General features: G+C 41.8%; 10 protein-coding genes across 17 annotated transcripts; 2 read left to right on the top strand and 8 right to left on the bottom strand.

Annotated features, from left to right (window-relative positions):
* Positions 1–25,509: 25,509 nt before the first annotated feature.
* On the bottom strand, positions 25,510–40,293 carry relb (v-rel avian reticuloendotheliosis viral oncogene homolog B). 3 transcript variants are annotated; one of them, XM_030744771.1, is made up of 11 exons: positions 39,922–40,293; positions 39,748–39,801; positions 38,713–38,885; positions 35,248–35,553; positions 34,243–34,409; positions 34,062–34,153; positions 33,823–33,954; positions 33,586–33,690; positions 31,677–31,892; positions 30,344–30,415; positions 25,510–27,805 (listed from the first exon to the last, which is right to left on the bottom strand). In XM_030744771.1, the coding sequence occupies exons 1-11, from the start codon at positions 39,959–39,961 to the stop codon at positions 27,369–27,371; spliced, it is 1,794 nt and encodes a 597-aa protein (XP_030600631.1). In that variant the 5' UTR covers positions 39,962–40,293; the 3' UTR covers positions 25,510–27,368. The 3 variants fall into 3 exon arrangements, with proteins under 3 accessions (XP_030600631.1, XP_030600632.1, XP_030600633.1); XM_030744772.1 differs by having other exon boundaries at positions 39,748–39,798; XM_030744773.1 differs by lacking the exon at positions 39,748–39,801.
* A 3,557-nt stretch (positions 40,294–43,850) lies between these two features.
* clptm1 (CLPTM1 regulator of GABA type A receptor forward trafficking) lies at positions 43,851–58,599 on the bottom strand. Its single transcript, XM_030745105.1, has 14 exons — positions 58,549–58,599; positions 54,283–54,416; positions 51,011–51,134; positions 50,644–50,802; positions 50,355–50,472; positions 50,161–50,246; positions 49,222–49,342; positions 48,877–49,121; positions 48,245–48,338; positions 47,943–48,133; positions 47,663–47,758; positions 47,296–47,431; positions 46,422–46,589; positions 43,851–45,100 (listed from the first exon to the last, which is right to left on the bottom strand). Exons 1-14 carry the CDS (start codon positions 58,597–58,599, stop codon positions 44,922–44,924), a joined length of 1,902 nt encoding a protein of 633 aa, XP_030600965.1. The 3' UTR covers positions 43,851–44,921.
* Positions 58,600–64,549: 5,950 nt separating this feature from the next.
* Positions 64,550–72,845, bottom strand: tbcb (tubulin folding cofactor B). Of its 2 annotated transcripts, XR_004020840.1 has the most exons (8): positions 72,670–72,845; positions 72,160–72,315; positions 71,876–72,019; positions 69,263–69,359; positions 67,266–67,457; positions 66,726–66,798; positions 66,421–66,596; positions 64,550–66,331 (listed from the first exon to the last, which is right to left on the bottom strand). XR_004020840.1 is itself a non-coding variant. In XM_030745160.1 (7 exons), exons 1-7 carry the CDS (start codon positions 72,772–72,774, stop codon positions 66,482–66,484), a joined length of 882 nt encoding a protein of 293 aa, XP_030601020.1. In that variant the 5' UTR covers positions 72,775–72,845; the 3' UTR covers positions 64,550–66,481. The 2 variants fall into 2 exon arrangements, 1 of the variants encoding a protein (XP_030601020.1); XM_030745160.1 differs by having other exon boundaries at positions 64,550–66,596.
* Positions 72,846–74,666: 1,821 nt separating this feature from the next.
* Positions 74,667–83,108, top strand: six5 (SIX homeobox 5). 2 transcript variants are annotated; one of them, XM_030745259.1, is made up of 4 exons: positions 74,681–75,379; positions 77,462–78,003; positions 78,109–78,951; positions 79,889–83,108. In XM_030745259.1, exons 1-4 carry the CDS (start codon positions 74,694–74,696, stop codon positions 80,566–80,568), a joined length of 2,751 nt encoding a protein of 916 aa, XP_030601119.1. In that variant the 5' UTR covers positions 74,681–74,693; the 3' UTR covers positions 80,569–83,108. The 2 variants fall into 2 exon arrangements, with proteins under 2 accessions (XP_030601120.1, XP_030601119.1); XM_030745260.1 differs by having other exon boundaries at positions 74,667–75,379; positions 77,462–78,951.
* Positions 83,109–83,462: 354 nt separating this feature from the next.
* On the top strand, positions 83,463–93,472 carry six9 (SIX homeobox 9). 2 transcript variants are annotated; one of them, XM_030744819.1, is made up of 3 exons: positions 83,463–83,926; positions 91,759–91,943; positions 92,912–93,472. In XM_030744819.1, the coding sequence occupies exons 1-3, from the start codon at positions 83,543–83,545 to the stop codon at positions 93,072–93,074; spliced, it is 732 nt and encodes a 243-aa protein (XP_030600679.1). In that variant the 5' UTR covers positions 83,463–83,542; the 3' UTR covers positions 93,075–93,472. The 2 variants fall into 2 exon arrangements, with proteins under 2 accessions (XP_030600679.1, XP_030600680.1); XM_030744820.1 differs by having other exon boundaries at positions 91,759–91,919; positions 92,912–93,449.
* qpctla (glutaminyl-peptide cyclotransferase-like a) lies at positions 93,458–101,510 on the bottom strand. The gene is made up of 7 exons (XM_030744818.1): positions 100,826–101,510; positions 98,056–98,202; positions 97,688–97,981; positions 97,169–97,330; positions 96,581–96,680; positions 96,384–96,500; positions 93,458–94,412 (listed from the first exon to the last, which is right to left on the bottom strand). Exons 1-7 carry the CDS (start codon positions 101,039–101,041, stop codon positions 94,267–94,269), a joined length of 1,182 nt encoding a protein of 393 aa, XP_030600678.1. The 5' UTR covers positions 101,042–101,510; the 3' UTR covers positions 93,458–94,266.
* Positions 101,511–106,720: 5,210 nt separating this feature from the next.
* On the bottom strand, positions 106,721–123,739 carry LOC115790478 (homeodomain-interacting protein kinase 2-like). Its single transcript, XM_030744284.1, has 16 exons — positions 123,324–123,739; positions 122,999–123,190; positions 122,723–122,904; positions 122,441–122,564; positions 122,216–122,335; positions 122,017–122,103; positions 121,718–121,905; positions 120,901–121,311; positions 109,440–109,617; positions 109,115–109,306; positions 108,839–109,020; positions 108,557–108,680; positions 108,332–108,451; positions 108,133–108,219; positions 107,834–108,021; positions 106,721–107,426 (listed from the first exon to the last, which is right to left on the bottom strand). The coding sequence occupies exons 1-16, from the start codon at positions 123,534–123,536 to the stop codon at positions 106,721–106,723; spliced, it is 3,294 nt and encodes a 1,097-aa protein (XP_030600144.1). The 5' UTR covers positions 123,537–123,739.
* Positions 123,740–129,181: 5,442 nt separating this feature from the next.
* On the bottom strand, positions 129,182–130,721 carry LOC115791217 (uncharacterized). Of its 2 annotated transcripts, XM_030745371.1 has the most exons (3): positions 130,577–130,721; positions 129,422–130,168; positions 129,208–129,231 (listed from the first exon to the last, which is right to left on the bottom strand). In XM_030745371.1, the coding sequence occupies exons 1-2, from the start codon at positions 130,717–130,719 to the stop codon at positions 129,463–129,465; spliced, it is 849 nt and encodes a 282-aa protein (XP_030601231.1). In that variant the 5' UTR covers positions 130,720–130,721; the 3' UTR covers positions 129,208–129,231; positions 129,422–129,462. The 2 variants fall into 2 exon arrangements, with proteins under 2 accessions (XP_030601230.1, XP_030601231.1); XM_030745370.1 differs by having other exon boundaries at positions 129,182–130,168.
* Positions 130,722–130,729: 8 nt separating this feature from the next.
* LOC115790477 (homeodomain-interacting protein kinase 3-like) lies at positions 130,730–131,907 on the bottom strand. The gene is made up of 6 exons (XM_030744283.1): positions 131,858–131,907; positions 131,582–131,763; positions 131,300–131,423; positions 131,075–131,194; positions 130,872–130,962; positions 130,730–130,764 (listed from the first exon to the last, which is right to left on the bottom strand). The coding sequence occupies exons 1-6, from the start codon at positions 131,882–131,884 to the stop codon at positions 130,730–130,732; spliced, it is 579 nt and encodes a 192-aa protein (XP_030600143.1). The 5' UTR covers positions 131,885–131,907.
* A 6,142-nt stretch (positions 131,908–138,049) lies between these two features.
* Positions 138,050–140,772, bottom strand: LOC115791155 (homeodomain-interacting protein kinase 3-like). 2 transcript variants are annotated; one of them, XM_030745281.1, is made up of 8 exons: positions 140,723–140,772; positions 140,447–140,628; positions 140,165–140,288; positions 139,940–140,059; positions 139,741–139,827; positions 139,443–139,630; positions 138,290–139,036; positions 138,076–138,099 (listed from the first exon to the last, which is right to left on the bottom strand). In XM_030745281.1, exons 1-7 carry the CDS (start codon positions 140,747–140,749, stop codon positions 138,331–138,333), a joined length of 1,434 nt encoding a protein of 477 aa, XP_030601141.1. In that variant the 5' UTR covers positions 140,750–140,772; the 3' UTR covers positions 138,076–138,099; positions 138,290–138,330. The 2 variants fall into 2 exon arrangements, with proteins under 2 accessions (XP_030601140.1, XP_030601141.1); XM_030745280.1 differs by having other exon boundaries at positions 138,050–139,036.
* Between the last annotated feature and the right edge of the window lie 309 nt (positions 140,773–141,081).

The raw sequence follows: 141,081 nt of genomic DNA, 5'->3' as shown, positions 1-141,081 counted from the left end.
AAAGTAACAGTTGGGTCCCTAATTCAAACAAGCCATCGTCCATTCACTCAAATTACTGTACTTCCCGGTCATATATATCCTGACCCTTCCCCTCCTCCTACTCAATCAAACAATACAACACACACGTAGGGCCTTGGGGGGCAGGTGTGTCACACAGTGGTTAGTGGGTTGAGCTGCCGAGGTGGCTCCACTTATTTGTTCACTGCTGCCTGCTCCTCAATTTTATTTACATCTTAGACATTGAGGGCCTTGGGGGTGGGGGGGGGGGGGGGGGGGGGGGGTGGATGGGCGCTGTTGTTCAGTGCGCATGTTACATCTGTCCCCCCCAATTTTAATAGCACTGTAGCTTTCACACAGTCATACACATTCCTCCCAGTACATACACCCACATACACCTAACACATCACCCCAATGATTTTGAGTGGGAGGAGGGGTTGGGCGGGTCTTCCCACACCCGGGTTTCGTGCACCCTGCCGGGGGTAGGGACTGGCTAGTAGTTCGGGGCTGGGGTGGCTGCTTCTCTGGGGCGCCTTCTGTGCTGGTGCCCGCTTGCCCACACTGTCCATGTATGGTCCTTGTGTATGAGCATGGCTGTGTGACCGGCATGTATGTGTGTGTATGAATATATGACGTGTGGTTTGGTCTGCCATATCATGGCAGACCCTTGGCCCAATACTTGTGCTAGATGGGCGCGTCACTGCCAAGGACTACCGAACCATTCTGGAGGACCATGTGCTTCCAGTGGTTCAAACATTGTATCCTGAAGGCGGTGCCGTGTATCAGGATGACAATGCACCAATACACACAGCAAGACTGGTGAAAGATTGGTTTGATGAACATGAAAGTGAAGTTGAACATCTCCCATGGCCTGCACAGTCACCAGATCTAAATATTATTGAGCCACTTTGGGGTGTTTTGGAGGAGCGAGTCAGGAAACATTTTCCTCCACCAGCATCACGTCATGACCTGGCCACTATCCTGCAAGAAGAATGGCTTAAAATCCCTCTGACCACTGTGCAGGACTTGTATATGTCATTCCCAAGCTGAATTGACGCTGTACTGGCCGCAAAAGGAGGCCCTACACCATACTAATAAATTATTGTGGTCTAAAACCAGCTGTTTCAGTTTCATTGTCCAACCCCTGTATATGTGAATGTGTATGTCCATCCATCCATTCGCTTCTGCTTATCCTGTCCAGGGTCGCGGGGGGGCTGGAGCCTATCCCAGCTGTCATAGGGCAAGAGGCAGGGTACACCCTGAACAGGTCGCCAGCCTGTCACAGGGCCAACACAGAGAGACGAACAACCTTTCACACTCACATTCACACTCTCGGGCAATTTAGAATAGCCAATTAACCTAACCCCAGTAAGTGCATGTCTTTGGAATGTGGGAGGAAACCGGAGTATCCGGAGGAAACCCACACAAGCAGGGGGAGAACATGCAAACTCCACACAGAGAGAGGGAGAGGCCTGGGCCAAGGTGGAATCGAAACCAGGCCTTCCAGATGGTATTTTAACTGTGAGGCAGCAGTGCTAACCACTGCGCCACCGTGCTGCCAAATGTGTATGTATGTGTAGCTTTTATCTTCTATTTTTTTTTCCTGCCCCCCCCCCCCTTTTTTTCCTCTTTCTCTTTTTTCTTTCTGCTCTCCATCTCTCTTCTTCTTTCCCTGCCTGTCAGATCTGGCAAGAATAAATAAAATAAAAATACAATTAACAAGAATAGCCTATAGAAAATTTATAAAGCACTTCTTGTAAAAGCAAATATGTTTGGTACAATAATTATCATTCCGATTGCAAAAACTGCCAAATATGACAGGTCCAAAAAAAAAAAATTATTGTACAGATTGAAGCGGTTTGGCTCCATCTCCTGGACAAACAAAATCAAAGCTTCCTTATAACCTTAAATATTACATTTTAAGAGGAATGGTTGTTCACTTTTCCCCACATAGTTAGGTAAACTGCCTTGAGGCAAAGTGCACTTTGACAAATTCATAAACATTTGAGTGAAGGGATGGAACTATCAGTTTTATGTTATAGCTCACCTTTTGTTTGGTGCTTTTTGTTACTTTTTAAAAACATGACATGCATGACAATAAATGTAAAATAAATAAATCTAAAATAAATAAATATGGCCAAATAAATATAAAATGAACAGTTTCCTCTGAAATGACAATAATGGCGAAGTATACAAATACTATAAGATGAAACAAGAAGCTGTAACACAGCTGCAGTGACCAGATCCTTCTGTACCACATATTAAGGCTATCTCAAACATCTCACAAGATATGTGTGCCTCAAAAAATATGTGTTTAAGTATACAAAGACAGTTGCATAAGACCATAAAAAAACAACTGTAGTTTCCATTTATGCTTATAAGAATTTTTCAAATACTATCTGCTTTTCACATGATCAGTACCAGACCTTTATCATGTTTAGTTTGTCTTATATGTGTAGTATGACAGCCCTCTGCCTTGCCCAGGGCCTGCTGTTGCTTGTTTGTCTGTGTCTTGCAGGATCCTGGTGGGCAGAGTTAATCAGTGCAACTGGGAGCACCTGGCCAGTCTCCCTGGAGCATTTAAGAGCTGGCTGTCTCAGCTCTAGGGAAGGGTTTTTGCCTCCATTCATCCAGAGCCATGTTTTTCTCTTTGTTTGAGTTTATACTGAGTTAACTTATTGTTTGTGATCAAATAAACAGATGACATTGAGTTTAACTGGTGCCTCTCCCATCATTTGTCATGGCCCTTGAGCCGGACTATGACAGTAGATATCAAAATATCGGGATTATTAACATGTCCCACATTGTCCGACAAAAACAAACTCTTTGCCCCACATTTAGTTTTTTGGGATCTGCTCCAGCAATACACAATTATTTTGTGACTTGTAGCTGACATGTATAATGCATTTCTGTTTTGTTGTGTGTTGAAGGGCTTTGTAGTGCTTGGATATGAGCATATTTTCTAATAAGAATCTAGCAATAACCTCAAGTTAGCAAAGCTGTGTAAAATAGCTCAGCTATAAATGCCTGTGTTCGTCATATCACAATGTTACATAATGCCAAATATCTCTAGTAATACAACAGTCCATCCAACATGTACTTATATTGAGATAGAAGAGTAACACCTGTTGGTTATGGCGCAATGCTTTTTAAAATAAACAATCAAACTTCACTGAATCCAAACCAGCAGTCCATGTGAGCATCAGTCAGTTTTGTGTTAAAAGGACCAAAGATCACTCACAAAGTTTTAATTTTTATATTCCAACTGCACACATAAAAAGATGCATGGAAAACAAAATGAATGTCTATTAACATCATAACCACTGAAATGGGACGAAACATGATTTTCACAGCACAGTGTGAAGAATAAAGGCCACTTCTTAGTGGCCAATTAGAATTCAGATATCTTCATCCAAATTAATCTAACATCAAAGCCCGGATGAATGCTTGTTCACTTTTTCCCTCAGAGTAAGATTAAAAAAAAAAAAAGTGCCTGGTACCAGGACCTAATGGATAAACCTATGAACCTTTCCAAGTCAAGTCGTCACACTGAGTAGGTACTAGTGGAAACGTAGCAAAATGGCTGGAAAAGAAAAGAAAGTGTTGCAGTGGTCTAAGTCCAGACTTCCACTGAACTGCAATGTGATGGCAGGACCTCAAAAGAGCAGGGCATAAATGAATGCCTGCAAACCTCAATGAATTCAGCAAAGTAATTCAGCAAAGAGGAGTGGGACAACATTACTCTACAATGATTTGAGAAACTGTTTAAGTCATACAGAAAACAGTTACTTCAACTTATTTCTACTAACAGAGGATCTCTGAACTATTGAATCATGGGATGTGTCATGGTCCTGGGCCTCATGCCCAGCTTTTTGTGTTATGCTTCTTTAGGTTCTGTTTTCATTTGAGATTCCTGCGTTTTAGTGTTCATATGGTTTTGGTTCTTAGTTTATCTTAGGTTATAGGTCTTATCAGTTTGTGGTATTTAAACTGAATTCCTGCTCCCTGTGTTGTCCTTCTCGTGTCTCAGTGTTCAGGTGTGTGCTTGTCTTTGTCCCTTGTCTCGTGTGTATTCTGTTCCTCTTGTTCTGTTAAGTCTGCGTGTGCCTCACGGCTGGTCACTTGTCACCTGTTTTACTTTGACAATCCTGTGTTTGATTTTGCTTCCTTTGTGTTATTAGTTTCATTTGGTTCACCTTCCCTGCTGTCTCCACTGTCCCGCTTACCTTGTGTGTATTTAAGCCCTCAGTTTTCTTCTGTTCATTGTTGCATCCTTGTCTGTGATCCCTGCCTACTGTGTGTGTACGCCTTCCCTTTAGTTTCCAAATGTGTCACATTTTGGATTTATGTATGGCCTTGGATTTTGGGATTTTTGTATCTTTTGACAGTGAAAGAAGTTTCAGCATTAAAGCATCTTAAACATGACCTGCCTGATCTGATGGTCAATATGTCATTTATGTTGCAGCAGAACTCATTCTCAGTGTTGTACGTGCGATCTCCACAGCACTGGTGTTGTTTGGATGGCCTAGGGATGATTTGGTTGCGATAACAACACAACTGCTCATCCTCACTGATGGCCTCTGTGGGAGGAGTCATAGGGACACCATCAATCTTAGCTTAAAGCCCTAAAGTTCAACGTTCTCCATGTGCTCTTAATGTGGAGATCTGGGAGATTTGAACTCTTAATGAATACTCATAAATGATTCTGATTAATGTATAAGAATGTGATTTACTAAGCCTGATCAGTTTCAAGATAGACTATATTTGTGACTGTTTATTAGATTCAGGCACCTTATGTGTTTCAAAGATAATATGAATGCAGCAGTTGTTACTGATAGAAGGGGGAACTGTGAAATTACATTTGGCAGCAGCTCTTGTAAAATGATTAAAGCTGCTTGTTCACACTTCAGGCAGTTTTCCTGAGCAGTGCAGAGTCAACACTGAATGTTAATTATTCTGGCAGTGACTGTATGACCTATTACATGACTAAACCAAATCTGAATAGGAAAAAAAAAAAAAAAAATCAGGTCAAAATCAGATGAAAAGTGAATAACAATAAATTAGTAAAATACCACAAAATGATTTTGATGATTGGCTTCTCTCTTTTTTTTTTTCCATCTTAGTGATATTTTTTTTTTTTTAATATGTCCAGCTCACCCACCTTTACCACAACACTTGCTCTTGACAGCAGGTTTAACTCTGATGGCTGAATCACAGCATATTTCATTGACGGGATTGTAGGCCTTCTTTCCACAGCAAGCCAGCACATTTTGGCATTCAACCATCAAAACTGTAAAAATAAATCAAACATCCAAACACATTTAATTACACTTTCTGCCTAAGTGATTCATGTGATATGTGTAGGTTAATGTGCATGGGATTTTCAGTGAGTGCATATTATAGTTATGTCAAAAACAAAAGGCTGACAATGAGAAAAGTAAGCATTTATTGTATTTTATTGACAATACATTTACACTCACTCATCACTTTTTTTTTTTTTTGGTACACCTGTTCAAATTCTTTGTAATCAAATATCTAATCAGCCACTCGCATGGCAGCAGCTCATTGTCCTTACGTATGTAGACATGGTCAAAACAACCTGTTGAAGTTCAAACTGAGCAGCAGAATGAGGAAGAGAGGTGACTTTGAACGTAGCATGGTTATTAGTCTGAGTATTTCCAAAACTGATCTACTGGGATTTTCCCACACAACCATCTAGAGTTTACAGGGAATGGTCCAGTGGTTAGCTGGCCAGAAAACCATAAGTCAGAAATCATATTTAAAAAATTAAGCCAGAAGAAAACAAGGCTCTCTCTTTTTAAGCATGGTTTGTTTTGCTAGTTAATAACATAATCGTGTAAAATGTATTTTTTATTTTGTGTTATTTACCAAATTGTAAAGCAAATTTGTGATATGTTAGTACTGCTGTGAAAGCTTTCCATTTGATGTACTTTTTGCTGATGACTTTCAGTTGCTAAATTTATACATTTAATACAAAGTCACTAATGGTTCCGATCAAATATGGGGTTGTTACCAGTTTCACTGGAGTCATCATATTTTTCACAACAGCTGTCCATTTCATGCTTCAGATCCTGCTCTCCATAATATGAAAGTGACACATCAAGTCGTTTCTGACAGATGTTTCTTTTTCTGAAACAGAATGTAGAAAAAACATATTTTAAAAAAAAACATATTTAAAAAAAAATACCTGCATGTTTTGTAATGCTCCTAAAGTATAAGTGACAGCTGCAAGACTAACATATATTATTATCTGGCTCCTTTTGATGAAATCTACATTATTAAGGCAATTAAATAAATGAAATAAATATGACAAATATTGTGTCTATGAAGCAAGTCAGCCCACTGACTTCTCTCTCAATCTTACACACACAGACACACACACACCCTGAACACACACACACTTAAAGACCTTCTGTGATGGAGATCTCAATCACGGAAGGAAGGAAGGAAGGAAGGAAGGAAGGAAGGAAGGAAGGAAGGGAGGGATACTGTTGGCAAAAGAGCAGTTAAGTTTAAAAAAAAACTGAAAGGTCTAAGAAACTGTGGGATAACGATAAGACTGAGAGGGACAGGTATCCCAGAGACCCAACAGTATTCCAAACTGCTTAGGAGTGCTACACCTAAGGACACACACACACACACGCACACACGCACACACACACACGGGCCCACACAGCAAAAGTGATGAGGAAAAACAGGAGGATGACTCACCCTGCTGCATCAGCACTCAAAGCAGAGACTATGAACAAAAATGAATTTTATAATTAAGGAGCTTTGAAAATCTCAGCTGCAGCATGTGATGGTTTAAATTTCAGAGCAGTATTGGAGATAAACTCCCTGCAAACTAACAGTGAGCAGTTCAGTTTGGGGTTGCAGAGAAACAGAAAGTCTACAAAAAGACACAGATTAACTTTTTAAGTTAATTCTGTTATTATGCTGATATTTCCTGATATTGGCCAACTAACTGCATCCTTCAAACCAGGGGATTCTTGCTAAATATAGTCCAGAGTTAAAGGTTTGTTAATGAAATATGAATCAAAATTAAAATCACTTAATTTTTTTAAATCCCATTTTAAAATTGATGATTTTTTTTTATATATTGAGCTGAATTTGTTTTCCAGTCAAAATCAGCAACAACAGCAGATTTTATCCTCCATTTGATAATTTAATAAAAGAGTAATGCCACAGCACTGGATCAAAGTATATTGTGAGTATGGTGTTTAAGCAGAAAGTGTAAACTAGCCTAATGTGGCCTTGAACTTACCATAAACAGAGGAAACTGCGCAAATCAGCCAAGCTGAAAGAATAACAATAAGAAAAACTGTTTGTTTTTTATTAGTAGTATATTATACAGTATATTATATTTGATAGCGAGTTATTAGAATTTATTCAAATTAACCACACATAATTTGGTAGATGTTTGCATTTACCTACCTAACCCGAGAGCCCAACGCAGAGACATCATTTGGAAGCCTTTTAGGAAAATCTGACAGCGTGATGCACAAGAAGGTGAGAAGTGAAGAGGTCCACGGAAGAGAGGGAGGATAAATAGTAGGCTACCACTTAGCCCCTCCTACCCCATGACTGTCAAACTCCGGCCCCTTACTTCCAGTCAGCCAATTGATGTCAAAAATAACATACAATGTGTCCCTTTAAGTTACTTTTTTGACATTTCGCTTGACCCTCTTAATTGGATGGGAAGGCGAAATGTCAAAAACAAAAAAAACAAAAAAAGTAACTTTAAGGGCCAAATTGCATGTTATTTTTTACATCAATTCGCGCACCGGAAGTAGGGGGCGTGGCCGGATACGGCCAGCGGGCTGGGAGTTGACAATAATCTGGAGTTAATTCTAACATCACAGAGTGGACACACAGTAACTAACTGGGGGAATTTATCAGTGATGCATCACTTTGGGAGTACTACGTCATTGCCGGTGGTTTTGAGAAGGCGTGAACAGTTATCTTAGTCTGCAATAAAAGAAAAAAGCAAGAATAAGTTTAAGGGCTTCTCAGAACCCACGAAACAAGCGCTGCTCTCTTGCGCCCTCCCATGGCACACTCTTGCACAGTTATGCAATGCACATGCTTCTCAAAGGGTAATATTCAGGTGGTCTGACGAATGACCAAAATAAATGACAGATCGACTAGAGACAAAAAAAGATAAGTGGCATTAAGAGAGAAGGCCAGTTAAAAACTGTTTTTGTAATCGGAATCTTTTCCTCTCCAAGGAAAATACAGCGGACGAACAAGAGATGTTGCTGATAAACAATTACAAAAAATAGAGACATTTTTTCAAATCAGTGTTGGAGTGGGGGCGCGTCTGGAGCCTGCGGGGTACTGGGACGCGGGGCCTGGATTTAAGAGCCACTGCCTCAGCCCAACCGGTCACAGCAGATGACTGCCCCTCCCTGGTTATGCCAGAGGTTTCTTCCTGTTAAAAGGGAGTTTTTCCTTCCCACTGTCGCCAAGTGCTTGCTCAAAGAGGGTCGTTTTGACTGTTGGGTTTTCTCTGTATTATTGTAGGGTTTTTACCCACAATACAAAGCGCCTTGAAGCGACTGTTTGTTGTGATTTATAAATAAAACTGAATTGAATTGAATTATTAATGCTAGGTTAATAACATCAATAATGTAATAAATAACTGTGTACATTAATTGTCGTGTTTGCACGCTTGAATAGTTGTGATTGCAGACTCTGTCACCGCCACCCACATTTCAAATTTCCTCTCAACCATGTGACAAAACAAAGTGACAAAAAAAAAACAGATTAAGAATCAGTTTCTGTTCCCGGGTGTGGTAAGACTATCTGTCTCTTCTTTCTTTCCACTGTTGAAATAGTTTTAGCAGGTAACTGACGATTATGACCCCTTATTCGGACCTGGGATGTTCCAGTTTACCTTTCACATATATATACTGTACAGAGACAGTTTGTGGTCACTGCCCCAAACACTTTCAATGGGCTCACTATCCTTAGAGGGCTACCTCTACATTTGCTTTAGCTATGGTCTCAGCCAAGAGGCATTGGAAAAGCAGTACCAAAAACACTACCAGCCTCAGACCTCTGCGTCTCTGCAGGCGGAGGTCAACTACAGTTCAGTATAAACCTCAAACTTCAGCAACAAAAACATCAACGAGAGGGCTCTGCTGCTTGTAAAAATTACTCTCAGGCAAATAACCTCTGATTTATGTGAGTCAATATGCTGGATAGGTGTAATGTTATGTGTTTAAGTGCCCGTGTCCTGTTGAAAAGTGATCATCATCCAAAAAGTGAGTAAATATGTAAGAGCTATTTATTATCTTTTATTTTGATTTACATTATTTGATTGTAGTTTGAGTGTCTGCATGCTAAGGGGCAGTAAGAGGTGACAGGTTAAATATTAAATAGGTGAGGGGCAAATGACAGTCATGTGTGCTACTAGCACACAGTTTTTTGACCATCACCGTAGTTTTAGGTCACGGGTGTTGTTGTGCCAAAAAGTGATCGTCTGCCAAAAAGTGATTGCCAGAAAATGATTGCCCATATTTAAACTGTTGTAAATGACTTGCTGACCTATAATCTGAGAAAAATATGTCAAACATATCTCTCGTGAATGATATCAAGTCATTTTGAGTAAGAAACAACATTTCTGTCACAAGGTAGAAGCTGCAATCAGTTTTTGGCAGCGACTTTTATATATTCTTTATTTATCAGGGTAAAAACTGCGATTGGCCAGATTTTTAAAGAGATATGTGGCCAAGAGGGCAGCAGAAATCAGAACAAATATGACATTACACTCTATAAAGTTATTTTAAGTGACCAAAGAGGACTGGATTTATTATAATGTACGTGCAATAATGCAGAGTCATAAACATACTTGAATAACAGGTCATTTCTTCATTTTATATCTAAGCCCTTCATAAATGACTACACTCTATTCACCATTCATTTTATATCTAAGCCCTTCATAAATGACTACACTCTATTCACCAATATGAGCAAATACATTACACATAAAAGCACATAGAAACATCAAAAATCACTTTCTGGCAGCACAACACCCCGGCATAGTAGCCCCTCGGTAGTGGCCTGTAATGTGGTGGGTCAAATCACTACACGATGTTTCTCTGTGTTTTTATGTAGAATATATTTGCTTGTATTGGGAAATATAGGCTGTAGTCAGGAAGGCGTTATTTTTGAAAAAAATGCAAATATCATTATGACTACATTATAATTAATCCAGTCCTTTCTAGTCACTTAAAATAGAGTTGTTGTGACCTTTTGGCCAGATCTTTTCAATGTGAATGAGAATTTTTCCTGGATTAAAAAAGAAAGTTTCCCGAAAACCAATTGTAGCAGGAATGTTCTTTCTGGCTCAAAATGAGTTGATACACTTTATTATATAGTTTATGTTTGACAGTCATTTTCAGCAATTTAAATGCGTGCATTTGTTTCAGACGATCACTTTTTAGCACCACGTCTGCACCGTTGAGTTGTTGCATATTTCTCATGGCATATATCCACGAAGCAAGTTTACATTCATTCAGTTCAGTTCAAAGGTTCCTCACTGGCATGACGGCTTCTAAACCAATACTGCCAAAGCAGCAAAATGCAATTTATAATAAAATATAAAACCAATAAAAATATTAATAGAAAAAAGAACAATAAGATTAAATACAATTTCAACATAGTATTTAAAAAGCGGCGTTGTTCTGAGACTGAACGGGGTCTCAGTTACGTACTTGCTATATTGTAGAATAACTTGTGAAGCATGCAAACCACTGTAAAAAGTCATTTGGCTGCCTATATGGCGACATGTATCCTCGTGTGCTGGGATTCTTACACGCCCTGATGCTCCAGCTCAGCTTCATGTCTGTTCTGTTCAATCAAAAATACCAGTATTACTGGGGACGAGAATTACATGGGGCTCGGATCTAAGCATGCGGGGTGAGGGCTGAGAGGCACCGCGCTCACAGCTTTGGGGGCGTCCAATTACAACCCGGTCTCACGGCAGTTCTTGCAATAGTCACGAATGCTAATCTATTCGTTCAATAACATCTCCGTCTGTCATTCTAAATTATAACGACCACAACCAGTCAAAATAAGACACGCTTATTCTGGAGCGCATTTTGCAGGAAACAATTCACAGCAAACGTTGGTAGATCACATTTCCTTTAATTTTTAAAGAGTTCTCCGAAATGTTTGCGCTGTGAAAGAGAAACTTCTACAAGTAACCGAAATATGGAAAGAGTCTCGCCGCAAAAAAAAAAAAAAAAAAAGACTGTCCACAACTTTTAGTCACAAAATTGACATTCTAATTCCGAAAGTAGCTTTTAAACACCTTTTAACGTATCAGTTAAAGTTTTTGTTCTTTTCTTTTCTGTGACACAGTCAGTCTGACCTGTTACAGTAATCCACCAGTCTTTCATCAGAACCTTTTATTCTCTCCTCTCTGTGTTCCTGTGTTTGTCTTGTCCCCCATGTTTTGGCCCTTCGTCTCCTGTTTTGTGTTTAGTTTCACTTCCCGTTGTTTCCCTGTGTGTCATGTTTAGGTTTCTGTTTAATCACTGATCCTCAAGTTCCCAATAGCTTTAGAGTTTAGTTCCCTTAGTGTTCCTTCCGATTGTCTAGAGTCTCTTGTGTCCGTTTTCCTCGGTGTGTCTGCGAGTCTCGTGTAATGTCGAGTTTGCATTTGTTTCCCTGTCTTCTCTCTTCCTGTCTTATTTTGCCAGTCTTGTGTTTTGTAAGCCTTGTGTCCTGCTTTGCTTCCCCTTTTTCCCATTTGTTTAATTCTGTTCACCTGTGCCTCATCCTCTCCAGCTGTGTGTCTCTCTCTCCCTGATTACCTGGTGTGTGTGTGTGTGTGTGTGTGTGTGTGTGTGTGTGTGTGTGTGTGTGTGTGTGTGTGTGTGTGTGTGTGTGTGTATTTAAGGTCTCAGTGTGTGTTCTTTTGTTTGTAGTCCTACCCTGCCTGCCACACAGTGACACATAACAAACCAAGTCTGTGATTAACCCCTTAACTGGCAAGGGCCCGGTGACGGGCCGTTTGTAGTCCCTTTTATATGGCAGGCTAGACCCTCCCATTTTTATTGACACGTCATTCGGCCAATCATGTAACTGGCTGCACCAAATCACCTGACAAAGCTACGTGACGCCCTCTGAGTATTATTGGCTCTGGGAAACCCATTTCTTAACATGATTGGCCGAATGAGGTGTCAGTCAAAATGGGCGGGTCTAGCCTGCCATATAAATGCACTTCATTCGGCCGGCGGACCAGACGCAGCCAGTTAATAGGCTATGAAATGGGTTGTTCAGAGCCAATAATAACCAGAGGGTGTTATGTAGTTTTTGTCAGGTGATTTTTTGCTGCCAGTTAAGGGGTTAAGGGTCTTTCCTAATTTATTTCCATTTTTCGCATCCCCACGGTTGCTTTAATAGTTCTAAACTTTGCTCCCACATGGTAACATACGGTGCAGTGAAAAAGTACTTTCCCCCCTTCCTGATTTTTTTTTTTCATATTTGTCACACATGATTCATATCATCAAACAAATTTTAATATTTAACAAAGATAACCAGAGTAAATATAAAATGCATAAAAAAAATAATAATGACTTAATTTATTAAGGGGAAAAAAGCTATCCAACCCTACCTGGTTTCATGTGAAAAAGTGTTGAGTTGTAGACAAGCTGTGAAGGTGTGCTCTCAGATGCTTAACTAGACTGATCACTCTGAAATTTTCTGCAGGCTCTTTGAAACTGTAGGTATTTATTAAAGTCAATATTACACATTGTAACATTCAGATATTAATCTAGTACACTAATACAGTCCCATTCATAGCTGTATTTTGACAGATAGTATATTAATATACTATCTAATAGCACCTATCAAGGGAAGTGAAAGAAACATGAAAGTCACCGTGTGTGCGCACACTAAGAAAAAGACATTCAGAGATTAAATTAATCTCTGTGTTGGAACACAAAATTGGTTCCACGATGTGTGTGGGCTACAGTGTGTGAGCTGCAGAATGAGGCCAAATTCTGGCCACACACTGAACAGTCAGAGTGTTTCTCATGACAAGCCACATTTACCCATTCATACATACTCATACAAGCATTTCATTCTATGCCTTTTAAGTTTTTTTCCCCATGAAGACACACTCCAGATGCACTGGACCGATTTAAGCTTAAGTGGCCCGGGACACTTCAGCATGTGAACAGAAGGAACCAGTTTGAACCACCTCTCCATTAGTGCACAAGCTGCTTGTTGTGAAAAAATAAATTGACCATTAAAGCTGAACTGATTTTCTGAGTCATATGCATTTTTAGTGAGACGTCTTTCATGTAATCAGGTGTGTGTGTGTGTTGTTGTGCTTCGCCAGTTCATCCCAAACAGCAAAAATAGTAGCGTGTTGGAATTTCCACTCATATGCATAAAGCAGTGAATCTGACTTGTATTTAACCATCTCCAACATTCTTCAACATTCAACTGGTTCACATGTCAAATCTCAGCCCATCAAGCTGACGTGACAGCATGGCAACAGAAATGCAGGTTAAAGTCCACTTTCAATCAGGCCAAAAGCAGAAAAGAAATGACTCAAGAAATGCCATCCTGTGTCATCAAGATTGTTGTGGAAAAATAAGTTAAACATCAAAACTGAACAGGGCAGCGTGGTGGTGCAGTGGTTAGCACTGCTGCCTCACAGTTAGAATATCATTTGGAAGGTCTGGGTTTGATTCCACATTGGCCCAGGCCTCTCCCTCTCTCTGTGTAGAGTTGGCATGTTCTCCCCGTGCTTGCGTAGGTTTCCTCCTACATTTCAAAGACATGCACTTACTGGGGTTAGGTTAATTGGAAACTCTAAATTGCCCATAGGTGTAAATGAGAATGTGAAAGGTTGTTTGCCTCTCTGTGTTGGCCCTGCGACAGGCTGGCGACCTGTTGATGAGCGGAAGCGAATGGATGGATGGATCCATCCATTCAGTTTATTGAAGATTTTTATTAAGATTTATTGAAAGAAAATTTGGCAAAAGCATTAATACAGGAGGAACAGGTTTTGCACCAGGCATTGCCAAAGAAACAAAATGATAACGGCTCCTTTATACACACTGTGTGGGTACAATCATTGTCTGTTCAACTGTTGGGAGTTTCATTCTCACATTCATATAGGCACCAGCCTGATAATTCTAACAGTCATAATTGTGTGGTGTCTTTTTACAACAGTCTAAGCTGTTGTTATCTTTATATATCACATTATGTAACCTAGCGTTACATAATGAAGATATATAAAGAGCAATATGACCTTGACCACAGCTCCAATCTCATTGTACATCCTGAATAATGACAATAAAGGTATTCTGTTCTATTCTATTCTATTCTTAGTTATTTGTTTTCCCATCTTCACACACTTTGTATAAGAAAGTTACAGTTACATACTAATACTACACAGAGGTTAAATGAGTTGAAACACAAATTTTCAATTACACTCCTCTATCAGCCATTGCAAGAGAATTTGGCCAAAAAAAATCTGGTTACAGCACAAGAGAAAAATTAGACATTTTTATGATAGTGGAGTGAGCAGTGCCAATTTAGTCCTGGTGATCAAGTGCTCAAACTCTTGTCAATTTTTGGGTCACCCTTACTGGCCAGGTTCACCAGTCTGAAGTCAAGTAGATCTCACAGGAGAATTATTTAATTTCTATACCCTTCAGTCTGTCTTCATGGCCAGCTGTGTTTCCCGCACAAGGTTCTGTCCTGTGGGACAGAACCTTGTGCGGGAAACTATCCCAGCCAGTGTCTGTGTAGGTTCTCAGTCATCTAGGTCATAGCAGTCCCTGGAGCTTGAAAAAAGTTCTTCAGTTCAGTTCAGTTCAGTTCAAGAACTGGAGAAGCCTTTCAGATTAGAGGTGAAACATCTTCAAGAAACAAAAAAGGAGTCCAGTCACTCTTTTTTGTGAGTTTGTATTTATTTACATCTGGTCGTAGGAATCACAGGGCTGTAGTCACGGGTTTTGTCATGATCCCAGCATTTTCTGTTTGTGGCTTTGATTTTCTGTTTATTTTTGTTTTGCCATTGTGAGTTCAGAGATTTCCTGAATGGTTTCCTTATAGTTACGTTCTCAGATTTTGTTTAGTTTTCTGAGTCATGTTCTTGGTTATGGTTTAATTGTATCCTCAGGCCTTCTTAGTTTAGTTTTCTGAGTTTTGCTCTTTTTTATTTAATTATTCCATGGTTTACCTGGTTTCATTTGTGTGTCTGTGGAGTTTAGTTTCCCTCTGTGTGCCTGCCTGCCTTCCTGTGTTCTGCATTTCTGTAGTGTTTACTTACTTCCTGTTTTATTTTGCCAGTCCTTTGTTCCATGTGCACTGTATTCAGTTTTTCTTCCACTTTGTCTCATTAGTGTGATTCAGTCCACCTGTTCTCTCCGACTGTCTCCACTCTCCCCTCATTACCTCTTGTATATATATTGTTTGTGTCCTCCTCAGTTCTTTGTTGTGTCCTTGTCTCCTCCACTCTGTGTTTTCATCCTAGTTACCTTAGTTGTTGTATTTCTGGCTCCAATCCAGCTTTATAAATTCCTTGTTTATTTTTTTCCTGGAATAAATGTGAGTACAAGCTTATTCCTCATGTTCCTCACTGAGTCCCACATTACTCTGCCTGCCACACAGCAGTCCATGACAGGTTGACCCACTGGGACATGAGCCACTTGCAGGAACAGCATAAACACTGGCTTACTAAACTTTAAATCATAAACTGTGCATCATAAACACTTCAGTTCAATGTCAACCTGAAAGTACTGCTTGTTACAAATATAAACTAGGAAATTCCTTTGAGGTTTGATATGAAAATATTAGCTTTGGACAGTCTTTTTTTTTTTTTTTTTTTGCTTCAATGCCTTCTTGCTCTTTGCTAAAGGCTGGGCTTCAGTTTCAATGTTGAAACACGCTGCACTTTTCAAACTCTTGGTATTTAAGCAGACAATAACTTGTTCTATCAGCTTAATGCTCTTTGTGTCTGTATATAATCAGGACAATTCCAGACTTGAAACTGGATATACACCACTCAAAGAAGTTAAATGAACACTTTGAAAATATATCAGATCTCAACGGGAGGGGAAAAAATGCATGGTCGCTACCATGACAGCAAATAAGGCTGCACTCAGTGCAGTGACCAGCTGCTAACCAGCAGAGAGGAAAGCTGGACATACGCAGCTGTTTTTCAAAACAAAGTGAAAGTCATTTGGACTTGGTCACACATCTTGTCCAACAGTTTCCTCCAGTGTTCATATGTCACATCAGTTACAGATGACAGAAGCAATGCTGTTAGACAGCGGTGGAGTAGCAGGGATAGGGTTCCAGCATAAGGTGAAATTGAAGGATAATTTTTAGTTGTAATAGCCCAGAGGTTCTCAAAGTTTTCAGGCCAAGTACCACCTCAGAAAATATGTCTGAGAGTTTAAAAGCCTAAAATATACAGAAATGAGGATTATTTCAGGCCTAAACCAAGAGAAGATTAACCCAGGAATAAGCATTACTAAAGGACAAAACATGGACTAAATCCAGGAGTAAAGAGAACTAAACCAAGACTAAAGTGTCTAAACTGAGACGTGTGTGCGCGTGTGCATGGATATTGTGAATGTTGCAGTAGTTTAGATATAGGCTTAAATTAATCCTATAAAAGTATAGGTATAATGGAAACGAACATATAAGGCAGTATAATTAAGTTCATATATCTTTATTTCCTTATCTGTGATTTATTTCATTTAACATTAAAGAAATCAATAAGCATGTTCCAAATGGTCTACCTCCTCACCTTCCACTCTGGGTTCAAGAGGACAACAAAAGGGCAATAATATAACAGCAACCAATCAGAATTCAAAGTTCTAGAGGCCTCATACATAAATTTAATTGACTAGATGTTATACTCTGATTAAAAAGTTGTTCAGAGACTGCTTTTCCACTTTGCCTAAGTCCATTTTTGTGTGTGTGGGCTATGAAGAAGAAGAAATCGGGTCTTAATACCCCTCACCTGCGTTCAATTAGGACCTCTCCTTCATTTGTATGCATTGCGTCTCCAACTTCTGCTTATTAGACTTTCTGGGTAGGTTTGCCTGCCGGGATTTATTTCTATTTAATGTATTAGTTTGAAGGATTCTTATTTTCACCATTTGCCTTTAAGGAGACACACGGTTCCAGTAGCTGACATCGGTTCACTTTAAATAGCGCCTTGGGTAGTGGAACAAGGTGCGTTCACTTTATGACGAAGTGGGGTTTTTGTTTAGGCTTCTGGGTTCAATGTTGTTGATTATGTTGTGTGTTTGTAAATGTTTGTTTTTTGCTTTGTTGGAACTGTTAAGAGTTTTGTTTGTTTGTTTGTTGCATGTATTTTGAGTTTAATTCTTTGTAATTTATTGAGTTTGCAATTTAATCCCCCCCCCCCCCCTTTTTTTTCTAAAGTTTTCTCAGTGCACAACAAAGTTGTTGGAGTAGAAATAAAGCATTAAGCACCCATCCAGACTCTCCATTCACTGATCCCAAGGGCAGCTACACTTTGAGCTTTAACCTGCTTTGGTGGATGCCACAGTGAACTGTGTTCACAGACAGTCATTTCTGGAAGTGTTGCTGAGCCTATGCAGTGATTTCCTTCACAGGATTGTGCCTGTTTTTAATGAAGAGCCACCTCAGGAATCAAAGATCATGGGGATCCAATGTGATTTATCTGAACTTTTGTTACCTTTGCACTCCGTCCTGTGTCGAGTCCCTTGCTCTCTTTCCCTGTTTAGTTGCTTCGTGTTTTATTTTGATAGTCAGCTGTCCATTGTGCTTTGTCTTTTTTTTTTTTTTTTTTTTTTTTTTTGTATTGGTCTTAAGTAATAATCTAATTTTCTGAGATACTAAATTTGGGTTTTCATTAGTTGTCAGTTATAATCATCAAAATTAAAAGAAACATTTGAAATATATCACTCTGTGTGTAATGAAAGAATGAGTTTCATTTTTTTGAATGGAATTACTTAAATAAATCAACTTTTTCATAATATTCTACTTTAATGACCAGCACCTGTATAAGGACCGGTCTGTTTGCCGTTTACCAACCCTCTGTCCTCCATAATAGAGAGACTGGGAATCCTCATGTTGTCCATATTTCCATTTGTGTGGATTCACTTTTTACAAGTTCTTTTCACTTTATCTCACAAGGCAAGCACACAGCTGTGGATGTGTGTACACTATCAATCATCTCACCCACAAAATCATACTTGCAGATCACGGTCAGGATGCAGATGAAACTGAGGAAGACTGCGATACAAGCTGTACCACATTTGCGTCACAGAGGTAACCACCGTCTTCTCGGAAAGATGATAGAACACTGTTACTAAAATGTATTTTATCTGGATGAAGGCAGGTTTAAAAAAGAAGCCTTTAAAATGATTTCATGCAAAGAAAGAAATAAACTTATTAAAATGGGCTGCCTATTCTATTAATCTAACTACTTTTCTTACTGATGTACATTACAAACTTCTATGCCAGCCACTGCATTTAGATGTCGAGTTTTACTTTAATGAAAGCACTTTATTCATGGTCAGGAAAAGACTGTTTTTGGTAGACTATAAAAACAAATACTTTGTGTGTTATATAGTTAAAGGTAAATGTACTGTGTTGTGATAGACAACCTCAAGAGAGGGGATAAACTGGCTGTGTTAGGAGTAGCCAATGAAAATTTGAACTAGGTTCTCTGATGATGTTGATGTCTCCTTGAGCCTGACTGTAGTACTTGTGTTCTGAAGAGTGAGCTGTGCTGGATTCTGGATTTTTTTCATTAAAGAGTGCATGCACGCAAAGAACCAGATATAAACCAGCCTGAGGACAACCAAATGAGTGTCCTTCCCGCCAAAAAGGCAAATACTTTTTCATTAACGGAACCAAAAAGTACTCCAGAAAAACATGGCTCAGGCGCTCTGCAGCTCATTTTAAAGGCTTTCACTGCACGCCTGTGGTCAGTTCTGTAAACAGAGCGGTTAGAACAAGAACTCGGTGTCTACCGTTTAGGTCTCTATGAACACAAAGTGTCAGTCACACTCAAATAGATCTTTTCTAACCTGTGTTAGGTTAATTAATGAATTAACCATTAATTAATGCTTCAATCTTAAATAGGATCCATCTATCTTTATTAGCTGGCTATGTACCACAGGCTTTTAAGGTGGCAGTAATTAAAACATTACTTAAAAAGTCATCACCTGATCCAGCTGTCTTAGCTCATTATATTCTTTAAAGAGTAGTTGTAAAGAGTTAACTGATCATCTGCAGAGGAACAGTTTATTTGAAGAGTTTCAGTCAGGTTTCAGAATTCATCACAGTAGAGAAACAGCATTAGTGAAGGTTATAAATGATCTTCTTACAGCCTCTGACAGTGGACTCATATTTGTGTTTGTCCTATTAGACCTCAGTGCAGCTTTTGATGTTGATAATATTTTATTACAGAGAATAAAGCATGCCATATGTATTAAAGGTACTGTGCAGTCTAGCAGATAAATCATGTTTGTCTAAACTGCAATTTTGTTGTGGGGGTGGAGCTGGACTTGCTGATGGCAGTGTCGGAGAGGAGGATGCTGTCTAAGCTGCAGGCCATTGTGGACAATGGTTCTCACCCTCACTACGACACAGTGATGAGACATAGGAGCACATTCAGTGCAAGTCTCATTCCACCAAAATGCACCACAGAGAGCCACAGGAGGTCACTCCTACCTGTGGCCACCAAACTCTGTAACTCCTCCCTCGATAGGTGACACTATGGTTCACCAGTGTAATTTCTTACGTGTACATTTATACAGTATGGATACCACAGATTTATCTTTTTGTTTTTTATATTACTAGTGTTTTTGATTTTAAATTATTAGTGTTTATACTTTCTGTATGATAAACAGTTGCAGCTATAAGAACTGAAATTTCCCTCAATCAGTGAAGTATTTCTTATTTTGATTCGGATTCTGATCCTGTAGCTGTAAAACGACCCCAAAGCCTCATCCTTCCAAACAAGCCATACTTGTTCTATTTTTTTCTTTTGTTTCATCAACTTTAAAATTTAATGTGCTAACTGAGGCCTGTGGAGTCTGAAATGTAGCTCTTGAGTTTTTTTGCAGTTACTCTGAATATAGCACAGTTTGACCTTGGGCTGAATTTGCTGGCATATCGACTCCTGGGAAGATTGTGGCTCTTTGACACACTTGAATGCTCTAGACTAGCAAATGTCTGCTTTTATAGAGCAGAGCTTGCGGATGATCAGTCAAGTGAACCTGAATATCAGCACCTGAGTGCAACCAGTCTCTGGATTCATACAGAAGCAGTAAGGGAGTACTTATTTTTCATAGGACTGCATGGAGTCTTATTAAAACTTTCTTTCACATGACTGTATTTAATTCACAGTGCTTTGTTTGAAGCAGCTATATCAATAATATATTTGATGTTCATTAAATAAAAGAATACTTTTTACTATCTACTATCTAAAATCGTGTTTGCTTTTCAAAATGTAGAATTAAGGCAATTTTGATGTTTTTAATTGGTTTGTCCACTAGATGGAGCCAAAGTGGTTCAAATCATTGATGTCACCGTTTGTTTGTTTGATTCATGGAGCCAATAGTTTCTTTGTGAAAATCAGCTTACTGTTAAATTAATGATCTGTCCATTAAACAAAAATAACACCACTCCTGCCTCCAAAAAAGTTATTAAATGTGTCAAAACTTGACAGTCTGTGAAATGACTGTAAGTTTCTCGGAGTCTCGTGAGTAGTACTACTATCACAGCAAGTGTTGCAATAAACATCACTCCATCGATGCGTCAGGTGAAGGGGAAGCGCTGCGGTTCTTATATGTGTGGTGCTCGACTTGACCAATGGAAAAAAAGATGTCAGAGTAATGAAAACATGAGCCGTTTCTCGCCTGGTTTCGCTTTCAGTAGTCTGTTGGTGTCGTGTGGCTTTGTGGTTAGTTTGCTGTTGTGGGAAAGGTGGCGAGTCCCTACTCGTGTGGGGACTCCCGTGGGTGTTGTAACCAGGCAACAGAGAAGATGCCTGTCACCTGTAAACAGAAAGGTTTGGCCCTTATATAGATAGATACAGCATCTGCCTGGAATTACCCTCTGGGGTATACACAGGAGGGGTAAAATAACAAAACGTAGTCTGAAAGTGATCCACAAAGTCACAAATTCGGTGTTTTTTCCTTTTTTGGCAGACTGCTCACACAGAAGCCACTGATGTTTGACCTGTTTTTTTTTTTTGTTTTTCACTTTATGAGCCTGTAATTCTGTAAGGTGTGGAACGAGCTCACGGCCTGTTTCTTGATATAACTGCTGTGACCAGCCTTTCCTCCGCATACATGTGTATAAGACCAAACAGAAGCTTATTGGTGGGGAAAGCTCTTCCACATCACAGCAACATGTCTGATTAAGCCTTAGGTACTGACCCTAATGGTAACTCTCTGCTATATTAATGTTTAATGTTCATTTTTTTAAATTGACAGGGGTTTGGAGAACAATCATGGGACAAAACAAACTGAGAAGCATCAAAACTGTCTTTATTTTACAAAAAAAAAAAAAAAAAAAATGATGATTCACTGGCTGCTGTGCAAAGAGATAAATATTGGGAAACTGTAGTTGTATTTTATTTCAAATGCTTTATGTAAAAGGGAAAATCAACAGTTGTATTTAAGGAAGTGGTTTGATTATATTTGTTGAGTCGATGCTTTCATTTCCTGTGATTTCCTTCGGGATCAATAAAGTATCTATTTGGTGGTTTGGTCATCTTAAAAATAGAAGTAACCTGGATGTAAAAAATAATCCAGGTGTGCTGTAAGATTACTGGTCCCACCCAGCCACGCCCTAAATCACAGCGATGGAAGCTGACTGGCATGTGACAAGGTGGTAAATACATTAGAGCAGGGGTGGGCAATTCCAGGCCTCGAGGGCCGGTGTCCTGCATGTTTTAGATGTGTCCCTGATCCAACACACCTGAATCAAATGGCTGAATTACCACCTCAGTGTGCAGTCAGGTTCTCCAGAGTCCTGCTAATGACTTCTATATGTGATTCAGGTGTGTTGGCTCAGGAACACATCTAAAACATGCAGGACACCGGCCCTCGAGGCCTGGAGTTGCCCACCCCTGCATTAGAGGGTTACCTCTAGAGCGTGGCGATGTGTGACTTGCACATCGCATCCTGTGTGACCGCTCCTTTGGTGACCTTCAACATCTGTAGGAAATGAGGGTCCTCTCAAGGCCACAGTGCATCATTTTGGACCTTCAGCGTCTGAAACACCAAATTTTCTAGATGCTTCCATGAGGGGGAAGGTTTGGTTTTCCCAAAGTTAGCACTTATAGTTCCCTCTGCTGTTGGATTAAAGACTCATTTTTAACCCTTTCTCTCACAGTGACAGGTTTGAGTGCTGTCGGCACAGCAAATACCCCAAATGGGACATTAAATTTTTACTCCACTCGGCTCTTCAGGCTTGCCCATCTGGCAGTATGAAATGTCATCAAACCTGGTGCAGAGGTGAAACGTGGGCAAAGCATGAACCCAGTTAACTTTGATGCCAATCTGGATCCCTTTGTTTAAAACTGCAAAACTAAATAGGACCCTGGCTTTGTCAGTGTTCCAAGGCTAAAATCAGACAGGTGCAGTGAACTGTATGTGAGCAGTTGTGCAGAGATATGGCAAAGTCATCAACCCAGGGATCTTTCACTTGTTAGGTAAATGTGTAAACTCCTACACTATGGAGCCAATACAACTGTATAAATGTGTTAAATATCAGGGAATGTGCCATACCATTTAAGTTGCAGTATAGCTGTGTCCATTTAATGGGAATTTTTACTTGATTAGTGCGCAAAGGTGATGAAGTAACTTAATTTGGCAGGTTCTAAAATTCCATAATTGGCCTATAGGCTATATATTTAAAATTGCTGTCTCAATACATAAATTAGGCAACATGTAAAATTTCAAAATTATTTATTTTTCATTTACAAGAATGCGTTGCATCAATTTATCATTTACCAATATCTGCACTTTATGAGTAAGTGTCTGGTAATCACTTGTGTTCATCTAAATTTGGGGTTGTACCTACAGAAAATGATGATTTAATGGAAATTTGGTACAACTTCATGTATAAGATACCACCGAAAGTTTAAACTAAAAGTTGAGGTTAAAGCTCTTCCGTCTCTTCCTCTTTTCTTCTCTCCACTATACATGACTCATTTTCTAAATTCAGTACCGACCGACCTTCACCGATACTTCACAGACCACCTTTACACAATGAAAGGTAAATTTCTGTTTGAACCGAGAGATTATACAACTGAAAGTGGTGCTTCAGGTTAGTTAAAGCAGGATTGTCTGAGAAAACTGAGAAAACTTTGATGAAAATCAGCAGATAATTATTTTTTCCCCTCGTGAGTCACTGGTGGGTTAAAAGGGTGCCATTTATTAGAAGATGTGGTTGTTTCTTTTTAGTGAAGAGAGACCAAATATCAACCAAAAACACATTACATAAACCTGGTGACCAATTACATGAAACATCTTACCAATGTGCTTGCCAACAAGGGTTTCTCCACCAAGTACTAAGTCATTAAGTCAGTTAAGCAAAAAGCTTTCTTTCATACAAGATGAAAATCCAGGGATACGCCTTCATGTATCTGTCACGGTCTTTAGCAAAGAGGATAGCCATGTGTTAAACCTGATTCAGCAGACATGTCTATACAAGTCTTAGCAGCTGGGCACGCGGCACCCTTTCACAGGAAATCGAGTGTATCTCTCTGTTTACACAGGATCAAAGGTCACGGATATGAGCTCAGTGTGGAGTTTCCCAGAGGCTGTAACCCAAGTGCGTTCAGTGGTGATGGATGGACCCGGCAGACAATCCTGCTTTAACTAACCTGAAGCGAATGGATGCACGCAATTATATGGGAACTTGTAGCATTGCTGTTACAGCAACGCTACAACTTGTCCACTTGTTGCTATATTTGGTTTCCTCAACTCTTCTTTAGTATTAAATTCCGCTCAAAATGATATTATTGCTTTTACATTTTTAATTGCTAGACATTCTTTATTGTTACACTGGAAGTCTGATAAATGTCCCTTCATGTCTTTAACCCGCTGAGATATTATGTTGTTTTTTAAAGCTCGAGAAAATTAAACACACTTTACGAGGTTGTAAACAAAGGTTTTACAAAAAATGACAATGTTTTCTTTCCTATTTTTCAAACTTGGAGGTTCTGCCCAGCTGAATTTGCCTGTCACTCTAATCTTTTGCTTTGGTTTCAAATATGGATGTATATACCTGATGAGGTTGTTTTTTTGTGTTGACCTTAGTGAGCTGAGATGAGATATAGGGGGCTGGTTTTGTTTTATGTTTTTTAGTTTTATTTATTTTATTTTTTACTTTCTGATTATATTTGTTTTCTTTTGTTAAAAAAAAACAACTGAAACTAGTGCACGGTATTGTAATTTTTGATGCACTGTTTTGTCAGTATTATATTAAGTGTGGCTATATATATGTGTGGTTCAATAAGAATTATACATTTATTGTAATTTCATTGATTCACTCTAATAAAAATATTTTGGAGAAAAATAAAAGATACTGTGTAATATGCCATCTGATGTTGTTCGTTTCAGGTTATATTTGACCTAATTTTACAACCTGCTAAAGACCAGATTATTTTTATGTCCTGATATGTTAAACTCTGGAGTTCAGAGAGGGTGCTCTCTTTTTTTACCACGACTGTAGCTCCACATTTTTATTCTTGGACTCTACTGGAGTTTATTTGCATAATTCACAGTTCACAATAATTCCTTATTTGTCGTATACTGGGCCTTTGTGGAGCCCCTCAGTTTACCCTCTCTCTCTGACCATATTAAGGATAATTCCTCCAGCTGCCATCACACAGAGCCACTAGTTAAAAAAAAAAAAAAAAAAAAAAAAAAAAAATAGTATTAGTGTGGACATCCCACTATGTCTCAATCTCTAAGTTTCCCTCAAAAATAATAGAGTTACAAAAGAATGGGTAATTCACCAGAGACCACAAAAACTGAAGAGGTAAGCAGAAATACTGCATTGGCCCAGGCCGAATTACTTGAGAGCTGACAGCCATGTTTTAGGGAATAAAGTTATTGTTGCTTGTGGCAGGTCGAGACTGTGACTAAAGAAACCTCAAGGTGTCTCACAGCCATAAACAAAAGGGAGTTTTTCACTCGAGGGTTTCTGTCTAATTTGTTGGGCAAACAAGTACTTCAAGATTCTATTGTGACACGATGATATTTAAATCTGAAAAGTGAAAAGCAGAAAAGGATCTTCTAGATGTGATTAGCTGCCAAGTTTCATTGTTTTTATGAGTGAGAGAGCAGTCTAGGAATGTGTGTGGGCAGCAGCCGGAGCCCAATCACATTCAAATGCGCCCTACATCCCCTTTATCACACTCATTCTCTTTCTGCCCCTCTCTTTCACAGTTCAACAGGAAGTAATGACACAACAAAATTTGCACACACACACATAAGAGACATTTTATTTTTTGTTGACTCTCTTATACTACACTGAGTGGGCAGAGCTGAACATGTGATAAGGTGCGATTGGAAATTTGAATGCTTAGCACGAGAGTGAAACTGCCAAACAAAAGGAACTGACACACAGGAACAGGAAAAGGGGTCTGGTTTCTATTATGTTGATTAAATATTAAACAAGACAGCTGCTGTGATGGCCAACAGAGTGCAATACTAGATGGGGACAAAGAAGAAGGGCTCTGAAACTACTGTACTGAAGACTTTTCAGTGATTAAAAAATATTTTTAAGCCACCAGCAGCTTCTAATAAGCAAACAGGTCTTACACAAACATTTCACACATGGAATTTCAGTTTCATCTCACAAAATAAAACAGATGGCAATTATGGAAGTTTACAGCTTATACAGAGAAGTCTGCGTTCTCCTTCAAAACTCTGTAAGCTTTAAATTAATGCTTGCAGCATTTATGGACAATGAGGAATGTTAACTTGCTCCTAAAGCCTTGGCCAGCAAGACCTGTGAGCAAAGGCATGAAGGTACAAGGTTAAATAAAGGGCAGCAGAGCAGAGGCGTGAAACCAAAAAGTCTACAAGCACAAAGTGCAAAGCTGCTGCAGCAAAGAAGGCACTCTGCTCCATCTCAGTTTCATATGGTGCAGCAGATAACAGTACAGGAAAATTGTTCACAAGTGGATACGAGCACCAAAATTGGCACACAAATTCTTCTGATTACTTCTTTTTGATAAAAACCTGTGAGCCTACTTAAAAATCCACAATGACTGGAAGAAGGGGAAACCTAGATTTGTCCTTTTAGAAGGTACTAAGAAGTAATTTGGTATAATAATTTGCAGGGGTGTGGAGTGTGGTAGTACAGAGTACTTAGTTTTATCCACATGTCCTGGAAGGACCCCTTACATTCCAATGATTACCCAGTTCCTCATCTACATTCCCAAAAATCTTGTTGGTTATGGTGGCACAGGATTTAGAGCAGCTTGCCTGCTACTCAGAAGGTTGATGCTTTGATCCTCAGCTCCTGTACTCTGTATGTTACAGTCTCCTTGGGCAAATGCTGAACCCCAAATACCCCCAGTGCCTCCATCTGGGTTTGAATGCGAGCATTGAAAATTGTGTGTGTGTGGGTGCAGTTTGCAGTGTGAAAACTGACTTGAGTACCAGCTCAGATGGAAAAACTAAGTTCTCACATAAGATCAGACACTGGTTTCACTGCTGTGAAACTCAGCATAGGTTTCAGTGTTGATTAATTGATGTTTAATTTTGATAAAGGAGGCAGATAAAGGAGCTTTGAACTAGCGCCATCATAAGGCTAACCCCTCAATCTGCAGAGCTCCATGGAGCTGCGATTGTCATCGGACGACTGGTGCAACATGTAACGTATGTGTAAATGCATTTTCTTTTACTTGAAACCAAAAGAAGCCCTGAAGATGCTTTTAACATATAAATTTGACAAAAGCATTATAAATCAAGAGTAAAGTCTCTGAAATCTGTTTGCTGGTTGAAATGGGATTGGAAAAGGGACTGGCTAATGGGATCTGTCAAGTTAATGACACCAGAGGGACAAACATACACATTTTGCTGCTTGTATCCACTTTTGAAAGATGGTTTCAGTTACCTGCTGCACCTATAAGTACCAATCTCATGCTAAATACAAAGTTGAAGAGAGACTGTTAGCATAGCACAAACTCTAGAAACAGGGGGAAGCAGGGAAGCTAAGTCTACTGAACACACACAACAATGATTAGAACTGATAGCATGGAAGAGACATCTCCCAAAAAGTCACAAGAAGATAGAAACTGCTGTAAACTGTGCTACATGATTCTTATGTTTCTATCCTCATAGTTCCTCTTCAGTTTTCACCTGAACCATATCGTCCTGCGACTCTGACTGCAGGTTCTGGTTCTCCTTGACGAGCTTGCTGAATTGCACGTCACTGTAATGCGAAAAGTCCTGCACGTAGCCAGAGCTGGAGCTTTGGTTGAAGTTCATATCCATGTTTGCAAAGGTGTTGTTGGAGGTGTCCATGGGGCAGGGCATGACTGAGGGAAAGTTTGGGTTATTCAGCACATCCCAAAGTAAAGGCATTTCTAGCAGCTGCTTAAAAAGTTCTGCCTCCTCATTGTTTACATCCAGCGAATCGCAGTAATGCTGTTCCCCCAGAGTAGGTATGCCGGACTGGGCAGTGTGTGGCACCTCTTGTGGAGAGATCATGTTTTGAGGCTCTGAGAAGAAGTGGTTGGCCTGCTCTGGTGCAGGTGCGCTCTCAGCTGAAACTGATTATATTACAGAGAAAACAAAGCTGTTAGAAACATGATGAATGGTCAGTTATTAGGTGGTAGACTTTGTACTTAGACATGTGACACAGTGCGCGAGCACACACACACACACACACACACACACACACACACACACAGCTGCCAGTCTGTTAGACACCTCAACTTAAAAAACAAAAAAAATAAATTCAGGTTTTTTAAAATTGTTCTAAAGCAGTGTTGACTCAGCTGAATGACACTGTTAATCTGTAGTGCTTTATACTACAGGGACTGTTGTGCCTCATTTATATCAGTCAGAGCAGGCTAAGAAATGGGAATAATTGCATGGAAAAGCAGCACAAACTGCAGCCTCCATTTAACACACACACACACACACACACACACACACACACACACACACACACACACACAGCTGAGTCAACATCAACAAAAACTAACTTTCATGAAGGCAAGCTCTGCTGCTCTTTAGACTGTTTTAACCTTTTGTACAGTTTCATTTGTTGCTTGTAACCTGTTTGTGGTTTCAGTACACACCATTTTATCTTGTTTAGTGTGTCTATATGTATGACACAAAGTTATAGTTTATTTTCTTGTAATAAACCAGTCATAAATAACCTCACACTAAACATATTTGCAGGAGTTTCTGACTTCTTCTTTTTCATTTCTGTATATTCCAGCGGTCCATTTTGGCATTTTTGGCAAATGTCATGCTAGCATGTGATCTACTCTTCATACAGTGATGAGCAGGCAGAAATTTATAACTGTCAGTTTGATTTGTTTCAGGGTATTGTGACTCATTCTTGCTGTAATCAGGGAGTGTTGAAAAGCAATCTATTCTTTGTAATGTACCCCACTCATTCTCCACACCTAAATTATTTATGCTAGTGTATTTCCACAGCAGACATGTTGACTTTTAACAGGAAAAGCACTGGTGTAGTTAATGGCACAAACACTCACTTTGTTCCGCTAAAGTTCACAAGTAATTTGCCCGAGTGAGCATGACTATCAGGCCATTTTCACAGGAAAGAGTATCTCTTTTCCATCAATGCAGTGCTGGTGTGGAGCCAGTTCTGCCTTGGGGTCTTCTGAGGAAAAAGCCCACGCTCAAACAGGTTTAAAATCCAAATGTTACTAGCAAGAATCTGTGTAATTTCCATGCCAGGAAAAAAAAAAAAAAAAAAAAAAAAAAATCATGTTTGGCAGAATCTGTGAGATGCATCTGCCATTCATGGGTAAACTTTCTGCAAACTTCAGTTGTTTTGGATTTGGCGCCATGCTGGGGCCACAACACCACCCACCTTTTTCTTTTTTTTCTTTTTAGTGGAAATGTGTTCAGGTTCTAGATTATGGACTGGTAGGTACTGTATGAGTGGAAAAGGGGTTTGCGAAGCTTGAAGCCAGGGAGACAGCCAGCCCGGCTTAATCTGCACTCTGTCATTTAACAAACAAATAATTCTAATCTGATCTGGGCCTCAGAAGACTGGACTGACTTTCAAGTTTAAATGAATACATTTGTATATATTTTAGGGCCAAATCCCATTTTTTTTTAAAGGCACTTTATGCTTTCCACATTATGAATCCAAATGAGTCTAGCTTTTAAAACGTTGGTTGCCTGTCCAACACTTTGAGCAGTTTGATGGCCCTCAGTGCCAAACATATCCCGAAGTGTCATTTATAGTGCTAAGCTTGTTTTAACATTAATGGAGCAGAATTTTACCCTCTTGACTAAAAGTATGCGCAGCCATAAAATTCAACTTTACAGAAAAGATGACTTTCTGTGCCTTTCTCCCTCTTGTCAGTGTTGGTGAGGATATGTCTGATTTGAATAAATTTTCCTAAAACTGTAAAACTGACAAAACCGACTACAGATCCCATGTTTTTTCTCAGTGTGAACAGCCACATCATGGCTAGTAATTTGATCTGTCCCATGTGAGTATAACGGGGCTGCCCAGTTTGTAGTATGAGTTAACACAACCAAAAAGAATCATACCAGTCAGTGTTAACCCCTTAACTGGCCAGGGCCCGCTGACAGGCCGTTTGTAGTCCCTTTTATATGGCAGGCTAGACCCTCCCATTTTTATTGACACCTCATTCGGCCAATCATGTAACTGGCTGCACCAAATCACCTGACAAAGCTACGTGACGCCCTCTGAGTAAACCCATTTCTAGCAAACCCATTTCTTAACATGATTGGCCGAATGAGGTGTCAATCAAAATGGGAGGGTCTAGCCTGCCATATAAAATGCACTTCATTCGGCAGGCGGACCAGACGCCGCCAGTTAATAGGCTATGAAATGGGTTTTTCAGAGCCAGTAATAACCAGAAGGCGTTATGTAGTTTTTGTCAGGTGATTTTTTTTGCTGCCAGTTAAGGGGTTAATCTTATGAGTAACAGCTGTGTTTTTCCTGTTGTTACAAGTCAAAATATTTAGAGTGAAAACACATCCACACACAGCCACAAAGGTGGCGGGCCCTAACCAAGCAGTTTAAATACTTAATACTAAAAACACAAACATCAAACTGAAAGTCCAAGCCTCACCTGTCACACAAGGCTTCTCTGGAAAGCTCATCTCTGACTTTAGCTTCCTCTTCCGCTTCACCTCGTATGGATCTAAAATGAAAATAGCAGACTAAATTAACCTGCTGTCTTTAACAATAAACTGCTTCAACATTTTTATAATTTGTAAATTTAAACTGTCAGTCTAGTCCTGACAAGTTAGCGAGTACTATGTGAGGTTGGACACTAAGGAAGGAGAAAAGGACTTGTACCAACTGGCTACACAAAGAGACTGAGCTGGAAAGGATTAGCAGCAGATTAGAGTGATTAAGGATACAGATGGAAACGTTCTAATAAGGGAAGAGAGTGTGTTGAGAAAATCAAAAGAGTACTTGGAGGAGCTGATCAATGAAAAAAAATGAGAAAGAAGACGACAGCTGGAAGGCAGGTAATAAATCAGGAAGTGCGGAAGATTAGTAAGGAGGATGTGAGGGCAGCTATGAAGAGGATGAAGAATAGAAAGGCATTTGGGACATATCTGTGGAGATATGGAGATGTCTAGGAGAGAGGCCAGTGGACTTTTTGACCAGATTGTTTAACACAATCTTGAAGAGTGAGAGGATGCCTGAGGGATGGAGAAGAAGTGTGCTAATAGTAATTTTGAAGAACAAGGATGATGTGCAGAGTTGTGGTAACTACAGAGGGATAAAGCTGATAAGCAACACGATGAAGCTATGGAAAAGAGTTGTTGGAGCTAGGTTAGGAAGAGAGGTGATGATCAGCGAGCAGCAGTATGGCTTCATGCTGAGACACTACAGATTCGCTGTTTGCTTTGAGAGTGTTGGAGAAGTATAGAGAAGGTCAGAAGGAGCTGCACTGTGTCTTTGTGGATCTAGAGAAAAGACGTGATAGGTTGCCAAGAGAGGAACTGTTGTACTGCATGAGGAAGTCACTGCACAAGAGAGGTGAACAAGAGTGCAGGCTGGGGGGGGGCAGTGAGTGGAGACGAGTGACGCTGGGATAGCAGCAAGAGTGAAAGGAAGTTTTACAAGATGGTAGAGTGAGACCTGCTATTATGTATGGTCGATGAGATTTTTACTGGAAGTGACCAGGATGGACACGATTAGAAATGAATGCATCGTGGGTTGAACATGTGTAGAGGAGGGATGGTGGATATATTGGACAAAGGATGTTGAATATGCCAGGCAGGAGGAAAAGAGGAAGACCACAAAGAAGATTCATGTATCTAATGAAGGAGGACATGCAGAGGGGCTGGTGACAGAGATAGGGCGAGATGGAGGCAAATAATCCACTCTAATAAACCCTAAAGGGAGCAGCTGAAAGAAGGAGAAGAAAATGTCTAGACCCAACTGACCTCGATTGCACGGCAGGTACGTGAATGTAACCGGCTCACTCTCCATCTGGTCCGAGATGCGACGCAGGGACACGTTGACTTTCACTTCCTCTGTGATGTCTTGGTCCTCGTAGGGCGGAGTTTTAAACACGATGGCGATCTGTCGGTGCACGTCTGTCTGGGCAAACTCCCCATTCGCCTTCCATGACCCTTGCCTGAAGATGATCTCTATGTCATCTGTGGGCCACACAAAATTCATTATTATTCAAGAAAAATTAGAAAATGTTTTTTGTGTAGGTTCTCAGTCTTCCAGGTCGTGGTAGTCTTAAGCACTCCAGCTGAAGGTAACTGGACTTCTTTTTAGGTTCTTCATCCAAGAAGCTACTTCAGTTCTAAAGACTCATGGGGAGTCCCAAATATTAATGTATTAGGAAGTTGAATGTCCAGCGCCTTGGCTCATGTGACCCTAAAGGCTCACATGAGCCTGTCCAAGGAGACAATCCCACTAGGGGTCAAATACTGGGGACTCCCCATCAGCCTTTAGAAACAAAGAAGCCTTCAGAGATTATTTTCATGAAGCTAAAAAAAGAAGCCACTTAAGCACTTAAGACAACATCTTACGAGAACTGATTATTTTATGCTAATTTTAATATAAATGGTAAGTACGGGTGCTCCTAAGCTTCAAGTTTGCAATATTTAACCATCACATACAAGAGAAACACATTTCCCTACAAAAGCACTGCAGTAAACAACAATTTTTGGTACTGTCATGAAAAAATAATTAAGGCAGTATTATAGTAAACCAAAAGGATATGATCTATGCTGCAGCACTTACAGAGGTGCAAAGAGGCTACAGAGTTGCTGCCTGAATTGCTGGACCAGGACCAGAAAATGTTTCAAAAACAAATGCAACACAACACAAAATACACAACACACAAAATAAAAAATAAAAACTTTTGGCAGAATCAAAACTGTTTTCATTCAAAGTACTTGTAGTTCACGAGAGGTTTCTTTTTTCAGCAGCTCTATTTAGAAGCTGCCACCTGGAAACCACCTACGTGTCCTCTTTCACCACATTCACACACCTCCTCTGCACTTTCTTCTTGCCTGGCAATATCCTTCTTCCAGAATGTCTTAATCGCACAAGTCCAAACAAACTCAGGCTCATCTTTCTTACTTTGTCCCAGAACCGTCCACCCTGAGCCGTCACTGTGATGAGCTCAATCCAAACGTCTCAGCATCTGAAGCTCAGCTGCCTCCGAGCCTGTTTCCTGTCTTTTCATATGTTTCATACAACATAATTAATCTCATTACCATCTTCTAAGTTTTTGCTTTCACTTCTGTTGGTACCCTTCCGTCACTCCTATTCTTCTCCACCAACCCCACCCTGCCTACACTCCTTTCCTCACCTCTCTTTCACACTGCAGTTCCTCAGGATGGTTAACCCCAAGTATTTAAACTCATCCACCTTCGCCACTTCCTCCATCCTCACCAAAACACTTTTTTTTTAATCCTACTCCTTCTCACTTTCATTTCTTTTCTCTACAGAATAAACTCCCACCTGTCAAAGCTCTCCCCACAGACTACAATGTCATTTGCAAACATCATATTCCACAGTGTCTGGTCTCATCTGCCAGCTTGGAAAGGGCTCAAAGTTGATCCTTTGTCTCTTCTCGTGGCCACTTTAAACCAGTCTTTCACTCCTACCACACACATCACCATTGTGTCAGTGCCCTCATGCACATCCTGCACCACTGTCTCATACTTCTCTCTTTCACGCCTGACTTCCTCGTGCAATACCACACCTCCTCTCTGGGCACCCTGTCACATGCTTTCTTCTAGTCTAGAAAATCACAATGTGACCCCTGACTTTTGTCATGCTGTTTTCTTAACAGAAAAAAACAAAAAGCTCCTAAAACACTCCTCTTACCTTTCTGCACTTTGTCGCATAACATATAGACCTCCGTCTTCCCATTGCAGGGACCTCTGAACAGGTTCAAATGGGTAATCTTAAGCTGTGATGTAGTTGTGGCCTCTGTAATTTAAAAAAAAAAAAAAAAAAAAACATGCATGAGAAAGCGTGGGAATAAGGAAGTAGACTGACTTATTTTTGGTGCAGAAACTGTGGTTAAAACTCCTCAGTGTTGTTTTTGTGGTAATGTCTTACTCTTGTCGTAAATGGGCTTGGACACCACTGGGCTGAGATGGTCTTTCCTGCCATCCTCCCACTCGAGTTCACACTGGAAGCACAGACGCACCGAATTCATGTCCATGTCTTCGATGCCCTTTGAATGCCCAGCTGAAGGGAGGAAAGGCACAAAATAAATCACTGAGGACAGAAGACGTATGTGGACAAACAGCAATGTGAGCCTTAAGATGATTTGTGTTTGCATGTGTCCCACTCACTCTGAAATGGGTCAATATTTAGGTTTCTTCGCTTCTGAAGTGAAGAGTCCAGCTCTTTCCTCCGCACACACTGAATACCGAGGTTAGCAAAGCTGCGTGTAGGAACAGGGGAAGGATTTCAGATAAAATGCAAAAACATGATGAAATATAAACAAAATGTTGTGGGGGTGGGGGGGTTCACCTGTGACGTCGGTTGTTTTGAGGGTTGAATGAGACCACGCAGATCCCTAAACCGTTAGGACAGTCTTTACCCACAAGGCAGTGGGGGTGAGGCCGGTGTGGGAGGTCTTTGGTCACCAAGGAAACTGTGACCGTAACCTTCTTTAAGTGCTCAATGGGACCCTGAATCTGAAAGAGCGAACAGGACAAAAGAGGATAAAGGCGTAGTAGAGCTATAGCAGAATCCAGAGTTGAGTTGCCAACAACTAATAATTTGATTCTTATTTTCTTGAATATAAAATGAATCTTAAAAAGAAGTTCCCAAAAGTTTTTTTTTCCCAACCAACAGTCCAAAATTATTGACATATGACAGCCTAAAGCAGATAATGCTGATATTTGAGAAACTTGAAATAGAAGTTGAAATAGAAGCTGATTAATCTTCTCTGAATCAACTCAATTCCAGACCAAATGTTGCTCCAGGGTTGTGTGTGTGTGTGTGTGTGTGTGTGTGTGTGTGTGTGTGTGTGTGTGTGTGTGTGTGTGTGTGTGTGTGTGTGTGTGTGTGTGTGTGTGTGTGTGTGTGTTCAATGCTCTGCATGGTTGCATTTCTATTTCTCAGGGTTCTGACTTTTCAAAAATTCACAGCTCGCTTTTTTTATGTGGCACCACTGTTAAATCATATTAATATCCATTATTTAAACACACATTTCCTTGAATAAACTTTATATAAACTGGTAAACCACCAACTCAATGTGTGAATGAGTGAATGAATGAGTAGGCGTGTGTAAAAGCATTTGTTAGTAAGCAGCCAGGGGATATACCTCCTTGTGTTTAACTGCACTCGAGCTGGGATTTGTGGGGACTTTCTCATTGATACATAGACAAACAACACTGTTTCCATCTCCACACCCATCGAAGGAGGGGGTTCAAGCATGCAACAGTAAACAAGATCAGCTGTGGTTAAAAGTGCCCAACTGCCTCTGAGATCTCGTAAACCCCCTTTAAAATCTGAAAATCAAACTCATACCTCTATCGCAGGCTGAGTCTTGTTGGTGTCGGTGCTGGATGCCCCCAAGATGCTGCCTGCTGAGCGTCCTTCACATTCATAACGAAACCTCATGCCTCTGTCTTTGGGCTCCTCCACTACCACCAGCTTGGGTTTTTCGAGGATGCGCTCCAGCATGTCTGTGTCGGCCCGGTTCTGAGAGGAAGACATGCCGGAGCTCTTTGAGTTCAGCGAACAAGGGGAGCCTCGATCTCGCCCAGAGGAACCAGGTACTCGAGAAGGATGACTCGATGCCATCTCTGCAGGATGACACGGGTTGAAGTTTGGCTGTGGGTGGAAATAAAAAAAGCCGAACATTATTTATACCTCCTTTTGCAGAATGGTGACACATAACAGTCTTTTATATATAATGAGTAAAGATAATTTCTGTACCAGAAGAGCTTCAAAGCAAATCTACAAAACCTCTGAAGTCAAAAATAATACTTCTTTGGGTATTTTTAACCACTTTTTTCCCATTGGTTTGTGTTTATTTTTGTTTTCAGCCATTTGTGGGTTTCATTATTATCATCATTTCTCCCATCATCCTGCTTTTACCTCATGGCCCCGGCTCCACATTCATTGCTAATGCATCTGTTTTAACAGGAAGGTAAAAGGTCACTTGACCCGACTTCATCTTTCTCGGGAAAATTCCTGAGCCTTAAAATAAGCCTCGCCCCAAAATAATCACACTCAGATTGCTTTGGATGGATAAATGCCGTAAAGCACTGAGTCAGTTTGCTGACAGTATAAAACGTCTCTCCTGTTGAACTATGCTTCAGGATTTCCCATTATCGGTGACCGACCCCCTGCTCTTCCGAGAAGAAAAACTGAACTTCTGCAATAAAATTAAAACCTGACTTTAGTCACAGTTTCTTCTCAAGATTTCCTGCTTGATATCTAATGGAGAGAAATTCATCAAGCCAAATACATGTACTTCTGAGACCAGTAACAACTTTTAACTCCAAACTTTAAAAATGTCCACAGCCTCTACAGACTTGGATACAGTTTAGAAGGACTTTAACGTTACACAGAGATACATTTCCCCTTCCAAAACATTTCAGAAAAAAACTGTTTGATGGCCAAAAGTTTTAAACCACCCCATTATTTCAAAAATGAAAACAAATACTTCTGTGGCAGCCCCGTTATTTAGCTCATTATCTCTGCTCAGCTTTGAGATGCTCTGTAGTGGCTCAACCCCTATTTTGAGAACCACCATATTAAAACTAGCCAACTGTATATAAAGCAGTTAAAAGTAGCTCCATATTGACCATCTAAAACACTGCAGTGGTACTGTTTACCCACCAGTGTGTCTGTTTAATGCCATTACAAGTTTTGCATCTGAAGACAAATAGCCTCACGTCTCTCAGGTATTGTAGCTGATGACACTACAGATGAAGCATGCAGTGAAACTGAGCAGCAGAACTGACTCACGACGTGTTTTTTTTTTTTTTTTTTTGGCTCCATACATGTGCTTTCTATCAGTGAACGGAGTAAACCTTGCGCTCTGTGTGGCTCCTCCTCTTTCATATGATGTCTTATTTTTTTCCGTTACACCGCAGACCTCCGAGCTTTTCCGCTCCCTCTCGGGACTTTATCTCTCTTTTCTCTTTTAGTTTCTCTCTCTGCAGTGCTCCTCATCCTCACTCACTTGTTTCTGCCCAGCCAGGCGTCTGACTGGCTTCACGGTGACGTAAAAGAAAGCAAAGTTATCACAAATAAAGTTTCACACAACACGCCGCGGTCTATCTGTAGTACTGGTCCAAAAACAGACAATATGGATTATGGATAATAATCAAACCTGCAGGTAAAAAACTGGTAAAGATGTTGCCTCCTTTGTCCGCCTTGTAGCAGTGAATCAGCCTGAGTGCTCATTAAACCGCCGCTGCAGAGATCTGGGTGATGCCTCTGCATGAGATCATGGTTCATAATATCCTGTCGAGCCCCAGACGTCTTTTGTCAAAGTGTTTGTGTGTACCCCTGCGAGTGTGTTAGCCCGGGGACACCCATTAGCTTTTAAAAAACACTGAACTTCATGAAAAAAGCCTGCTACACCGAGCCAGCAAACGGAAACAGGAAGTCAGCTCAGCCTCACGTCGATCAGCCAATCACAGAAGTGACACAGGGTGAAAAATGCAACCTTTCACCTCCGGTGGGTTTGGCTACTAAAAAAGAAAGGATGCCAAACTGAAAGCAGGAGTCAGATTACAGCTCTTCTAAGACAACCTCCTCCCTCCCCAACAAGAAAAACACAGAGAGGAGGTGTGCCAGTCTCTCTCTCGCAGGCTGCAAAAACCTTTCCAGCTAAATGTATTTACACAGCATTCAGCAATATAACCTGTGTAGATCATTCACTGACAGAAGGTTAAACCTGTTTTCTGCTTCCCTTCATTATTACATGTCTGTGCCGTCACTACAGTCCCTCTTATCAGATTAAAGCCCTTCTGAACTCCCTGCTGCCTGTAAACCACGTGGTTTCTGGTAGGAACTTGACCTGCTGAGCTGCCTAATGGCTGCACTGTGCAACAGCAAAACACTCTGCAGGCTGCAACGAACCATGCTGCACTTTATTCCACGGACCTTTAGTCCTCACAACGGCCTTATTATAAGAGCATCACACACCCCTGAAGAGGAGGAACAGAGGCTTCCTCCGAACACATTTTATATCAACAGGCTTTCAGTAACAGCATGAAGACAATATGGGAAATGGAACTACTACTATACTACTACTACTACTAATAATAAACTGAGGAAAAGGATAAACTGCTCATCTGTCTCACCAAACAAACAAAATAATAGAACCTCAAAAAAACAAAAACAAAGCAGCAAATCCTCCATATGGAGAAGCCAGAACCAGATACATTAACATTTTCTCCTTATAAATAAATGTGTTTTAAATCCTTAAAATGTTTAAAATTTTGTGCAGAAATATTTTAACAACTGAGTTACAGAATCAGTTGGCCATGTTTTAACATTTATGTGGTCTAGCTTAGGTGAGAAGAAGCTGGGAAAATCTGTGGTAACTGTAACTCAAAGTTAAATAAGAATACTATAATTATTATTATATCATTATTTATTAATAATAACCTTTCTCCAGACCATTTAAAATCTATTTTAGTTCCTGTTATATGGACACAACAACCAAAGTGAGAAATATTTACAAAACACAGGCATGTAATGACATTTATCTCTCTGCTTTGTATATAAATTAACTATTGTGTACACTATACACACACATATACATACATACACCCATTCACCCCAAGCTGGCAACTTTCACGTTTTTTTTTGTTTTTGTTTTTTTTTTTAAACATGCAGCCAACAACTGACAGAAACACCTCTCCACTTTGGGTGTTGCCAGCAGTCATTTTGAGTAACACATGAAACCACTAGATTAGCAAAACAACACAAAACCATCACACTGCATGGCACCACCCAAAATATACCCACCTTAGATGCAGTGCCTCTTGGCACCAGCACAGGGTTGGATGCTGGTGAGGAGTTTGTTCGGGAGGTCCTGTGGTTGTGGCTGTGTGTCGTGCAGGGGAAGCTAGGAGGAGGAGGTGGTCCGGGTAGGGGGCCTGCTGACCGCTCATCCTCGCTGATAATTTCTTGTATCAGTTCTGCATGAATAAGTAAATTGAGCCAAAAACATTATCCACAGCGAAAGTGCAAATTATGTCAAATCTGACACCAAAATTTATCAAGAAAAATTATGATTCCACTTTTTTCATACTCAAATACAGGACAGCAGTGTCCATATAACACCTGAAAACGGTGGTACAAGTGGACACTGAAGATTTCTTGTTTATTTAAGTTTGTTGCATTTTATTTTTTGGATTTAACAGCAGAAACATTTCCACTGACATCTTCAGAACCTAACAGTACATTACTGTTTACTTTAATGTGCGGCAGCAGATCACGAGGCACAATGTGTCAGAATCTGAGCGATTACCACCTCAGATAAACCATTTCCTTTGTTTTGTTTTTGCCATTTGTGCACGAATTTGTGTCACGTCGTTTGAGAGCTACAGTAATGAAAATCAAGCCCCTGCCCTGTAGCGGCTTAGTTTAACCAGTGAAAGTGAATCTAGTGTTGCTGCAGCATTACCTGCAGGTGAATATGCACTACTTTGGGCCAGTGGTTGCGGTCTGCATGTCTCACACTTGTCAGAATGAAACATTAACAAAACATGGGAAATGCAAGCATCTACAGCACGTATTCCAAGTTAGGTAAGAAAATCAGCTGTTTTCCCTCTTTCTTTATGACTGGAAATAGTTCCATGAAACTCTATTTTATCTTCTCATTTTTAATTTATGGTCCAAAGTGTTAGGTTTTTCCTCTCTAACATGGGAACTAACACAATCCGAGATTAAAGAAGCAGAAATTCTAATGATGGTTAACTTCTCCTGCCTGAGGTCATATCAGGTCACCGTTATGCACCTCTGTTTATAGCCAGGGTCACAACAAGAGTCCATGCTCACCGTAATCTGTAGGCAGGGGCAGACTGATCCCGGGAAGGGGTGTTGCCTCCTCTGCTATGAAAAATCACATGCCTCAGGATGATGTCAGCTCTTGGACACACACACGCACACGCGCGCACACACACACACACACACACACACAAAGATTTTAACGCGTAAAATTGAAAAACTCACCACCAGAGATACCGGTGTAGATGTCCATGCCTATCATCATAGGTGGCGAGTCTTAAAAAACCACCTTAAAGACTTTAAACTCCGCCGTCGTGTTCTTGAATCGTCGCCAAACCGGATGAGTCTTCACTCGGTCAAAACTCGCGTCGCAAACTCGCAAACGGCTCCGTAACTACTCGTTAAGCTGCACACCGGCTCCGACTGTCTGTCTGAGCCCGCGAAGAGGTGTCAAACCGTCTCGCAGCCATGTGTTGAAATGTCTGAAACGGAGTTTGCTCCAGCTTTGTGTTTCCGTTAACAGTCTTCGCTCTGATTGGCTGTTCCACGACGTGGAAATCCCCTCCGTATCACGTCACCTCCCTGACGGGAAACCCCCCGGGACCGTGTCTACTGAGCCATTAATGAGTCCTCGGCGCTTTACTCATTTGCATAATACATCATAATGAGGCCTGAAAAGGTTCTGAACCCATAAAAGGTGATTTTTTTCTCCCCCTATTATGTAAACTGACCGCACGTCTCAGCGCTTTTTTTGTTTGTTTTTAGCTCAGCTTCGGCGCATATGCAAATCAGTCTTTTAACTATTCAAATCAGCCTCTATCCTAAATATCCCAAACCTATTTTTAGAACAAGCCAAAGTCAGCTTTTGTCATCCACACACCTCTGCGCATTTCTCCTGGTTGCATCATGCCTTTATCATGCTCTCCCTCCAATCAGGGAGAAGTGGGAATTTCAACGATGCAAAAGTTTAAAAAAACAAAAACAAAAAAAAACTCAGTGCACGTTTAGTGACTCCCCTCAGAAATGTCGTTTCTTTTCAACTTTTGACAAACTGCTGAAGTTTATGAGGCGCAGCAGCGCCACCTGCTGGTCATCCAGGGAATAGGCGATTTAAAGGAAACAAAAAGTGAAAGCTGGACCGTTTAGGGGAAACAGTGACTCAGCTTGGAGCGAGGTTAAAAAACACAACGCAACCTAGCTGCGACCGTACCCCTCATAAGACATGATTCAGCCGGAACTGAGTAATCAGCAGATGGTCAGCGAATCTACATATTTTAAAGAAAACAGGAGAACAAAAACCGCCACAAAATGTTATCTTATTTTTTTTAACCAGCTAAAACTTTATCCATGTCATATGGTATTACTTTGGCCTTGGAGGCCGCAAACCTCCACTTCAAAGTGGCCAGCTTGAGGTAAAATCAGGGTATCAGTGTTTCTGCAGGTGCGTCATACTTAGAACCTGATCCCCATGCTTCTGGCGTCATGCACCTGCTGCATCATAAATCTGCCAATTTTCCCGAAAATATTGTCATCAGTCAGATGAGAGTAGAAAAGGGTCAGCTTGGGATTCCAAGAAACGCTTGCAATGTTTCTTATCAATATAAAGTTCAACTGTATCCCAACATTTTGCGTAACAGCTACTGAGCTGCTTCTGTCCTCATGTGCAAAACTGTGCAATCGGTGGTCCCGGAGCTCCGTTCTCATCACCATGGAGCTGCTCCTGGATTATAAGGACGATGAAAGCATATCCACAGAAAATGTAGTCTTTAACCTCCTGAGACCCTGCGACCACATATTACATTTTGGCTTTGCTGCACCTTATACTTCATGCTGCTCAGCAGTGTTTTAGATTTTGTTAAGCCATGTTGACTTTGCTGGGTTATGCTCCAGATAATCCCATTGTCCACAACTGAGGACATTTTTTTTTCACAAAAGTATGTAACAACCATGTAACAAAATACAACTTCCTGTTCAAAGAGGAAGCTTAGTTTATATCCATATCATCTAATCACATATCTAGGACAAACTAAAAATGCATCACAAACAGGAGCTCAGGTCTCAGGAGGATAAACTATGTAAGAGGGATGGTACACTGTAAATGCACCAAACGATGACTGTCAGGCTTTCTACACTTAGTTGCACTTTCAGTATTGTTGCATTATTTTTAAGACTCTTTGTTTTATTTTTAGAGTAAGTTTTACCACAACGCTGTGTACTGGTCGTGCCTGTTTGTCTCTAATATATCAAACCACAGCAACTATGACTCAATTCACATCAAAACCTCAATTTCATAATTAGCCGTTTGACACTTCTAAATGTAAAAGGGCTAAACATAATAGAACTTCCTCCTCCTACAGTACCGTGCAAAAGTCTTGAACCACCCCTAATTTCTTTATTTTTTGCTTCCAATGAGCCAGACTGTCCTATTTGAAGTGGTCTTGAGCAATAGTTCTCCAGGTTTTCTGAAGATCTTTCAAAGTTTTTCCTTTGGACACTGGCTGCTTTTTCACTTATTTTCAGTCTAGTTCTTTTACCTGATTATTTTCAGAGGATTTTGTTTGTTGAACCACCTAACACTGACCTATGAATCATTCAAGCAAAAACAAGCACCCAACTCAAGGGATGACCCAGTCTTGTGTCTACACAACAATTTAGCAAGACATGCATTTAAAATTCTAAATTTAGACACTCTTTTATAACAGCCTGTCACATAACCTTATTTGTTCCACTTTCACTGAATCTTTGACAAGCCTAAAATAGTGTTTTTGCACTAACAGGGTGATTTCCAAAGCAGTATTAGCCAAAAAAACTTGATATGTCAACATGTGTAGTGTGTCCTCAAATCTTTCTTTGTCCTCCACTTGTCCAGTTTCCTCAAAGTAGCAAAACTGTTTTTCCCTTTAAAAAAAAAAAAAAATATATATATATAACTATCTACAGCAGATGAACAGTATCTGAAAGTCATGTCCTTCAGAAACAGGACAATATCCAGCAGAACCATTTGATGTTTTTTGGTTCAAATCATCAGCAATATGTTCAGAGGTGGTCAGGAGAGAGGTACAACTGTGAGTGTCTACAGCCATCTGTAAAACACTATGGAGGCTCTGTCATGGTTTGGGCTGCATTTCAGCCAGTGGTGTCAGAGATCTTGTCAAAATTGATGGAACTATTAAGACCAAAAAGCACCATCAGATTTTGATCCACCATACAATACCATTTGGAAAGCATGATTGGTGACAGCTTCATTTTTGTGCATGACAATGATCAAAAGCACACTACCAGTCCAGTAAAATGCACAATAAATACCATCAGTCTTGGATTGGCTTCCCCAGAGCCCAAACCTCAACAAGCAGTGTGAGATCTTGACAAACGACAGAACAAAAGGCAGTCAACATCCAAAGAAGAGCTTTGAATGTCCTTCAATAAGCCTGCAGGACTATTCCCGAAGACCACGAAAAATGACAAAAGCTGTCAGTGTTCAGGCTGTGCTGAAGAATAAAGGTGGTCATATCACATACCATAATATTGATTTTCAAGCTTGTTAGAACTATAGAAATTCTGTTTTTGATTTATGTACTGCATTTAAATGTATTTGTACAGTAACTAAATCACTGCAACCATGGCTGCCCCTTCCTGAGCGGAGTTTTTTTTCCTTCCAGCTGCCGCCAAGTACTTGCTCATAGGGGTCGTTTTGACTGTTGGGTTCTCTCTGTATAGTTGTAGGGTCTTTACAATATAAAGTGCCTTGAGGTGACTTGAGATTTGGCGGTATATAAATAAAACAAATTGAATTTCACATTTTCTGAGTAAAATATGAATGAAGTGGCTTAAGGCGTGTGCACAGTACAGTATACATTTTTTGGCATGTTTTGTTCATCTAATCTCCAATCCATGACTTAAGCGTTCTGGATGTTATGATGGCTGTTACTGCACACTACCACCTTAAGAATCAATGAAAAATTGTACCTCAACTTGTAACACAAAGATGAGTTTGGCAGCGTGGATGTCGTGTAAGCACAAACTGTATTTCCTGTAACATCAATAGAAATTAATGTGCAAAATTAATTGTCATGCAAAAATACTGTCCTAGAACCCAGAGCTGTAAGTAAAAATTAAGTGTTTAAAAAAAACAAAAAAAAAAAAAGCTTTGCATAGACATTTTAAATCACACTTAATTTTACTATAAACATGAATGCTTGAAAATTTAATATGTACCAACATGAACCCCTCTTCCTTTCAGGATTTACAGCACTCAAAATGAGAATGAAAAAAAAAGACTAATTCTTCCAGCACGCGCCTGACTGTCTCTGCCGTGTCTGTCAAAGGTGATTCTGTTTTGGAGCATAAAGGTGAAATGATCTGAAAGTCAGACGACCAAGCTGAGGAGGGGGAAATAAAAATGAGACTTGCAAATTACCTATTGCTAGACAGTTTTGACATCGGTAATATTAACATGAGGCTGTACAGTTTGACATACAAAAGAATGCATCAGTGACTGAAAAACAAAAATTAAGTCATTGACAATATTAATATATTTATATTAATACCAACAAGGCTGTTTTTTTTTTTTGTTCAAGTTTAGAACATTAACCATTTGTTTAAAATTGAGGGTAGTAGTCATTGTTTTGTGGGTAGCGTCCTGCACTGTCATCCAGTCACCACCTCTCTTCTTCAGCCTCCATTGCGGCTCAGGATCTTTCCAGTTTCCTCCAGTACTACTCACCTGTTTCCAGGCAACCCAAAACACGGTGCTCACATGGAATGAAAAAGAAAAATTCACAAGGAATCTACACAAAGGAAAAAAGCTGCACTTGGCCTCTTTTTCCTCTGTATAAAAAATAATAATATAAACTGCAACCTGTTCCCCTCCCAACATTTACGCCAAGACACTGTTACCCTCTGAAGAAAAGAAAAAAAAAAAAAATCATACAGAATACAGTACATCACGTTTTGTTTTACTTCACTTGAACTGCAAAACGAGAGGGCAGGGATGGGTGGGGAGCAGAAATAAGAATTTACCAAGTCTACACTGAACATGATTCTCTGTGCATCCACAAAGAAACCAGAGGGAACAGTTGAACTGCTTTTTTTTTTTTTTTTTTTTTTCCTTTTTTGTAGCGGCATCCGTGACAGCTAAACAACAACTCCCCTCCATGCCTAATTTCCACAAGTCCTCTTCACTCCAGCAGTGAGAGCCAGGGAGGAAGATAATGGCGAGAGCTCGCTTAATCATTCTTCTTCTCCTCCTCTGGTTTGTCTGTGATGGCAGCGGAGGCGGCATCTGGCACAGGGGCTGCTGTGTCGTTCTGAGCATGGTCTACTCCACTGGTACCGAACTCATTGACCCTGTTGGGATCAACCCGATAGATCCAGCGCTGGTAAAGGTAGATGAAGAACACCACATCTGCATGAGGGGACACAGAGTTTGGTCCAGTGAGAAACAAGCCCAAATTAGACCAGTATGTCACTTAATTTCCCACCAGCAAACATGGGTGAAAAACACTGGCATTATTTCCCCAGTCAAAACTGGACAGTATGAGGGCAAAACTGCACCGCAGGTGGTCAGATGATGACAATACTTCTCCTTTATGAACTCACCAACACTGAGTGCAGAATCTCTTCAATACAACATGTTTTCACTCAATTCACAAATTAAGTGCTAATATGCTCAAAAACTAGCAGCAAGACCTTATGAATGACCTCTTTAGAGTTTCAAAGGGACGTGACAGGTGTTTCTGAAGTCTGAGCTCACCAGCTTCTAAATATCGGGACAAATGTCTGTCTCCATCAGCTAAGTAGCAGCAACATCATCAGTGTACTCAGTAATAATGTTACCACCATGGCTGCAGGTCTGTGTCAGTAACTGAGTAAATATCAGCCAAGTCATTAGGTTGAGTTTGGTTGTTACTGACATGACTTACTGCTAATGTGACCAAACCAATTACATTTAGTTGTGCAATAGCTTTAACAGCAAAAGAATATTCAAATTAGAGTCACCCACCTAACATCTCTACCTTCCTTGGGATAGAACTGACTGGCTGGTCACACAGAGTAGGTGGTAGCTGTTTTTGTGAGGCAGGGGATGTTATTTAAAGGCTTCCTAATTGCAATGTGTCACCGTGTAGGCTTTAGTTTGCATAGCAGGGTTAACTCTTTCATTACCAAACTGCAGAGGTAGATGTATTTCAGTTTAGTTTTTGTGTCAGAGAAAGATTTCAGCTAAGTGGGCAGAGTGACCTTTGTTTGATCATTAATCAGCATCCACAAAGTTCACCATGGAAATCTGTGAGATCCAGTAAGTTAACACTAGGTGGAGTTAGAGGCTTATGAAAAGCAACAGCTGTCACAGATCAAAGGATGATAGTAAAATCAAACAATGCTGCAGCAGGAAAGACAGTGGTTCTACATTTAATATTTGATCAGTGGTCTCAAGTTAAAAGAGAAAAACCAGAGGAAAGGACAGCATTTCATTTAACCAAATAGCAAATCCATCCAGATTAACAGCCCACCCACTTACAGTAAGCTGCAACCATGGTAGACAATGAGGCGAACCTGAAACCACCCCCAGTAAAACACCCCACATGAAAGCTCATCTTAAAGCTGCAAACTCAAAAGGGCTCCATGAACACTGGCTGAGGAAGTAAATTGATAATGTTTTAGGTAACTTTCCCTGATCCTGGCACGGTTCTTAAAAAAATTCAACATATAACTGAAGGAAGACTCACCATCTCTGAGGCATCCTATCCTATACATCATGGGCATCTTGATGACAAAGGCAAAAAGGTCATCAATAAAGGTATTGAGAGCCTTGTAGGTGAGCATCCTCCACGGGAGGTGAGCTACAGATTTCATTTTGTAGTTGATGAAAAGCTGTGGCGTCATTGTAATAAAACCTAAAAAAAATAAAATAAAATGGAGAAAGCAGGTTAGAAAAAAACAAACGATTCCTACACCACAGACAGTAAATTAGCCAGCAGGAGTGTGTGCGCTGCATGGAGTTTATTAATACACAGCACATTAGCGGAGTCTACTGGGAATTAATACGTAACCATGATGCAAGTATGAAAACATTAGCTGCTCAGAGGCGAGGTAATCAAGAGAAACAAAAATAAATCAGCCTCATCTTTGGGCTTTAAAATAGATTTACATAAACACACAAAAAACACAAACTACTGGACAACAGAGTAAAATGAACAACACAGAAATAAAAGAGGTAACACAAATGTTCTGGGATGTACACAATTCATGTAATACTTTATACCAGTTATCATCCAAAATGTTTGTTAAAAACTCGAAAAATTGTTTGTGTTTTAATCAAATTTTTCCCCCAAATCAGATACTTTACCTTTCTCCCTGTACATTTTCTACTTATTTAAGATTTTTGATGAGTCATTTTACTTCAGAATTTAGCTATAATTATTGGCTCCAACTGCAGCTACATTATGCACCTTGCCGCTTCTGGGCCTGTGTCCTTTTTGATAGTTTGTTTTACCATTAAAATAAAATGTTACAGTAAACCCAGCTCAGTTTATCTTCCTTCAGCCTGTGGATAAAGTTTAAAACTTCAGAGCAGAATAAAACTGCTTTAGACAAACTTACCAAAGGTTAACAAGAAGCCGTAGAGCATGCTGAGGACCCATGAGTACCAGCCTTTGTGCTCTACGTACAATAAACTGTAGATCGCGTAGCAGCCAAACAGTGGGTAGAGCAGCCACGACAAGTACTTGAAGGCCATCTGTTTACAAGATAATACACAAAAGAAAATGACATTCATCTTTTAATCAGTAATAACAAAACAACTTACAAAAGAAAAATACATATGTAGAGTAGCCTTCTTCACAGAGCAACATTTAAACTTGATCAGACAGAATTTAATCATGTTTCACCAGTTTTAAAGACAACAATCACGTGAATGCATCTGTTACAGTCATGATCTCTGAATATGGCAGGTATTGGTTTAACTTACATCGTCATAGATTTTGGTTGAAGATTCCACATATGTTGACTTATCTGTGAATACCAATCTTGGGATCACCCCTGCAATTTTGTTCTCTCTGTCCAACTAGAGAAAACAACAACACTCAGTTATTGGAATCTGGTGGAAATGGTATAAGATGAAGGAGAAATGGAAAATGCAATGCACAAATAAAACAGATTAGCATTAGATTTGGCAAAAAGGAAGAGAACTTAGAGTTAAAGTAACTGCTCCTCATCATGTATGAAAAACAAATGTTGTTCCAACTTACTCTGACATCCATGACTTTGGTGATTTTCCACAAGTCAATGAGAAGGCCAATGAAGACGCTGACCTGCACCACAAAGTTGGTTTCATTGTCCAGAATGTACAGCAGCACCACTAGAGACTGAAATACTCCAAATATGATGGAGCGCACAGACAGACCTTCAAGAGACTGTCTGCTGTTCCAAAACTGGATATCTGAGGGGGGAGAAGATGAAGCCGAGGTGAAAAAAAAGGTTAGACAGACACTGTGCAAACTATTCTCCTCCTGTTACATGAAGTCCTGATTAGAGACTGTTGTGATCTTACCATTCTTGAAGGCAAGAAACTCAAAGATGCTGTGCACAATAGAGACAACGATGGTGAGTCCCAGCAGGTAAGGATTGGTTTCCAGAAGGGCCACCTACGCAAAGAGTTTATTTATTAAAACTTGAGTTGCTTATAAAACAGTGAATTCAATTTATGCTCAATTAAATGACAACAGATTGCATTCAGCTGCAATAGAGAACAATCACCTGGGAAACAGGTAATTAAAGTGCACCTGTCCAGGTATGTGGGATTGAAGCATGAGTATTTTGCTTTACTACAATGTCAACAAAAATAATGGTGTCCAAATGCAGACTACACTATGACAATCCAATTTCTCACAACAACATAAGCTCAGGATTCAGGGAGTTATAAAGTAATAAATTTCCACTCATTTCTCCTATTTTGTTTTCAGACAAAGGAAATCTGCTAGAAACCATACGAGTTGAAACTTTGAACACATCTGCTGTAAAGCTGCCACATGCCAACTCAAACATACCTTCTTTTAAATATATGTGAAATAAGATCAGAGCATCTAAATGAGCACCAAAATCATTAAAGCTCAACTTGCAGGAAGCCAAACACATAACCTCTCATCACATTGTATTCTGTCTCAATAACCTCTGGCCGCTTACCTTGACAGAGTCTTGGTCTTCGTCCGACTGCTCATAGGTGTCTTCAGGAAGGAAATTCCAGGGTGAGCGAGCGTTCTGGGCTGCATACAGCTGCCACCGCCACAAGGACAGTGGGCAGTAGCTGAGGCGCAGCGGGAGGTTTTTTAGGGACTCGTTGATGGGATAGTAGTCCTTTTGAAGGTTCCAGTAGTCATTGAAGTACACAATGGGGTAGTAATCGCCACTGACTGCATCAAACTTAACATCTAGTGTTAAACAGGGTTAGAAGAGTTGCACTGTCAGATAGAGCTTAACACAAAACTAGAGCTTTGAATGAGGTATGATTAACTGTGACATTATACTTACATTGGTCTAGAGGGGGTGGAACAGAACCCTTCACCCAGGCTGTATGGTCATCCACCATATTGATGGTGAGGTTGGGGTGCCAGTGTGAGATAATCTCCACTGGACCGTGGCTCTCTGCCCGCTGTGAGGAAACAGCCAACAAATCAGTGCAAAAATAAATATATCAATACAGTCATTCCAAACACAGCTGCTACACCTCTAACTGGTATTTTAAAAAAAAGCCATCACCACTTTGGGCTCAGCTGCACTATGAAATATAGACTTGATTTAAAAATTGTCATTTAAAGCCCTCCATGAAGCAGCTCTACAATATATTACAGATCTATTCATTATTACCAGAAATATTTTGTTTCCAGGTGACTGAGGACATCCAGCCAACAATTTCTCTCAGTCCCCACTTCTACCTAAAACCAGAGGTGACACGGCTTTCTCCATCATTGCCCACAACCTCTGAAATTCTCTGACATAACACATTAAGTCCTGTCCAACAGGAAAATCACTTTGCCTCAACTGGAAAGCACTTTGACTCAGTTCCCATTGTTTTTAAATGAGCTATATAAACAAAAATTTATGAAATAAAATTAACAAAATAAGAAAAAAGGGAAGGAAAAGCCACACTTTGTTTGGCTGCCAGCTTTTAATGTTCTTCTGTTCAAGCATCGGTCACGGGGACAATTTACAGACCTTGGGGGAGGCAGTAAAAGTCTTTAGATATTCCCCTACTGGTAGGCTCAGTAGAAAATCCTGTCCTCCAAACTATTTACCAAATTGCTGCCTTAGGCTACCTCACTTCAACTACATCAATTAAACAAACCACAAATCTACTCTACGCTGGAAATTAATTCTCATACTTGGGGTAGATAGAACCATTAGGAATTCCAACCATGAAGCTCTCTAAATTGACCCAGTTGTGCCTTCAAAAAAAGAAATAATCTTTACCTTAATCATCTCAGGGTCTGCTTCTGTCTCTCCTGTGAGCAGATTTTTGGTCTTCAGAAACTTTCTTCGCTTGTATTTATTCAGCACTGAAAGAGTTCAAAAGTAAAGTGTAGCACAAACAATCACAGATACTTTCCTGTTATTGTAACTTTTGTTTAAAGTTCACAGTGAGTGTGTTTTCCATGTGTGCTTACTTCTGGTTGCATGAACTGTTGCCAGTCTGCGATACTGCCCCTTGCGTTTGGGGTCTGGGTGGAATCCACTTTTCGTGAAGTAGATGTGTATGTAAAGGGAACCGTTCTGATGTACTTTCTGCAAACAGAAAGAAAAGAATAGATCACGTTCAATATAAACCTACATTACAAATCTGGTCTTTCCTGCCCTTCACCAACATCTGTCACATTTCCTAAACTAACACATTTCCTAAACTTTCTCGCCATCCAACTACTTTCTGTCACCCTCCCCTAATTCAGTCATCCTTACTTCTGGGATGTCCATCTCTTTATAGTGCTGGTAGCAGCCATCACTGTTCTCCCCTGTGGTCCAGTCTCCATAGACCAGATCCCTGTGGAACCAGAACAGGGCATCTGTGTTGTTGAAGTCAGAGAATACCTCCTCCTGGGACACATACACGTACAGGTCCTGTAGACAGTGTGAGATAATAAAGGTGTTTATCATACTGAGACAGTTGAAGAGAACACTGGTCTGCTGTCTGAATGGTTGAGTGGGTTAGAATACAAGGGGTGTTAAAGAATGAACTGCTTAAATTCAATAAATAAATGATAAGACAGCTGGCAAGGCAGATAAAGTAAAGGGAAGATAATTTTATGAAAGGGGAACATTGTACTACCATGAGGGTGTCTTTGGGAAAGAGGTTCCTGCTGGGTACCCTGGGGGCACCGGCTGGTGTGTTGGGGTCAGGAGTAGATGGCCCTCGGCGGAACCAGCTACTGATCGCCCAGATTATGAAGATTCTGGTGGAACAAGTGCGATCAGAGTCAGGGGCAAACAAAGAGTTAGTCAACAAGGTATTAAAGAAAATATATAAAAGAGGAAAAATATAAATATAAAAGAGGAGAACAGAAGGGGAAATGAACCGGCTCACTGACACTTTCCTGTTAATCAAAATCACTGGGTACAAATCCTGAGAAAAAGTAATTTACTTTGACTCTCTCTCTTTAAATGAGAAGAGCTGCTGCAGGCGAGTTAAACTGCAAGGAGGCTAATCAGATTAAAGTGTAACCAGTCAGAATGCTTTACATTTCAAAGACACGACTTTCCTGCATCACACACTGGTGATTTGTCAAACAAGAACAATTTAAAAGTGAAAGAAAAACAAAACAGCAGTCTGAGGCAATCAAAAAAGTACTACAGAATATTTAAAAACAAAACATTTATATCATTTGTATCCAGCCTGCCTTTGTGTGTTTGCAATTTTTTGTGTAAATTTATAGTACTTCTTTCCTTTGTGTTGTTCAAACTAACAGAAATACTATATGCTGTGCCTCATATTATAATGAAGGGCTCTTTGTTATATAATGTGAAAATGCACCCCACTTTCCTTCCATGTTACTTAGTTTGTGTGGCTGCAAGTACTGGAGGGGAGTTGTGTCAATTATTGACTGGGCCCAGTGTGCCAGTCCACCCTTCAGTTTGTACTCAGACTAGGTGATCCGTATCATGCCCGAGCACATTTGACTCACAATGACCAGTTCATCTGACTAGTGTGACTGCTGCTTGCCCTGCTGACATTGTGACTGCTAACCACATCTGAGGACAGCAGCCTACATGAAATTTGCACTGTTAAGTAATTACAGTAAATCTATATAAGACAGATGAGATGACAGTGTGTCAACCCTTCCCAGAGCTGCCCCAATCAAGCCACAAATGCATAAAATTGTGAAGTTCTTCATTTAAACGCAATCTCAGAGCAGGCCAGCAGGGGCATGGAAACAATCATGCACATAAAAACACCCTCTTGGAGTCCAGGTGCTGGTGACATACAAGACACCATACAATGATGCACCCATCCCTTTTCCACTCAGTCACTTGCACCATGGTTACTTACTATCTTCATCTTATGTTTCCTTTTTAAATAAATGACTTTGGTGCATTTTTGTGCCTGCTTTTCATGGCCATTCAACCCATTTTGGGACATGTTTGTTTGTCTGAACTTATAGGCCAGTGACTTGCATCACTGAAATGTGTTCAAGTGTTTAGTGCCAAGTGGTTTTAACTGATTAATGCAATATAATCTTCCTTGATCTAATAAATGGGCCTGTTCTTCAATTTGAACGGTTGCCAAAAGTAGGAAAAGCAGCCAAAACCTGTTATTCAAACTATTTGCCAAAAGAGTACAACTCTGGTCCAATTTGGAACATGTTGTGCTTTTCCATGAGCACTTACCCTAATGTACCATCAATTTTTGAGCGTATCAAAAATGTAAAAACTTCTGAAAATTTCAAACACTTTGCAGCAATATATAAAAGCTGCTGGGTAACACTAACAGCTGCAGATAGCTGCTCCTTCTAGCATTTTTCCTGTTAAAAATTTGTTCTTCCTCCCCTCTGTCACCAATTGCTTGCTCACAGTGAGTCATCTGATTGTTGGGCTTTTCTCACCAACATTAAGGTTTTTACCTTACTGTAATAAAGCACAGTAAGATGCCTGTTGTTGTGCAGTGGCACTGTGTAAATGAAACCGCACTGACATTCATACAAAGTTCTCGCACTCAGTAAGTCAAACATTAATTTGCCTGAAGGGAAAAAAAAAAAAAAAAGGATCCAGCACAAGTACTCAATTTTAGTAATGATGCCTATATGAATTATACCCGATTTAAAATCGGTGGACCAAAAAGCCCTTAGTAAAGCAAATTCATGCACCACAATCAGAAGGGAGCACTTCCTGAAAACCTTGCTGCAATATTTCTGACTGTTACGGTGTGCATTTAGTTGATTATATTGTCATTAAAATCTCCATTACAAAGCAACATATTGCTCCACGATCAATCATGCTTTCTGTCTTTCAAAGGAAAGAAAGTGAACAGACAACAGCAACCAAAGCAGTGTGTACTGGTTGTTTTGTGTTATGCCACTTCACTTAGCCACACCAGCAACATTACTCCAATTTGTTTTGCCTTATTTAGTGGTAGCAAGTAACTCAGCTTGTGGAGCACTCTGTACTCGTACTGACAGAAGTAGTAGAAGAGGCAGAAAAAAAATTTTTTTTAAGCATGCTAGTCATTTTGTAGGGTTGGTTTCCATCTATTCTGACACATTATAAAATGATCAATGGTGGCTGGATGCCCATTTCTATTCCAAACTCGAGGCGATGGTAAATACCATCCAGGTGGAGGAATATTCTGTATTCTGAACCCAGCATTAGTTTTGGAGCCAGCATGTCTAGCAACAACTTTTAAATTTCAGTGGGTGGGTGTGAAGATAGTCACTTTAAAGTTTTAGCTCACTCTGTGCATCATTCTCTGATGTAGGATAATGTTGTGTACATAGGATATAGGCTCTGATTGTGTGAATTTTTGAGGATTCACTAATAACCTTAGCATACCTTGAAAACTCAAACATAAAAACTTAGGAACTAGTAGACAAGCGTTTTTAATTTGTTGCATTATTAATTTGGATAACCTTCTCCTGGACAAACATAGTGGACATATTTTAGCTTTAGTGTAGTTGATACAGACCTACCATTATTGTCAATAACATTTTAAAAGTTTAAATTTCTATACTAGACATCTAATAACATCATTACAATGAACTGGTTTAATCACATAGAAAAAAAATTATAACACATTGTTAGCCAAAATGGCCTGGTCTGAATTATTATTTTAGTCCCCATATGTGAGACAGTACTGGAACAGAAATAGAGATCCATCAATAGGATCCTCTTATTTTTGCTGTTAATTTGTTTTTACAGAAAAATTGAATGAAACAAAAAACCAGCAGCAATGCAGACTGTAAATCCTGTACAGTTATTTTCAGCAGCAGCTCACCCTTTTTTGTTAACTGGACACAATACATTTTGTTAACCATTACACTCACAGCATCACTGTAAACACTTAACTGAGGGCTGGCTCTGTGCTAGTAAAGACAGAAAACAAAAACTCACCTGAAAAGGACTCCTTTAATGACCTGCCATGCATTCGGTGCTTGCTGCTGCTGCTGCTGCTGAGGGTCCTGTGCATTTCCAGCTGTCTGCACAGTCTGGCCATCTGTTGTTGCAGTAGTTCCATTACTGCTTACCTACAACCCAACATATGCACAGAGTCAAGGAAAGTCAATGATGACGCAGCAACGGTACAATATAAGAAAGGATATTAAAAATAAAAGGGCTTCATTGGCAGTAAAAGCATCCAGAATAGCCAATGTACTTTATTAAAAGCCCAAAGTGGTGATATGATTTATTCAAGACTTCTTCCTCAATCTGCAGTCAAAACAAAGAACATACAGTACAGTGTAGAGCAGCTTTAAAGATTAAAAGCTGCAGTTAAGTTGACAAAATAAAATTCTTCTGGGACTTTTATTATGTGGTCTTAAAGAGGCAACCACCATCTGACCTTTGCATTTTACACAGATTACAAACAGTATCAGACTCGTCACTCTTTGACAGATGTGAAAGATCTGAAAATAAATCACAGTTCAAGACACATACCAAGCAAACGTGCGTAGTACTGTTAAGGCTTATAAATTAAGAATTTTTGTCAGATACTTGAACAAAAACCAGTGTAGTGGTTTACATATTCAATCCCAGGAGGCGACACAAATCCCATTGGGGTTGTGCTGGGAAAGGCACACAGCATTTTTTGGTTTTTTGAATGTGCCAAATTGAGCTACCCGCTGTGGCAACACCAAAAGTAGCTAATCAACGAACAAAAACTCTGCTGTTGCAACTCTGCAATCGTTACAAATTGAAGAACATTTAACAAAACAAAGACAAAGGACACACAAGTTAAAACCCGATTTAAGATTGCACTGCCAGTCTGTTAAAACTAATACTGGCAGATCACTATTTACCTATCATGACCCACTGACCTGATAGAGTAGGAGAGTCAAACTCATTTTAGCTCATGAGCCACACATGGCCCAAAATGATCTTAAGTGGGTCAGACCAGTATAAAACTACAACGCGCATGCATATGTGCATATTATTTATATTTATATATATTTTTTTTTGGGGGGGGGGGGGAGGGGGGGCTCTAAAATTCTTTAATAACTAAAGGAGGACCATCTTAACCTCTAATTACAAAATTATGAAAAGTCTGAAATGTATTACAAAATAAGTCCAAATAAAATTCTATAATACCACTATTTGGGAACAAGATTTACAAACAAAACAAAACAAAAAAAAAAAAATCATAGTAACATCAGCATGATTATTAAACTGATATCAGTAAAATCTTCTGTTTGCTCTTTAATTCATTTTTTCAATCTTCTGCATGTCCGTGTAAACCCTCCACCCCCCTGGCAAGGCTACCCTCTATTCAAGTGACACAATAGACAAGCACATACCAAGTCATGAGACTCATTCACTATCTAAACATCTAATCTCCCCTGTTGTCACCAACCAGCAGCCAGCCACCAGGAACAAACAAGACACAAAAAATGTTTCGTGTTTAAACAGATTATCAGTTTTGTCCCCAAAAGGCTCAGGAATATGTGAGCACTGAAAATTTTGAAGGTTCTTGGTAAAACACTGACCTAACAACATAATAAACAGAGCGTTTCAAGGACATGAAGTGGCTTAAAATAGGCCTTTTCATCCTCACTGCCCTGCCCTGTCCTGCTACGCTAAAATAGAAGCAATTCTCTAATCATACAAGGATCTTCGTGTCCTGATGGGGATCAACGTAATAACCATTACACTGACAGATCACCTATGGGCTCAACAATAAAAACAGGTTATCTCTTCCAGCTTAGGATAATCATTTACAATTTACACCCTCTGAAACAAGGATTAACAATTAACCACCTATTTAGGGTTCACGGGAAATCCTTCACTTCGTATCACTGGGTCTGGCATTAAGCATTCAGATAAGTCAATTGTTCACAGAATAGAAGACTGCTCTGGTAATGTTTCTCACATGGTGACAGTATCTCCTACATGCCAATCCAAACAACTCAATATAAGTGTTAGGACACCACCACGGTGGATTTTATATCAAACAATCAAGATGTGAGTGAAGTGCAGACTTTCAGTTTTAACTGGAAGTACTGCATTTAGGTATTACTGCTATTTTTATACATAGTCCCCCATTTTCAGAGGCTCAAAGTAATTGGACTATTGGTTGGTAAGCAGCTGGACCATGTGCAACCTGTTCCCTCATTATTCTATGAAAAATTCAGCAGTTCATGTTCATCTATGTAGAGGGATCAGTATGGGCTGACTAGCCCACAGCTACACAAAAAGCTGAGATACAGAAACACTGGAGAAACCATGCTCATCAACAACAACTGTGACAAGATAATCAATGTTATTCACTTCACCTGTCCATGGTGTTAACCCGCCAGTTATCACAAAGTCAACAGGTTCACCAAGCAGTGGACCTCAAGTGTGCCATGAGAGCTCACAATAAAGCCAGCAGCACATTTATCCTGACAAACCAATTTTATTACAAAAGACGCATGGTGCCTATGTTACCCTTGGCCTAATTTCTACCAAATGTGTATTCACATTACATTTGAACTACAGAGCAAAGCTACTGTCCCACTGTCCCCCCACCCCCCACCACCAATCTGTACAAACAGTTAGCCAATGTCTTAAAGATATACCCAGAAACCTCAAAGGGATTGTCTAGACCAGGGGTGGGCAATCCCAGGCCTCGAGGGCCGGTGTCCTGCAGGTTTTAGATGTGTCCTTGATCCAACACACCTGAATCAAATGGCTGAATTACCTCCTCAGTATGCAGTCAAGTTCTCCAGAGTCCTGCTAATGACTTCTATATGTGATTCAGGTGTGTTGGCTCAGGAACACATCTAAAACATGCAGGGCACCGGCCCTCAAGGCCTGGAGTTGCCCACCCCTGGTCTAGACTAAAATGTATTCCCTGAACACAGATATGCAACTATTTTTATTTCTAATGAGGCGGCACAGTGAAAAGTGGTTAGCACATTGCCTAACAGCAAGAAGAGCCTAAATCCACTTTCTATGTTGAACTTCCATGAACTTAGGGAGGTTAGGTTAATTGGTAAAGGGTGTAAATGTGAGTGTGAATGGTTGTGAAGCCTGTGTACACATTGTGCCTTTCCTGAGCCCGGATAAATTGGAGAGTCAGGAAGGGCATCCGGTGTAAAATTTGTTCCAAATCAAACGTGGATCCATCTGCTGTGACAACTTCTTGAAAAATAAGGGAGCAGCTCAAAGTATTGTTGTGACATACTTGGAATTAACAGAATATACCCTCATAGCGGCTGTAACACGTGTTTAATGGCATCCTGACGTCAGAAAATTGTCTTTACTTGATCTAATCTCAGCTCTACTTCAATGACAACACATTAGGGAATAACAATACTTTAGATTTAATCAAGAAAGTCAATCATTGACGGCCTCAGCTTCTTAGAGAGCAGTGATTAACAAGTATTACAGTGTATTCAGTATTGGTGTCACTACACGTTTCTGCGGATTAGCAAACATAATGTTTAGCCTTCTAAAGGGAGAGCGATGATTCACAATGACCTCCAGTAACTTGTGATAAGTATTTGCTCCTCTGGAAAATAACTGCTAGCTGCTGCCCTCATTAAGGCTCCCCTGCTAAGACGACAATTTTAGGAGTATTTTCCAGCGGTTGGCTTAATTTGAGGACAGCTACACACCTGATTCACCCACTCTGTCCGCGTTAACAAGCTGTCAGGTTAACTGGGATTTTAAGTGTGTACCTTCAACCAAAAGCTTTCCCTGAAATATAAGCAGAAAGCAGCTGGAAGGATTTAGCATGAAGTAAGAAGTGTGCGAAAGGTTGCTTTGAGACCGGCCTTGTTCAGCAAGACAAGCTGCGCTGTTCGGGTTCAGGCCTTGTGATGAGCTAACTGACACACCGCAGCAGTCGGTTGGCTCACCGACGTACACCGGCGGTCAGTTAATTACAGTGTCCGCGTGATGTTACAGCGCGTCTTCAGGTGCGATTTCAACATCAGCGCCGGCCTCTCGCCGATAACCGTGGGGATTTCACCACACTTCGTTAGCGACAGGAGGGGGGTCGTTTCAAAACCAACCGGCACTGACAACGTCACTGTGGCTCGTGTAACGACTGTGAACACGTTTAAATGTCAGCGGCCCCCCCCCCCCCTCCCCACACGCGACCTTCACACAAACAAACTGACGCCTTCACCCCCTGCGCGTGAAAAGTAACACAGCCAGTAACGGTGTCATTCATTTTACCTCGCCGTTGCTCACGGTAGCTTTGGTTGCTCCGCTCTCCTGCGTCGCCATCTTTCTTCTCGTCTCTATCGCGTGTACATACACACACACCACAGCGCCACACTGCTAACTGGGGAAACTGCGCTCTATCTCGCGAGAGGTCTGTAGTAGCGTCTTCGTGGGGGGAGTGACGAAAAATGCGATGAATAAACGTCAGCTGTTTATTTTGTTTTTTGTTTTTTGTGGACGCGGCTGGAGAAACGTCGTGAAACACCGGGCGTCGTTACGAATCTACGGTCACATTATCGTAAAATGAAACCTGTCTAAGCAGGTAAAAACACACGTGTTAATGAGTAGTCAAAGACCATGTTAACTGGTTAATTTAATGCATTATTAAAAAGTTTCTATGTGAGTAGAAATTATATCCATAAATATAAATAATCTTGTTAGCTATTGTATGCCGGAAAATGTTGGGTTTTATTATTGTTATTACACAGTCTAGTCTATTACACAGTTTTCTATGTAAGTCACTGAAAAAATCCCATCCATATGTCAAAATTTCCTGTTATCTCAAAATTTCGTTGTACTAACTCTTATATAGTAGTTTTATTTATATACTGGAGCCATTCTCTCAGTTTGGGAGTCTCTGCCCTGAGTGTCCCGATTACCACGGGGACCACTGCTACCTTCACCTTCCACATCCTCTCTAGCTCTTCTCTCAGTCCTCGGTATTTCTCGAGCTTCTCATGTTACTTCTTCCTGATGCTGCTATAGCTTGATATCACTTGGTGTTGCCACATCTATCAATACGGCCTATATATTATTAAACTATAATATAAAAATATTAAAAAATAATAATCATAATTAAAGGAAACAAGCTTCCATGAATTTTTCTCAGATCACGTGCCCTGATTTTAAATGAAAGAGCATACAAAAATCTACCAGTATACAAATTTTCATGCTTTTTTCAAATTTTGAATGATTTTTACCCCATTTACTGCACTATAGGTGAGGCATCCCTAAACACCAAAATAAAACCCTCACGTTAAAAAGTACAACTAATAAAGACTTGGGGAAAGCAAGATGCCTGATTACAGAGCTTCCTAAAAGTCAAGTAAAGAGACAGTGCATAGTGAACAAAGGAAACAGCTTTTAAAGGACTAGTTCCACAAGAAATATTCGCATAATATCAAGAATGTAAAGTTCTCTGATCACAGTTCATCTGGCTGCAAAAATCAGTGGAAGAAGTGGAATACAGAAGTGGAAAAACTACAGGCCACACAGTGTTCCTCCTTCTCACTTTCATCTTCAGAAGAGGAGCAGTGTTTGTTTTTTTTTAAGTTTTTTCAACTCCATTCAAGACTGAACAAACTCATCAGGAAAACCGTCCCAGTGACTGGCAACAAACGTAACGCTTCTGAAGATGTGGTGAAAAGGAAGTCACTGAACAGTTATCCATCCTCCTGACCACCCTCTGCACCACAACAGGCAGTGGAGCACCTTCTGATTCTGCTCCACAGCCGCATTTCAAAATATGCTAGAAGTTCATTCAGAATTTCACACTGCGTAACCAGTGACTGGACCTAAGCGTCTGTTTCTGAAACTTAATGAACTCATAACATTTTCTGCTATTCTACAACAGTCAATACACAGCTGATTATTAGTTATCAGGAAGACCAATAACCAATATTTGGAACCAATGAAAAAACTTGACTTCAGTCCTTTGTGTTATGGCAGGAATTTAAACTATACTTCTTCATTTGTAGTGGTTTATATGTCTTATATGTGCTTTTGGGGTGTTCTTTGCAACTATTTAATTATTTAAACAGGAGAAAAATAAGAGACTTAACTAGTCTAAAATAATAAGAAAAAACTCATTAAGCAGTCAAAACTGAGCACAATCTAATGGACCAAGTTAAATATTGACCATGTAATTTTATGTGAATTTTTTTTTAAAAAGTGTTATTTATATTTGATAATCAAATCATGTTTAAAATGTTGATGAAATGTGGCAGTTTGTACTGTGCATAGCATTATACACACAATAACAGCTACTGGTTGTGTCATTGTTCTATTATTTGGGCAAATGCACCTTTATATGCTTGCTTTTAGGTATTTTACTCTTAATTATTCTTTAAAGCCATCATCCTGTTAAGACTGCAAAAAAGTACACTTAAAAATGTCTTAATGTACAAAACTTATGACTCCAGCTGTACGTAACAGTGTGAACTGCCCTCCCTTCAATGAAACTGCAACATAAGTAACATCACTTAACTTTTTACTGAGATAGAGCTGTTTGTGTCTTCTTCATTTTCTTAAGTCTAAACTATAAATATTTTAGAAATCTTAAAATATTGGCTGTTGTGATTTTACAGAGTTTGTCTGCAAGTCCACCAGAGTCTGCTTGGGTCACAGACAGTGAGTGCAAGGGTCCGTTATAATCCCAATTTGGAAATCCACAGTGTTCGGGCAATGGTTAATCCTCTAATGCTTCTCGCTGCAGTTTAAAACTGTGAAGTCTGAAATCCGTCTTCAGATGTTGCTCTCTACTCCATCCACAGGAAGCGAAAGGAAGAATGCTGAAAATTCACAAACAGCTCCTTTTTATATTTTTATACTCCTTTAGTCCACCTGCCCCACCCCAGGTCACACATATTTCCACACTCATACCCTCCATCGTATTACAACATCCTGTACTTTTTCACACACGCTGTCTGAGCAGTGAGTCACTGCACTTCCTCTTTTCATCTAAGCACACACAGACCGATCAGCACTGTTCGGTTTCTTAACATTATACTTTCTAATTCATTATATTGATTAGATTTATACTTGATTTACAATTATATGATTAGGATTATGCATGTTTAACTATTGACACAGTCAGAGTATGCTTCTTTATAGCACTCTGTGTTACTCTAACCACAAAAAGGCCAGATGCTGAGTCCTTTACTCCACTCTTGGATAGAGATAAGTAGGGAGAGCTCACATCCTTTGACAGTGTCTGCCAATTTTTTTTGACTTGTGATTTTTTTTTAACATTTTACATTAAATGCACCACAGGCAACAAACTTCAAGTCACACCAGCCCTCTTCACATCCTCCTTCACTACATTCATGAAGGTTTTCTGTGGTCGTCCTCTTTTCTTCCTGCCTGGCCTCTCTAATTTTGTTTCAGAACCGCTCAACCTGAGCTGTCCCTCTGATGTACTCATCTCTAATCCTGTCCATCCTGCTCGCTCCCAATGAAAATCTGAGCATCTTCAACTCTGCCACCTCCACCTCCTGTCTTTTGGTCAGTGCCACCATCTCCAAACATACATCATAGCAGGTCTTGCTACCATTTTATAAACCTACTCTTTAACTCTTGCTGCTTACCTTCTGCATATCACCCCTGACACTCATCTTCACCCACTCCACCCTTCCTGCAATCCCTTCTTCACCTCTCGTGCACTGTCCATTGCTTTGGATGGTTGACCCCAGGTATCGAAATGCTTTACTGAAATGCTTTATTGAAATACTTTTACTATCTCAACTTCTTGCATATTCACCTTTCTACCCGTCTCCTCATCATTAACTCACGTTTTCTATCTTGCTTTCACTCCTCTTCCCTTCAGAGCATGCCTCCACCTCGCCAGGCTCTGTTCCACCTGCTCCCTACTCTCACTGCAAATCACAATGTCAACTGTGAACATCATAGTCCACGGAGACCCCTGCCTGACCTCGCCTGTCACCCTGTTCATCAAACAAGAAGGGGCTCATATAATCCCACCTCCACCCATGAACCCATCTGTCACTCGTACTGCACACCTCACCACTGTCTCACAGTCCTCATACATGTCCTGCACCAACCACCCTGACATACTTCTCTGCCACTCGTGACTTCCTCATGCAGTATCACAGTTCCTCTCTTGGCACCCTATCATATGCTTTCTCTAGATCCACAAAGACAATGCAACTCCTTCTGGCCTTCTCTAACTTCTCCATCAACACTTTCAAAGTAAACATCACATCTGTAGTGCTCTTTCTCAGCATGGAGCCATACTGCTGCTCACTGATCACCTCTCTTCTTAACCTAGTTGCAACAACTCTTTTTTCCATAGCTTCATCATATGGGAAGGATTGTGTTAAAATGCCTTGAGGTGACTGTTGTGATTTGGGACTAAAATAAAACTGAATTGAACTGAATTGTTGAACAGTCTGGTCAAAAAGTCTTCACTTCCTCCTTACTAATCCTCTGTACTTCCTGATTCACCAACTGTCCTCCAACTCTCCTCTTCTCTTTCTCATTTTCTACATTCATCCGCCTTTTTCCACCTTCTCAACACAACTTTAAAGCAAATGGCAAAGAACTATAACGAGAATGAGGCTGTTGTACTTACAGTTGTTGTGCCCACAATAATGTATAATTAGGGCTTTAGGCTGCCTGCTAATAACATAGTCTTAGCCATTTTTATTTTTACCCCAGCCCCAGAGGGGGGAAACAGGGTACTGTTTTTGGTATGTTTGTTAGCAATATTACAGCAAAACTACCAGTCCACTTCGTACCAAATTTGCATGAAAGATAGCCAGTGACACCTTGATCACCTATGACATCTTTGCCAAAATTGGGTCAAGGTCAGAGGTAAAAAAACAAAATAAAAACAAAATCCAGAAAAATTTCCTATCAAAAATGTAGAAAAAGAAAAAAAATCATATCTCCCTCAAAATCTATCAGACTCATCTGATATTTCATACACATTTGTGGAGGGCAAAGAACTATTGCCAAACTGATCATCTGGATTTGATCCATATTCTGGATTTGCAGGCTGCTTGAATTTAACATTAGAAACTCCATTTAACACATAGTTTTGACCATTTTTCAGCTGAACAAAGACGCATCATCCTCATTCTTTGCTGTAAGAAGCATTTCATTATTGTCCATGCACATGTGGCATTTGATCAGGATATGATCAAATGATATGACGCAAAACTCTATCAATCCGATCACTCAATTCCCCCCTTATCGCCCATCCAACAAATCATGTTTTCTTATTGTAAGAGATAAAGCTTTTACAAAAAAATGGCAGTTAGTTGTGCTCATAAATATTCATGGGAAAAAGCGGTTTGTTTAAACAAGCACAAACTCTCAAGTATAAAACCGTCAACTCGCTCTGGGTTCAGTGTGCAATCTGTCTGCTGAAGATTGGTGATTAAACCAGTTAGTTAGGGTGATCCAGTCAACCTGTGTGCTTACTTACTCACTGCTCCACGCTACTCACAGCGTCTTCAGGATATCTCACACACACAACACCGTCACAAATCTGCCAAAATCAGCAAATACCTAAATGATCCATCTGTCCAACTATGTCAGCTTAGTTAAACCTTCTTCTACTGAACACTTTGATGTTTGCATTTTAACAAAGTTAAAAGGAATATTTATCCAGTTAAAGGAAAACAGACCCCATTTGTCAGTGCCAACATTTGTGTGTTACCGAGTCTCGCACTCTCCACAGCAAACCCAGCCAAACAATGGTGAAGTTTACTGAGGTTTTCATTCACCCATAGTTTATACTGTTAATACTTTTAGGGTTCAGTATCTTGTCCAAGTACACTTTAGCTCAGACTGAAGGAGTCAGGAATTGAACCACTGACCTTCCAGTTGGGTGGAAGATCTGCACTACCTCCTAAGCCAGAGCTACCGTGTTCATGCACATCGCTCATTGCTAACTCAGAAAGCCTATCACACACTCACAGATTGTGTGAGTGATATTAAGTGTTTCACTCATGGTCCAAGCAGTTTTATTCTTAATGCCTTTAAATTAAAAAAAAAATGCACCTCAATGTGTTTTACAAATTTTACAGCATACGACTCCCATTGTTTTAAGACTTTCAATAAAAAAAAAAAGAAAGCCATTTCAAAGAATTAGGGGAAGTGAAATGGAGCACTGGGGGCTTCTGCTTCTTCTGCCAGTAGTGGTTGTAAAAACTCACAAAATAAAAAAATGTAATGACAAATGATAAGAAGTCAATATTACTACTACAAATCAAGTAGATTCACTCACTTTAATAAGCTTTATATACTGGCAAATAATTCTTATTTCTAAGCAGAACCCTTTGGCACATAATAACACCAGCACCTCAGAGATGAACAGATTTTAAGAAACAGAGAGAACACTCCTACAATTTTCCATGTAAGTGACATTTGCCTAAAAAGAAACCACTAGAATAATTTCTTCAAGCATCAGAGGACAAAGACATTAAGAAGTTTTGATCAGTAACATAAAACAAAGCATAAATAAGGCATATTGTTCAATTGAAACACACTGTTCAAAGCTGAGTGTTGTGAGTATGAAGCTGTTTTTTTTTTTGTTTTTGTTTTTTTGCTTTTCTTTCTGTTTTAACTTGATGGCCAGCATGGGCTCAAATATGCCAAATATATTGAAAATAATCATCTGAACGTGCACTGGATGTTCCATAACTGTGCTACAGATGGGAAACACAAGCAGGTATGTTTCAGAGTTTAATAACTCACTACTAAATCATGTATGAATATGTAATAAAAGGGCTGTATACCAAGAGAGACTCGTACTGACTGTGTGAAACCTGTTGTGTTTATATGGAAGTTGAAAATACGTGTTATTTTGTAATTGTGCTGCAATATAAAATCCATTTCCCATTTCAGACTTAAACAGGATTTAGCTATAATCACTGGAACAAACTCATCAATGAATATTGGATTTACCCAGATTTTTTTTTTTTTTTACATCCATTTATATACACAGGTGCACTCAGGTTGAATTAAGTTACAAAGGCCTAAGAATCCATCTGCCATCAGCAGTTTCTAGGGTAAAATGTGTATTCCTCAACACAAACCACCTGCTTGAATTTCAGTTGTTTAGCGGTTGCTGGAGGCCACAAAGATTTTGGGTTGCCAATGGGCTGGTCTCCAGAAAAAGTAAAATTGAGACCTATTAAATTTTAAATGTGAAACATCTTTTAGTTCAGTGGTTCAACACACGTACGATACATTCAAGTGCACAAAATTTAATGTTTAACAAGAAGAACTGAGTCACAGAAAAATAAATGGAAATTACATCTTAAGCTCAAAGTTGAACTGTTGCACATTCTACTTACAAAAAAAATGAACTTTGGGGAATGTAATGTTGTTTAGGGAGAGGAAAAAAAAAACATTTACCCTCGCACACTTTGGCACATAAATTTCAGGCACTGTTTCTGTTGAAAGCTTTAACTGCAAAGTACAACAAAAAGAAGCACGAGACCCATCTGCTGATGAGGATCTACAATTTCTTCCTCCTCTGCCAAAATCTTGTGAGTCTGACATTAAATTTGCCAGCGAGCAAGAATTTGAATAAATGGCTTGAAGAAGGCGTACCCCAGGGTTAACTCACTTAGAGATACAAACTTAGTAATAAAAGCAACAATGCCGCTTTTTATTTTAGTGTCAAAGTGTGTCTGGGTGAATTTTTCCTCTAATAGACTAATGTCCAAACAGCAATTTACAGTCGTCAAAAATGGCAAGACTACAGATAACTATAAACAGTTATAATACAATAATCTTTGTACACATTGTCAATTACTAAACAAGGAGAAATGCATGGGAACAAAAGAAGTACAACTACAGGAAGTAGTATGAACTGAACAGAAGTGTGCATAGTGAGGGACAAACAACTGAAACCTTCATTTTGCTGCAACAAAAATCCCCTACTTTATGAAACATCTGTTGTTGTGAGTTCTTTCTGTGGTTATCTTGAATTATCATCTGAATCAACAGTCTGTCAACTTGCTCTGAAGTTACTGAAAGAGAACTTGAGGCCAAAGTGCTTTAGTATCATGCCTTCCAGAAAAACACACAAAAAAAATCATTACACTAAAAAAAAAAAAAAAAAAGACTCGCCTTCTTCTCTGCTTGGTGAACAGATAACAGCGTGAGGTTGGGGCAGTAAAACGGTGCAGTCCTACATCTCATCTAAACCGTAGTCCTCCTCAGGGAAGTCTCCCACAGTCACACTCAGGGGCTTCACAAACGCACCGTATTTGTTCTCGCACTCAAAGTACTGCTTCCCCTCAACACTGCAGAGACACAATTAACAAGGGTAAAACAAAACAAATAAAGGAGTCAAAAATTAGGACTGGCTTCACTGAAACTGTGCATTACTCTGAGAAAAAAAAAAAGAACAAAAAGGAAGAAGGCCCTCTTACGTTCCATTGTGTTTGCCCAGGGGCTCATCATACTTCACACCCACCCAGTACCCCGGCTTGAAATCTGTTGTTCCTGCAACAAACAACAGTTCCCAGGTAGGGCATATCAAGAATAATTTCACTTTATAATAATAAGATTATAATACTATTAGTAAAATCCATCTAACTGACGAGATAGTGTTCTCACAAAGCAAAATAAAAACTAAAATGACACATTGTTTCAGTACTTGGACAAAACCACTTTAAAACTAAACTTATGATTGATTATATTGACCTCAGATGAAACATGATTAGATTTTCTAGGTTTTCTAGGTAACAAAACGCACCAGCACAGCAAAGCAGAATCCAGAAGTTACACTTAGTGTCCTGAAAAAACAGCTACAGTTTGTGCAGGCAGTGGAGGACAGATTTGGTACTGGCCCTTAGCCACCATAAAAATCAGAGCAAAGTCTGCTCTGTTGGACAGAAAATCCTCAGCAGCGCAGGGTTTACACTAATGTCCTACAGAAAGTAAACCAGCTAAGCTTTATCCACACTTACCAACATACATGACTGTGCCAAGCTTTGTGGGCTGTCCGGGGACCTGCACTTTGCAGCGGCTGCCAACAGCAATCGCATCAGCGGCAGCCTTCTGTTCCTCGTCCCGTACTGCGTTCTCCACTTTTTTCTTGGCCGTTTCCTCCTCATTGAAGCGACCCACACGATGTTTCTTCATGAATGACCTCGCTGTGTCTGAAGGAAAGAGACAGTTTGTACTAAACGCACAGTCCTTCAAAACAAACTGAAGACCATACATCTTTATACTCATGAAATAAATCCACATTGGAACAATCTATCAATAGTTAGAAGAAAAATAAATGAACTGGGAACAAGTAATTACTGCTACTAATAATCAATTTTTATTATTAATAACCCTGCCACTGGTTAACTTTTGGTGGACATACACTGCTGAAAAAAGTAAAGGAACACCTTTTAATCAGAGTACAGCATCAAGTCAGTTAAATCTCTGGGATACTGATCTGGTCAGTTAAATAGCAGAGTTGGCTGTTAATCATTTTCAGCTGCTTTGATGTTAATGAACTTAACAACAGGTGCACTAGAGGGGCAACAATGAGACAATCCCCAAAACAGGAATGGTTTTACAGGTGGGGGCCACTGACATTTTTTCTGACTGTTTTTTTTTCACTAGCACAGTCTCAAGAGCATGGAGGATGTTCCAGGCAGTTACTCTAGGAGAGCTGGACAGGTCCTTAACCCATCAGCAGGATCAGTATCTGCTCCTTTGTGCAAGCAATAGGATGAGCACTGCCAGAACCCTACAAAATAGCCTCTAGCAGGCCAATGGTGTGATTGTTTCTGATCCAGACAATCAGAACCAGAATTCATGAGGGTGGCCTGAGGGGCCGACGTCCTCCAATTGGCCCTGGGGTCACTGCCCGGCACCGTGGAGCCCGACTGGCATTTGCCATAGAATAACAGAAATGGCAGTACCATCACTGCCCCCCTGTGCTTTTCCCAGATGAGATCAGATTCACACTGAGCACATGTGACAGAAGTGAAAAGGTCTGGAGAAGCCATGGAGAATGTTATGCTGCCTGTAACATTGTCTGTGTAGGTTCTCAGTCATCCAGGTCATTGAAAAAAGGGCGCTTTGAAAAAAGGGCAACTGGACTTATTTTTGTTTCTTGAAGACTGGTTTGAGAACTGAAGAAGCCTCTCGGATGAAAGGTGAAATGTCTTCAAGAAACAAAAAGAAGTACAGTCGCCCTTTTTTCAAGCTTCAGAGACTGCCTGTAACATGGTTTAGCTTGACTGGTTTGGTGGTAGATCAGTGATTGTCTGGGGAGGCACATCCACGGAGAGGTACATAGACCTCTAAAAGCTTGGCAATGACACCCTGACTGCCATTAGGTATTGGGATGAAATTCTTGGACCCACTGTCAGACCCTACACTGGGGCAGTGGGTCCTGGGTTCTTCCTGGTGCATGAGAATGCCCGGCTTCATGTGGTGAGAGTATGCGGACAGTTTCTGGAGGATGAAGGAACTGATACCACAGACAGGTTCACATGCTCGCCTGACCCAAGTTCAGGAGAACACTTCTGGGACTTTATGTTTTGGTCCATCCGATGCCACCAGGTTCCACCTCAGACTGTCCAGGACCTCAAAATGGATTAGCCTACTGAAATCTCGTGTTTCATTAAATTTTTTCACTTAAATTTTCAGGATGTCTTTGAATTCAGCCCTCTGTACTTGAACATTTTAATTTCCAGCAATACTTTCATTCCTAACACATTATACAGTCCATGTCAGTAGATATCCTGCATGATTTTTCTTCCCACTGAGTTCTGATGGTTTTTTATTGTTCCTTTAATTGTTTTGAGCAGTGTTCTTAACTGTCAGTTGACTAATTAAGTAAAATTTAGTAAAATGTCTTCAATATGCATTCATATTCTCTTATGAATTCTTTAATACAAAAAGCTCAGGAAAATGCCATTCAATTATAAACTAAGAGACATTAAAGCGAGGCAGACTGTACCTGTTCTCTTATCATAAGCATCATCTGACAGCTCAAATTTCTCCACTTTAGAAACATCAGTGAACTCGCCCATCTGACCGCCACTTCTATCAATAACCTGTAAGAGAAATAAGGTGAAAGACACGCATCAGCCCTTTGTGTAGTTACAACAGCCAAGTGCCAGAACTTTAGCTTTTTGCAACTCAAAAATGGTGATTTTTTTTTTAAAATAGTACTGTCAATATAACATATACCAATGCAAATGTTTCAGTTGCATTGGTATATGAGAACTTAAGTAAGTTATAAGATACTTAAATAGAAAGGATAATTATTTTTTGAATCGTTAAACACCGTCTGCACAACAGAGTTCTCATTTTAAAGCCTAGTCACTGTTTTATAGCAAACCTTGGACCATAAAGTTTCTACTTTTAAGAAACCAGGGATTTTTACACTGCGTGCTATCTCATCTAAAACACATTTCTTTTCGTCTGCACGCAGAGTGAACAGGTTTGGGATCCAGAGACTAAACTAAAAACCTAATTCAATGAATGAAAAGGATGCACTTTCCCTGTATATTCATCTGTGGTGCTAAACCAGAATCATGTGATGTCAATGTTTAACCTGAAAAGGTAAACCAGTATATCACAGAAATTAGAGGATTTCTGCCTAAAGTAGATCCAGAAGAACCTGTTGATTTGTTTATCTTCAGAAGGTTATAGAAACAGCATCTTCACAGGTCAAAATGCTGCAGTCAGGGTACAAACCAACACTAAGAAAGATTCTTATGATTGAAGAATCCAATTCTTAAATCACAACTTTGGCTTCCTGTTTTTCAAAGGACACATTTTTAAATCCTTCTACTAGTTTGTGGACTTGGACTGAGTTACAGCTAAAATTTATTGGTGTCTTACATTCAGAACAGGTTTACTATGTGTCCCAAGGATTGTTTTTTTTTTTTTTTTGTGATTAACTTTTACATCTTTTTTTTTTTATGTCTTAAAGAGAGAAATCCCAAAGTCTCTCTGTATTGCCTTGCGTCTGAACAATGGGATACAAATACAAATTTTACTTGAGAATTAGAATATTTCTTAAGATCAATCAAAAAAGGATTAGACACTCAATACTCAGTTGGGGCTCCTTCACCACAAATCACTGCATCAATGTAACACTGCATAGAGGTGTTTTTATAGCGGTCTTCAGCTTGTCTGTATTTTTGGGTCGGGCGTTTTTTCATCTTCCTCTTGACAATGCAGGTAAGGCAGCAGTAATAACACAGTCAGTAAACCATTTGGTAGTAGTTTTAGCTTTGTGGACAGCTGCCAAAGGAAAAGGAAAATCAGCATCCTACATATAGCTTGCTTGTGAGCAAGCTATATGTAGGATGTCTGTGTTGAAGTCCACATTAAACACCTTGGACTCTGTGCCTCTGTACTCTTTCTCCACACTCTGGGAATGCGATAAATGATTATATGAATATTAGGAATGTGACAGTTGTCACTCTTGAGGGTGGCTCTTAATGGGCCGACTCAAGCCTCAGTCCACTCCCTGTGAAGCTCTCCCATTTTCTTGAATCGACTTTTCTTGACAGGCCTCTCAAGGATGCAGTCCTCCCTGTTGCTCGTGCACCTTTCCCTACCTCATTTTTCCCTTCCAGACAACTTTTCATTAATATGCTTTGATACTGATTATGGCAAACAGCCTTTTTTAGCAGTGACCCTTCTGTGGTTAGCCTCTTTGCTGAGTGTCAATAATCGCGATCTAGACAACTGTCATTACTTGGTAGACTGAGAGATAAATGGTATTTACACTGTTTAAATAGTAACTTACTCAAACTCAAATATTCTAATATGAGATTTCTCCTTTTCATGAGCTATAAGCCGGTAATAATCAAAATTATGGTTGAGTCGGTCGAACGCTGATCGGTTAACAAGTGAGCGGGAACAGTGAAGGGACTGACAGCGGAGTTTACCAGGAATGTGAGAACCATGACAAATAGCATCAAAGATTAAAAAAAAAAAAAAAAAACAGTATGAAAAGTAGACAGACAGACACTTTTCATCGTTTCTAACACACCATTTCATTTCTGTTCTTTGTATATTATAACTTTACTCTTCTCTGCGACTGGCTGATGGACCAACAAACGCACAAGCAAAAGTAGCCCACAGTCTGTACCACATATTTTTGGCACTGCCTCCATCTGACAACAGGCAGTCGAAAGCTGCCCACGGACTCCCAATGTGCTGCCCACACACTACCACCGCTTAACTATGATTTCCCCATTAAAGAATCACACAGTAATCCACTTTGAGACGTCACATGCATGTTTTGACAATATAATAATCATTAAAAACAAAGTAATTTCACTGTATGCGGTTAGAAGCTCTGTGGTGAACATATTATGTCTCTGTATTTTATATAAATTTGTTCAGACTAAACATTTTAAGCTGAAACATCATTCATCCAGTCACTGTGTGTCTCTCTGTGAGCACTACTTTGGTGTGGTAGATACCACCCCAGTTGGAACCAGAGTTGGCAGTAAGACTTGAAATTTTCAAGTCCAGCCAAAAAACTGCCTCTACCACAGTGATATGGACCCCTGCATTACAAGAAGCTCCCAACTGAGCAGGGACATACGTTTATTCTGCAGTCATCGTCCACAGGATAGGATCCTAGCAGAGCTTCATTGTCATCCATTCTCTGCAGGAACTTGTCAGAGACACTGAATAACTCCAGGTCCATGCAGGAGGCAGGTGCACCCACAATCATCTCCAACTTTCCCTGAATAAAACATGCAAAATTCTACATGTCACACAAAAGGGCTGAAATTACAACAAAGATGGAGAAAACCCAACAACAGAGACAACTGGGAGACTTTTTTTTTTTTTTAAAGATGTCCTATGTTGTGTATGATGTCTCACCTTCAGCTCTGCTATACTGGTGCCTCTGCTGAACCTGCGCTGCACCTCAAAGGAGGAGATGGTGCTCGTTAGGCGCACATTCACGGTGGGATTGGTGATTACTGTCACTCCGCTGTCCATTTTCCAGTCTGTTTGGACTCGGCTGTTGGTCAAACACTGAAAACAGGTGGGAAAATAAAGTGACATATTTATCCAACGGGACTGAAGCTCATCTCAAAGATGTAAAAAAAAGAATAGCCAAACAACCACAAAAACAAACGCTCGTTTACTGATAGCAACTACTTAACATGTTTTCCTGATATTAAAGTCTGTTCCAGTGTAAGTTAAAGCTCACATTTAAGTTTTATCTCTCGTGTTTATTCAACATATCAACTGTAATCGTTTAAGCTTAAATACCCCCCCTTTTTTTAGCTGTAGAGTTTAGAGTCGCTAGCTACATTAGCCATTGGGCGGCTAGCAGAGTCACGTTGGGAGCCTCACACAGATGCCACGGCTGCCATAGTTACTCACAAATTGTGTATATTTTCCTCGATGGTGCTGAAAAATCTTTGAGCTTTGATCTACAATTAACCTGAAGTTTTCATGACTACTTGGTAACTGTGGAAAATGGTGCATGTAACTCTAGCTCTGTAGGGTTGCCAGAAAATTATAACCTCAGTTCCTGCTACGCCCAGCTCTGGAAGGTTCTACCCGCCCCCAGATTGAAAGACGTCCAATCACAGCACAGCAGCGAGAAAATATAACCAATAGCTGTACGGTATGAAGAAACAGACCCTCAAGACCCGCCTAATCAGCGGTAGATTGGCTTAAATGGTGGCCAATCATCATCCAGGAGTGATTGCGACCATTGAAGTGTCCACACAGTGGCGATAAAGTAGTATCTAAAGCATTTGATTTTGAAGCTAAGCAGCAAACGGTCACTTTATTATAAATTTATTTTAATTATTTTATAAAGAGAAAATTCTGATTAGCAAAAAAAAAAAAAAAACATAATGTTATGGGCCATTTGTAATGCTCCTCCATATAATTTATTAGGTGTAAGACATAATAAAGATAAAATTAAAAAAAAAACAGTTCTGTGAGTAAATTAAAAGACAGACATTTAAAAAAAAAAGCTTCAAAAAAACAGCAGACAGGATCAGCGGGGGGCAGATTTTTTATAAAGATCTTTAAGTACATGAGTTTTCAGTTTTAATAAGTGTGCCACAGGTTGGGACAGTGAAAAAGTCTAAATGCATCTTTGTTCTGTCTTTTGATATCTTTAAAAGCTTTAAAATATTAAGATATCTGCGAAAACAACATGAAAGCAACCCCTGCCTGTTGCATTTAAATAGTGTGTGTGTGTGTGTGTGTGTGTGTGTGTGTGTGTGTGTGTGTGTGTGTGTGTGTGTGTGTGTGTGTGTGTGTGTGTGTGTGTTTGCACTGAGGATATTTGCATTGGGCAACCACCTCAGGCACAGCTAACGCGGATCCCGCTGAAAAAGCGCGATGACAACAAGTCCGGCCTAAACAAACAGGGAAACACCATCAGTCATAATGCACACCACACATAACCTGTATTATTCTTACATATTAAAACTGCAGTGGAAACCGGCTTATAAAGACTGACCTGTAACAGTTAATCTGTTAGATAATCCATTGATGGCAGTCCTTTAAAAATACCAAAATACCCACAAAATTTAGCTTGTCTCAGTATTTCTTTTCTTCTTTTTTCTTTTTTTTTTTTTTTTTAAATTTTTTACTTTGCTGCCTAAAAAATAAGTTAAAAAATGATTAAAGAAAAAATAAGATGTCACTTTAAGGTTTTGGAAATGTGCTTTATATTTATTGTAGAGTTTTTGATTGAAAAAAGAAAAGAAATTAATCGCAAAATAATCAGCAGCATTACAGCAGCTTAATTTAACTGACAACCTCTGACTTGAAAGTGTCACTTTTCCAAATTGAACACTCAAGCTAGAGCATTTCTTAAAAATAAAAGCATTCAGTGTTGCATTTTTCAAAATAAAAGTCTCCACTAAGTTCTAGGAATTTACCAGGATGCCTTAAAGTGTTAGATTTTCAAAATCGAAGCTTTCTGTTTGGCGTTCTTTCATTATTCTTTTGTAAAATAAATTAAATTTTCCCAGAACTTCTGTTTTATTCAGTGAATCCAATGTTTTATTATCTGTCTTACTATCACATAAAACAAAGAAAAGCAAAAGATTCTCACAATTAAAGTGCAACCAATTGGTTTTACTTTTAATTCTTTATTGATTTATTTTAGATAAATGTGATATATATGCCTAGTAAAAAAAAAAAAAAAAAGAAAAGAAAAGCTTTGCCCTTAAAACACTCGTGCTTTTGCCTTTGTTTTATCTTCTGAAGTGTGTGGTTTGCAGTGGAAACGAAGGGGCGTGGCCGCTGCTGATTTTCGGGCACGCTCGCGGTTTGTAGGACGGGAGAGAGCACGGCGCTGCAGCGGGAGGGAGCAGCGAGGGAGTGAGCAGGAGGAGGAGGAGGAGGAACTACGGGTGGAAAAAAAAGTTAAAGTGAAAATGGCTTCCTTGTCTTTGGAGTCCACAGAACAATCTGAGAACAGCACAGGGGAGCCAGCGGCATCGGAGACCAAAGACGAGAAAGATCCGCTCCAAGTTTCGGAACAATTACTCCAGAGTTTCCAAAAGTCGGCTTTGAGTTTTTCCACTGACCAAGTCTCATGTCTCTGCGAGGCCCTTCTGCAGGCGGGCAATGTGGATCGCCTGTGGAGATTTCTTTCCACCATACCTCCTTCGTCCGAGCTGCTACGTGGCAACGAGACCCTGCTAAAGGCCCAGGCACTGGTGGCTTTCCACCGGGAGGAATTCAAGGAACTGTACGCCATCCTGGAAAGCCACAACTTCCACCCGTCTAACCATGGGTTCCTGCAGGACCTGTACCTCAAAGCCCGCTACAAGGAGGCGGAGAGGTCCCGGGGCCGCAGTCTGGGCGCAGTGGACAAGTACCGGCTCAGAAAGAAGTTCCCCTTACCCAAAACCATCTGGGATGGAGAAGAGACTGTGTACTGCTTCAAAGAGAAATCCCGAAATGCTCTGAAAGAGTGCTACAAGAGCAACAGGTATCCCACGCCGGACGAGAAGAAAAACCTGGCTAAAGTCACCGGGCTTTCCCTCACACAGGTCAGCAACTGGTTCAAGAACCGCAGGCAGAGGGACAGGACCCCGTCCGGGACGCACAGCAAAAGGCAAGACCAGCAACACTGGAAACACCCTCCAGCTGTTGCCTTTATCTGTGTTAGTGCTCAAAGTTTGATGGCAGGCAGAAGTCACAATCTGAGCAGCAGCTGCTCTGAACTTTCTCATGTTTATCTGAACGCAGCTTCTTTCTTTAGGTCGCCATTTATAGCAAAGGTTTATCAGAAAAGTCAATGAAAGTAGAAGATCAAAGCGCACCAATTTAAAAAGGCTGCCCACAAGAGTCCGCAAAGCAGTATGGCACATGTCAAACAAAGCCAAAAAATGGCATGAGGTAGGAAGATGAACAGGAGGTGGCTTCTGACAGCAGTGAGGCCACACATGTCTAACACCAAGAGCATGTTGCTTTGTTATGAAATGTGAGATCCAGGCGCTCACTGTGGCTCAAGTTTCCTGAAACCCTGCACTGCACTGCTGCCTGCAGAGCTACAGGGTGACACAGGTTAAGGGAGGAAAAGAGCATAAACTGAGGCAGAGTTGGGGGTGGGAGGGGGAAAAAAGGTTGAAATCACAGTTTTAAAGTGACGTTTTCAGCAAGCAGCGAGAGACGATTTGTGGAGAGATAAGAGAGCAGAGCAGACTTATCTATCAGACCCCAGGGTCTGGCAGACAATCTTTAAGGGCCATGGGGATGTTTTATTTTCACACATTAACCACATATAACCAAATATATCCAGGCATTAAAAACAGCTTTCAGCTTATTTAGAAGTTTTATTATCAGCTCAGTTTAGTTTCCACAGAGCTTTCTCTCATTTTGGATTAGTTTTATCGCTCATTGTTTTTAATTACAATGGCATGGGAGGAAAGGTCAGAATAGGGGTTAAATGCGCACACACAACCAGTCATGTCATGTAGAGATCCCAGTCAATAAAAAAACAAAAACCGAGAACCTCCTGATGCATGTTGTGCTAAAAAAAATCTGACAGACTAAAAACTAATGGTATTTCCTGCAGGAATGAAGCTCAAAGACAAATCTTCCCCACTTTTTTAATGATCCTGATTTGCATTTATAAAGGTTCTTAGAGTGAATATCTAGAATTGAGCACTCTATTATTAATGGTATAAACACCCTTAATAAGATGGGGTTTTTCTTGGTTTAATTCACAGGAACACAGATCAACAGTAAACATTAGTGACTGGTTCTTATACAGTACTTTTCTACTGTACTTGAGCGCTCTATACAGCATCACAAGTCTCATTCACCCCTTCACACCCACTAGTACAAGCCAATTCATACAGATGCAATTATAACAACTTTAAAGTTTTGGATTTTTTAGAGTTTAGAAGAAAACTGTTATTTGGTGTGATGAAGACTGTTTTCAGAAGGCTGCCTGTTCAGTCTAATGGGTTTGAATGCTGTAATCCAGTGTGCAGATCCTCACAGTGAACATAGAGCTGTAATGATTAGTTGATTACTCTCCAGTGGCGGATGAGATTCATCCCAAGTCCCTTGATGCCTTAATGTTTATGCTCACGCTGCGCCTTGGTGTCGTCGCGCACCTCTCGATTTCTGCAGACAGGAGTGTGCGATTGCCTTCAATGATGTATCAGTGCAGGAGCTCAACGATTCTCTGAACTGGGCAGCAGTTTTTAAGAAGGGGGAATCGTGCTCCTCAGTTAGGGTACAGGAGACGAGCGTTCACCCATTAGTCGAAAGTCATACTCTAAAGGAACAATTACATTTTTGACCTGGAGCACTGGACCAGCTCTGTATCCGATGGATGGCTAAATGGCTAAAAAGTTGATTAAACAGTTAGTCGATCAACAGAAAATTCTGAGTTGGTGCTGTCTGTTGTTGATTGCAAAACTGAGTATCTTGCACTGACAGGTATTATTAAAGTTTTATTTTTGACATTTTATAAAAATAATGAAGAACAGAAATAAGATGACCAAATAATAAAACCACTGTTAGCTGCAGCTTTAATAAAAGCTACTTTTTAAATCAGACATTTTTATATTTCTATTTCTGAGTTGGCCTTAATTATATTTTCATTCATTTCCTTTAACATTAAAAACAATCACTTGTGAGAGCCCCTGTCCGTATATTTGACCTTTTTTATCATCCATTTCAGTGAGTCAGATGGGAACCACAGCACTGAAGATGAGGCCAGTGCGATGGATGACACCCCCGACAAACCAGAGGAGGCTGCTGGCTCCGCAGCTTCGATCATCTCTGTCTCTTCCAGCACTGGAGGCCAGCTCATCCTCAACGGATCCAGCGGCTTCCTCACAGCCTCTCAGCCATTATTGCTCAATGGAAACTCCCTGATCTCCAGCAGTGGCGCTGGTGTCATAATTAATGGGATAAATTTAGGCGATTGCCAGACCGTCACACTGAGCCCTGTTGCAACCAACTCTCCTTTAATACTGAACGGGGCTCAAGTAATAACCAAATCTGGAGTCAGTGTTCAGCGGTCGCAGCAAGCCGTTTCTGGGGCAGTGCAGGAAGTTTCAGAAATAGATGCCAAGGCGAGCAGTCTACCAGCAGTTGTTCTTAACACTAACACCACGCCCGTCTCAAACCCCATCATTTCTCTTCCTCTGCAAACCAAGACAGAGAGTGACAGTGCAATGGGTTTCATCAGTGTTTCTGAATCAGAGGGCAACAGCCAGACAGTATCATCCTCTTCCTCCCCCTCTCCAACCCTGTCCTCCCCAACCAGTCTCTCTTCACTAGTCTTAACACAAAGCCACCAACGTCAGGAGTCCCTCCCCCTCCCAGTTTCTCTGTCATCTGCGGGCATGCTTATCCCCAGTTCTGCAGGGTCTCTCTCCATTCAGCAAGGGGAGTATGGTGCCTCTGCAACTCCTGCCTCTACCAGCCTCAACCCTCCTAGCTCTGTGATTTCCTCCAGCAACTCCACCCCTCAGGCTTTCTCTCTTCCCCAGGTTGTGCCTTCCATTCAGGGTATACCAGTGTCCCACCTGGTCCAGCACTCTTCAGGAGCCCAGGTGTCCCAATGCCCTCAGCTTGTGCCAGTATCCCCCCTCACCTCGCCAGCACCTCAGTTTCAAAACCACCAGACTCTGAACACAGGAAACAGACGGGCACAGCAGCAACAGGAAGCCTCAGCAGCTATGTCTGAAGGTGCCACAACCATAGTTTCCATCTCACCACTCAACAACAGTCAGCTCCCCCACCACATGATGCAACAACTGGGGGAGCAGCCCACAAACTCTACACCCAGCAAAATCCAGGCTCCACAGGTTATTTCCATCTCTTCCCCAACACAAGTTGTCCCAGTTCCCCAGGCCAAAGGTGGCACACCAGCACAGCTGGTCCCACTCTCTGTGCCCCAGCTGGTCCCAGTCTCCTCCATCCAAACTTCCTCCACCATCTCTTTCCCCCAGGTGGTACCTGCCAGTCCTTCTATCTCCATCCCTTCTGCTAGAGTGCCCTTACAGATCCTGACTTCAACCCCTGCAGCTGGAGGGATCGCACAGGGAACTCTGAGGATAAACCAGCTGAGGCCCATTCAGAGTGTGGCTCCTCCAACCAGCGTGGCCCCTACGGTGCAGCTCCTAAACTCCGGCATAATTCAGCTACCCTCTGCTCCTCCAGGTACACTGAAATGACCAGATATTTAGAAATGCAGCATTCAGACCTGAAAGAAAATTAACTGGAAACTGTTAACTGATTATTGTTTAATCGGCTTAAAAATGATCCGAGCCAAAGTCAAATAGGACAGCACGGTGGCGCGGTGGTTAGCATTGCTGCCTCACAGTTAGAATGCCATCTGGAAGGCCTGGGTTCGATTTCACCTTGGCCCAGGCCTCTCTCTCTGTGTGGAGTTTGCATGTTGTCTGCGTGGGCTGCCTCCAGGTACTCCGGTTTCCTCTACTGAGTTCACTACTCTAAATTGCCCATAGGTGTGAATGGGAGTGTGGATGGTTGTCTGTCTTTCCGTGTTGGCCCTGCGACAGGCTGGTGACCTGTACAGGGTGTACCCTGCCTCTCGCCCTTTGTCAGCTGGGATAGGCTCCAGGCCCCCCGCAACCCTGAACAGGATAAGCGGAAGTGAATGAATGGATGGATGGATGTTATTAAATAAAAGGGTACACAATGAGACTGTGATTTAGGACTGAAAAATATTTTTCATTATTGATTAATAGGATTATTTTCTCAATTCACTGATTATTGATGTAGTGCAGAAAGAAAAAAAAAAAAAAAAAGCTATCAAGGTGTAGTAGTAATATTGGTAATTCTTAATAAAAGCATCCACCAGTGTGTCAGTGAATATCTGAGAAAAAAAGTAAGGAATATTTACTGAATTTATTAATCCATCTATAACACTGCAAAACCAAACACAAAAGAAACAATGCTTCCAGAACCTGTGGAAAAATCTTTGTTCCTGTAGGATGTTATTTTTCTTTCAGCATATGGTACTGTGTAAAACACAACCTTAAAATTACTGGTCTGTAACTTGGATTGCTGCATTTAAATCTAGTTATAGTATCTAGATTGCTGCCAGTTTATCATTTACCATTCATCTTTATAGGTAACCTCCTTCTTGGTGGAAGCCCCTACCTGAGTGTCCAGCAAGGCAAGCTGATTCTGACCATCCCAGCAGGCATTCAGCTCACCAGTTTGCCCCTGAAACCAGTCCCAGATCCTTCTACCATCTCTGCAAACGGAGTGATTCCCGGTCTCAACCCCTCTACCCCACCTGTAGCCTCACAGCCTTCAAACACCTCTGGCTTGACACCCAGCGGCCTCACATCATCGCCCCTGAACTTCATCAACTCATCTCCACCCTACTGCGCTCCAGAGACTGCGATCCCAAGCAGCCAGGCGCCTGCCGTCCCCTCCCCTCACGCTCTGGACCACACATCCACCCCGACAACACAGAGTGCTCTAACTCCAGAAAGCATGCTCACCCTCAGTCCCATGTATGCTGGAGTGACGCCAAACAGCCAGCTGTCACAGCCAGCGTGGAGTCCAGTGCCCCTCTCAACTTCTGCCAGTTTAACTCTGTTTGATGTGCGCAGCAAGGGGGACCTACCTGTAGACCCAGCCTTGTTGGGCCTACCTGGTGGGGAGTCGCTGCTTCTGGGAAGCCCCTCTCCAGAGCAGGATGTGGAAGCCAGCTCGCCACTGAATCCAGAGGAGATTGATGGAGAATCAAAAATCCTTACTCAGCTCCAGTCTGTCCCTGTGGATGAAGAACTGGGATTGTAGTTCGTGAAACTGGTCCAGCACCTCAGATCTGTTTGCCTTGTTTTGATGACTTGAAAAAAAATGTTAGCCCACATCATCCATCATCTAAGACCTGCATGTCTTTTATAACATACAACAGCAATGCTCTCTCTGTCATGGTGCTAGCTGGAACTTCTGCAGGCTCCCTTTATTATGGATGGGATATTATTCACCTAGTGGTTCACTATCAGATTACTCCTCTTTACGTGCCTTATTTTCTTTATACATCAGATACACACAGAAGAATTAACAAGGATTAATCTGCTTGGCTCACTTAAAAGTCCTGATTTTTACACACAAGAGGTCGTGGATTTGCCCATTTGGATCTTGTAGCAGTTTTCTGGACTAACTCAGCTCTATGTCTGGGTGTCTGGAGGCAATGTTGTGGATCCAGTGAAAAAGTTCCACTCCCTGTCCAGAACTCAAGATATTCAGGACTTTGGGTTTGTTTTCCTTCCTAGTTACAGCCCTAATAATATATATATATGAATCTATATTATTCTGTCTATATTATTCTAGCAATATTCCAGCAATATCCACCCAGCAGTTCTCCTCTGAGCTCCTCCTCACTTCCTCTGTGACTCTGGAGGATTTCATTTGCTCCAATGAACTTGTTCTTTTGGTTACCACCAAAGCTATCTGCAATATTTAATTCCCCAGAGTGCAGAGTACGAATGTACATTCAAAATAACTGACTGGCAAATTGTCTGCCTCCCAGCTCCATATTTTCCCCACCCACCAATACCAAACAAGACTTCAAGATAATTTAACTTCTACACAGGTAGCACATTTGCTTAACAAAAGATCCCACTTTGAATTCCAGGGGGTTAGGAAGAGCATCTGATGTAAAAATCTTCCAAAACCCTTGTGAATAAGGGAGCAGCTACAACACAAACTTATCCCACACCCACAGTGGAGACTCTGGCAAAACCGGCCAGCAGGACCACACCATCTGACCACCGAACTCAAAGTCATCAGAGGCCCAAAATTCTCTGTAGAAGTTATGAACATATTCGGTGACTAAAAGCATCCGTAGCTGAGTCTATTGCCCAGTGACAATGAGGTTGACCGGGAATATCGTGAATATTCTAATCGTCACAAACGGTTGATCACAATTGAAAGGGCTCCACAACAGTATTTTATTACAAGGTAGCAATATTGTTTTTATCAGTAAATTCTCTGCAGATTCTAGGAGGCACCACAGCCCTACCTTTGTTTAAAAAATATATAGAGCATAGGAAGAAATAAAGGGGATTATACTCTATGCAATGCATGTTTAGTAGGACACTATGTCGCACAATGGCTGAGTGAATTTTTTTTTTTTTAAGCCAGTACTCTTGGGAGAGGAAAAGAAGCTATGCTGAGCTTTGGAAAGGAAGCCGAGCATTACACTAAAAAATTTTGCTGTGATCCCAACTGAGTGATGTTTCCTGTCAATGTCTCAGCATGTTGATACTTATAAGTGCCTTATTTTAAAGCTTACAGGTTTGATGCTATTGATGTTCTGACTCTTGAAACTGTTTTTTATATTTGTTATGTATTCAACCAAATATCTGGATTCACTTCATATGGACTGTCTGTGCCTACATTTATGAATGAGTTTGTTCGGTGAAACACAAACGTGTCTATTTTTTTGTTTGTTTTTGGTTGTGTAGTTGTAGCTCGGTCGTTTTGTATATTTTGCACATTTCATTCGCATAATGTTTACGCCATGCTGCCACGGTGTGATGACAGTGGTCGGACTCATTTCACACTCTCTTAGTAACAGTGACACAGAAAGACAAATCAAGGAGTTGTGATTTCCTGATGAAACCTGTCGTAAACTTTAGGCACAGCTCGATCAAGCTGAACCTAAAAGCTGTGAGCTTTCTGTCGTAACACAGGTAGCGGTCAAACCTTTGGCCAGTTATGGTACACAAAAAATACACTTATAGTTACAATAATGGCCTGTGTGTGTTTTTGTTAGTGTTTGTTGTTGGTCTCATTTAATCTATTTAAAGCATGCATCAATCAGTATGTAGTTTTTAAACTGTCCTTTTGGAGAACCCGTTTATAGGAAATGTTCATTTTCACTTGGAGGTTGTAGTGTGGGTTTTTACAAGTTCAGACTGCAGTTGTTAAATCAGCCTCCAGGACATTTTTATATAGGTCACCCCCCCGTTAATACCTTTTAAGGTAATTTGTTCCTGTGGCCTTGGCTTGGACATATGAGTTTCATCCTGAATTTAGCTGAACATTTAAAAAAAACATTTTTTGGTAAGGGATATGTGTCCATTGTGTTTGTTCATATTAGCCATTTCTTACCAAAGTATGTTCATTAAAGCCTGTGCGGCTTATGCACACGTGTTCCTGGATTTGTTTTTTTTTTTTTACTCTCCAGCCTGATGCATAATAATAAGACTCCAGACTCAACCAAAGATATTGTGGGGTTTTTTTTTCTCTTTTTTAAAAAAAAACAAAAAACACATTTTTAAAGGGATCATTTGTGTCTCATCTTCTCATTTTTGTACTCAAATGCATTCTATTTTTTATAATACATGATACTGTAATAAACTACATTTACAGAAAAGAGTGATTATTGTGTGTCCTCGTGCTGCGCATTGTGGAACTGTGACTTATCATTGGCAGGGGAAAAAAAGAAAAAAAAAAAAAATTTGCTTCTAATTTGACAAGAAAATTTTATTCAAATGTGTTCTCTTCTTTGACTGCACACCAGTGAAGATCTAAAAGGTGTGTGAGGGCGTGTGTGTATGTGTTTGTACAAGAGAAGGAGGGGATGCATGGTGTGTTATGATAACCCTGATGGTCTCAGGTTACCTGTGCTGGAGTATGACGATGAGTAATGCTAAACACACACACACACACGAGGGCACAGAGAGAAGAGGAGGTTTCAGCGCTCTCCTGCGTGCTGTTAACATATTTTCCAGCTTACACCTCAGGACCCGTCCCAGCAGCTATGATCTTCACAGCAGAGCAGGTCACCTGCGTGTGCGAGGTCCTACTGCAGAGCGGCTGCATCGATCGTCTCACCAACTTCCTCAGTACTCTTCCTCCTCCTTCCACTTCATGCCCCGGGGAGCTGGAGAGTGTGCTAAAAGCCAAAGCCGCAGTGGCTTTTCACCAAGGGCGCTTCTCGGACCTCTACACCCTGCTGAAGGGCTTCCCTTTCTCTCCACACAGCCACCCGCTCCTGCAGCAGCTCTGGCTGCAAGCCCACTACGTAGAAGCAGAGCGGCAGAGGGGCCGACCCCTGGGAGCTGTGGGGAAGTACCGTGTGAGGAGAAAGTTTCCCTTACCACTCACCATCTGGGATGGTGAGGAGACCAGCTACTGCTTCAAGGTAGGCAAAACCTTATGCATCTTTTTAAGTAACTGAACTGTAAGCTACATTTATTCAAGTACTGTACTTGTAAGTCCATTAAATAGCATATAAGGAATAAATAGAATCTTTAATACATTTATCTGCCCTCTATGGTTACCAGCTACTTTGAGCATTTCTATGCTGCATTCTGCATCTGCTTCACTATACTTGGGCTGGAAATACAGTACTGTGCCAAACTCTTGAGTCACCCCTCATTTATTTGTATTTTGCTTCCAAGGAGCCAGACTGTCTAGTCATTCTAAAAGTGCTCTTGAGCAATAGTTTGAAACTTTCTGAAGCTATTTCAAAGTTTCTCTTTGGACATTGGCTGCTTTTTCACTCATTTTCAGTTGTTACTGACTCGGGGGATTCTGCCATTTTAGTAATATTAGACCTCAGCACTACCTTTGATACCATAGTGTCACGGGGTTCTTTCCAGAAAAAACTCCTCACAAAAAAAATTGATGGTGTAGTCGGAAAGTTCTGACTGGATTTTTATTTAGCCCGCCTCCCAAAGTGCACAAAACTATTTACAGTAACACCAAGCAGGAACAATACAAAAAAACAATACGGAAAAAAATAAAGTATTTTACACATTACTGGGAACTCCGCTTCTCCCCAACTCTATGGTGCTACAATCAACATGCTACCTTCACTGCAACCATCAGCAGACTGACTCTTTGCTTTACTGAGCCCTCTTTTAAACCAGTTGCCCCTCCCACTAGGCATTAATTCGGATATTTTTCCCCTCTAGGCAGTATGTCTTCACATTTATGCTGTAAATGAATTAAACAAGGGAAACACATTGACATAACTATTTACTGGTAACTTAAACAGGTAGGTCCATTGGGGAAGAAAACAAAAAAAAAGGAAAAATAACCAAACAAACAAAATAATGCAGTTCACGTGACCCCAAATGTGCGCGCAAACCTCCCATTTAACCACCGGAAGCGCTGTGGCTCGTCTTGCGCTTCCGACTCCCCTAATAGCGGGCACCCGGCAGACTACGCACCCCATCCTGAGGACCCGTAAGTAAACAAAACCATAAAACTACTCACTACCGGCTTTCGGCAGCGCTGTGCGGTGGTTGCGGTTTTACCTGTCTCCTATGAAGATAATGCTGTTTCCCACTGCCGATGTAAATAACCCCTGAAATGTGGGCATGCTGGTGGAGACGCTTTCATGTCCGCTGCCCGTAATCAGTGACCACGGTGGCGCTCCGTCACATCATCCCCTTCCACCCGGAGGTTGACGAGGTGCGGCAACCTGGAAAGGTAATCGGCCACCACGTTAGACTTCCCCGGCCGATGTCGGATGGTAAAGCGGAAAGGCTGCAGCGAAAGGTACCACCGGGTCAGGCGACTGTTGTGATCCTTCATGGAATTGATCCACGTGAGTGCTCGGTGATCAGTCTCAAGGTCTAACTGTTGTCCCATCAAATAATACCGTAGCTTCTCCAGGGCCCACTTGATAGCTAAGGCTTCCTTCTCTACGGTGGAGTATCTGGTTTCCCGTGGCAGCAACTTACGACTTAGGTATAGAACGGGATGCTCCTCTCCAGGGTCTCCCTGAGACAGCACTGCTCCAAGGCCGACCGCGGAAGCATCCACTTGAACCAGGAATTTCTTGCTGAAGTCAGGGCTCTTCAGCACTGGAGAAGTGCAGAGGCAAGCTTTCAGGGTGGAGAAGGCCTTTTCACATTCTTCCGTCCAGGTTACCGGGTTTCTTTGGTCTTTATTGGTTAGTGCGGTAAGAGGAGCGGCAATGGTTGCAAACTGTGGCACAAATCTTCTGTACCAGCCGACCAGTCCTAGGAAGGATCGAACCTCCTTCTTGGTGTGAGGCTGAGGGCACTTCTGGATAGCCTCAATCTTGTCCACCTGGGGTCGGACCTCCCCTTGTCCGATTTGGTAGCCAAGGTAGCGTGCCTCCTGACGTGCCCACTCACATTTAGAGGGGTTGAGTGTCAATCCGGCTTTTTGGATCCTTCCAAGGACATCGGTCAAGTGTTGCAGGTGCTCTTCCCAGGTGTTGCTAAAGATCACCACATCATCCAGGTAGGCGGCGCTGCAATGGTCACACTCCTGCAATACTCGGTCCATCAGCCTCTGGAAGGTAGCTGGTGCCCCATGTAGCCCAAAGGGCATCACTGTGAACTGAAACAGTCCCGCAGGTGTACGGAAGGCCGTGTAGGGTCGAGAGGACTTCTCCAGGGGTACCTGCCAGTATCCTTTACACAAATCCAGGGTGGTGATGTACCGGGCAGCTCCAATCTTCTCCAACAGATCCTCGATTCGTGGCATGGGGTAAGCGTCAAACTCGGAAATGGAATTGAGTTTCCGGAAATCGATGCAGATGCGCAGGGAACCATCCTTCTTGAAGATGATGACCACTGGACTACACCACTCCGAGCAGGACGGCTCAATCACCCCAAGCTCCAACATCTTCTCCACTTCCTGTCGCAGCTTCCCCACCAGCTGTTGTGGAACCCGGTAAGGACGTTGGCGTATGGGTCGTCCATCTTTTAGGCGTATGACGTGTTCAACGAGGGTGGTTCGGCCAGGGTTGGCAGAGAACAATGAGGGAACCTCCTGGAACACCCGGAATAGCTGGGCCGCCTGTTGTGGCGCCAGATGTGCCAGCACAGGGAGTAGCTGGGGTGTTTCCCTCCCTGGATCCACTTCAGGCTTGAGGGTCACCTCCTTTACTAGTAAGGCTTCACTAGTTGGGCTTGGACTCTCCTTCCACTCTTTAAGCAGGTTCACGTGATAGGTCTGCTTCGGCTTCTTTTTTTCGGGGTGATGGATCTCGTAGGTCACTGGCCCCATCCTGCGGATAACTGTGTATGGCCCTTGCCATTTCGCCAGCAGTTTGTTGTTGGCCGAAGGGAGTAGCAACAGGACCTTTTGGCCTGGTTGCAACTCACGATGTCGAGCCTGCTGGTCATACCAGGTCTTCTGGTTTTTCTGAGCCTCCCGCAGGTTAACCTCAGCCTCCCCAAGGTATTTCGCCAGTCGATCCCTCATCTCGAGAACAAACTGCACAACTCCTTGACTGGCGGGGGAGGGGGACGGAGTCTCCCAGCGTCTCCGGAGCAGATCCAAAGGCCCCTGTACATCCCAGCCATAGAGTAACTCAAAAGGAGAGAAGCCAGTGGAGGCTTGAGGAACTTCTCTGTAGGCAAACAGCAGAAAGGGCAGCCACCGATCCCAGTCTTTCCCTGTGTCTGCTACAAATTTCTGCAACATCCTCTTCAGAGTTTGGTTGAACCTTTCCACCAAGCCATCTGTCTGGGGGTGGTAAGGTGTCGTCTTGATTGCCGAGATACCTAGTTGGTTATGGAAGAGCTGCATCAACTTGGAGGTAAAGTTTGTTCCTTGGTCTGTGAGAATCTCATCCGGTATTCCCACCCTGGAGAACAACTGTATCAGCGCACGCAGAACATTAGGTGCAGTGATGGTCCGCAGTGGGAAAGCTTCGGGGAAGCGCGTTGCATAGTCACACACCACCAAGATGTACTGATGACCCCGGCTGCTCTTCACCAGAGGTCCCACAATGTCCATAGCTATCCGACGGAATGGAGTGGAGATGACGGGGAGTGGTTGCAGAAGGCCACGGTCTGACTTACGGGCAGGGCATGTTTTCTGACATGTTGGACAGGTACTACAATACTTCTGTACGTCTGTGTACATAGATGGCCAAAAAAAACGTGAGCTAACCCGCATGTAGGTTTTTTGCCGGCCGAGGTGCCCGGCCCAGGGGAGTGTGTGAGCTACGTGCATGATGAGGTTTCTACAGCTAGTTGGGATCACGAGGCGTTGGTGGTCACCGTCAACTGCATACAACACATCTTTGTCAACAATGAACCTTTCATTTCCCAGGACACCTCCCACTCCCCCATCATTAACCTTAGCAAACAGGTTTTTCAACGCATCATCCTCCCTTTGTAACACGGCAATATTATTAGGTACCTCCCACGTGGAACTTGTCCTGTCTGGTCCCGTCATCCATAGCTGCTTTTCAAAGCGGCGTTGGCGACGGGACTTTCTTGGCCACTTGGTGCCACCCTCACACAGACTACTGTCGAGATCTGGAAGGGGCTGACCACAGGCTTTTGTCTGGGCTCGAGTCATCACTGGACCAGAGACAGTCACTCCATCATTCTCCCCTTTCCCCAAATCAGTTTCTTTTTGCAGTTCCTGTTCGTGCAGCAAGTCTGGGAGCACCGGCAAGTCCATTCCCAGGATGACATCTACTGGCAAGTTCTGAACAACCCCAACTGACAAAATGTAGGGTTGTTCATCAATAGTCACTGTTAACTCAGCTTTGGGGTACACATGCTTATCACCATGAACACACAAGATGGTCTCTTGTCTACCATAGTCTACACTGCTCACTGGTACCAGACTTTGCTTGACCAAGGACATGAAGCTACCAGAGTCCAACAAAGCAGCTACTTGCTGACCATTGACAGTTACAGTTTTATAGTGCTGCCGTCCCGATCTCTGTTCCCCGGTGGGCTCCATCTCTAGTCGAGGTGCATAGTAAGCCCTGGTGACTTTAGCTTTGCGTATGGGGCACACAGAAGCTTTATGACCTATCTGCTGGCAGTAATAACAAACAATATCCTTACCAGAAACTCGCAGGTTTGGCGCTGGTCTGGTGTGTTCGGACGGGTTCGGGTTACTCTCTCTCCTGGTTGGGCCTGGCTGGGCCATCTGGTGCAATGCTCGAGGTGCCGCCCCCATGGAACATGCCGCTGGAACTCCTCTATGCGCCTTGAGGTACTGTAGTGCCAACTTAGCAGCCGTTAGTCCATCTGCTGGCTCATGCTCCTTCACCCAGGTCCTCAACTCCCCTGTAAGTACTCGAAGTAGCTGCTCCAAGATGATCGCCTCTCCAATCTCCTCCTTGGTGTGCTGCTCCGGCTGCATCCAGCGCCTGTAGAGTCCCTTAAGGCGGTAGTACATCTCCGTGGGGTTCTCACCGGAATCTCTGTCGGTAGGTCTCAGGTGAAATGTCAAACTTTGTTAGCAGGGCCCCTTTTAAGTCATAATAGCAATGAGCTCTGTCTTCATCCATGGCAGTGTAGGCCTCCAGCGCCTTCCCAGAAAGCAATGGAACCAGTCGACAAGCCCACTCACTCTCTGGCCATCTCCAGGTTCTGGCCATACGTTCAAAACGTAGCAAATATTTCTCAATGTCCTCCCCTGTCTGGTAGGGGGGAATCTTTGGGCCTGCATAGTGCCTACCCTCTGATGTTGGTTGGTCCAGTTGGTTGCTCAGTTCTTGGGATTGACGAGAGGGGGCCTCCTCTGCAGGATCTCGGGGTGGCCACTGGCGTGCAGGTGTAGGCAGGACCAGTCGGGGACTGCTTGCCGTCACTGTAGTCGGGGTTGCCATTTCAGCGGCCCGGTCCTCCCCGGGTTGTGGGTGAGCAGGACTTCCTTGCCCCTGCCCAGTTGGGCGGACAGAGGTTCTCAGTCCTCGGAGTTCAGCCAAAAGAACCTCCTCCCTCCTCTGCTGACCTGCCAGTAAATCCCTCATCATGGCCAGCAGTTCTCCATCAGTTTCACCTGGCATGGACGACGGCCTAGGTGCTGCCAGCCCTGACACGCCTGGTTCTACGTCATCATCCTCTGCGGATGAAGCCGATGTGGGGGCTGTCTCCCACGCTGACTCGTCCTTCACGGAGGGCTTCTCCTCATGGAGACCTCCCCGCTGAGAGCGCAGGCCTGTGCGCTTCACGGGATGGCGGGTTTTTGTTTTCCGACTAGCCATCCCACTTCTGACACCATCTGTCACGGGGTTCTTTCCAGAAAAAACTCCTCACAAAAAAAATTGATGGTGTAGTCGGAAAGTTCTGACTGGATTTTTATTTAGCCGGCCTCCCAAAGTGCACAAAACTATTTACAGTAACACCAAGCAGGAACAATACAAAAAAACAATACGGAAAAAAATAAAGTATTTTACACATTACTGGGAACTCCGCTTCTCCCCAACTCTATGGTGCTACAATCAACATGCTACCTTCACTGCAACCATCAGCAGACTGACTCTTTGCTTTACTGAGCCCTCTTTTAAACCAGTTGCCCCTCCCACTAGGCATTAATTCGGATATTTTTCCCCTCTAGGCAGTATGTCTTCACATTTATGCTGTAAATGAATTAAACAAGGGAAACACATTGACATAACTATTTACTGGTAACTTAAACAGGTAGGTCCATTGGGGAAGAAAACAAAAAAAAAGGAAAAATAACCAAACAAACAAAATAATGCAGTTCACGTGACCCCAAATGTGCGCGCAAACCTCCCATTTAACCACCGGAAGCGCTGTGGCTCGTCTTGCGCTTCCGACTCCCCTAATAGCGGGCACCCGGCAGACTACGCACCCCATCCTGAGGACCCGTAAGTAAACAAAACCATAAAACTACTCACTACCGGCTTTCGGCAGCGCTGTGCGGTGGTTGCGGTTTTACCTGTCTCCTATGAAGATAATGCTGTTTCCCACTGCCGATGTAAATAACCCCTGAAATGTGGGCATGCTGGTGGAGACGCTTTCATGTCCGCTGCCCGTAATCAGTGACCACGGTGGCGCTCCGTCACACATAGACCATGATATCATTCTCTCTCCTCTGGATCATTTTGTCAGACTCAAATGGTTTAAATCTCATTTAACCAACAGAAGTTTTCCAGTCAGGCTTGGGGAAACATCGTCCTCAAAAATCCTGCTCTCATGTGGGGTCCCCAGGGATCCATTCTGGGCCAAGTGCTCAATTTAAAAAAAAAACAAAAACAAAAACATGGTATCTCATTTCATTATGCAGATGACTCACAGATTTACCTGCCACTGAAACGTAAATTGATGAGTCCTCTGAAGGCCTTACTGGACTGTTGAGGATGTTAAGACATGGAGGTCTTTGAATGTTCTTAACTTAAATGAACAGAAAACAGTGGTCATTATGTTTGGTGCTCCTGACCTCTACTGTCTCGACCATTTAAAGGCTTATAAAAAAATCCTTTGTGAGGAATTTGGGAGTGATCTTTGACAAACACAATAACGCTGTCATTAAAACTAGCTTTTTTTAAAGTTTACACATTCCCTCTAGGTCAGTGAGGTCTGCTGAGCAAATGCGCCTGTCCTGAGGTTCAGATTAAAGCACAGAGGAGATCGAGTCTTTGCTGTTGTTCTGAAACACTGGAACAAACTGCCCCTTCACATCAGGACCCCTCCAACATCAGACACTTAAAACTTCTAAATTGTATCTTTATGCACTTTGTTACTAGTAGCCTGTCACAAAAATACAATTTGTTCCCATTTCTTTAGTTTAACCTACAAAAAAAAAAAAAAAAAAAAAAAAAAAAATGGTAATGACAACACAGTTTGACAGACATACAGTAGTACTTGTGCATCAACAGGGTGATTCCTGAAGCCTTATTACCTGAAAACTTGGCATATCTTGGCATGGTGTGCAGTGTGTCCTTAAACGTTTGAGGAAACTGAACAAGTGGAACAGAAGAAAAAACGATCTACAGCACATGAGCTGAAGGGCACGTCCTAAAAAAAATAAATAAATAAAATAAATAAATCCTGCATAGACCTGACACAGAACCTGAAGAATAAAGGTGGACACACCAAATATTGACTTTCAAGTTTGTTAGAATAGTACAAACCCTGTTTTTGCCTTTTATGCTGTGCTTCCTTGTATGTTTGAACATGTTTCAATAAATCGCAGTATCTCTTTCATATTTTTGTGGCAAGAGAAATGGGACGGTTCAAGACTTTTAGACCGCTGACATATTTTAAACAGGAGAAATCTCGGAGTATCCTGAGGGAATGGTACCACCGTCAGCCGTATCCCTCTACACGGGAGAAGCGGGAGCTCGCAGCAGCCACCGGTCTCACCGCCATCCAGGTCAGCAACTGGTTCAAGAACCGCCGGCAGAGGGACCGGACAGTGGACCCTACCGGGTCAGTGAGGGGCAGAAGGTCGCTGTAAGCGAAACTGCTGTCTTTTAATCACCCTAAGATCTTCCCTGTACCAAGAACACGTTGATTTAAATAATACGAACGATAAAAAGTGATAAAAGTGCTACTAATTAACCAGAGCTCGTGATGCGTTCACGAGCTGGGTGTGAAGTCGGAAAAGCTGGAAGGAAAACACAGTTTCAGATTTACTCCTGTTTAGGACATTGCTTCCATCTTGGATTGTAAAGTCGGGATTGGTGGGGCTGCTCCGAGTTCGAGTTGGGGGGGGGGGGGGGTTTCCAGTTGAAAATTCCTACTTAGAAATGTGCAATTCCGACTTCAAATAGAACGCACCAACCCTGGCGCCGCAGAAAGCGGAAGGTTACACTAAAGACCGTTGGTGTTTACTGAGCAGTAAACAGCGCGATTTGCGCTCTTAATTAATTAAAAATCAATCGGTAAACAATCGATTGAAGTAGTGTCGGAGTGACTTGACACCATTCGCTAACCAGACCTGATTATCTTACGTTACCATCAGGATAAAATGGGTCCTAATTGTTTTCAGTTGATTTCGGGAAAAAAAAAAAAGTTAGTTTATTTATTTTTCTGTGAACTAACGGAATTATAAACCAATATAGAGCAACTAGGAGTTTAGTTAAAATATATTTCACACACAGTGTGAACTATTCAATGTTGAGGAAAAACCTGAGAATGAAGTGAGGGAGCAATGTTTTAAAAAACAAACAAACAAAAAAAAAATCTACAAGAGAGGCAAAGAATTTAATTGCGCTTAAAACACAAAGAAATAGGAAAACTACTTTTCAGGGCTTATATAAAGTGCTTTAAGACTTTAGCTGGCATAATGTGAATAAAATTAATCACTGTGGCGCAGGCACTGAATTTGGCATAATGACACCCCCTCATGGTTAAAATAGGACATAAACTATAATTAAATATCTGCATTTTTCTCTAAATTTCATTCTTCTTTCCATTAGCTTCCTGACAGGTTATGGAGGACCTTCAGAAGAAACCTACCCTTCCTCTGATAATGACCTTTCACCTCCGGGCAGCCCCCAGTACCGCAGTGCACCACCTCCACCCCTCTTTCATCCACCACCTCCACTACATCACACATGTGGGGGCCATCCAGAAGGTTAATCTGATACGTCATGGTACTCTGTAGAATTTCTGGTGTCACTGAAAGTTTATTACCAAAACATGACCTAGCAGATCCCGTACAGAGACTTAAACGTAAGCAGAACACCACACAAGACAGACAGAAGTAAGCGTAATACGTTTGGATTAAACCCAATATATGGGTTCACAGGTGTGGCTTAAAGGTGAATCTCCACGCTGCATTCACAGATGGAACTTTATAATGATCAGGGTGTTTTTTGGGGGGGTTTTTTTTAAAGGGAGTGTGCTGGTAAAATGTGCCAACATATATCATACCCAAAGGTTACACAATGAATCTAGAGACACCTTTTTCAGTGTTTACAACTTCCCGAAATGTCTTAAAACTGTAAGCAAACCTGAATAAAACCACTTCACTATCACCACAGTGTGAATTTGCTGGGCTTTTTACCATAAAATCTTCATGATATTCATGTTGCTGGCACTTCATAGCAGCAGAGGCAAAGAGGATCCTCACAGATTATGAAGGTAAAGTCAGGAGAAGGTATTCACAGATAAGCTACGACCAGTGTCCACAGCAGCTCTGCTCATCACAGGTCGTTCTTAAAGGGGACCCATTGTGCTTTTCCTGGTTTTCTACCATATTATATTACCAACGCTTCAAATATTGAGCTCAGTGTTTGCAGACAGAACGCAGGCTTCAGACTGCTCTAATATTTACAAGAGGCAGCCAATCAGAAAAAGGTCAGCTTGAAAAGAGAGGCTTGTTTCACGCTGCACCTGATCTGTTATTCATGCAAAGCTACCCGAGCAGAGTCCAAGAATAAAAATGTGGAGCTAAAAATGAGCATCTCCAGCTTATATTAACAAGGTAAATCATCAATAAGGCTAGTAATGCTTTTTTTTCTTTCACAGGAACACAACAAAAACATTAATTTAGAATGTGTTTGAATTCACAGACATTTCCCAGCTGCTTCTCAGGTACAATGCTCCTCAGCACGTATAATAAAGTTTTAACTAAGACGATGTGAGACCACTTCACACTTTTTGACAACTGCCTCCAATTCATTCATCACATGAATCCAAGGACAGCCCAGCAGATAAGAGTCTTTGGTAAAGTTCAGATTCCAGTTCACTTCATTTCGCCAGGCTCTTGTCCTCCTCACCTGGTCGTTTAGCGTCAGTCCTGCTCAGAACGTCGCTGTTTGTTCAACGTTCAGAAACCCAGGTACTCCGCCACAAACACAGCCATGATCTTCGTCAGGTTCTCCACAGTTGGACGGTGCATGTTCTCCTCCGTGTCGTCCAGTGTGTGCCAGAACTGCGGGAAGGGAGTGGCGATGACGTGCAGCACAGGGACGCCTGTACAGAGACATGAAGGCAGTGATAGTGACTGAGCATGTGTTACACACAGCCAAAGATTCTTCCATGTGAAGAGCAGAGTAGGAGGTAAATCCCTGGAGACAGACATCTACCATAGTACTCGTACTTAAAAGGTTCAAACTGCACTTTGGCTGTGATTCAACTGTCTGAACATCAAAAAGGAGGTTACTTCTTTAGAACTGGGATAAAGAGGAGATTGTACCGAGGGAAGCTCCTCTGAGAGTGCAGAGTTTAACTGAGGCCTGAACACAGTACCTTTCAATGCCCTGTGGGCCAGCATCAGAGTTCTGAACTGAGCTTCAGCTGCAAATACAGGCTCAGCACAACGGGACTCTCTCTCTCTGCAGCAATTTCTTTTAAAGGAGACCTATTATGCTTATTTCCAGATCCATGTTTTTATGTTTATTGAGATTTGGGATGTTTACATGACTGAATTAGCTGTCTTTATAAATTGTTGTGCTTCTTAATGTAATACCTGTTCTGAACTTCTTAATTTTTGGCCTTGGCAGACTGCACATATTACTGTAATCACAAGTCCAGTTGGGACTTTGTGTAAAATGTAAATTAAAACAGAATTCAATGAATTGCAAATCTCATAAACCCATATTTTATTCACAACAGAACACAGAAGACGCATCAAATGTTTGTGTATATGCCCCCTCACAACCCCCATCCTTCTGTCACTTCTTTCCCACCTGTCAGCTCCAATATAGGCGAACTGTATAATACCAATATCAATAAAATAAATAAAGAATCTAAAAATTAAAGTAGTAAAGATTAGCAAAAGATCCTCTTGGCAAAGCAAATGTGTTTGGCTCAAGACAGCATGCACACTATTTTGCTTGCTTAAGCTGCTGGACAGCTTTTTTTTAAAAAGAAAAAGGTGTCTTTTTAATCTAAGTATGGTGTACTGGGACCTAAATCCACTTAAATGCATCATTTTTTTTTTCCCTTTAAAAAAAAGGCACTGTAGCCCAGCGTCTGCCAAATCAAACATGTGGAGCTACGCCTTGTGGCAACCCCTCGTGAGGAAGTCAAAAGTAGCTTCTTCTAATAATTCATCACAGCAAAAGTTTGGTTGCACAGATGAGTAGAGCACCCCTGTTGAAATCAAATTAAGCGGCACTACAGATGTACTACAGTCATTACTTTTGTTGTTATTAGTATTAGTGGTCTAAGTTGTCCTTTTAAGGCATCAGGGGTCAGCTGAAGATGCAAACCAGGCATTTTTTCCATGCGAGTGGGCACATTGTAACACAGTGTCAGTGCAGACAAGCCTGCACGGTCAACAATTTTGAGGGCACGCAGACATCTGCACAGAGCCTTGTGTTCACTGTCTAAACCCTTGCATGTATTACAGAGGGAAACATTAACACCACTGTTAACACGAGTTGCACCGATTAGAATTAAAACGACTCTTAACTCCACCTGCTTCTAGTGATTCATGTGAATGCTTACCAGCAACATGCTACCCTGCTAATCTGTCATTACGGATCTAGGAGCCAAGAACATGAAACTTCACATTTTCACAGATATTTCACAAACTCTGAAAAAAAATGCAAATAAGTTCTGCTTAACAAAAAAAGGAAGCAGTCTGCCTGGAGAGAAATAAGGAGGCTGTAAATCACTGCTCTGACTCAGGCAGTTCAGAAAACAAAAAAAATGAGCTAGACGAAGGATGTTTTAAGAAAGCATCCAACTACAGCAATAGACACCTGCTGATGTCTTCGTCTCTGGAAAGTGTCTCTGCTACACTCCTAATCATTGTGTCTCGTAGGCTTGATTAATTTCTAATAATTTTTAGGGATGACCTCCAGCTGCAGAGGTCAGAGGGATGAAACACAGAAGTTTCTGTTGTGAGGGAAGGAGATAGTGAAGAAGGGTCTAACCCTCTTGACGTTGTAAACAAGGAGCCTACAGGAGGGGGTTACTGTCTTCGCTCCCACTTACCTTTGTGAAGGAAGGGGATATGGTCATCCTGCACGGGTCCGAGGTACACATCCTTCCTAAAATACGTCTGCTCCGAGGGGTGAGACGTCAGAAGGCCCTGTCGATGGAGCCTCTTCTCTGAGGGGGCGGGACGAAGACAGTTTGGGTCTACAACAGGGAAGGATTTCAGCATCCATGGATTTACAGCGGGTGCTTACCTGCAGCAATTAGGCGATCAAACCAGCGTGCAGTGTTATCAAAGTGATTTGCAATCAGTGGATCGGGACCACCGAGCAGGTCGAGCAACACAAAGAGGTCCTACAGAGACAAAATCAGAGCGATGGATGCTGAGATTCCTCTTAATCAGAGCACATTAAATGTTTAAGGTATGTAAAACGGTCACTTCCTGAATAATTAATCCGTGCCTCCCACCTGACCTTCTCATAAATCAGCTGACCTTTTTGTACAATAACTTTTCTGTAACGAATTCATGCACATTTTACCTTCATCTTATGAATATTATCTGAGTAAAAAGAGCTCAAAACTTAAAAAAAAAAAAAAAAAAAAAATGAAAATGATAAAATTAAAAATTTCAACCCAACTCTATGTTGAGAGTCTGTAAGTACAAAGCTGACTGACATTGGATTTAATTCATACAGAATGACCAAAATCTGACTATATTCAACTTTTAAATTCAGACCGATCTGTAGCAGGTCTCTCATTGTGGAACATTATATTGTCTGCAACTGCTTCAGGAAGTGAGTGTGACTGCAGAGGAAACATATTTTTGTCCATAGCTTCCTCACCACTGCCTGCAGCATGCTGGCGTGCGAGGGGGCCGCGGGGTGGGGTGTGTTGGCCATGCGCTCGGCCAGGTGACGAGAGCCGTACAGCGAGTCGGTGGCGGTCCATTCTTCAAATGACTCCTCGCCGTCGAAAAACACGAGCTGAAAAGTTACTGGAAGTTTCTGAGAGGAAACATGAGGAAAGCAAAGGTAATCAAATTTTAAAAAGCAGCACCTGAAGACAGTTTGTCTTTTTGCAGTGCTGTCACTGTGTGTGTGTGTGTGTGTGTGTGTGTGTGTCTCTCTACAGTAACTACATAAATCACAGCCTCTGGAGAGATTGTTTTATATACAGAATCAGCATTTTTTTACCCTGTACTGCAGCCACAAAGGCAGAGGGATGAAACAACACAATAAGAAAGAAATGCGAGAAGAGACTCGTCAGCATCTTGGCCTTTACTTTTCATCATAAGCAGGAACCACATCTGTCAGCATCTGCTTTTGTTTACTTTCTGTAAATTCTGCCAACACAAAACCCACCTGCTGTTTGAATGATTTAAGCTGGGCATCCAGAGAGCTAGCGAGCTCCAGGATCATAGCACAGGGAACTGCAGAATCACTGGCCCCCAAGAACACCTTCTCTGGGGCCCGCGGGTCTGGAGGCAGAACCTTTGAGTCATAGTGGCAGGCCAGGAGCAGCCGCCGAGGGGCCGAAGGGTCCAGAGTAGCAACAATGTTGGTGAAGGTGACCTGGCCGCGAGGGGTAGGGGACTGGAAGGAGTCCAGGTCTATGGACCAGCCGGCAGAGAGCGAGGATAGTGTGGAGATGATGTGCTGAAGTGGAGTAGGGAGTTAAAAATTAGCAGAAGACATGTGAAAGGGAGGAAGCTATAAATAGTTACACACACCTGCTGTACAGCCAGGCTGCCCTGGGTGCCTGGGAGTCGCTCTATCAGGATAGGTCGCAGGTGAGTCTCCCACAGGCGAGTGCCGTCCACCTGAGAGGCCAGACGGCGGATTTGAGCTGGAGAGGATTTACTGGGTTTGTGGAACAGCTGGAGGAGAGGGGAAAAAAAAAAAAAACCCCACAAAGTGAAATCAAGCACAGGCAGCACAAATGTTCCAGACGTTTACATCCTCTGATGTGTATTCTTCGCATATAGCTGTTCACTGTGTTCCTCCATTGTTTAATGAACCCCTGCTTTTCTCCAATAAGCAAATTTATTTTGTCAAGAAGCTTCTTTCCTTAGACTATCAAGGATTTCACGGCTCATTACGAGCCTACACACGTGAGCAGGGCTGGTCTGCATACAATTCAGCCAAGGAGTCTATGTTACCTTCATTAGCAGAAGTCTGTGCAGTTTCCTGTTATTTTTGGCAATGTTTTGCAGAAAGCTGTATTAAAGCCAGAGTAAATTAACCCCCACTTAAAAATATATTTTTTTAACACAGGTCTAGTTAGTTTCCTTTGGTGGAAGGCCAAAACCTCTTTGGTGGGCCCCAAAATGTATGAGTATGAATGTTATGGTAATTTGGGGTTTTCTGATTTCTTCGAACTGTTCTTTTTCCAGAGTGGAATGGTCATATGGCATACATCTTTAATGACTAACATGAACTGGGTGCACAACTTTGAATTTATTTTGGGTTTTCTCTAATACATACCGGCTCAAATATATACACACACTCCCATTAATATTTGGCTTTTGGTAGCCATCAACAAGCTTCTGCTTGGATATTTGACCGCTCTTCTTGGCAGAATTGGTAGAGATCATTTAAACTGGACGGTTTCCTGGCACAGACCCGGCTTTTTTTATTAATCAAGCTGAGCTTCTAAATGAAAAGGGCATCATTTTATTTATGTGGTGCATTTAAGCACAACAGATGCTGAGCAAAATGCTGCACAGCAATCAATGAAACAAAAAAAAAAAAAAAAAAAAAAAAAAAAGCGCAACCTCAAGCTCTTCACAGGGAGAAGAGATTATAAATTAGACCTAAACTGAAACACTAAAGAGAAGAGGTGAGTTTTTAGTTGAGTTATGAATACTGTTAGTGAGACAGGTGACCTGATCCGGAGTCTGTCTTTTGGAACAGCTGCCGGTCAACTGAGCGTGGGATATAAAATTGTAACATGTCTGATCATTGGTTAGGAGTGCTTGCATGGGCTTGCCCCTAAACGAAAGAATGGACTTCAATATGAACCCAAAACTGTACAGTGAGAGAGTGCCAGTGTAACAATGCCAAGCTAAGTGGAATATGTTTGTGTTTGTCTACCAGTCAGGAGGACAGTTTTACAATGGTCAGAAGTCAGGTCATACAAAATATTTCAAGTTCCTTTAAACAACATGCACTCTTTGACAAATAAAGACATTCAGAAACTCATCATTTAGACACAAACCTTTGAAATATGTATGTCAGAACAGACTCACACGATGAAATGCACACAATTAGCAGCACTGTATAGTCCAGTTATTGTTGATTTAAGCAAATTTTGTATGTTTCACAACTTGCACAAGTTATTCCACATAATTCCACACACTCCATCCTACCTGTCACACTTACCTGGTTTGGAATAGACCTCGTTTTTGTTTGTTTTTTTCCACAGAACTGTTTGTTTTCAGATGATTATCGCAATCATTTTTTTAATAGCAGCTTCAAGGCTTCCACAGAGCCCAAATTGCATAAGAGACTCTGTAGCTCACTGTTTTTTTTATTTCAATCTAATCATGCTTGGTGGCAGGTCTGAGGATCCCACTAAACTCTTCAATTGTCACAGATCGCATCTGTAGGCCAAAGAGCAGCACTTGCTGCTTCTGACTTCTTATCACTTAGTTCTTAAAAATTAAATTACTGTGTTTTCACACCTTGCACCATTTTACAAGAGTCTTCTGCCCATAAAATTAAAGTGACTCCTAATCAACAAATTCATTTTTAGGTTAGATGGAAACAGTTTCAGTGCCTGAAGTCAAATTCAGGTATGAAATTTTCTTACACATGATCTGGATGTCGCATTCACTTGCATGTACTGTGTGACAGTTGTATTTGTGCGACTGTTTGCGTTTATAATTGTTACAGTTGATCCTGCCCTTTTAATCTCAGCAAGACCTTTATCAAAAATTAAATAAACCATTTATGGTACAAAAACAAGCTCAGTTCACATTCAAATTGATGCAAAACATATTCTTGGCTCTCTCTGTTTTATGTAAAGTAGTAACATTAGTTTGCTCACAGATATACTTTAATGTTCTTACAAACAGGCAATCACTGAATCTGAACTATGATACTTCTGCATTGATATCACACGGTTGCATTATTGCAGATGCTCTGCAGCCACAATCACAGATACACAAACTCTTTCCTGCTTAAACACCTGCCTTTGTCAGATTTTAATTAGCTCATGTATTAGAGTTCATGAGCTCCTCCCTTTTTTTCTATTTAACTGATCTTTGTTTTGTGTATTTTTTTTTTTTTGTTAATTTTATAACTTTTGGAATTAATAGGGTATATCCTTGTTTATTCCTTGAAATACTGGTTTAAAGTAACTAGTAATACAACTGTGACTGAATGTCTGGTTACAGTGAGATGTTATGATGACAGTGCACCGTCTGCTTGCAGCTGCAGTTTCTCAGTGAGTATAAAATCAGTCCCGCTGTGTGCAGAGGTTTAGTTTTCCTGTCTTACCCTGTCTCTGGTCAGATCTACGGCTGGCATGCGGTTCACATGTCCAGTGGCGGTGTCGTTGGACAGGTACACACCCAGGACCACCGCCAGCACCAGAACACCGAGAAGACAGAACAGCAGCACACGGGCCCGGGGCATCCGCACCCGGTCACAGCCGGGTAGAGAGCCACTGCCACCCTGCTGGAGCGGCTTGTATCTCCGACTGGACCTGGACATGACTGAACTCAGAGCTGCCCGGGCGGTCCTTACAGCTACGTGTCAAAACGGGCTTTGCAGAGCAGCGGAGGAGGGAGACTCACACAGGAAGTGAAGGCTGAAAAGAAGCAGAGCCGAGGGGAACATCTGACACAGTCCTGCTTCGCCATAACGACCCATCATTAGCCGCTGCACGGTGGTCTTCGGGTGCTCGCTGCAGCCCGGCAGCTCGAAGACATGTCTGACATGTTGGGGCTGTTCAGACGAGCTTAATCCAGCATAAATTATAACAGAGACAGAAAGTGCAACCTGCGACTCCTCACTTACTGCGTTAAACTAATTTTAACTCACTAACAGCTACTGCAGAGGAAACCTGCGACGAATTAATTATGCAGCAAACTTATCACTCCGTTGGTGCATTATTCCGCTGAAAGTGTTTAATTTAAACCTCTTCTCTTTGCCGGACACCTCTACAATAAAACTGCGCCTCTTCTTCTATGGTGCGTGTAAGGGGGGGTGAAAGCGTAAACGCCACCTATGGAGCGCAAGAGGAGCTACAGTAAACGAGAAAAATAAAGAAAGCTTATCCATCCATTCACTCACTGCACACTTCATTAGGTACACTTTGCTAGTACTGGGTTGGATCCCCTTTACCTTCAGAACTGCTTGCTCTGTCCGCCTGCAGAGGCCATTTGAGTGCAATGAACTCCTTTTCATTTTCAACAAACCAGTTTGAGATGATTTGAGCTTTGCAACATGGAGCATCATCCTGCTGGAGGCAGCCATCAGCACACTGTGGTGATATAAAGGGATTTACATGGTCAGCAGCAGCAGGTCATCTTGTCCATGTCTGCATGCCTAATAGTTTAATGTAGATGTCTATCTGAAATCTGAACTGAAGTAATTTTTTGAAAACTTTTTTATATAGCACATATGAAGATCTATATCAAAGTGCTTCACAACCAAAATGCCAAAAACAGAAAAAAATTACACAAATTTAATAAGATGAATTTTTACCTGCCCCTCTAGAAGACGTCAGAGATTTCACTTATCTTAGAAGTGTCATTAACAGACATTGCAGCTCAAAAAGACATAAAAGCAAGACTTGACAAAGCCCAGGGTACTTTACCAGATTCAAGTTTATCTGGAAATCCAGGCAGTACAGCACAACTACAAAACTCAGACTGTACAATAGATTTGTTAAGCCAGACCTGCTGTATGGATCTGAACGCTGGAGAGCGATCAAGAACGTAATAAAAAATTACGTGTCTTCCACAATGGAGGCCTTAGGAGGATCTGCTTCATTTTCTGGCAATGAAAGTCTCCAACATAGAGCTTTACAGAAGAACCAAAAGCCAGGACAGCACCATGGACATCAATGTCGCTGATTGCAGTGGCTGGGGTATGTCCTCTGTCACATACCCCCAAGATCGCAGTGAAGTGGATACCACCTGGAAAGAGGAAGCAAAGGCCCCCAAAAATTATGGAGATGCACAAATCACACAAGAACTCAAAGAGATGGGGCTATCATGCGGGAGGCACCACATGCTGGTAACAACCGCAACAAGTAGAGAATCTTTGTTGATGCCCTATGTCCCACATGGGACAAAGAGGATTAATAGTAGTTTAAAAGCCACCGCCAAATCCACAGATCTCAAACTCAGTCTAGGGACCACTGTTCCAAAAGCTCTGCCACCTTTAGTTCTCAGCCTTATATGACACGTAACCAGCAGGTCCCTCATCATATAACCTCAGGGTCCCACTGGTAGTGGTGTGCGATACCACAAATTTTGGTATCAATCCAATACCAAGAAAATACAGGGCCAGTATTGTTGATACTTATACCAGTACTTTTTACTCATAAAGGCAGCTTATGTAGGGGAGAGGAGTGTTATGATTTATGAGATGAATCATCATCAATTTGCAGATTCTGAACACATTTTAATGACCACTAAATCACTGGGTTTTACTTTGCACAATAATTAGTTAACAATAAAAACAGCTTTCAGCTTTTCACGTATTGTGAAACGGGGTGTTTTGTAATGTAAATGTGCCTGTCTTTAAAGCACTTTGGGTCAGCTTCTGTTGTTTAAATGAGCTGTAAAAATAAAATGACAGTCAACACAAAAATACTATATTCAGACATTTCATATTTGAGGTTCATTTTTTCACTTCCAATAAAATAATGTATTTAACACAATTCAATGGGCTAAATGAATGATTTCATGGTCTGAATATAGCCTAGAAATAATCTGTCTGCTAAAGTAACAGCTATGTTAACCAATGAAACTTTAACTAATGCTGAAGGTTCGACATCAGTCATGACTCAAACATCACTTTATGACCTACCTGGTTATTCTTTGCCTCTCTGGAAGAACTGTGACAGTGACCTCTGACCTCTGTGTCGGGGTCTGGGTCTGTCTGAGGGATTTCCTTCTTTATCTCTTCATTTCTTGTGCTGCTCGAAGCAGGGTTTTCTTTTTCAGGGTCTTTCATGTCTTTATATAAGTTGGCGGTGCCACAGTAGAGAATTTCCTTCTGTGATGGTTGTCTACAACAGGGCTCTTCAACTCCAGGCCTCGAGAGCCCCTGTCCTGCAGGTTTTAGATGTGTCCCTGATGCAACACACCTGAATCAAATGGCTGAATTACCTCCTCAGTATGCAGTCAAGTTCTCCAGAGTCCTGCTAATGACTTCTGTATTTGACTCAGGTGTGTTGAAGCAGAGACACATCTAAAACCTTTTTTTCCTTCTTTTTTAAATGAACCTGTCATTTAGGGCTGGGCCTTGTAATTGCTGAATGAATGTTTTTTTGTTTTTATTTATTACAGGCGGACACACGCACGTATAACTGATAATTGTTTAACAATAAGAGTAATACTGTGGACGGTGAGGAACGAAGTAGGCAATCCATTCACAAAAAGGAGAAAGATTTTCTTTCGGTGCAAAAATGAATCAACGAACTCAGCACACACTGGGACAGCTGACTGTGGGGCTGAAACCCTCAATCCTCCACTTGTTTCTGCACGCGCCGAAATTACCTCTATTTATTTTCAGAGACATCAGGGGAACGTCCCCAAGTTTGACCTGCATCCAAACTCCGCTCAGTGTCCTCCTCAGTCCTGCTGCTCACCACGATCGCTGCAGGAGCCTAAACTGAATCATTAAACTGAGCTCGCACTCCAATTATTTTACCAGTTACGTGGCTGTTTAAGTTTTTCATTAACAAATTGTATGAATTTGTGTAACTTGAAGCGAATCAGTAGAATTCAGTCTCAGGGAGCACAGCGACTTGACTGGAGGGGCCTGAACGGCGAAACCAGTCCATAAGCTGACGCTGCAACCTGTGACCCGCAAACTGCACAGCAGGAGGATTCCTACTGAAAACAAATATATTTTAATCCAGAAAAACTGCATCTAGGTGATCTGTTTCTTAATTCTCATGACAAATGATTTTTTTTTTCTTTTTTTATTCCCACTGAGGTTTCTGGTGTAAATGTCCCATAAACAGCAGGACAAAGGCTGCAGGTTCAAAGCCTCACACAGAGTCAAACATCACGGTCATGTCGAGGATAAGGAAATGAGTTGCTCGAAGCATTTCATCACGACCGGTGTCAGGGCCACTGGCCGAAAGTCATTGAGAGACCTTATGTCTGATTGTTTTAATAAGTCAACGAACCTCTGTTTGTTTTTTGCGTGTATCAACAATCTGATCTGCTTCAAACTTGGCACGTGAGTTGCTGGTGACAGTGTGGGTAGGACAAGCGGTAATCACTCCAGTATTGCACTGCACCTCTGTAATTTTTTTTAATGGATCTAAAATATTAATAATTTTCAGTTTATCATGAGATAATTGTGATACACAGTATAAACGTTGTGGGCTACAGAGCTGCATGTAATGTATGTTTAGTTCACTTTGATCTTATTTCTTTCCTCTTGTGTGAAACCTGTTTATGATAAATCTATAATATAGGTTAACCTGACCAGGACAGCTGAACACTCTGCATGGCATGGAAGTGATGGGCTTCATCAGGTCCTCCACACCTTTCATCCACATCTACTTGCGCACATTCCAGTTGGAGAGCCAGACTCTCCCGTGATGCTCCGAGGCCTCACCCCCGGTACGATAAAACACATCAAACGATAATGCAGAGCTGTCAAAGTCCATCACCGGACGGGCCAAAATTGAAAAAAAAACAAACGGTCTCAGTCGCGGGCTCCACAGGGCTAAAACTAAAGCTAATTAGCAATATGAATTTGAATGGCCAGAAAACAGCAAGGTTTTCCTCAACACAGTAAATAAAATATAAAATTATATTTCTCTTGAAAAATAACATCAGGGAAAATAATATATTTCAAGCTGATGAAACTTTGCATTTTTTTTCGGGTAAAAACTGTGATGTGAATTTCTTCGTGTCAAAGTCGGAAAAACGCTGCATAAAGTGCCCACTGTGTCCAGTTTCCCAGCAAAAAGTGCTGAGAGCTGCAAACACAGCAGTGGAGACCTGGTCTGATTTTTCTTTTTTTGGCAAGATGGAAAGCGGCATAAATTCCCATTTTGCATCTGCACCTCTCACAGGTGCAACTTTACTTGAAAAGCTTTCACTGCTTCATACATGTGCGTAATCCCGCAGTCCGCACATCGCAGGTGAGGAAAAGAGACACAACAATTGTGTTGTGTTATTGTATGTGCAGTTCATGCCATCACGACCAATCATTTGGATGAAGAGGGCAATTTTAGTTGACCAGCATTTCCTTTAGTTGAATACAGCCCTGATTATTCATATTATTCATAGTCATTTAAGTCTTGAATAAACTATTTTAGAAAAAACATTTTTTTTCTTTATGTATTTAACATTTTCATGCAAAATGACAGATAAAGCATCACTGAGTATGTTCCATAGAAAATAGACTCAAATAGACCTTTTGAAAACATCGCTAATGACATCAGCATGATAAATATACTGTATTTTAACAGTGGACGCCTATTCTTCATTTAAACCAAAGGAAAAAAATTAATTAAAAAAATGATGCTTCAATGTTGCACTGTTATGTTATACACTTGAGTATGGAGTACTGAGTACTTGATGGAGCAGTACTTCAAAGCGGAAAAAAAATCTCACACTGTGAAACACTTTGACAATGATGAGGACATAATTTACTTTTAAACTGGTATAATGTTATTCAGTTTCAAATTTAATGTAAAGCCCGTTCACAACAGTCGCCTCAAGGCGCTTTACACTGTAAGGTAAAGACACTACAGTATTTCAGAGAAAACCCCAACAATCAAGTGACCCCCTATGAGCATGCACTTTGCGACAGTGGGAAGGAAAAACTCCCTTTAAGAGGAAGAAACCTCCGGCAGAACCAGGCTCAGGGAGGGGCGGCAATCTGCCGCGACCGGTTGGGGGTGAGAGGAAAGAAAAGAGAGAAGAGAGACAGAGTACAGAGACAAGGAGAGAACACAAACTGTTGGAAAGAGAGGACAAAAGTTAATGACATGCAGCAGTGCAGAAGCATCATGGGATTAGTGCATCATGGTAAGCAGGAAGACTAAGGGATGATTCAGGGTCAACTGTCTAACGCTGTAGATTGACCCTGCATTACGTCGAGTTTCACCTATTAACATATTGCTTTGAATTGCTAACTGAACATTTACTTTAAGAGCGAGATGACTTTTGGAGCATATCATCCACTTTGTCACGACGCTCTTGATTTGTGGGAGGAATTGGATGGCACTCTGCTGCTCCTCCTTCTTGCTTCTCTGCAGCGGTGGTCCTCAGCTGGACTGCATTTTGGATCTCTCTGACGGGTCTGACGGGAAAAGCAGCTCCAACTGCCTTCATCGTGTTTTCTGGCCCTCTTATGCTGTCTGTTGAAAGCAGTTTTCCAATGATCAAGGTTCCTCTTAATCCCTGAGCTGGAACTCTGTGTCCTGTTGTTTGAGCAGGATGGCCCCGGAGAACACTGGAGTTCCCTTTGGTCGTGGTCTGACCTCTCATATTCGGAAGAGGTGGGTATTTTTTCACCCACATCTTTCCAGTCAATCCTCCTCCATTTCACTGGCTGACTGGTGTCCTTTATATCCTCATCAGGGCGCTTTCTTTTAAAGTTTGAGACTGAAACTGTCTGGGCAGTTTCAGAGTGACTGGGCCTGAAGCACTTGGGGCTGCTCTTCTGATCTGAAGGGGGAGGACAGTTTTGTTCTGATGGGCTGGTGGTCTTGGAGGAAGGGGGTCCCACTAGGAATTTGCTCTCAGCTGCAGGGGGAGGAAGCCTCTGTTGGGCAGGTTGTCTGCTCTCAGAGACGGGCTGCTGCAGAGACCCGCTCACTCCTGTCCCACTATCCGAAGACACTGTGCTCTTTTCCTTACAGATGTCCATGTGCTGATAGCAGGACTTTACACTGCAAGACAGTGAACCATTCAATATTGTAAATTATTCACTCATATGCATGAAATATTTTCACATATTTTCTTTCAATTAAAAAGTTGAATCTGGTCCTTATCCAGGATTAAAATGGGGGTAAATACAACCCCAGATGAACTACAAAGCCTGACATTATTCCATGACAAGCGTGTGAAAAACTAAGTACACCCTTATTGTTTACATAGCAGTTAAGAGGGTAATGTTGTGTTACTGTCTACCCAAGGTTGTGTTTACCTAAATTTAAACCTGTTAAGAACAAAGTTAAAGCTTAGAATCGAAAGAGGGTGTACTTCCTTTCTTTTTAACGTATGATCTGTGGGGAAATGTGTTGTACATGGGAGGTTAAGGGAGAACAATCGTTGTAAATAAAAAGCGTTGACTTACTAGGAGCTCAGGTCGTACAAGTACCCTATGTGGTTCATTTTGGCGAAAGAATGGTCCAGCACCTGTTGGGGTGTAATCCGTCTTTCAGGATCAAGCTGAAGCATTTCTTTCACCATTTCAACAAACATCAAGAGATCACACATTTCTGCAGCTTTATCTGTAAATGTCTGAGCCCCGAGTTGCTGGAACTGAAAGATGAAGAAAGCAACAAATGTCAACCAAAAAAAAACTTGAGTGTTTGAGTGACATAAGTTTTTCCCTTTTTTTTTGTACCCACTGTACGGCCAAAGTGTACATACATGTAAGAGGTCATTCAGAGATGTAAAGTTTCTTCCTCTTCTCTCTGTGGGCTTAATCCCTGACTCTTCAAAAAATTGTTCAGGCGTCTGAAAAGATAGGGATATGTTAAACATCGAGGGTTAGAAAAGAAGTAGATTGCAAGTGAGTTCAGAGACTGACATATAGGAATAAGCAGCGCATTGGTGAAGTGGTGGGTACCTTGAGTTTCCAGTTGCTGGTGGTGGAATTGAACTCTTTGTAGAAAAAGCAGGAGGTCTTTAGCCCAGTGTTTAACATTTTTTCTGGTGGGTTCCCTTGGGTTTCTACTATGTAGTTCATCTGTAAATACAGCAAAAAATGTAGTCAAACTGGGAGTCCAGCGCAGACTTTTGTCATATATTTCAGTCAAGCAAAAAGCAGACTCTGGGGCTACTGTTTACTCACCATATCATATTCAGTATAGCCAGGGTACAGCAGGGAACCGAGGTACAGATAGGCAGCAATGTTTCCCAGAGACCAAACGTCTATGGCCTCTGTAAATGGAAGGCCTAGAATAATCTCTGGGGACCTGATTTAGGACAAAGAGCAATGATTGTAATTGTTACATTTGTTGTCAATCTCGATCATTTGGCTAAGTATGATTTATACTACAGCTAACAGAAACCACAGACTCAGGAGGTTTGTGTGATTGTGTGAGTAAGATCAGATTTGAGTCCAGCTACTCACCGATATGGACGGCTCTGAATGTAAGAACCCACTGTCGCAGCTGAGGTCTCACAAGCCAGGCCAAAGTCAATCACTTTAATTCGGTACGGCTCTTGTTGGTGATTGACTAACATCACATTCTGTAATTTGAGGTCTGCGTGTATAATTCCAACAGACTTGAGATGTTTCAGAGCTACTGCCATCTGAAAGGTACCAAAGAAAATGTCATGATTAAATTTGATCAGTTTCCATTTTGAAAGCACTTATTAATATGAAGAATCACAGAGTTAAACATACCTGCACGACGATTGGTCGAATTGCCATTAAACTCAGCGGTTGGAAATGTCTTTCTTGCATGAAGTCATAAAGACTTTTGTCTAGGCACTCAAACTCCAGACATGTACGGCCACTATCTATAAAAGCCCGGTGCCATTCAGTCAAGTTGTGTTCATGGGAGTTATACAGGCTGAGTTTGTATAGGATATCCAGCTGGAAACATAGGTCACAGATGGGTTTAACATTAGTTTGACATTTGTACTGCACAATAAGTATTTCTGCAAAGACAGTTTTCGCATCCACTACACACATCTTTGAAACAGAAATTGTAAGGAGCAGTTTATACCTCTTCCTTTGCCATCCATTCAAAGGCTTCTTTTTTTGTTACTTTGATGGCTACAGTTTTCTTGTCAGCCATCCTGACACATTTTACAACCTTGCCGAAAGTCCCCTCTCCAAGGATAGTTGATACTTGGTAGGTGGAGAATTCAGAGGTGAGCCAGCTTCCAGGGACTAACTTGTCTCTGGCATGTACGTTGGAGCACGTCGAGCATGCCATTACAGGGATAAACACTCAAGGTTTGGTTTATCTTGTAGATAAAATCTCCTATGTTTCGAGAAATACGAGCTTGTTGATCTTTCGTGTTGTAATCCGAAAGTTTGGTGAAACTGTCTTCACTCTAGTTACAGTCTTGAAAACATTCTACATTCCTCTGTCTTCACTCTAGTTACAGTCTTGACAACATTCTACATTCCGTGGCTTTGATCTGTGACTTTATAACATCATAGTTAAAGGTTCTGACTGGATCAGGTAACCCTGAACCTTTCCATAGTTATACTCATAGACATATGGTTATACTGCTATACTGTAGGCCTAGGTTGCTGGGGATTTCCCAGGATGCACTGTGAATGTTTCTTCTTCATTCACCCCTTTTAACTCTGTTTTTTTTTCTTTAATATATTTTATTGAACATTTACTTATTATGCAAAAATAACAAGAGAGAAAAAGGAAAAACCAAACCAAACCAAAAAAAACCCCAGAACAGGCCAGCACAGAACATACGTAAAATAAAGTACACTTAACACTGGTTATGTCTGAAAATAAAATGTGACCCTCCTTTGCAAAGTATATCATTTAACCTCCTGAGACCCTGCGTCCACCTATGGAGACATTACATTTTGGCTTTGCTGCACCTTATATTTCATTGTACTCAAGAGTATTTAATACTTTAAGTCATGTTGTTTTTGTTGTGTTATGCTATAAAATAATCCCTGTGTCCACATCTGAGGACATCTTTTTTTCTCACAAAAAGTATGTAACAACTTCTTGTTCAAAGAGGAAGCTTAGTATATATACACATTTCAGGTCCATCTAATCACAAATATCTGGGAGAAATTGAAAATGCATTGCAAACAGAAGCTCGGGTCTCAGGAGGTTAAATCCTGAGGTAAATAATCCAAAAGGGGTTTCCATATTTTATAAAAGGCACCCAAATTACCCTTTATTAGGGCACTGAGGCGCTCCATTGTGAAGACCCTAAATGTCTCTCTGTACCATTGTGTAACAAAAGGGGGCTGTCCTTGGATCCACAGTAACAGAATGAAAAGTCTTGCCAGATGTAGAAGTTTGCATAGTAACACCATCTGCTCAGGCGTCAGGATCAGGCCATGCACAGACAAACCAAAAAGAAACAACCTAGGATCCATAGGAATAGTTTGATGAAAAATAGAATGGAGTTCTGTGACAACGTTCTTCCAAAACCTGTTTATCGATACACATTGCCAGATACAATGATAGTAGTCGCCCACAACTGTGTTACATTTTAAACAGAGAGGTGAATATTGAGAGTGAAGTTTATGTGTAAACTGCGGAGTACGCTGTAGCCCGTGAAGAATTCTAAATTGGTTCTCCCTGAGTCTATTGCAGATAAATGTTTTTTTTGTATTTGTGAAAAAGCCCTCGACCATATTTCACTGCTAAGCTCAACCCCCAAATCTGTTTCCCAATGAATTTTGGACCTTTCAGTTGTGAGAGGATTTAATATCATTAGTCCCTCCTGATTTCCTAGATTTTTTGTCTTGTTTATTGTTTTTTTTGTTTTTGGCTCATTCCAGTCTGTTCTTCTTTGTGCTCATCTAAATAGTTTTTTTATGTCCGCTGTGTAAGATTTTTTTTTCTCACTCAGCACAAATGTGGGCCTTTTTTCTATAGAGTCAATCCTCTTAGCCTCCAGCCCCCCTGCAACCCTGAAAAGGATATCATAGAGCGCGAGGCAGGGTGCACCCTGGACAGGTTGCCAGCCTGTTGCAGAGCTGACACAGACAACTATTCAGGCTCAAATTCACACCTATGGACAATTTAGAATCACAGATTAACCTAACCCCACTAACTGCATATTGTGGACTGTGGGGGGAAGCTGGAGAGAACCCACACAGCCATGGTGTCATGGCCGGGGAGGAAACGGACGAGGAAGGACTCACATGAAGGACTCCAGAAGCAAACATAACTAAAAAGGGGATTTATTTCAACGGGGAAACACAAATACAAAAACCTTGGAAGGGAGGCACAGGGAGACGAAGGGCAGGCACAGGGAACACAGGAACATGCGGGCACAAAACATCAACGACGCGACAGAGAACAAATGAAAACTGAGGGCTTAAATACACAATGGGTAATCAGGGCAAGAGGAAACAGCAGGGAACAACAGGTGAGGCAAATGAAACTAATTACACAGGGGAAGCAAAGCTAAACACAAAGCACAAGGAAATCACATTGGCAAAATAAAACAGGAAGTGATAAACCAAGGAACACGCAGACAAGTCACAACACTGGGAACATGACAAACATACAGGGAGGACAAACTCAGGAAATAAATTAACACAAAACGCTGGGCCAACGGCCCAGGACATGACAGTACCCCCCCCTCAAAGGCCGGCTCCCGACGGCCAAAACCAGAAACAAAACCAGACCAGGGCGGGAGGCGGGGGACCAGGAGGGAGGGCCCGAAACAAAAACAAAGACAGGGAGCAAAACAGAAATCACAGGGCGTGAACAAAACAAATCAAACCCGGACAGGAAGAAAACAAAAACACAGGACCAGAACAAAAGGCGACGGCACAAGGCCGGAGACAGTCCAACAGGGGGCATCAAAATGAGGCAGAGCAGAGGCAACACAGTCCAAACAAGAACAAAACACGGGGACGAGAAGCAAAAAAAAAAAAAAAAAAACCGGATGAAACAAAAAGCGACGGCACAATGCCGGAGAGCTCCAATGTCCAAAACAGGGGGCCGAAACAAGGAACAGTCCAGGAGCTATGACAAAACAAAAAACAGCAGGGGAAAAAACAGTCCACAGTTCAGGGGAGTCAGTGGGAAATCCAAAAACAAAAAACACAGTTCAGGAGGCCGCAGAGGCCAAGGGGCCACAAAGCAAAATCCCAACGAGGGAGGCCGACCGCGCTCCCAGCGGCGGCGGCGACGAGGACGAGAGGGAATCACTGGAGGCCGACCGCGCTCCCAGCGGCGGCGGCGACGAGGACGAGAGGGAGTCACTGGAGGCCGACCGCGCTCCCAGCGGCGGCGGCGACGAGGACGAGGGGGAGTCACTGGAGGCCGACCGCGCTCCCAGCGGCGGCGGCGACGAGGACGAGGGGGAGTCACTGGAGGCCGACCGCGCTCCCAGCGGCGGCGGCGACGAGGACGAGGGGGAGTCACTGGAGGCCGACCGCGCTCCCAGCGGCGGCGGCGACGAGGACGAGGGGGAGTCACTGGAGGCCGACCGCGCTCCCAGCGGCGGCGGCGACGAGGACGAGGGGGAGTCACTGGAGGCCGACCGCGCTCCCAGCGGCGGCGGCAACGACGAGGGGTCACTGGAGGCCGACCGCGCTCCCAGCGGCGGCGGCAACGATGAGGGGTCACTGGAGGCCGACCGCGGGGCGTGCGGCGGCGGCGACGGGGAGCAGACACTGGAGGCCGACCGCGGGGCATGCGGCGGCGGAGAAGGGCGACCCCGGGCTCTGGTGGGGAACCCTCGGGTGACGTGGAGCGCTCGGACTGAGCGGAGACCCCCATCGGCTCGGACTGAGCGGGACCCCCTGGCTCGGAGTGCTCGGACTGAGCGGGACCCCCTGGCTCGGACTGAGCGGAGACCCCCATCGGCTCGGACTGAGCGGGACCCTCTGGCGCGGAGCGCTCGGACTGAGCGGAGACCCCCATCGGCTCGGACTGAGCGGAGACCCCCATCGGCTCGGACTGAGCGGGGCCCTCTGGCGCGGAGTGCTCGGACTGAGCGGAGACCCCCATCGGCTTGGAGTGAGCTGAGCCCATGGGCTGAACGGGGCCTACATAGTGAGGCACCGGATGCGTAGGCTGGGACCGCGGAACAGGGCACACTGCTGCTTTATTGAGCAGCAGGGGCTGCTCGAGGAATAGCCGAGGTGCAGGGGACTGCGTGGAAGCAGGCCGGGAGACGACTGGCTGCGTGGAAGCAGGCCGGGAGACGACTGGCTGCGTGGAAGCAGGCCGGGAGACGACTGGCTGCGTGGAAGCAGGCCGGGAGACGACTGGCTGCGTGGAAGCAGGCCGGGAGACGACTGGCTGCGTGGAAGCAGGCCGGGAGACGACTGGCTGCGTGGAAGCAGGCCGGGAGACGACTGGCTGCGTGGAAGCAGGCCGGGAGCCAGAGAGAGCGGGCTGTGAGCGAGAGAGATCTGGCTGCGTGGAAACAGACCGAGAGCTAGGGAGATCTGGCTGCGTGGAAACAGACCGAGAGCTAGGGAGATCTGGCTGCGTGGAAACAGACCGAGAGCTAGGGAGATCTGGCTGCGTGGAGACAGACCGAGAGCTAGGGAGATCTGGCTGCGTGGAAACAGACCGAGAGCTCGCTGACACTGGGGCCTGAGAGGGAGCTGACACTACTGGAGCTACAGAAGGAGCAGGAGCTGAGGGAACTGGGACCAAAACCGAAGGAACTAAGACAGGGGCTGAGGGAACTGACTGAGAGGGCACTGAAACAGCTGACACTGGGGACCGAGGAAGAGTTACTGGAGCTGACTGAAGGCGAGGGAGAGCGACTGGAGCTACAGCTGACTGGGAACACTGCGACTGAGGAGGAGCTGGAGCTACAGCTGACTGGGAACACTGCGACTGAGGAGGAGCTGGAGCTACAGCTGACTGGGAACACTGCGACTGAGGAGGAGCTGGAGCTACAGCTGACTGGGAACACTGCGACTGAGGAGGAGCTGGAGCTACAGCTGACTGGGAACACTGCGACTGAGGAGGAGCTGGAGCTACAGCTGACTGGGAACACTGCGACTGAGGAGGAGCTGACACTGGAGGAACTGAGAGAGTGCTAGGGTGAACAGACATTAGGGAAACCGACTGAAGGCTAGAGGGGCCTGAGTACGTCAAAACTGGCCGCGTGGAAGCAGGCCGGGAGACAGAAAGAGCAGACTGCGAGCTAGAGAGAGCAGGAGCTAAGGGCGTTAGAGCTGACTGCGAGGAGACTGACTGCGAGGAGACTGACTGCGAGCTAGGGAGAGGAGCTGACTGCGTGGAAGCAGCCTGAGGCACAGCTGACTGGGGAGACTGAGACACAGCTGACACCGGGCACTGAGAATGCGCTGACACTGGGGACTGAGAATGAGCTGACACTGGGGACTGCTGTAGGTGAAGGGTGGAGGTTAAGAAATCCTGCACTAACCCATGCAGAGAGCCAAATAACCAAGGGTAATCATCGACTAGCCCTTGCAGCTGGGCCGTGAGCTGTTGCTGTTCCTGCTCACATGGGTCAGCCAGAAGGTCCATAACCAGTGAATCCACCCAACAGATAATGGTCTGCTTTGCCACCTCAGGGAGGGGAAAGGCAGGGGGGTGACGGGAATAATTGTCCGCAGGCATAGTAGCGTTGAAGCCAGTGTTACTCACGGAAACGGAGGATTGGGTGTGAAGTGGTGAAGCGGTCCGCGGCGTTATACCGCTCGGGTCTCGGGGTGCCTTCCGCCGTTGCTGCCGGGAACTCCCTCTCCTCCGCGGCTGCCGAGGAAGGGAGGGATCAGCGAAAGGGGAGGCAGGTGAGTGACGATGACGGGGACTGTTCAAAGACGCCGGGCCCCCCAGCGCTAGACGAGTGCCGTCGAAAAAATTGGAGCCGGAGGGGGTTTTGTAATGGTCGCGTCGTTCTGTCATGGCCGGGGAGGAAACGGACGAGGAAGGACTCACATGAAGGACTCCAGAAGCAAACATAACTAAAAAGGGGATTTATTTCAACGGGGAAACACAAACACAAAAACCTTGGAAGGGAGGCACTGGGAGACGAAGGGCAGGCACCGGGAACACAGGAACATGCGGGCACAAAACATCAACGACGCGACAGAGAACAAATGAAAACTGAGGGCTTAAATACACACTGGGTAATCAGGGCAAGAGGAAACAGCAGGGAACAACAGGTGAGGCAAATGAAACTAATTACACAGGGGAAGCAAAGCTAAACACAAAGCACAAGGAAATCACATTGGCAAAATAAAACAGGAAGTGATAAACCAAGGAACACGCAGACAAGTCACAACACTGGGAACATGACAAACATACAGTACAGGGAGGACAAACTCAGGAAATAAATTAACACAAAACGCTGGGCCAACGGCCCAGGACATGACACATGGGGAGAACATGCAAACAGAAAGGCTGGCTGGTGGATTCAAACCAGGACCTTCTTGCTCTGAGGCACCAGTGTTAACCAGTGTTAATCCTCCACCATGCTGCCAGTTAATACAGCCTCTAACAAAATAGATTCATAGAGTAGAATAGCTTGATAGTATATGAAAAAACACTTTCGGTCAGTTGATCCACCTGGAAAAAGCCAGTGGCATTTGGGGTTGCTTATTAATTCCAAACTTTTTCCTTTGAATCTGCCTTTGAGGGTGGCTACCCCAGCAGAGTGATTTGAGCCATGTGACAGCCAGAAATCATTACCCCCATTGATTTTTTTTTTTTGTTGCAGAATTTGAAATCATTTGGGTATGAATGCCATTCCTGTGGTAGATCTGCTTTCATTTCTTTTCAAAATAAAAAGGCTTTCTTCTTTCTCATATCTCATAAACTTCATATTAACAGGTATTGACAATAACTCCATTAGAGTACTAAACTATTACTTGGATCGTCAACAAACAACTCCTATATTAGACCGTGTAAACCTGAGAAGATAAAACTATAAAAGTGCTTTCATTCTGTAACTGTACAGACTTTTTCCTTATGTGTTGCTCCTTAACAGACTACAGCTTTATATTTTTTCAAAGGGAACATCTGAATTTGAATAACAGTAAAAAACTAGTCTATAAAACTGAGAGAGCTGGAATAACACCACTATCAAGGGTTAGCTCCGATCCTTACGGTTACACTGTGGTATATTGCCAAAAATGTTCACTCAGCCAATCAAATCATTGAATTCAGGTGTTCCAATCACTTCCATGGCCACAGGTACATAAACCAAGCACCTAGGCATGCAGACTGCTCCTACAAACATTTGTGAAAGAATGGGTCGCTCTCAGGAGTTCAGTGAATTCCAGCGTGGTACCGTGATAGGATGCCATCTGTATATTCCAGTCATGAAATTTCCTCACTACTAAATATTCCACAGTCAACTGTTAGTGGTATTACAACAACGTGGAAGCGATTGGGGACAACAGCAACTGAGCCATGAAGTGGTAGGCCACGTAAAATCACAGAGCCTAGCACGGGGGGGGAACATGCAAACTCCACATAGTGAGAGATCCAGGCCAAGGTGGAATCAAACCCAGACCTTCTAGATGTCATTCTAGCTGTGAGGGATGTGAGGGTGTGAGGGATCCCGGAGGATGTTCTGTGCCCTCCTCTGGCAGCGGGCATTGAACAATTCCTGGAGGGAGGGCAAGGGACAGCCTGCGATCTTTTGAGCCGTAATAATGACTCTGGAGTGTTTTTCTGTCTGCTGCTGCGCAGATGTTGAACCACACGCACAGATAGTAGGTCAAGATGCTCTCTACAGAGCAATGGTAAAAGGACACCAGCATATTCTGGGCCCACTGCTTTTCTCACTGTATTTACTGCCTCTGGGTTCTATCCTCAGAAAACATGGAATCTCATTTCATTGTTATGCTGACGATTGTCAAATTTATTTGCCCTTGAAGAAGAAGGATATCCATTCCATAAAACATCTCCTGGCATGTCTAGGTGATATCAAAGCTTGGTTGGCCTTGAACTTTTTAAATTTTAATGAAAAGAAAACAGAGGTAATGGTGTTTGGACCCAGTGGCTCCTGTGAGTCCTCCTCTGTTGACCTGGGACCCTTGGAGGTATATTTTAAACCTATTATTACTGATCTTGGTTTTAAGGTGGACAGTGATTTTAAATTGGACAGCCAAATCAGAGCTGTGGTTAAGTCCAGTTTTTATCATTTGAAGCAATTGGCATCAGTAAAAGCATTTCTATCTAGGCAGCATTTTGAAACAGTGATCCATGCTTTTATTTTATCTCGACTGGATTACTGTAATTCACTTTATTTTGGAGTCAGTCAGTCGCTACTCTCACGTCTGCAGCTGGTTCAAAATGCTGCTGCACGACTTTTGATGGGAACTCAAAAGAGAGAGCACATGACCTCTGTCCTGGCCTCACTTCACTGGTTGCCTGTACATTTTAGGATTCATTTTAAGATTCTTATGTTTGTTTTTAAATCTTTGCACAATCTTGCCCCGCCTTACCTCTCTGAGCTTCTTCACCCCTACATACCTTGCCGGTCTCTCAGGTCAGCAGACCAGCTGCTCTTGGAGGTACCAAGATCAAGAAGGAAGCTCAGAGGGGACAGGGCTTTCTCTGTTGTTGGTCCTAAGTTATGGAATGACTTGCCTTTGCAGGTTAGAGCGGCCCCTTCACTGTCCACTTTTAAAGTTCGTCTTAAAACCCATCTTTTTTCCTTGGCTTTTAACTCCAGCGGGATCTAGTTTTAAACTGTTTTTTTTTTTTTTTTTTTTTTTTTAACCTGAAAGAGTTATTAAATTGTTATTTATTTGTGTTTTAATGTACAGCACTTTGTGTCAGCTGTGGTTGTTTTAAAGTGCTTTATAAATAAAGATGGTATGGTATGGTATATTTGGGGTCAAGTGGTTGCTCCTGATGCACTCCCAGGAACCAACCAAACCAAATCTGACCTGAATCCACCCTCCGCTCAATAGTCAGTCCTGCTGCTCACCACGATCGCTGCAGGAGCGTAAACTGAATCATTAAACTGAGCTCGCACTGAAATTATTTACCAGTGACGTGGCTGTTTACGTTTTCATTAACAAATTGTATGAATTTGTGTAACTTAGTTGAAGCGAATCAGTAGAATTCAGTCTCAGGGGGCACAGCGACTTGACTGGAGGGGCCTGAACGGCGAAACCAGTCCATAAGCTGACGCTGCAACCTGTGACCCGCAAACTGCACAGCAGGAGGATTCCTACTGAAAACAAATATATTTTAATCCAGAAAAACTGCATCTAGGTGATCTGTTTCTTAATTCTCATGACAAATGATTTTTTTTTTCTTTTTTTATTCCCACTGAGGTTTCTGGTGTAAATGTCCCATAAACAGCAGGACAAAGGCTGCAGGTTCAAAGCCTCACACAGAGTCAAACATCACGGTCATGTCGAGGATAAGGAAATGAGTTGCTCGAAGCATTTCATCACGACCGGTGTCAGGGCCACTTGCCGAAAGTCATTGAGAGACCTTATGTCTGATTGTTTTAATAAGTCAACGAACCTCTGTTTGTTTTTTGCGTGTATCAACAATCTGATCTGCTTCAAACTTGGCACGTGAGTTGCTGGTGACAGTGTGGGTAGGACAAGCGGTAATCACTCCAGTATTGCACTGCACCTCTGTAATTTTTTTTTATGGATCTAAAATATTAATAATTTTCAGTTTATCATGAGATAATTGTGATACACAGTATAAACGTTGTGGGCTACAGAGCTGCATGTAATGTATGTTTAGTTCACTTTGATCTTATTTCTTTCCTCTTGTGTGAAACCTGTTTATGATAAATCTATAATATAGGTTAACCTGACCAGGACAGCTGAACACTCTGCATGGCATGGAAGTGATGGGCTTCATCAGGTCCTCCACACCTTTCATCCACATCTACTTGCGCACATTCCAGTTGGAGAGCCAGACTCTCCCGTGATGCTCCGAGGCCTCACCCCCGGTACGATAAAACACATCAAACGATAATGCAGAGCTGTCAAAGTCCATCACCGGACGAGCCAAAATTGAAAAAAAAACAAACGGTCTCAGTCGCGGGCTCCACAGGGCTAAAACTAAAGCTAATTAGCAATATGAATTTGAATGGCCAGAAAACAGCAAGGTTTTCCTCAACACAGTAAATAAAATATAAAATTATATTTCTCTTGAAAAATAACATCAGGGAAAATAATATATTTCAAGCTGATGAAACTTTGCATTTTTTTTCGGGTAAAAACGGTGATGTGAATTTCTTCGTGTCAAAGTCAGAAAAACGCTGCATAAAGTGCCCACTGTGTCCAGTTTCCCAGCAAAAAGTACTGAGAGCTGCAAACACAGCAGTGGAGACCTGGTCTGATTTTTCTTTTTTTGGCAAGATGGAAAGCGGCATAAATTCCCATTTTGCATCTGCACCTCTCACAGGTGCAACTTTACTTGAAAAGCTTTCACTGCTTCATACATGTGCGTAATCCCGCAGTCCGCACATCGCAGGCGAGGAAAAGAGACACAACAATTGTGTTGTGTTATTGTATGTGCAGTTCATGCCATCACGACCAATCATTTGGATGAAGAGGGCAATTTTAGTTGACCAGCATTTCCTTTAGTTGAATACAGCCCTGATTATTCATATTATTCATAGTCATTTAAGTCTTGAATAAACTATTTTAGAAAAAACATTTTTTTTCTTTATGTATTTAACATTTTCATGCAAAATGACAGATAAAGCATCACTGAGTATGTTCCATAGAAAATAGACTCAAATACACCTTTTGAAAACATCGCTAATGACATCAGCATGATAAATATACTGTATTTTAACAGTGGACGCCTATTCTTCATTTAAACCAAAGGAAAAAAATTAATTAAAAAAATGATGCTTCAATGTTGCACTGTTATGTTATACACTTGAGTATGGAGTACTGAGTACTTGATGGAGCAGTACTTCAAAGGAGAAAAAAATCTCACACTGTGAAACACTTTGACAATGATGAGGACATAATTTACTTTTAAACTGGTATAACGTTATTCAGTTTCAAATTTAATGTAAAGCCCGTTCACAACAGTCGCCTCAAGGCGCTTTACACTGTAAGGTAAAGACACTACAGTATTTCAGAGAAAACCCCAACAATCAAGTGACCCCCTATGAGCATGCACTTTGCGACAGTGGGAAGGAAAAACTCCCTTTAAGAGGAAGAAACCTCCGGCAGAACCAGGCTCAGGGAGGGGCGGCCATCTGCCGCGACCGGTTGGGGGTGAGAGGAAAGAAAAGAGAGAAGAGAGACAGAGTACAGAGACAAGGAGAGAACACAAACTCCTTCTTGCTTCTCTGCAGCGGTGGTCCTCAGCTGGACTGCATTTTGGATCTCTCTTACGGGTCTGACGGGAAAAGCAGCTCCAACTGCCTTCATCGTGTTTTCTGGCCCTCTTATGCGGTCTGTTGAAAGCAGTTTTCCAATGATCAAGGTTCCTCTTAATCCCTGAGCTGGAACTCTGTGTCCTGTTGTTTGAGCAGGATGGCCCCGGAGAACACTGGAGTTCCCTTTGGTCGTGGTCTGACCTCTCATATTCGGAAGAGGTGGGTATTTTTTCACCCACATCTTTCCAGTCAATCCTCCTCCATTTCACTGGCTGACTGGTGTCCTTTATATACTCATCAGGGCGCTTTCTTTTAAAGTTTGAGACTGAAACTGTCTGGGCAGTTTCAGAGTGACTGGGCCTGAAGCACTTGGGGCTGCTCTTCTGATCTGAAGGGGGAGGACAGTTTTGTTCTGATGGGCTGGTGGTCTTGGAGGAAGGGGGTCCCACTAGGAATTTGCTCTCAGCTGCAGGGGGAGGAAGCCTCTGTTGGGCAGGTTGTCTGCTCTCAGAGACGGGCTGCTGCAGAGACCCGCTCACTCCTGTCCCACTATCCGAAGACACTGTGCTCTTTTCCTTACAGATGTCCATGTGCTGATAGCAGGACTTTACACTGCAAGACAGTGAACCATTCAATATTGTAAATTGTTCACTCATATGCATGAAATATTTTCACATATTTTCTTTCAATTAAAAAGTTGAATCTGGTCCTTATCCAGGATTAAAATGGGGTAAATACAACCCCAGATGAACTACAAAGCCTGACATTATTCCATGACAAGCGTGTGAAAAACTAAGTACACCCTTATTGTTTACATAGCAGTTAAGAGGGTAATGTTGTGTTACTGTCTACCCAAGGTTGTGTTTACCTAAATTTAAACCTGTTAAGAACAAAGTTAAAGCTTCGAATCGAAAGAGGGTGTACTTCCTTTCTTTTTAACGTATGATCTGTGGGGAAATGTGTTGTACATGGGAGGTTAAGGGAGAACAATCGTTGTAAATAAAAAGCGTTGACTTACTAGGAGCTCAGGTCGTACAAGTACCCTATGTGGTTCATTTTGGCGAAAGAATGGTCCAGCACCTGTTGGGGTGTAATCCGTCTTTCAGGATCAAGCTGAAGCATTTCTTTCACCATTTCAACAAACATCAAGAGATCACACATTTCTGCAGCTTTATCTGTAAATGTCTGAGCCCCGAGTTGCTGGAACTGAAAGATGAAGAAAGCAACAAATGTCAACCAAAAAAAACTTGAGTGTTTGAGTGACATAAGTTTTTCCCTTTTTTTTTTGTACCCACTGTACGGCCAAAGTGTACATACATGTAAGAGGTCATTCAGAGATGTAAAGTTTCTTCCTCTTCTCTCTGTGGGCTTAATCCCTGACTCTTCAAAAAATTGTTCAGGCGTCTGAAAAGATAGGGATATGTTAAAAATCGAGGGTTAGAAAAGAAGTAGATTGCAAGTGAGTTCAGAGACTGACATATAGGAATAAGCAGCGCATTGGTGAAGTGGTGGGTACCTTGAGTTTCCAGTTGCTGGTGGTGGAATTGAACTCTTTGTAGAAAAAGCAGGAGGTCTTTAGCCCAGAGTTTAACATTTTTTCTGGTGGGTTCCCTTGGGTTTCTACTATGTAGTTCATCTGTAAATACAGCAAAAAATGTAGTCAAACTGGGAGTCCAGCGCAGACTTTTGTCATATATTTCAGTCAAGCAAAAAGCAGACTCTGGGGCTACTGTTTACTCACCATATCATATTCAGTATAGCCAGGGTACAGCAGGGAACCGAGGTACAGATAGGCAGCAATGTTTCCCAGAGACCAAACGTCTATGGCCTCTGTAAATGGAAGGCCTAGAATAATCTCTGGGGACCTGATTTAGGACAAAGAGCAATGATTGTAATTGTTACATTTGTTGTCAATCTCGATCATTTGGCTAAGTATGATTTATACTACAGCTAACAGAAACCACAGACTCAGGAGGTTTGTGTGATTGTGTGAGTAAGATCAGATTTGAGTCCAGCTACTCACCGATATGGACGGCTCTGAATGTAAGAACCCACTGTCGCAGCTGAGGTCTCACAAGCCAGGCCAAAGTCAATCACTTTAATTCGGTACGGCTCTTGTTGGTGATTGACTAACATCACATTCTGTAATTTGAGGTCTGCGTGTATAATTCCAACAGACTTGAGATGTTTCAGAGCTACTGCCATCTGAAAGGTACCAAAGAAAATGTCATGATTAAATTTGATCAGTTTCCATTTTGAAAGCACTTATTAATATGAAGAATCACAGAGTTAAACATACCTGCACGACGATTGGTCGAATTGCCATTAAACTCAGCGGTTGGAAATGTCTTTCTTGCATGAAGTCAAAAAGACTTTTGTCTAGACACTCAAACTCCAGACATGTACGGCCACTATCTATAAAAGCCCGGTGCCATTCAGTCAAGTTGTGTTCATGGGAGTTATACAGGCTGAGTTTGTATAGGATATCCAGCTGGAAACATAGGTCACAGATGGGTTTAACATTAGTTTGACATTTGTACTGCACAATAAGTATTTCTGCAAATACAGTTTTCACATCCACTACACACATCTTTGAAACAGAAATTGTAAGGAGCAGTTTATACCTCTTCCTTTGCCATCCATTCAAAGGCTTCTTTTTTTGTTACTTTGATGGCTACAGTTTTCTTGTCAGCCATCCTGACACATTTTACAACCTTGCCGAAAGTCCCCTCTCCAAGGATAGTTGATACTTGGTAGGTGGAGAATTCAGAGGTGAGCCAGCTTCCAGGGACTAACTTGTCTCTGGCATGTACGTTGGAGCACATGACTGATGCCATTACAGGGATAAACACTCAAGGTTTGGTTTATCTTGTAGATAAAATCTCCTATGTTTCGAGAAATACGAGCTTGTTGATCTTTCGTGTTGTAATCCGAAAGTTTGGTGAAACTGTCTTCACTCTAGTTACAGTCTTGAAAACATTCTACATTCCTCTGTCTTCACTCTAGTTACAGTCTTGACAACATTCTACATTCCGTGGCTTTGATCTGTGACTTTATAACATCATAGTTAAAGGTTCTGACTGGATCAGGTAACCCTGAACCTTTCCATAGTTATACTCATAGACATATGGTTATACTGCTATACTGTAGGCCTAGGTTGCTGGGGATTTCCCAGGATTCACTGTGAATGTTTCTTCTTCATTCACCCCTTTTAACTCTGTTTTTTTTTCTTTAATATATTTTATTGAACATTTACTTATTATGCAAAAATAACAAGAGAGAAAAAGGAAAAACCAAACCAAACCAAAAAAAACCCCAGAACAGGCCAGCACAGAACATACGTAAAATAAAGTACACTTAACACTGGTTATGTCTGAAAATAAAATGTGACCCTCCTTTGCAAAGTATATCATTTAACCTCCTGAGACCCTGCGTCCACCTATGGAGACATTACATTTTGGCTTTGCTGCACCTTATATTTCATTGTACTCAAGAGTATTTAATACTTTAAGTCATGTTGTTTTTGTTGTGTTATGCTATAAAATAATCCCTGTGTCCACATCTGAGGACATCTTTTTTTCTCACAAAAAGTATGTAACAACTTCTTGTTCAAAGAGGAAGCTTAGTATATATACATTTCAGGTCCATCTAATCACAAATATCTGGGAGAAATTGAAAATGCATTGCAAACAGAAGCTCGGGTCTCAGGAGGTTAAATCCTGAGGTAAATAATCCAAAAGGGGTTTCCATATTTTATAAAAGGCACCCAAATTACCCTTTATTAGGGCACTGAGGCGCTCCATTGTGAAGACCCTAAATGTCTCACTGTACCATTGTGTAACAAAAGGGGGCTGTCCTTGGATCCATGGTAACAGAATGAAACGTCTTGCCAGATGTAGAAGTTTGCATAGTAACATCATCTGCTCAGGCGTCAGGATCAGGCCATGCACAGACAAACCAAAAAGAAACAACCTAGGATCCATAGGAATAGTTTGATGAAAAATAGAATGGAGTTCTGTGACAACGTTCTTCCAAAACCTGTTTATCGATACACATTGCCAGATACAATGATAGTAGTCGCCCACAACTGTGTTACATTTTAAACAGAGAGGTGAATATTGAGAGTGAAGTTTATGTGTAAACTGCGGAGTACGCTGTAGCCCGTGAAGAATTCTAAATTGGTTCTCCCTGAGTCTATTGCAGATAAATGTTTTTTTTGTATTTGTGAAAAAGCCCTCGACCATATTTCACTGCTAAGCTCAACCCCCAAATCTGTTTCCCAATGAATTTTGGACCTTTCAGTTGTGAGAGGATTTAATATCATTAGTCCTTCCTGATTTCCTAGATTTTTTGTCTTGTTTTTTGTTTTTTTGTTTTTGGCTCATTCCAGTCTGTTCTTCTTTGTGCTCATCTAAATAGTTTTTTTATTGCTGCTGTGTAAGATTTTTTTTTTTCTCACTCAGCACAAATGTGGGCCTTTTTTCTATAGAGTCAATCCTCTTAGCCTCCAGCCCCCCTGCAACCCTGAAAAGGATATCATAGAGCGAGAGGCAGGGTGCACCCTGGACAGGTTGCCAGCCTGTTGCAGAGCTGACACAGACAACCATTCAGGCTCACATTCACACCTATGGACAATTTAGAATCACAGATTAACCTAACCCCACTAACTGCATATTGTGGACTGTGGGGGGAAGCTGGAGAGAACCCACACAGCCATGGGGAGAACATGCAAACAGAAAGGCTGGCTGGTGGATTCAAACCAGGCCCTTCTTGCTCTGAGGCACCAGTGTTAACCAGTCCTCCACCATGCTGCCAGTTAATACAGCCTCTAACAAAATTGATTCATAGAGTAGAATAGCTCGATAGTATATGAAAAAACACTTTCGGTCAGTTGATCCACCTGGAAAAAGCCAGTGGCATTTGGGGTTGCTTATTAATTCCAAACTTTTTCCTTTGAATCTGCCTTTGAGGGTGGCTACCCCAGCAGAGTGATTTGAGCCATGTGACAGCCAGAAATCATTACCCCCATTGATTTTTTTTTTTTTGTTGCAGAATTTGAAATCATTTGGGTATGAATGCCATTCGTGTGGTAGATCTGCTTTAATTTCTTTTCAAAATAAAAAGGCTTTCTTCTTTCTCATATCTCATAAACTTCATATTAACAGGTATTGACAATAACTCCATTAGAGTACTAAACTATTACTTGGATCGTCAACAAACAACTCCTATATTAGACCGTGTAAACCTGAGAAGATAAAACTATAAAAGTGCTTTCATTCTGTAACTGTACAGACTTTTTCTCATGTGTTGCTCCTTAACAGACTACAGCTTTATATTTTTTCAAAGGGAACATCTGAATTTGAATAACAGTAAAAAACTAGTCTATAAAACTGAGAGAGCTGGAATAACACCACTATCAAGGGTTAGCTCCGATCCTTACGGTTACACTGTGGTATATTGCCAAAAATGTTCACTCAGCCAACCAAATCATTGAATTCAGGTGTTCCAATCACTTCCATGGCCACAGGTACATAAACCAAGCACCTAGGCATGCAGACTGCTCCTACAAACATTTGTGAAAGAATGGGTCGCTCTCAGGAGTTCAGTGAATTCCAGCGTGGTACCGTGATAGGATGCCATCTGTATATTCCAGTCATGAAATTTCCTCACTACTAAATATTCCACAGTCAACTGTTAGTGGTATTACAACAACGTGGAAGCGATTGGGGACAACAGCAACTGAGCCATGAAGTGGTAGGCCACGTAAAATCACAGAGCCTAGCACGGGGGGGGAACATGCAAACTCCACATAGTGAGAGATCCAGGCCAAGGTGGAATCAAACCCAGACCTTCTAGATGTCATTCTAGCTGTGAGGGATGTGAGGGTGTGAGGGATCCCGGAGGATGTTCTGTGCCCTCCTCTGGCAGCGGGCATTGAACAATTCCTGGAGGGAGGGCAAGGGACAGCCTGCGATCTTTTGAGCCGTAATAATGACTCTGGAGTGTTTTTCTGTCTGCTGCTGCGCAGATGTTGAACCACACGCACAGATAGTAGGTCAAGATGCTCTCTACAGAGCAATGGTAAAAGGACACCAGCATATTTGGGGTCAAGTGGTTGCTCCTGATGCATTCCCAGGAACCAACCAAACCAAATCTGACCTGAATCCACCCTCCGCTCAATAGTCAGTCCTGCTGCTCACCACGATCGCTGCAGGAGCCTAAACTGAATCATTAAACTGAGCTCGCACTGAAATTATTTACCAGTGACGTGGCTGTTTACGTTTTCATTAACAAATTGTATGAATTTGTGTAACTTGAAGCGAATCAGTAGAATTCAGCCTCAGGGGGCACAGCGACTTGACTGGGGGGGCCTGAACGGTGAAACCAGTCCATAAGCTGACGCTGCAACCTGTGACCCGCAAACTGCACAGCAGGAGGATTCCTACTGAAAACAAATATATTTTAATCCAGAAAAACTGCATTTAGGTGATCTGTTTCTTAATTCTCATGACAAATGATTTATTTATTTTTTTTATTCCCACTGAGGTTTCTGGTGTAAATGTCCCATAAACAGCAGGACAAAGGCTGCAGGTTCAAAGCCTCACACAGAGTCAAACATCACGGTCATGTCGAGGATAAGGAAATGAGTTGCTCGAAGCATTTCATCACGACCGGTGTCAGGGCCACTGGCCGAAAGTCATTGAGAGACCTTATGGCTGATTGTTTTAATAAGTCAACGAACCTCTGTTTGTTTTTTGCGTGTATCAACAATCTGATCTGCTTCAAACTTGGCACGTGAGTTGCTGGTGACAGTGTGGGTAGGACAAGCGGTAATCACTCCAGTATTGCACTGCACCTCTGTAATTTTTTTTTATGGATCTAAAATATTAATAATTTTCAGTTTATCATGAGATAATTGTGATACACAGTATAAACGTTGTGGGCTACAGAGCTGCATGTAATGTATGTTTAGTTCACTTTGATCTTATTTCTTTCCTCTTGTGTGAAACCTGTTTATGATAAATCTATAATATAGGTTAACCTGACCAGGACAGCTGAACACTCTGCATGGCATGGAAGTGATGGGCTACATCAGGTCCTCCACACCTTTCATCCACATCTACTTGCGCACATTCCAGTTGGAGAGCCAGACTCTCCCGTGATGCTCCGAGGCCTCACCCCCGGTACGATAAAACACATCAAACGATAATGCAGAGCTGTCAAAGTCCATCACCGGACGGGCCAAAATTGAAAAAAAAACAAACGGTCTCAGTCGCGGGCTCCACAGGGCTAAAACTAAAGCTAATTAGCAATATGAATTTGAATGGCCAGAAAACAGCAAGGTTTTCCTCAACACAGTAAATAAAATATAAAATTATATTTCTCTTGAAAAATAACATCAGGGAAAATAATATATTTCAAGCTGATGAAACTTTGCATTTTTTTTCGGGTAAAAACGGTGATGTGAATTTCTTCGTGTCAAAGTCAGAAAAACGCTGCATAAAGTGCCCACTGTGTCCAGTTTCCCAGCAAAAAGTGCTGAGAGCTGCAAACACAGCAGTGGAGACCTGGTCTGATTTTTCTTTTTTTGGCAAGATGGAAAGCGGCATAAATTCCCATTTTGCATCTGCACCTCTCACAGGTGCAACTTTACTTGAAAAGCTTTCACTGCTTCATACATGTGCGTAATCCCGCAGTCCGCACATCGCAGGCGAGGAAAAGAGACACAACAATTGTGTTGTGTTATTGTATGTGCAGTTCATGCCATCACGACCAATCATTTGGATGAAGAGGGCAATTTTAGTTGACCAGCATTTCCTTTAGTTGAATACAGCCCTGATTATTCATATTATTCATAGTCATTTAAGTCTTGAATAAACTATTTTAGAAAAAAACATTTTTTTTCTTTATGTATTTAACATTTTCATGCAAAATGACAGATAAAGCAACACTGAGTATGTTCCATAGAAAATAGACTCAAATACACCTTTTGAAAACATCGCTAATGACATCAGCATGATAAATATACTGTATTTTAACAGTGGACGCCTATTCTTCATTTAAACCAAAGGAAAAAAATTAATTAAAAAAATGATGCTTAAATGTTGCACTGTTATGTTATACACTTGAGTATGGAGTACTGAGTACTTGATGGAGCAGTACTTCAAAGGAGAAAAAAATCTCACACTGTGAAACACTTTGACAATGATGAGGACATAATTTACTTTTAAACTGGTATAACGTTATTCAGTTTCAAATTTAATGTAAAGCCCGTTCACAACAGTCGCCTCAAGGCGCTTTACACTGTAAGGTAAAGACACTACAGTATTTCAGAGAAAACCCCAACAATCAAGTGACCCCCTATGAGCATGCACTTTGCGACAGTGGGAAGGAAAAACTCCCTTTAAGAGGAAGAAACCTCCGGCAGAACCCGGCTCAGGGAGGGGCGGCCATCTGCCGCGACCGGTTGGGGGTGAGAGGAAAGAAAAGAGAGAAGAGAGACAGAGTACAGAGACAAGGAGAGAACACAAACTGTTGGAAAGAGAGGACAAAAGTTAATGACATGCAGCAGTGCAGAAGCATCATGGGATTAGTGCATCATGGTAAGCAGGAAGACTAAGGGATGATTCAGGGTCAACTGTCTAACGCTGTAGATTGACCCTGCATTACGTCGAGTTTCACCTATTAACATATTGCTTTGAATTGCTAACTGAACATTTACTTTAAGAGCGAGATGACTTTTGGAGCATATCATCCACTTTGTCACGACACTCTTGATTTGTGGGAGGAATTGGATGGCACTCTGCTGCTCCTCCTTCTTGCTTCTCTGCAGCGGTGGTCCTCAGCTGGACTGCATTTTGGATCTCTCTTACGGGTCTGACGGGAAAAGCAGCTCCAACTGCCTTCATCGTGTTTTCTGGCCCTCTTATGCGGTCTGTTGAAAGCAGTTTTCCAATGATCAAGGTTCCTCTTAATCCCTGAGCTGGAACTCTGTGTCCTGTTGTTTGAGCAGGATGGCCCCGGAGAACACTGGAGTTCCCTTTGGTCGTGGTCTGACCTCTCATATTCGGAAGAGGTGGGTATTTTTTCACCCACATCTTTCCAGTCAATCCTCCTCCATTTCACTGGCTGACTGGTGTCCTTTATATCCTCATCAGGGCGCTTTCTTTTAAAGTTTGAGACTGAAACTGTCTGGGCAGTTTCAGAGTGACTGGGCCTGAAGCACTTGGGGCTGCTCTTCTGATCTGAAGGGGGAGGACAGTTTTGTTCTGATGGGCTGGTGGTCTTGGAGGAAGGGGGTCCCACTAGGAATTTGCTCTCAGCTGCAGGGGGAGGAAGCCTCTGTTGGGCAGGTTGTCTGCTCTCAGAGACGGGCTGCTGCAGAGACCCGCTCACTCCTGTCCCACTATCCGAAGACACTGTGCTCTTTTCCTTACAGATGTCCATGTGCTGATAGCAGGACTTTACACTGCAAGACAGTGAACCATTCAATATTGTAAATTATTCACTCATATGCATGAAATATTTTCACATATTTGCTTTCAATTAAAAAGTTGAATCTGGTCCTTATCCAGGATTAAAATGGGGGTAAATACAACCCCAGATGAACTACAAAGCCTGACATTATTCCATGACAAGCGTGTGAAAAACTAAGTACACCCTTATTGTTTACATAGCAGTTAAGAGGGTAATGTTGTGTTACTGTCTACCCAAGGTTGTGTTTACCTAAATTTAAACCTGTTAAGAACAAAGTTAAAGCTTAGAATCGAAAGAGGGTGTACTTCCTTTCTTTTTTAATGTATGATCTGTGGGGAAATGTGTTGTACATGGGAGGTTAAGGGAGAACAATCGTTGTAAATAAAAAGCGTTGACTTACTAGGAGCTCAGGTCGTACAAGTACCCTATGTGGTTCATTTTGGCGAAAGAATGGTCCAGCACCTGTTGGGGTGTAATCCGTCTTTCAGGATCAAGCTGAAGCATTTCTTTCACCATTTCAACAAACATCAAGAGATCACACATTTCTGCAGCTTTATCTGTAAATGTCTGAGCCCCGTGTTGCTGGAACTGAAAGATGAAGAAAGCAACAAATGTCAACCAAAAAAAACTTGAGTGTTTGAGTGACATAAGTTTTTCCCTTTTTTTTTTGTACCCACTGTACGGCCAAAGTGTACATACATGTAAGAGGTCATTCAGAGATGTAAAGTTTCTTCCTCTTCTCTCTGTGGGCTTAATCCCTGACTCTTCAAAAAATTGTTCAGGCGTCTGAAAAGATAGGGATATGTTAAAAATCGAGGGTTAGAAAAGAAGTAGATTGCAAGTGAGTTCAGAGACTGACATATAGGAATAAGCAGCGCATTGGTGAAGTGGTGGGTACCTTGAGTTTCCAGTTGCTGGTGGTGGAATTGAACTCTTTGTAGAAAAAGCAGGAGGTCTTTAGCCCAGAGTTTAACATTTTTTCTGGTGGGTTCCCTTGGGTTTCTACTATGTAGTTCATCTGTAAATACAGCAAAAAATGTAGTCAAACTGGGAGTCCAGCGCAGACTTTTGTCATATATTTCAGTCAAGCAAAAAGCAGACTCTGGGGCTACTGTTTACTCACCATATCATATTCAGTATAGCCAGGGTACAGCAGGGAACCGAGGTACAGATAGGCAGCAATGTTTCCCAGAGACCAAACGTCTATGGCCTCTGTAAATGGAAGGCCTAGAATAATCTCTGGGGACCTGATTTAGGACAAAGAGCAATGATTGTAATTGTTACATTTGTTGTCAATCTCGATCATTTGGCTAAGTATGATTTATACTACAGCTAACAGAAACCACAGACTCAGGAGGTTTGTGTGATTGTGTGAGTAAGATCAGATTTGAGTCCAGCTACTCACCGATATGGACGGCTCTGAATGTAAGAACCCACTGTCGCAGCTGAGGTCTCACAAGCCAGGCCAAAGTCAATCACTTTAATTCGGTACGGCTCTTGTTGGTGATTGACTAACATCACATTCTGTAATTTGAGGTCTGCGTGTATAATTCCAACAGACTTGAGATGTTTCAGAGCTACTGCCATCTGAAAGGTACCAAAGAAAATGTCATGATTAAATTTGATCAGTTTCCATTTTGAAAGCACTTATTAATATGAAGAATCACAGAGTTAAACATACCTGCACGACGATTGGTCGAATTGCCATTAAACTCAGCGGTTGGAAATGTCTTTCTTGCATGAAGTCAAAAGACTTTTGTCTAGACACTCAAACTCCAGACATGTACGGCCACTATCTATAAAAGCCCGGTGCCATTCAGTCAAGTTGTGTTCATGGGAGTTATACAGGCTGAGTTTGTATAGGATATCCAGCTGGAAACATAGGTCACAGATGGGTTTAACATTAGTTTGACATTTGTACTGCACAATAAGTATTTCTGCAAATACAGTTTTCACATCCACTACACACATCTTTGAAACAGAAATTGTAAGGAGCAGTTTATACCTCTTCCTTTGCCATCCATTCAAAGGCTTCTTTTTTTGTTACTTTGATGGCTACAGTTTTCTTGTCAGCCATCCTGACACATTTTACAACCTTGCCGAAAGTCCCCTCTCCAAGGATAGTTGATACTTGGTAGGTGGAGAATTCAGAGGTGAGCCAGCTTCCAGGGACTAACTTGTCTCTGGCATGTACGTTGGAGCACATGACTGATGCCATTACAGGGATAAACACTCAAGGTTTGGTTTATCTTGTAGATAAAATCTCCTATGTTTCGAGAAATACGAGCTTGTTGATCTTTCGTGTTGTAATCCGAAAGTTTGGTGAAACTGTCTTCACTCTAGTTACAGTCTTGAAAACATTCTACATTCCTCTGTCTTCACTCTAGTTACAGTCTTGACAACATTCTACATTCCGTGGCTTTGATCTGTGACTTTATAACATCATAGTTAAAGGTTCTGACTGGATCAGGTAACCCTGAACCTTTCCATAGTTATACTCATAGACATATGGTTATACTGCTATACTGTAGGCCTAGGTTGCTGGGGATTTCCCAGGATGCACTGTGAATGTTTCTTCTTCATTCACCCCTTTTAACTCTGTTTTTTTTTCTTTAATATATTTTATTGAACATTTACTTATTATGCAAAAATAACAAGAGAGAAAAAGGAAAAACCAAACCAAACCAAAAAAAACCCCAGAACAGGCCAGCACAGAACATACGTAAAATAAAGTACACTTAACACTGGTTATGTCTGAAAATAAAATGTGACCCTCCTTTGCAAAGTATATCATTTAACCTCCTGAGACCCTGCGTCCACCTATGGAGACATTACATTTTGGCTTTGCTGCACCTTATATTTCATTGTACTCAAGAGTATTTAATACTTTAAGTCATGTTGTTTTTGTTGTGTTATGCTATAAAATAATCCCTGTGTCCACATCTGAGGACATCTTTTTTTCTCACAAAAAGTATGTAACAACCATGTAACAACTTCTTGTTCAAAGAGGAAGCTTAGTATATATACATTTCAGGTCCATCTAATCACAAATATCTGGGAGAAATTGAAAATGCATTGCAAACAGAAGCTCGGGTCTCAGGAGGTTAAATCCTGAGGTAAATAATCCAAAAGGGGTTTCCATATTTTATAAAAGGCACCCAAATTACCCTTTATTAGGGCACTGAGGCGCTCCATTGTGAAGACCCTAAATGTCTCTCTGTACCATTGTGTAACAAAAGGGGGCTGTCCTTGGATCCACTGTAACAGAATGAAACGTCTTGCCAGATGTAGAAGTTTGCATAGTAACATCATCTGCTCAGGCGTCAGGATCAGGCCATGCACAGACAAACCAAAAAGAAACAACCTAGGATCCATAGGAATAGTTTGATGAAAAATAGAATGGAGTTCTGTGACAACGTTCTTCCAAAACCTGTTTATCGATACACATTGCCAGATACAATGATAGTAGTCGCCCACAACTGTGTTACATTTTAAACAGAGAGGTGAATATTGAGAGTGAAGTTTATGTGTAAACTGCGGAGTACGCTGTAGCCCGTGAAGAATTCTAAATTGGTTCTCCCTGAGTCTATTTCAGATAAATGTTTTTTTTGTATTTGTGAAAAAGCCCTCGACCATATTTCACTGCTAAGCTCAACCCCCAAATCTGTTTCCCAATGAATTTTGGACCTTTCAGTTGTGAGAGGATTTAATATCATTAGTCCTTCCTGATTTCCTAGATTTTTTGTCTTGTTTTTTGTTTTTTTGTTTTTGGCTCATTCCAGTCTGTTCTTCTTTGTGCTCATCTAAATAGTTTTTTTATTGCTGCTGTGTAAGATTTATTTTTCTCACTCAGCACAAATGTGGGCCTTTTTTCTATAGAGTCAATCCTCTTAGCCTCCAGCCCCCCTGCAACCCTGAAAAGGATATCATAGAGCGAGAGGCAGGGTGCACCCTGGACAGGTTGCCAGCCTGTTGCAGAGCTGACACAGACAACCATTCAGGCTCACATTCACACCTATGGACAATTTAGAATCACAGATTAACCTAACCCCACTAACTGCATATTGTGGACTGTGGGGGGAAGCTGGAGAGAACCCACACAGCCATGGGGAGAACATGCAAACAGAAAGGCTGGCTGGTGGATTCAAACCAGGCCCTTCTTGCTCTGAGGCACCAGTGTTAACCAGTCCTCCACCATGCTGCCAGTTAATACAGCCTCTAACAAAATTGATTCATAGAGTAGAATAGCTCAATAGTATATGAAAAAACACTTTCGGTCAGTTGATCCACCTGGAAAAAGCCAGTGGCATTTGGGGTTGCTTATTAATTCCAAACTTTTTCCTTTGAATCTGCCTTTGAGGGTGGCTACCCCAGCAGAGTGATTTGAGCCATGTGACAGCCAGAAATCATTACCCCCATTGATTTTTTTTTTTGTTGCAGAATTTGAAATCATTTGGGTATGAATGCCATTCCTGTGGTAGATCTGCTTTCATTTCTTTTCAAAATAAAAAGGCTTTCTTCTTTCTCATATCTCATAAACTTCATATTAACAGGTATTGACAAAAACTCCATTAGAGTACTAAACTATTACTTGGATCGTCAACAAACAACTCCTATATTAGACCGTGTAAACCTGAGAAGATAAAACTATAAAAGTGCTTTCATTCTGTAACTGTACAGACTTTTTCTCATGTGTTGCTCCTTAACAGACTACAGCTTTATATTTTTTCAAAGGGAACATCTGAATTTGAATAACAGTAAAAAACTAGTCTATAAAACTGAGAGAGCTGGAATAACACCACTATCAAGGGTTAGCTCCGATCCTTACAGTTACACTGTGGTATATTGCCAAAAATGTTCACTCAGCCAACCAAATCATTGAATTCAGGTGTTCCAATCACTTCCATGGCCACAGGTACATAAACCAAGCACCTAGGCATGCAGACTGCTCCTACAAACATTTGTGAAAGAATGGGTCGCTCTCAGGAGTTCAGTGAATTCCAGCGTGGTACCGTGATAGGATGCCATCTGTATATTCCAGTCATGAAATTTCCTCACTACTAAATATTCCACAGTCAACTGTTAGTGGTATTACAACAACGTGGAAGCGATTGGGGACAACAGCAACTGAGCCATGAAGTGGTAGGCCACGTAAAATCACAGAGCCTAGCACGGGGGGGGGAACATGCAAACTCCACATAGTGAGAGATCCAGGCCAAGGTGGAATCAAACCCAGACCTTCTAGATGTCATTCTAGCTGTGAGGGATGTGAGGGTGTGAGGGATCCCGGAGGATGTTCTGTGCCCTCCTCTGGCAGCGGGCATTGAACAATTCCTGGAGGGAGGGCAAGGGACAGCCTGCGATCTTTTGAGCCGTAATAATGACTCTGGAGTGTTTTTCTGTCTGCTGCTGCGCAGATGTTGAACCACACGCACAGATAGTAGGTCAAGATGCTCTCTACAGAGCAATGGTAAAAGGACACCAGCATATTTGGGGTCAAGTGGTTGCTCCTGATGCACTCCCAGGAACCAACCAAACCAAATCTGACCTGAATCCACCCTCCGCTCAATAGTCAGTCCTGCTGCTCACCACGATCGCTGCAGGAGCGTAAACTGAATCATTAAACTGAGCTCGCACTGAAATTATTTACCAGTGACGTGGCTGTTTACGTTTTCATTAACAAATTGTATGAATTTGTGTAACTTAGTTGAAGCCTATCAGTAGAATTCAGCCTCAGGGGGCACAGCGACTTGACTGGAGGGGCCTGAACGGCGAAACCAGTCCATAAGCTGACGCTGCAACCTGTGACCCGCAAACTGCACAGCAGGAGGATTCCTACTGAAAACAAATATATTTTAATCCAGAAAAACTGCATCTAGGTGATCTGTTTCTTAATTCTCATGACAAATGATTTTTTTCTTTTTTTATTCCCACTGAGGTTTCTGGTGTAAATGTCCCATAAACAGCAGGACAAAGGCTGCAGGTTCAAAGCCTCACACAGAGTCAAACATCACGGTCATGTCGAGGATAAGGAAATGAGTTGCTCGAAGCATTTCATCACGACCGGTGTCAGGGCCACTGGCCGAAAGTCATTGAGAGACCTTATGGCTGATTGTTTTAATAAGTCAACGAACCTCTGTTTGTTTTTTGTGTGTATCAACAATCTGATCTGCTTCAAACTTGGCACGTGAGTTGCTGGTGACAGTGTGGGTAGGACAAGCGGTAATCACTCCAGTATTGCACTGCACCTCTGTAATTTTTTTTATGGATCTAAAATATTAATAATTTTCAGTTTATCATGAGATAATTGTGATACACAGTATAAACGTTGTGGGCTACAGAGCTGCATGTAATGTATGTTTAGTTCACTTTGATCTTATTTCTTTCCTCTTGTGTGAAACCTGTTTATGATAAATCTATAATATAGGTTAACCTGACCAGGACAGCTGAACACTCTGCATGGCATGGAAGTGATGGGCTACATCAGGTCCTCCACACCTTTCATCCACATCTACTTGCGCACATTCCAGTTGGAGAGCCAGACTCTCCCGTGATGCTCCGAGGCCTCACCCCCGGTACGATAAAACACATCAAACGATAATGCAGAGCTGTCAAAGTCCATCACCGGACGGGCCAAAATTGAAAAAAAAAACAAACGGTCTCAGTCGCGGGCTCCACAGGGCTAAAACTAAAGCTAATTAGCAATATGAATTTGAATGGCCAGAAAACAGCAAGGTTTTCCTCAACACAGTAAATAAAATATAAAATTATATTTCTCTTGAAAAATAACATCAGGGAAAATAATATATTTCAAGCTGATTAAACTTTGCATTTTTTTTCGGGTAAAAACGGTGATGTGAATTTCTTCGTGTCAAAGTCGGAAAAACGCTGCATAAAGTGCCCACTGTGTCCAGTTTCCCAGCAAAAAGTGCTGAGAGCTGCAAACACAGCAGTGGAGACCTGGTCTGATTTTTCTTTTTTTGGCAAGATGGAAAGCGGCATAAATTCCCATTTTGCATCTGCACCTCTCACAGGTGCAACTTTACTTGAAAAGCTTTCACTGCTTCATACATGTGCGTAATCCCGCAGTCCGCACATCGCAGGCGAGGAAAAGAGACACAACAATTGTGTTGTGTTATTGTATGTGCAGTTCATGCCATCACGACCAATCATTTGGATGAAGAGGGCAATTTTAGTTGACCAGAATTTCCTTTAGTTGAATACAGCCCTGATTATTCATATTATTCATAGTCATTTAAGTCTTGAATAAACTATTTTAGAAAAAAACATTTTTTTCTTTATGTATTTAACATTTTCATGCAAAATGACAGATAAAGCAACACTGAGTATGTTCCATAGAAAATAGACTCAAATACACCTTTTGAAAACATCGCTAATGACATCAGCATGATAAATATACTGTATTTTAACAGTGGACGCCTATTCTTCATTTAAACCAAAGGAAAAAAATTAATTAAAAAAATGATGCTTCAATGTTGCACTGTTATGTTATACACTTGAGTATGGAGTACTGAGTACTTGATGGAGCAGTACTTCAAAGGAGAAAAAAATCTCACACTGTGAAACACTTTGACAATGATGAGGACATAATTTACTTTTAAACTGGTATAACGTTATTCAGTTTCAAATTTAATGTAAAGCCCGTTCACAACAGTCGCCTCAAGGCGCTTTACACTGTAAGGTAAAGACACTACAGTATTTCAGAGAAAACCCCAACAATCACGTGACCCCCTATGAGCATGCACTTTGCGACAGTGGGAAGGAAAAACTCCCTTTAAGAGGAAGAAACCTCCGGCAGAACCAGGCGCAGGGCGGGGCGGCCATCTGCCGCGACCGGTTGGGGGTGAGAGGAAAGAAAAGAGAGAAGAGAGACAGAGTACAGAGACAAGGAGAGAACACAAACTGTTGGAAAGAGAGGACAAAAGTTAATGACATGCAGCAGTGCAGAAGCATCATGGGATTAGTGCATCATGGTAAGCAGGAAGACTAAGGGATGATTCAGGGTCAACTGTCTAACGCTGTAGATTGACCCTGCATTACGTCGAGTTTCACCTATTAACATATTGCTTTGAATTGCTAACTGAACATTTACTTTAAGAGCGAGATGACTTTTGGAGCATATCATCCACTTTGTCACGACACTCTTGATTTGTGGGAGGAATTGGATGGCACTCTGCTGCTCCTCCTTCTTGCTTCTCTGCAGCGGTGGTCCTCAGCTGGACTGCATTTTGGATCTCTCTTACGGGTCTGACGGGAAAAGCAGCTCCAACTGCCTTCATCGTGTTTTCTGGCCCTCTTATGCGGTCTGTTGAAAGCAGTTTTCCAATGATCAAGGTTCCTCTTAATCCCTGAGCTGGAACTCTGTGTCCTGTTGTTTGAGCAGGATGGCCCCGGAGAACACTGGAGTTCCCTTTGGTCGTGGTCTGACCTCTCATATTCGGAAGAGGTGGGTATTTTTTCACCCACATCTTTCCAGTCAATCCTCCTCCATTTCACTGGCTGACTGGTGTCCTTTATATCCTCATCAGGGCGCTTTCTTTTAAAGTTTGAGACTGAAACTGTCTGGGCAGTTTCAGAGTGACTGGGCCTGAAGCACTTGGGGCTGCTCTTCTGATCTGAAGGGGGAGGACAGTTTTGTTCTGATGGGCTGGTGGTCTTGGAGGAAGGGGGTCCCACTAGGAATTTGCTCTCAGCTGCAGGGGGAGGAAGCCTCTGTTGGGCAGGTTGTCTGCTCTCAGAGACGGGCTGCTGCAGAGACCCGCTCACTCCTGTCCCACTATCCGAAGACACTGTGCTCTTTTCCTTACAGATGTCCATGTGCTGATAGCAGGACTTTACACTGCAAGACAGTGAACCATTCAATATTGTAAATTATTCACTCATATGCATGAAATATTTTCACATATTTTCTTTCAATTAAAAAGTTGAATCTGGTCCTTATCCAGGATTAAAATGGGGTAAATACAACCCCAGATGAACTACAAAGCCTGACATTATTCCATGACAAGCGTGTGAAAAACTAAGTACACCCTTATTGTTTACATAGCAGTTAAGAGGGTAATGTTGTGTTACTGTCTACCCAAGGTTGTGTTTACCTAAATTTAAACCTGTTAAGAACAAAGTTAAAGCTTCGAATCGAAAGAGGGTGTACTTCCTTTCTTTTTAACGTATGATCTGTGGGGAAATGTGTTGTACATGGGAGGTTAAGGGAGAACAATCGTTGTAAATAAAAAGCGTTGACTTACTAGGAGCTCAGGTCGTACAAGTACCCTATGTGGTTCATTTTGGCGAAAGAATGGTCCAGCACCTGTTGGGGTGTAATCCGTCTTTCAGGATCAAGCTGAAGCATTTCTTTCACCATTTCAACAAACATCAAGAGATCACACATTTCTGCAGCTTTATCTGTAAATGTCTGAGCCCCGAGTTGCTGGAACTGAAAGATGAAGAAAGCAACAAATGTCAACCAAAAAAAACTTGAGTGTTTGAGTGACATAAGTTTTTCCCTTTTTTTTTGTACCCACTGTACGGCCAAAGTGTACATACATGTAAGAGGTCATTCAGAGATGTAAAGTTTCTTCCTCTTCTCTCTGTGGGCTTAATCCCTGACTCTTCAAAAAATTGTTCAGGCGTCTGAAAAGATAGGGATATGTTAAAAATCGAGGGTTAGAAAAGAAGTAGATTGCAAGTGAGTTCAGAGACTGACATATAGGAATAAGCAGCGCATTGGTGAAGTGGTGGGTACCTTGAGTTTCCAGTTGCTGGTGGTGGAATTGAACTCTTTGTAGAAAAAGCAGGAGGTCTTTAGCCCAGAGTTTAACATTTTTTCTGGTGGGTTCCCTTGGGTTTCTACTATGTAGTTCATCTGTAAATACAGCAAAAAATGTAGTCAAACTGGGAGTCCAGCGCAGACTTTTGTCATATATTTCAGTCAAGCAAAAAGCAGACTCTGGGGCTACTGTTTACTCACCATATCATATTCAGTATAGCCAGGGTACAGCAGGGAACCGAGGTACAGATAGGCAGCAATGTTTCCCAGAGACCAAACGTCTATGGCCTCTGTAAATGGAAGGCCTAGAATAATCTCTGGGGACCTGATTTAGGACAAAGAGCAATGATTGTAATTGTTACATTTGTTGTCAATCTCGATCATTTGGCTAAGTATGATTTATACTACAGCTAACAGAAACCACAGACTCAGGAGGTTTGTGTGATTGTGTGAGTAAGATCAGATTTGAGTCCAGCTACTCACCGATATGGACGGCTCTGAATGTAAGAACCCACTGTCGCAGCTGAGGTCTCACAAGCCAGGCCAAAGTCAATCACTTTAATTCGGTACGGCTCTTGTTGGTGATTGACTAACATCACATTCTGTAATTTGAGGTCTGCGTGTATAATTCCAACAGACTTGAGATGTTTCAGAGCTACTGCCATCTGAAAGGTACCAAAGAAAATGTCATGATTAAATTTGATCAGTTTCCATTTTGAAAGCACTTATTAATATGAAGAATCACAGAGTTAAACATACCTGCACGACGATTGGTCGAATTGCCATTAAACTCAGCGGTTGGAAATGTCTTTCTTGCATGAAGTCATAAAGACTTTTGTCTAGACACTCAAACTCCAGACATGTACGGCCACTATCTATAAAAGCCCGGTGCCATTCAGTCAAGTTGTGTTCATGGGAGTTATACAGGCTGAGTTTGTATAGGATATCCAGCTGGAAACATAGGTCACAGATGGGTTTAACATTAGTTTGACATTTGTACTGCACAATAAGTATTTCTGCAAAGACAGTTTTCACATCCACTACACACATCTTTGAAACAGAAATTGTAAGGAGCAGTTTATACCTCTTCCTTTGCCATCCATTCAAAGGCTTCTTTT

Source organism: Archocentrus centrarchus, chromosome 13 (assembly GCF_007364275.1).
Source record: "Archocentrus centrarchus isolate MPI-CPG fArcCen1 chromosome 13, fArcCen1, whole genome shotgun sequence".
NCBI lineage: Eukaryota > Metazoa > Chordata > Actinopteri > Cichliformes > Cichlidae > Archocentrus > Archocentrus centrarchus.
Note: the sequence above shows the minus strand (reverse complement) of the source record. Positions and strands in the feature narration are given on the sequence as shown.

Bases quoted from the DNA above. Each gene is read 5' to 3' on its own strand.
- relb (XM_030744771.1), bottom strand. From the start codon at position 39,961: ATGATGATAGGCATGGACATCTACACCGGTATCTCTGGTG. The intron at 35,554-38,712 runs GTGGGTATATTT...TTCCACCCACAG, and splicing joins CAAGAGGCACTGCATCTAAG to CCAAACTTCAACCCGTGTCA. The intron at 33,691-33,822 runs GTAAGACATTAC...TTTAAATTACAG, and splicing joins CAAGCCCATTTACGACAAGA to AGGCCACAACTACATCACAG.
- LOC115791217 (XM_030745370.1), bottom strand. From the start codon at position 130,719: ATGTGTGATCTCTTGATGTTTGTTGAAATGGTGAAAGAAATGCTTCAG. The intron at 130,169-130,576 runs GTAAGTCAACGC...ACTGTCTTGCAG, and splicing joins TTGTACGACCTGAGCTCCTA to TGTAAAGTCCTGCTATCAGC.
- LOC115790478 (XM_030744284.1), bottom strand. From the start codon at position 123,536: ATGGCATCAGTCATGTGCTCCAACGTACATGCCAGAGACAAGTTAGTC. The intron at 123,191-123,323 runs GTATAAACTGCT...CTATGTTTCCAG, and splicing joins AATGGATGGCAAAGGAAGAG to CTGGATATCCTATACAAACT. The intron at 109,307-109,439 runs GTATAAACTGCT...CTATGTTTCCAG, and splicing joins AATGGATGGCAAAGGAAGAG to CTGGATATCCTATACAAACT.
- qpctla (XM_030744818.1), bottom strand. From the start codon at position 101,041: ATGTCCAGGTCCAGTCGGAGATACAAGCCGCTCCAGCAGGGTGGCAGT. The intron at 98,203-100,825 runs GTAAGACAGGAA...CCTCTCCTCCAG, and splicing joins TAGATCTGACCAGAGACAGG to CTGTTCCACAAACCCAGTAA. The intron at 97,982-98,055 runs GTGTGTGTAACT...ACTCCACTTCAG, and splicing joins GCAGCCTGGCTGTACAGCAG to CACATCATCTCCACACTATC.
- six9 (XM_030744819.1), top strand. From the start codon at position 83,543: ATGATCTTCACAGCAGAGCAGGTCACCTGCGTGTGCGAGGTCCTACTG. The intron at 83,927-91,758 runs GTAGGCAAAACC...TATTTTAAACAG, and splicing joins AGACCAGCTACTGCTTCAAG to GAGAAATCTCGGAGTATCCT. The intron at 91,944-92,911 runs GTAAGCGAAACT...TCTTTCCATTAG, and splicing joins GTGAGGGGCAGAAGGTCGCT to CTTCCTGACAGGTTATGGAG.
- six5 (XM_030745260.1), top strand. From the start codon at position 74,694: ATGGCTTCCTTGTCTTTGGAGTCCACAGAACAATCTGAGAACAGCACA. The intron at 75,380-77,461 runs GCAAGACCAGCA...CATCCATTTCAG, and splicing joins TCCGGGACGCACAGCAAAAG to TGAGTCAGATGGGAACCACA. The intron at 78,952-79,888 runs GTACACTGAAAT...TCATCTTTATAG, and splicing joins GCTACCCTCTGCTCCTCCAG to GTAACCTCCTTCTTGGTGGA.
- LOC115790477 (XM_030744283.1), bottom strand. From the start codon at position 131,884: ATGGCAATTCGACCAATCGTCGTGCAG. The intron at 131,764-131,857 runs GTATGTTTAACT...GGTACCTTTCAG, and splicing joins TTCGACCAATCGTCGTGCAG to ATGGCAGTAGCTCTGAAACA. The intron at 130,765-130,871 runs GTACACTTTGGC...TTCATCTTTCAG, and splicing joins GAATGACCTCTTACATGTAT to TTCCAGCAACACGGGGCTCA.
- LOC115791155 (XM_030745280.1), bottom strand. From the start codon at position 140,749: ATGGCAATTCGACCAATCGTCGTGCAG. The intron at 140,629-140,722 runs GTATGTTTAACT...GGTACCTTTCAG, and splicing joins TTCGACCAATCGTCGTGCAG to ATGGCAGTAGCTCTGAAACA. The intron at 140,060-140,164 runs GTGAGTAAACAG...CTGTATTTACAG, and splicing joins GCTATACTGAATATGATATG to ATGAACTACATAGTAGAAAC.
- clptm1 (XM_030745105.1), bottom strand. From the start codon at position 58,599: ATGGCGACGCAGGAGAGCGGAGCAACCAAAGCTACCGTGAGCAACGGC. The intron at 47,432-47,662 runs GTAAGTTAAACC...TCTTGTAAACAG, and splicing joins CAACCAAAATCTATGACGAT to ATGGCCTTCAAGTACTTGTC. The intron at 46,590-47,295 runs GTAAGTTTGTCT...TATTTTTTTTAG, and splicing joins CGGCTTCTTGTTAACCTTTG to GTTTTATTACAATGACGCCA.
- tbcb (XM_030745160.1), bottom strand. From the start codon at position 72,774: ATGCACCATTTTCCACAGTTACCAAGTAGTCATGAAAACTTCAGGTTA. The intron at 72,316-72,669 runs GTGAGTAACTAT...ACCTGTTTTCAG, and splicing joins GAGGAAAATATACACAATTT to TGTTTGACCAACAGCCGAGT. The intron at 66,799-67,265 runs GTAAGTGTGGAT...TGTTTGTTGCAG, and splicing joins TGGCACAGTCATGTATGTTG to GAACAACAGATTTCAAGCCG.